Raw genomic sequence first — 140,887 nt, 5'->3', positions numbered from 1 at the left:
GGAAGGAGTAAGGAGGGGGGAGGAAGGAAGGAAGGAAGGAAGGAAGGAAGGAAGGAAGCAAGGAAGGAAGGAAGGAAGTGAGGAAAGATGTATGGAAGGAAGAGGGAGCAAAGACAGAGGGAAGGAGGGGAAGATTGAAGGAAAAATTAAAGAAAAAGGGAGGAAAGAAGGAACAGTCAAAAGAGATGGGGTCAATTTGACCCGGGAGGACGACAGGAGGGATAAATTAGGGTCATTAGCTTGATATCTTTTCTCCAAATAAACACAGAGATAATGGATATGAGGGTCGTGTAACCTGTAATAACCCCCCCGTGTCGGCTTACATTTCCTCCCCCGGTGGCGTCCATATGCTGGCAGAGCCGGCCAGGTGTGTTATCGAGCTCACAGCGTCACCTGAGGCAGCTCTCACAGCAGGCGGAGCGTGACTTTCACCCTGCAGTCATTCATAGAAATCTGCATCAGGAGTTTTAAATTATTCACATTTGGTATATTTAAAAAAAAAAAAAATTCATCCTGGGGAGATTCACTGGACATATTATGGTTTCTTATTTATTTGTAGCATGCTGCATGTCTCTATTTCAGCTCCTACTGTCTTTTTGGATTTAAGTGCACTCTTCAAGGGCATCTCGACCCCGGCTCAAAGAAGTAAAAGCTTTATTCTCTGTCTCAGTTCTTTCCTCATCTTCTCCGGCAATCCGGCTTCTCTTTCTTTTTAGCCTGCGGCTGATTTAGCAATCAGATTTCCCTGTTTCAATTTCTTTCCAGGTTGATTTCATTTAATATTTCAGGTATCTATGATGGGAGCTACCTCAACCTTACTAACCACCTTGTGCCTATCCTGATGTTACATATTTTTGGTCTGTGGCTGTTCTTCATGCGTCGGTCCCTTAATTCCAGAGCATATGATGAGATTTAAGACATTACTTTAAACAACAAAAGAGACCTGGTCAGCCGTTTATGAAAGTGTGTAATGTAGTAATTATGAGTCAAAGGAAACCATTAGGTGCTGTCATAATAAAGCCACAAGCTTCACGTCCCCTTATAACCTTATAACATAGTTGTTATTGTAACCATGACAACGAAAGTCCCCTAACCAACCTGCATTCACACATATTTTGACCACTTCCTTTCAGCAGAAAACAAGCAGTGAACAAAAAAAAACGGACATATCATCACCTTTTAAATCGATGTTACTGATTAAGTTACTGATCAACATTATCATTCATTTGGAGTCTTATTTCTGTCCACCTGCTGAATATAAGTCCAGTAGTCACTCTCTTTTAGCTCCAACTCCTGAGGGAAATATCTGGCTCTTTAGCTGCTAAATGCTCCACTATGTCTGTTTGCCTGATTGGTACTGAGCAGGTAGTGTATAGTGTCTTTTTACAGCTTTTTCTCTGATATCAGCTGCCTGCTGCGGCCGAAAATGACACTATAAGAGCGCTGAGAGTGAACCGAAATAGTAAAGTTGCAGCCAGACAGCTGAGCAATGAACTGAAACTCAACTATAAAGCTCCGTAAAGCTGAGAGGAGCCACTGATAATCCTCTGAAGGTTCATCACTATGAGACACACGCAAAACATGACAGTCATTTATTGTAAATATATAGATTATAGCCACTTAAATAGCCATGATGCTTTACTAACCTGCCTTATTTTAACCGCCTAATTGAATTTAACCCTCCTGTTGTCCTCCCGGGTCAAATTGACCCCATCTCTTTTGACTGTTCCTTCTTTCCTCCCTCTTTCTTTAATTTTTCCTTCGTACTCCCCCTCCTTCCCTCTTTCTTTGCTCCCTCCTCCTTCCTTCATTCATTCCTTTCCTCCTTCCTCCTTTCCTTCCACCCTTCCTTCTCTCCTTACTTCCTTCCTCTTTTCCTCCCTCCTTACTCCTTTCCTTCCTTCCTTCCTTCCTTCCTTCCTTTCTCTTTTCCTCATCCCTCCTTACTCCTCTCCTTCCTTCCTCTTTTCCTTCTTTCTTTCCTTCCTTCCTTCCTTCCTTCCTTCCTTCCTTCCTTCCTTCCTTCCTTCCTTCTCTCCTTACTCCCTTCCTCTTTTCCTCCCTCCCTCCTTACTCCTTTCCTTCCTTCCTTCCTTCCTTCCTTCCTTCCTTCCTTCCTTCCTTCCTTCCTTCCTCTCCCCCCCCCCCCCTCCTTACTCCTTTCCTTCCTTCCTTCCTTCCTTCCTTCCTTCCTTCCTTCCTTCCTTCCTTCTTTCCTCCCTTCCTCCTGTCCTTTCTTGACCCGAGGACAACAGGAGGGTTAAAGGACTTTTTTCCTTAGTCTTTATATTTTTAAAATTTTTTTTCTCAGTTTCATGTTGACTGACACAAGTATTCCTGACTGTAACTCCATCCGACACCTTTGGGATGAACACTGCCAGACCACATTAACCAACATCAGCTTTGGACCTCGCTTGCACTCATGTGTCAAAACAGCAGCGAATCCCCAGAAGAGTGGAGGCGTTTATAGCTGCAAATTACAGTAATGCTCATGTTTCTGTAATGAAGTGTTCGACTGTCACATATAGGGACGTTGTGTTCAGGCGTCCACATACTTATGGCCATGTAGTGTAGATATTAGAGGGGTGTTTGGTTTGTTGTTAGCAGCAAAGTAAAAGAAAAAAAAGTAATAATATAAAGATGAAAGCACTAAATAAGCTAAGGAGAAGGGAGTGTGTGCATCTGTATTGTTTTATTAAGGGGAGATGTGTGTGTGTGTGTGTGTGTGTTAGCTTCAGAGAGAGAGAGAGAGCGACTCTGACAGCCCGTCTCACAGCTGGGATACCCGGTCCTCAGGAATGGGGTGATCAAGCCACGGGGGCGCAGGTTATTTTGGGCACCACTGGGGAGTAAGCGCTTATTTTCGCCGCCATCCATTTCCAACCCCCTTCCCCTACCCCCTTGCCCTGCCCATCCCCATCACAACACCCCCCTCATACCCCCCTCTACCCTTCAGCCTCCCGCCGTCTGACAGCTCCCTCTGTTAATTTGCACAGCCTCAATTAGCTTTCAGCGGGGAGAATAAAGGAAGTGGTCAGACAAAATCCTTTTAAAGGGTCTATTCAATGCAGACAAGGGGAGTGTGTGGGGGGGATAAAAATACATCTGAGACTCAACGTACGTTTGATGTTTGCACCACGCAACAGCGAGGCGGTTCAACCTCTAAACAGGGAACAGGTCTTTGAAAGCAGACCTGTGATGTCAAACGCCACTTTCAATGAATAAATGAAACATAGGACACAGGATGTAAACATGTATATATGACAGAAGAGCTGAGAGTTGGAGGTTGTTTTTGTATCTCTCTTGCAGATAAAGACGTTTAAGCTTTTTCAATGAAACGGATCTAACAGGTGAGTACAGGTGAAAAAGCCGCAGTCCCTTGTTGATTTCACCTATTACATCTGTCTCAGTCAGGAGCAGGAAGACGGGGTCAAAGCTGGATGTTCATTATCACAGCTGTGGTCGTATAGGACGTGCAAATTGGAGTGAGACTCGACTCTGAGAAAGATAATGGAGTCAATAAACAGGGTGTTAAATTTCTTAAATGCCTGAGATGTGTTTCTGTGGTTGAAACCTTATTTCTGAAACTTCATGGGCACTAATTTAAAAAATATATATAATTTCTGCCTTTTAATTGCTTGTTTTCATCAAATTTAATTGTTTGCATTAATTATTATCAGCAGGTTGTTGTGGCTAGCTTTTGCACCAAATTGGGGAACTATATCCACCTTAATAATTAATAAAATGTCTATGGTAGCTTGCACCAAAAGCATAATTTCCAGCTGAGTCATGAAATATGTTTGCCAAGTTTTAAATTTGACCAATAATAAAGTACACAGAGCGATGAAATGGATGATGGTAAAGTATAATGTGCTAATATAACTGGAAAAGCTAGGTTCACTGCCTCGGCTGATATTATTAGAGATAAACGACAGGAAATACTGAGATAATGCATTTAAAAAAAAGAAGATAATCACAAATTTAAGGACAACCCAATTGGAAATGATGCGAGTAACAGAGCGGTTAAGTATCATTATTAAGTAGTATTTAAATTATTAGCATTAGCCGACAGGTTTGGAGCCAAAACAACATTGCTGACACATAAAAGCAGACCAGTATTCACATCTGTAGCAGTATGATCTTCATCTGCAGATTTACACATTCGTAGTGCAAATGGAGATATTTAAATGTCCAATTTTTAAGCAGTTCCACTTAAAAGAGGACAGTGGTGATCATAAGATATCATAGAAAGCTCCAGAACAGCTACTAAATTACCTTCAGGTGAGATTGATTTATTAACTTTATTTATTAAGGTCTAGCTTGATCTTTGATGCTCAGAACATCGTGTTGTCTTGACAGCAAATGGTGGAGACCTAAACTGAGCTAAAAGGAGAGTTAATATTGGACTTTTCCATATAAATGAACGTCTGCTACATCGAAGCCTGCATCACAGTTCACAGCCAAACACTGTCAATCACTTTACACTATACAGTTTTTAAATGTGTGGTTTGGCGAAACATCCCAATGCTGGTCATGTAGACTTTCCAAACATTATCTGACCAAATGGCTCAAATTCTGGTAGTGAAACGTATCATTTCACAGGAGATGTGAATATGAATATTGATTTATGAATATGAATATGTATTTATTTGTCACTTACAAACTGTACATTTGCAATTGCAGTGAAATGAATTGCGACAATCCCGGTTGTGCAAGCAAGATTAAAAACAAGAATATAAAAATATGCATAAATATGTAAGAAGATGGAGGGGGTGGGGAGCTATGTACGTATTATAAACACAGAAATATATAATATGTGATATATAATGTGATATGTGACGCTTGAAACAATTTATCCACCGTTTTACAGCTTCAGCAGTAGGTTACAGCCAGTGTTGTTCTGGACTACAGGCATACTGGGGCGAATCTTGTCAAAAAATACCTTTTTCGGATTGATTGATTATCAAAACATATCCATTTTACCAGCCCTCTCTGTTTGCCTGTCACTCACAATGTGCATGAGAGCTTGCCGCGTGCCAATCACAGCTGAGTGCCTCCCTTTACTTTAAGGGGGAGACAGAAGTCCTGCACTCCAGCTTTAAATTCGACAGGTGGACACAAATGAGACTCAGCTGCTCGTTGTCTGCCGGATGTGTAAATAGGCGACATCAACTTCATAAAGTGACAATATGTGAGGATTGTGTGTCTGTTAACTTGTTTTGTTTCTTCTGCTCCCAGTGGCCAAAATACATTAATGCAGCCTCAAGACAGATTATTTATTCATGCACGAGTTATTAATTCTAATTTATGCGCAATATCCTCAAATTGCTTAATTTGTTACATATTTTGCTTCACAAATGAACAAAGAAGAAAAACAATCTGTTATCTTCTTTTATTCTCTGATAATATTTTTTTTTGTACGGATCTGATAAACACACAGAAAGTAGACTAAACACATGAGTGACTGACAACTGTAGCTAACGTATTACATAATGCATTTTCTACGGCTCGTACTTCCATATGAATCTGTTTTTACTGACAGCGTTTTTATGCTGCAACATGGGAGCAACACATGACAGGAGAGAGAAAAAACCGTCTGTTAAGGTTCATTTATTCTATAAAAAAAAAGGCAGAGTGGAGGAGTGAAGGTATGTGTGTGTGTGTGTGTGTGTGTCTGTGTGTGTTGGGGGAGGATGTCGTGGCGTAGATGAAGATAGAGGTTGATGTTTTTGTGATCGAGGCATTAGTAGCCATCTGTGACCTTGCTCTGTGAAGAAAGCCCAACAGCTCTGGATTTCTGTGGGGGGTTATTTTGTGTATGTGTGTGCAGTATGTACTCCTATGTGTGTGTGTGTGTGTGTGTGTGTTCGGTGGGGGGTTTGCCTTAAACATAGTCGAGTAAAGCTCTTTTGACAACAGCAAACCTTCCTCTGGCCTCCCTCTTGCCTCTCCCTTTATGCTTTCTACTGATAAGTTAATTTTGGTTAAAAAAACAAAAACAAACCTTGATGAATTGACTGTTTTTTCCCAACAAAGTCTGAATCTGCTGACTGAGCCTGCAGGAGGTTTGCAGCGTTATGAACACATCATTGGACTCCTGGTTTTTGTTAGGATTCAAGGTTCTGTTTTTTATGTAGATTTATGTAGGAATTATTTTTAGACATCCATGCAGAAGCAAAACTATCTGACTGCTGGTAAAGTAAACATTGATATGTTGCATAAATAATCCCATCCTAGCTTGCACAGCATCAGTTATTACATGTGACTACTGTTTCCTGACAACAGCTCACATAGATTTCTATTAGTTTGAAATGAGGCTGATTCAGTATCTTTCATCATACAGACAAATCTCATGCAAAGCTGCTCTGAAGACAGAACTAATGTTGGTTTTACACCTCAGAGTGAAAAGACCAAAATATTGCATTTCTCATTGCCATCCAAAACTACCCAGATGCAATCCTGTCTTATAATTATATTTGTTTTCTACTGAATTGCATTTGAACAAAGCATTGTTTTGAACAAAACTTAATGCTGCACAAACGTTTCTGGACAAATAATGAGGAATAAATAGTTGATTAACACATCAGGGAGAGTCACAAAAATGTTGATACTGAATGTTCAATGACAATGCATTTCATTTTCTTCCTGCCATAATAATCAATCTTGCACTGCAGTGTTTATTTACACCATTATTAAACATTTGCATGTTCAGGCACTGGCAGCACTGGTTAAGGTTAGGGAGAGATTGTGGTTGATTCAATACCAAAAAAGTCAATAGTGGCTTCGAGCACATGTTAATTAATTTAAAACACACTTTTTAATTTACCTCAATCAAAGTTCTATCATTGCCTTAACCTAACCACACACAGGCCTCGTTCTCTGCCCACCACGACTGCAGCACAGTATATAAATGTCATTCCTTTGGAATTGTTGCTTGCAGACGTAATCCAGGCAGGATTATGCCCACATACAGTTTAGTAGTATATAATCCTATAGGAGACAGTGCTGCCATATGCTATGCAGCTCATTACAAGCAGACACACGTCAGGAGAAAGTAAACATAGGATGTTTTCAGTGTTTGAATAAATTACCAATAATGTTACTACTTAAGTGGCAAATAGCCAAAATAAAATGTTGGCATTGTACATTTCTGAAAACCACAGATACGTTGACTCTTTATATTTTAATGTTGGTCATTATTAGTTATTAGTAATTATTAGTTAATAATTATGATTTATGATGTGACAATGCTGTGGTTATTAATGTCCTGTTAGATTTAGATAAAACAACCACTTAAGTTAGGGTTAGAGAACGATCATGGTTTAGGTAAAAAAAAAAAAAAAAACTAAGAGAAAGGGAACTATTAATATAACTTGAAAGATAAAATGTTCCCATTCTCCCTATATGTATTTTTTTCTTCCAAAAAGGCCTCCAATGTTCCCTCTCTCTACTTTCTTTTCATGTCATGCCTTCACTTTATTCTCCCTGCCCACTACCCCCCCTTTTTCTCTTTTTCATCCCCCCTCTCTCTGCAAGTCATCATATCTTCTATAACTTTCCTTTCCTACTTTCTCAAAGCCAGTATTCATAAAACCGTCGCTGACAGCTGATGTATAAAAACTCATCTTACCTGTTTTTTTCCTCTGCTCTCCCCTGAGCGTCGACAGCTGAAAAACAGAATGAGTCACACAGCCGAAATCCAACCACAAAGAAAACGAAAATAAAATAAATGTAGCTGACATTCTCCTGCCATCTGCATGTTGACTTTTCCTTTCTTTTTATTCTTGAATATTTTATTTTGCTCTGTTGTTTGACACAAGTGGATCCCAAATGCTTTTAATGCCAAAACTCCCCCACCAGCACTCACTATTCAGTTTTTATATAACATGATGTAAGATGAGACTTTTTCATATGTTTCAGGTGACTGAAAAAAAAGAAAATCAAACCGTGTCATGCTGTTTATCTAAGATAACATGGAAAAAACCCTGAAGTGGGTTGCAATTTGGATTTTTTTTGTTGTTGTAACCCAAACAAACATGTACAAATGATGAATTAAACAATGCGTTTGTCTGCACTAGCATAACTCTTTATTGGATTTGGGGGCGTACACCATTATGTATGTAAGCTAAGCAGACAAACACGGTTATCTTTCATTTATATAATACCTGGACAAACAAGCTCTAGACTACACTGCAAGAATAACTCTACTTCCTTATGTGAAACCTGCTAGCTTACCCTCAAGCCTTTTGGCATGATTTCATGTAGGAAGCCATTAAAGTGCATATTTAAGATTCCTATTACAAGATTTAGATTCAAGTAAACTATTTTAAAAACAACCTGGAAATGTGAAAAAGTTGAAGAGACTTTATATACTATTAGCTTTAGTTCAGTGGTTCCCAACCTAGGGGTGGGGCCCCTCCAAAGGGTCAGCAGATAAATGTGAGGGGTGGTGAGATGATTAATGGGAGAGGAAAGAAGAAAAAACTTCAAAGTTCAGTTTTTGCGTTTTTTCTCTAATCTTTGATTTTTGCTGAAATATTGGATCATTTGAACATTTATTGAAATGAAACCATGTGAGAAGTTTAGAGAGAAAAAAATCTGTATTTGGTGGAGCTGTTAACAACTCATAGACATCTGAAATGTGAGCCTGACTACACACTGCTTTCTGTAAGACGTCAAAAGCCAAAAAGGTTGGAATCCACTGGTTTAATCTTTAACAATGTGTTGTATTTTTCGATAAAAATCTTTTTTTTTTGGCCAACATCCTTCTTCAGGGTAAAAGCTGTTTGCTGAAACTTTGATCTTTATCTGTTAATTAAATTCATAGTGTGCAGCTTCCCTTCCTTTTTAAAAAATCAGGCTTTGTTGTTCTAAACGGCATATATGACTTGACTTTCAAAACTCACATTTTGTTTGCAGCAAAAAACAAGATTTCTTCCCAATTCCCCAAAACTTCTTCATTTAATTTGAATGGTGATTTAGTTTTTGTATTTTTTATGTTTCACAAAAATGACCCCTTCACCCTGAAACGCATTATGATTTCCATCACAGAGATGCACAACAACCGAGAGTCAGTCGCTGTGATAATAAAAGGATAAACAGGCTCTGCAGCAGAAACGCTGATTGACAGCCTGACAGCTCAAACACAGCTGAAATGCTCCCGGGGCAAGTTGATGGGAAGGTTGGCGGGATATTTTTTGTCACAGCATTCAGGGGAAAGAATAAAAAGCTGATAAATGATGGTGGTAGACAGCCTGGGAATATTATAGGTCTTAAGACAATCTAGTCTGAATTTACATAAACACACACAGTCTGTGACCACTTGTTCCCTGAAGGCTGATTCACAGACACTGAAGTAAAAAATACATTTAAATGAAGGCGATGCAGATGAGGGAGAAAAGATGGGTTGAAAGTACAAAGAAACGTGACTACATGTTAAAATTTTGTGAGATAAAATGGAAAATGCACCGTTAATAGGCCCTCGAGGGTTATTTTAAAGTAAGGACACATTCAGAACAGTGTGTTGCTCAGACCAGCTGATTATCCTGGTTCACTTGTCTCCAAAGAGCAGGGATCAAACCTGACGTGCCGTATCTGCCGAAGCCAGAGCTCCATGTGCAGTGAAGCAGCGATGAGGCCTGAGCGCTCTAACCAACAATAGACGTGCGGCTCCGACAGCTGATTTCCTGTCTGGTGCGTCTGTGTGACTGACAGGATGAACACCTCAGAGCTGTCTGAGTCACCTGTCGGATGACTGACAGACATGAAGGGAATTAATTTCCATATGTCGACTGTGTAATTTTCTCATACAATATTATATCCAAATAACAATTCTGTGCTATCTAAGTGTTTTAGTTTTAAAGCTGTATGAGCACTGAGCTGTAACTGTCAGTGCATTTTAATACCAGCATCAAGATTCACTCTTTACTTTTTACTCCAGGGCTGCCCATGGGCACAAGGTGACACAACACAGTGATGTGGGTGGTGTATGTTTCTGTGTGTGTGCAACTGGGACTGAGAGTAACAGCTAAATATTGCAACATAACACAGCAAAGCAAATCACAGTGTTATTTTTACACATCCTAACCGGATACTGGAGTCACTTAATGTAATGAAAGGTATAAAAGGTAACATGGCAATATAAGAGATGATGCAGTGCATCATTACAATGTGTGATGTAATGTAGCTTAATCTATTTTACACTACATTACTTAACCTAACCATAACCATCATCGACCATGATAAAATAATGACAGAGATGACATAAAGTAACGTAACAACATAAAATAACATAACATAAAATAACATAACATAAAATAACATAACATAAAATAACGTAACGTAACAAAACATAACGTAACAAACATAACATAATGTAACGCAACGTAATGTAACAAACGTAACGCAACATAACATTACAACGTTACATAATAAATAAATAAATAAATAAAATAAAAGGCCTGAAATGGCAAAGAAATATGACAAAATTGACCAGTTTGTACAAGATAGCTGACTGTTATTAATTCTTCTACTTCAATTTTGAAGACAGGGCTTCAATTTGAAATATTCATGACAAAAGAATAATAATATTAATAATAATTGGATCCAAGAGGGCCTTTGCATGGAAAGTGAAAAGATGAATTTGTAATATAAAACAGTTCTGGGATCAGCAGCATTCTCTATTGATTACTTGATCACATGCATGACAGCTTTTAATGGTCACAACCTCGTTTCTCCCGCCTGGACTACTTTAATTCACTATTCACATATCTTAATGATGCAGCAATGTCCTATCTACAGTTAAAACCACAGACTGTATATAAGAAATGGACGTAACATCCGTGACGTCACCCATTGGTTTGTGGACTGCTGCTCGGAGGCCAATAGTTTCGGATCTGAGCAGCGCCATCTTGAAAATTTCCGATGCATGCTGGGTAAAAATAAAAACACGGATTCTACTTATATGGGCATCAGGAGGAGCATGAGGCGCCTCCTGAACCTGTGAACCAATCAACCTGTCAATCACGACGTAGCCACGCCCTAATGCATACCCTGCTTTATCGTCAAATATAAAATCAAGGAGGCCAAAATGTCCCAAATGAACATCATACTGCATTGAAGAAGGCTTTTAACTAGCGATTGAGACCATAAACACATTTTGAAAACGTTTACTGAGGTTAGAAATCAAGTGAGAAGTTGGTGAATTCTCCATTGACTTGTATAGAGACGGAAGTCCTTTTGACACCAAAACGGTCGCCCCCTGGTGGCCTTTTGATAGAATGCAGTTTTAAGTTACTTCCGCGTTGGCCTCATTTCAGAGGACCGGAACTCCCCGTCTGGTTAAAACAGAGTGCAGCAGTAAGGCACCTCACTAACACTCTACGTAGGCAACATATCACTCCTGTCCTGGCAGAATTACACTGGCTACCCATCTGTTACAAAATCCAATTCACATTCACACACTTTCACATCTGCACATGGTCTGGCTCCACTGTACATTTCTGAACTTCTCACACCCAATTATGCATTAAGATCCCTCAGATCTGAAAGTCAGCTGTTCTTACAAGTTCTAAGATCCAGACGTAAGACCAAAGGAGACAATGCAGTATCAGATCAGCTGAGTCGGTGCCTCATTTTAAAAAGCTTTTAAAGAAACATTTAAAGTCTATTTATCTATCTATTTATGCTTGGTTATTGCTTTTATTGTGTTTTGTGTGTGTTATTCTCTTAATATGCATTGTGTGAAGCACCTTGTAACTAAGGTTTGGAAATAAAGTTTATTATCATTATTATTATTATTATTATAACAATAAGTATTATACTATTAATAAAGAAAAAGTGACAATTTACTTCATAGTATGGAAGATCAGTTACTGGATCTAAAGAAGAATCCATGCTATTGTTTAGAAACATAAAACGGGGGTAATGCATTATAAACAAATGCAAGAAAAACTTTAAAACGGAAAGAAAAGTGTTGATAACTACATATCATAGTTTTTATCATTATGGAAAACTCATTATAAATAACCCTTAAAGAAGATGACTATAAATGAATAGAGTCAAAGCACTAGTGATGCAAACATTTTGCTTTTAATATTCTTTTAACCCCACACAATTATCATGTTATGCTTGACAGATTTGGCTGTACTGAAAATAAACACAGAGTAGCATAAAAGTATTATTAATTATCATGTTCCTTCATTTTTTTAATTCTTATAGATTGTAAAATTGAAGAACAATACAAAAGTATGGTAAGATTTAATGATTGATTAATATGAATTAAAAAAACCCATCTTGATTTGTCATGTCTCTTCATTTGATACTAATAGATTGTAGAATTGAATAATAATATAAAAGTATGGTGAGATTTAATGATTGATTAATATGAATAGAAAAACCACCTTGAAACTAAATAATATCACAGTACAACACGTTTGTGCGTTGTTGCTGTATGTAACCAGCTCACTCCGGTGATTTGTCCCCTAAAAATGAAGACAAAAGAGAAAACTGTGTTATTATTAAGTTTATTGTGTTGAGACATCAGATGAGACCAGATTGTAATTCTTACTCACACATGATTGGTCCAATAGTCAGTGGCTTCATAGGAGCAGAAGTTGAAAGGGAACGACGTGCTCTTCTTGTGCAAGACTGCGTGGTGAGAAAGGGTAGAAAAAATAAACATTACCATTAAAACCCAGTGTTTGAGCAACATTGATCATTGATTGACATTGCTATCGATAAAGTGACGTGTTACTCACTGGAACACACAAGGAGCTCCTCTGGTCACACAATCTGAGGCTGCAGTGAAGGAAAACGTCTCTGTATTCACCCTGTGGCAGGAAGAACAGGGCAGAGAAACGAGCCCTTAGAGATGAGCCGCTCTCAACCACAGACACCTGTCGGCGGTCAGTGGGACACCTGGTGGAGAAGATTGAACGGGTCATCAGAGTCATTTCACATTGCTATACATTGAACGTTTTCCCCATTTTCATTATACTTTACATAGGGAATATATGGGATTTAACGTGAATATATAGGGGAATTAACAGAAATAAACTGGAAATTTACAAAGTTGCATGTTAGCCTATAACTGTAAACTTAAATGTAAACATCTTGTAGCATAATCTTGGTTAAGACAACCAGATTTAATGCAAATACAGGTGAATATCTACTCTATTCTTCAATCACATGCACATAGCACATTACTTACTGCAGGGCCACACCGCCTACATGCACTGTGCATTCCTCCATCACATACACACAATGATTTATACAACCCTGGACTATTGAATCCACACATTTGAACCACAAGACAACATAGTCAAGTTAAGTAAGTTTACCCCAAATTTCCAGTTAATTCCTGTTATTTCTGAAAAACAAATTCCCATATATTCCCATAATTCCCATGGAAAGTTTCAGAAATTTCCCACCCTTTTGCAACCCTACTGCTGACGGAGACGTACTTGTTCTGGATGAGAGAGTATTGCACGGGATCGTCAGGATTTGAAGAGTGAGTGGCATAGCAGTCCTCCAGAACAGCTGCAAAGTTTGTATCCCTCTCATCCACATAGACCCCCACGTACAGCGGCGAGCCCACCGGCAGGGTGACTTGGCCTGCTGGATAAGTCTCGGTGTAGGTGGAGTTGCGGAACAGAAACATGGAGGCTGTGACTTTGGCACCTGAGCCTGAAATGCCACCATGTCTGTCAAGAAAACACGATTTACAGCCTTGAATATATTTTGTTACGTGCAGCAGTATAGTCTATTTATGGTCACCACTAGAGGCCACTGCAGCACTGTTATTGTTATATTATATAGCAGTTTCAAATTAAAAGGTAAACGTAACTAAGAAGTCTTGACACAGTTTTACGATTCTGTCTAGGGCTGGGCAATATACTGATATTATATCGATCTTGTGATATGAGACAAGAAATCGTCTTAGATTTTGGATATCGTAATATCGCGATATGTCACCAGAGTTGTCATTTTCTTAATTCTGTCTATTACAACATGCAGCGCAATAGCCCTAAAAGTCATTAAAAAGATTGTATAGACTTTGGTGGCTCCCTGTGGTGGTATTAAAAAAAAAAATGGTGGCAGACAGCAATGTATGTTTACACTATGATGACTGATTCAAAGCAACAGTGTAGAGAAGGCCAACTTTCACCAGGTTTGCCTGAAGTTTTGTGATGCAATGTCAACATAATTTGAAAATGTGTACAATCATGTTACACTTTTCTATTTTACAACTGTACATGGTGAATCATGCCATAGTGCCCTTTAATAAAAGACTACTCACTCCAGGAATGGTCTGACGGCCACATTCAGGCTGGTGTTTGTTTCCAAAGGATAGGCACAGGAGAAGGGAAGACTCACAGGAACGGTGAAGGATGTGTTGTCCATTGGATAGATGAATAAAGTGTTGGAGTAGATGGCATGTGTGTGGTTGGTCTGAAGAAAAGAAGATGATAAATTATCATTTGAGTTTCAGTTGAGTGATTGGGTGTGCTATTGGCAAAACCTGCTGACATGAAAACCAGTCTTAATTATTGTAATATTAGGATGGACTAACATACAGGCATCACAAACATATTCAGTACCATTATTTCACCATTCATCCCCTGTACACCAGTGAAGCATCATTTATTATTTCGTCTTTCAGAAATAACATGCTTTATGTCCCAAATACGCTGTTCCCCAGCGAATTCAAAAATCATTATTTTTTGCCCTCCAACCTTTTGTTTGATGTCTGATGATGGAAAACCTGAAACACTCGATGACCCCAGTTTACATTACTGACTGTGTCCATATGCAAGATGTGCAACTACAACATTGGCAGAAATGAAGGCTACAAATGTTAAGTAATTGTATATCAGTCAGGAACACTCTTTGCGAAAAATGGAAATACAGTTTTGCTTGGTGCTGAATGCTCCACTCGATGCTCCCTGGATTAACCAGCAGCATGCCGAGCCAAAACAGGAAGCGCAATGCAAAACTCTTATGCAGAGTGGCCTGAAAGCAAGACATGAATTTCAGATAGACCCTTGCAAGATCAGTGTAGGTGGGAGTCATATTTAAATGGTCTGCCTTGTTGTGAGAATGGCTGTGATTGGTGTGTGACTGATGAGGTATGCTGATTCGATCAGCAGCTGTCACCTGATTACAGCTGGGGCGTATGACTTCCGTGTCCTGCATGAACTAACACGATGCTTCATTTTTTTTAAAGTTGCAATGACTCTACACACTTTTGTAGCACCTTCTGCTGTATCTCCAACCAGCTAATGTTAATTTGGGATGATGACCATTGTAGCTAGTACTATGCTAGCTGTCTGGGTTTAACCCTGAACAACATATACAGTACATAACACAGCAGAGAGTACAATGATATGTCAGGTTAGGTAAGGTTTACAGAAAAAAACAAAACAACAACAACACAAAAAGATGAAGTCTTTACCGTCAGTGTGTTTCCACAGGGTCCTGCCTTGGCTTCCACTTCGTACCAAACTACACCATCAAGTACTCTGAATGAGGAGCAGTTGCGGGCTGCCAGGTTGCCAGTGAACGGATTAAAACCAGAGGAGGTCATGCTAGCCAAATCCAGGCCTACTTGAAGTTTATCACGGCCACAAATGAGTTGTGATGGCCGAAGTGGATGATGCTGGACTAAAGAATAAAATACAAAGACAACAAATAGGTTTGAGAAGAAGAAGTTGAGAGTAAATACTATACACAAGATGAGAACCTCCATAAACCAGGACATTTCATTTTTACATCAGTGAAAAGATGTTTCAAATTATGTTTCAAATACCTGCGCAGTATGCAAGATGGCAATTAGATGGCTTCACAAGTTTGTAGACATAGTAGTTTCCATAGCAGAGCTTGACTTGGATGATGTGTGAGCGAAATCTGCAGCAGCTGCCGCTCCAGGCATTGCACACAGTGCGATTTACAATTTTATTATACTGTGTAGGATGAGGTTCTGTTATCCACAGAGGAGCATGGGTTCCACATCTGTTCTCAGCCACACATCTCTCTGGAATATGAGCACTGGTTTGCCCCAGGAACAGGCGATACCAGCCTTGCCAGTTAACATTTCTGTCACAGTGTAGGCCCTGATACACTGCATAATTAGTTGAACGCCACTCATCATGTAGTGCAGTGTAGTGGTCACAGGGGTCGGCACAACCAGTACCATTAATGCAGTCCATACCTAAGGGACAAACATTATGTTCACAGTTGAACTGGAGAGTCTGGGCAGAGGGGACTGATCTGGTGCTGGTGGGAGGATGAGCGATGGTGGAGCTTTGTGGTCTTGGATCAGATGTGGTTGAAGCAACTGCAGGCTCTGTTCTGTTAACCTCTGAAACAATGAAAAAAGTCATATATAATCTAAGAACAAGTGGAAAGTGGAGTCTTTATTACTCTAAAACACTTAAATGAATGGACTAGGTGAGCAGATTGATTATTTCGCATCAGTGAAAAGATGTTTCAAATTGAACAATACCTGCGCAGTATGCAAGTTGGCAAACCGATGGCTTCACAAGTTTGTAGACATAGTAGTTTCCATAGCAGAGCTTGACTTGGATAATGTGTGAGGGAAAGTAGCAGCAGCTGCCGAGCCAGGCATTGCACACAGTGCGATTCACAATTTCATTTGACTGTGTGGGATGAGGTTCTGTTATCCACAGAGGAGCATGGGTTCCACATCTGTTCTCAGCCACACATCTCTCTGGAATATGAGCACTGGTTTGCCCCAGGAACAGGCGATACCAGCCTTGCCAGTTAACATTTCTGTCACACTGTGACTGATACACTGTATTATTAGTTGAACGCCACTCATCATGTAGTGCAGTGTAGTGGTCACAAGGGTCGGCACAACTAGTACCATTAATGCAGTCCATACCTAAGGGACAAACATTATGTTCACAGTTGAACTGGACAGTCTGGGAAGAGGGGACTGATCTGGTGCTGGTGGGAGGATGAGCGATGGTGGAGCTTTGTGGTCTTGGATCAGATGTGGTTGAAGCAACTGCAGGCTCTGTTCTGTTAACCTCTGAAACAATTAAAAAAGTCATATATAATCTAAGAACAAGTGGAAAGAGGAGTCTTTATTAGTATAAAACACTTAAATGAATGAAGTAGGTGAGCAGATTGATGATTTCGCATCAGTGAAAAGATGTTTCTAATTTAACAATACCTGCGCAGTATGCAAGATGGCAAACCGATGGCTTCACAAGTTTGTAGACATAGTAGTTTCCATAGCAGAGCTTGACTTGGATGATGTGTGAGCGAAACCTGCAGCAGCTGCCGCTCCAGGCATTACACACAGTGCGATTTACAATTTCATTTGACTGTGTGGGATGAGGTTCTGTTATCCACAGAGGAGCAGCGGTTCCACATCTGAACTCAGCCACACATCTCTCTGGAATATGAGCACTGCTTTGGCCCAGGAACAGGCGATACCAGCCTTGCCAGTTAACATATTGGTCACACTGTGACTGATACACTGTATTATTAGTTGAACGCCACTCATCATGTAGTGCAGTGTAGTGGTCACAAGGGTCGGCACAACTAGTACCATTAATGCAGTCCATACCTAAGGGACAAACATTATGTTCACAGTTGAACTGGACAGTCTGGGAAGAGGGGACTGATCTGGTGCTGGTGGGAGGATGAGCGATGGTGGAGCTTTGTGGTCTTGGATCAGATGTGGTTGAAGCAACTGCAGGCTCTGTTCTGTTAACCTCTGAAACAATTAAAAAAGTCATATATAATCTAAGAACAAGTGGAAAGAGGAGTCTTTATTAGTATAAAACACTTAAATGAATGAAGTAGGTGAGCAGATTGATGATTTCGCATCAGTGAAAAGATGTTTCTAATTTAACAATACCTGCGCAGTATGCAAGATGGCAAACCGATGGCTTCACAAGTTTGTAGACATAGTAGTTTCCATAGCAGAGCTTGACTTGGATGATGTGTGAGGGAAATTGGCAGCAGCTGCCGGCCCAGGTATTACACACAGTGCGATTTACAATTTCATTTGACTGTGTGGGATGAGGTTCTGTTATCCACAGAGGAGCAGCGGTTCCACATCTGAACTCAGCCACACATCTCTCTGGAATATGAGCACTGGTTTGCCCCAGGAACAGGCGATACCAGCCTTGCCAGTTAACATATTGGTCACACTGTGACTGATACACTGTATTATTAGTTGAACGCCACTCATCATGTAGTGCAGTGTAGTGGTCACAAGGGTCGGCACAACTAGTACCATTAATGCAGTCCATACCTAAGGGACAAACATTATGTTCACAGTTGAACTGGACAGTCTGGGAAGAGGGGACTGATCTGGTGCTGGTGGGAAGATGAGCGATGGTGGAGCTTTGTTGTCTTGGATCAGATGTGGTTGAAGCAACTGCAGGCTCTGTTCTGTTAACCTCTGAAACAATTAAAAAAGTCATATATAATCTAAGAACAAGTGGAAAGAGGAGTCTTTATTAGTATAAAACACTTAAATGAATGAAGTAGGTGAGCAGATTGATGATTTCGCATCAGTGAAAAGATGTTTCAAATTGAACAATACCTGCGCAGTATGCAAGATGGCAAACCGATGGCTTCACAAGTTTGTAGACATAGTAGTTTCCATAGCAGAGCTTGACTTGGATGATGTGTGAGCGAAACCTGCAGCAGCTGCCGCTCCAGGCATTACACACAGTGCGATTTACAATTTCATTTGACTGTGCGGGATGAGGTTCTGTTATCCACAGAGGAGCATGGGTTCCACATCTGTTCTCAGCCACACATCTCTCTGGAATATGAGCACTGGTTTGCCCCAGGAACAGGCGATACCAGCCTTGCCAGTTAACATATTGGTCACAGTGTAGGACCTGATTCACTGTATTATTAGTTGAACGCCACTCATCATGTAGAGCTGTGTAGTGGTCACAGGGGTCGGCACAACTAATGCCATTAATGCAGTCCATACCTAAGGGACAAACATTATATCCACAGACAACTGCCCCTGTGAAAAGCAACACAACAGTTTGATGCATGCTGTTTTGTGTTATTTTTGTGTATATTTACACTGATTCATGAAGGCCTTTTCAAATCTAATCACAGACTGATATCAGTAGATATAAACTGAAGCTAATCATGTGATTGCCATCTGTTACATCAAAAATAGATATTTGCATTTCGATGTAATATTATCACTGTACTTATTTTCTTACAATCACTAGTGAATGAAATACTGCACCTGTCTCAGGGTGGACTATTATTAGAAAGGCATATTGAGTTACAAATCATTTCTCAGGCTCATTGAACATATTAAATTCTAGTTTTCAAAATATTATAAAAAAACTGTACATAATAATAGTATTTGTGAAATTATGTTGAAGGCAGTCGTAAAAAAAAAAAAATCCACCTTACATGTTGATATCTAAGTCAGTGTAAATATACCTCAGATAGACAGTTGTCAGACAGTTATGATTTATGTGCGGAGAAGCAAATTCAAGGCACCATTTGATTAAAGTCTTTTAATAGAAGTCATTTCATTGTTTGACACAAAAGCAGGAGAAATGTAACAAATCTATGTAAATTTAAAAAATACACAGTGAATATGTGTCATAATGTGTAACTCAAGATGATAAGATGTCAGATGGTTTACCTGAGGTGCTTCCTGTATTAATCTGCAAAATGAGGATCAACAATAAACCCCCAGGCACCCCCATTATGGACAACATCCAGGACACAAACCTGTTAAAGAAGACAACAAACATGTCTTGATGCAACAACAACAACAACACATTACAGAATCAAACTGCAATAACACCAAACCATAAATGTGTTTCCAGAGGACACTTAAAAGTGAGGAACACGTCTGGACACTCGTTGTAACCATAGACTGTATATAAGAAATGGACGTAACATCCGTGACGTCACCCATTGGTTTGTGGACTGCTGCTCGGAAGCCAATAGTATTGGATCTGGGCAGCGCCATCTTGAAAATTTCCGGTGCATGTCGGGAAAAATAAAAACACGGATTCTACTTATATGGGCATCAAGAGGGGCATGAGGAGCCCTCCTAAACCTGTGAACCAATCAACCTGTCAATCACGACGTAGCTACGTCTTAATGCATACCCTGCTTTATCGTCAAATATAAAATCAGGGAGGCCAAAATTTCACAAATGAACATCATACTGCTTTGAAGAAGGCTTTAAACTAGCGATTGAGACCATAAACACATTTTGAAAACGTTTACTGAGGTTAGAAATCAAGTGAGAAGTTGGTGAATTCTCCATTGACTTGTATAGAGATAGAAGTCCTTTTGACACCAAACCGGTCGCCCCCTGGTGGCCTTTTGATAGAATGCAGTTTTAAATTACTACCGCGTTGGCCTCATTTCAGAGGACCGGAACTCCCCGCCTGGTTGTAACCCTGGTTGTTACTCATAATGTTCTTGAAGTCAGATATCTGTCAGTGGTATTGGAAAATGAAAGTGTTTTTGGTTTATTTTAACGTTGTGATCACGTGATTAAGATATTATCGAAGGCATTGGGGTTAAATAGTTTGAGCAGGTAGATACAGGTAGCTTCATACATTTATTGACAACATAATCAACATTATCAATAAAATAAAGCTTCCAAGTGCTGGAAGGAATGAAATCATCTTATAAATTAGAAATACCCCAGTAAAACTCCTTTTAACACTGTGGAGCAATCATGTAGTCCTCTTCCACAGCTGAGTCTTATTTGTATTATCTTTGGATGCCTAACAAAGGGAATACTGATGAAAACTAGCCTTTTGGCAAACTTGGCCAAATAAATTGAAATAAAAAATGAACAGAAATGCATCCAAATCTCCATACCCTTTGTAGTTTAGGAGACATAACTGATCCTGTATTGTTTTCAGGTATTAAAAATGTTACCAGAAGATGAGATTAGATAAAATAATGAAGCACAGTCTATAAAAATACATAAGACCGATCTAAAGAATTAGCTAAATGACACACATTGAGATTCTGAAATACCCCAGAAAAAGGAACAGAGCGCAACTTCAGGAGCCAGCAGCTACAGATAATTTAATAAAATGATTCCTTTAAATAAAGACCAAATTGAGTCTAGAGAGGAGCAGCCCACTTTAAGCAATTAATCTTAGATTTAAAAAGAGGAGTGTGCTGGTTCACCTACCTTAGAGATACTTGATTTCAGGGTTTCTCTGATGATGCTTCAGCTCTTCGTCAGACTCTTCTTCTTTGGGTGTCTGCGAGGATGAAACTGCTCTTTCACCCTTTTATCCTTTTTCTGAATGTCCACACCCCAGCCCTGTTGTGACAAAGTCAGATTCTTGTTGTGTCTTTGTTTGCACAAACTGGTTCTGTCTCAGAACATTTCTAAGGTCATTTTTGGCACGCAAATGTTTTACACCAATCAAGGGTGTTGGTTTGATATTATCTTTGGAAGGAAAAATAAATAGTTACAAATAGTTGTGTATGTGCACTCTTTTGTCATTCATATGCACACATACGCATGCACATAAAGAGTACGACTGCAAAATGTTAATTTTATCGAATATGTATTTGCAAACTTGCCAGAAACCAGACCTGTGCCATGAATTTTACGCCGAGGGGTAGCCAGGGTTGCCATCTTTCCATATAAACTGCTGGAGCTGTTCATGGTGCTGAAAGTGCTGAAAGACTTTGCCCCACTGCTGACAGGACAGACAACATGACAACAATGGAGTATATGAATCAGGCAGTATTCTCTCAGCTTGGCTGTTCAGAAATGGGCTGAATGTCATTTGGGAGGTCCCACATAAGTGTGGAGATTGAATCCCACACTTATTCAAATGCTGTGGGACAAATCCAGGAAAGTGGAGGTGGATCTGTTTGCCTGACAAGGAGATGCACAGTGTGTGTTATGGTTCTCCATTAACAAACAAAATGACTCTCCACTGGGAGTGGATGCCTTCGCTCAGCGATTGTGGCCCAAAGCTCTCCTTTATGCTTTGCTCCCAGTCCCCCAATTCATCGTCTTGTAGCGCACATAAAGGAGGAATACATGGAAAGTTCATGGTTCCTGACAATGAAACACCTGCTAATGGGGAAGCCATGGTAAATCCTGTCGCACAGACGTGAACTCCCAGCTCTAGATGGTTTGTTCTACACTTACCAGTAGCCAAAGGCCAGTAGTTATGAGATTAGCCACTTTTTTCACTTTTATGTTTAATTGTTACATGTATTTATTTTGTGCCTGGGCCCTTCTTAAAACTAACTACAAAAATGAGTATGTTGTACATGGTTTTAACTGAGGTGTGAATAAAGAAATGATGATGATGAAGAGGAGTCCATGAGGGACGAGGGTTATTGTGACACATTCCACTGACTTACAGTGTCCTCATTCATTTGTGAACTCTATGACTTGACATGCAAAGATAGCGTGATGTTTTTTCAAGTGCGTGTTAAACAATAACAATGTGTCAGCTTGACTACTTTGTAATTGCTCCCCCTTAGATTTTATCATTGTTGATTGAACTTCTTGGCAACAGGTAGTCAAGTTAACCCTTACATACTGTTCAGGGTCACATTTTACCCATTTCTTTGCATTTGAGAGCTAAAAAAAAAAACTGTAAAACCTTTCTTTTAGCCAGACTTTTCCTAATGCAACCCACAGTATACAAAAATGGAAGAAGTAAAACATTGTGCAGCTGATACATGTGGGTTAGGTGTTAGGGTTAGCATGCAAACATTGTTGCATTCATCATATTCAATAAAATGTTCTCCTGGACCATAAAATAGTGATTGTGAATGTCTTTTTTCCATAAGATTAATCAAACATGTATTAATGACTGATGGGGAATTTATGAATGTGAATTGGTGTAGAGACTAATTATGAGTCAGAATATGAACAGTATGAAAGGGTTAAAGGATTTACTCAGTTTAACATTGAAACACTTTGATTTAACTTGTATATTATGCTATTTTAGGTTTGAAAAGTGCTAAAGTTTTGAATAAAGTGCTTGAACTAGCTTGAAATGTAGTTAACACACGCATTTGGTTGTGAACACTGAAACTCACTGCTCTGCATGAAGAACTTGTCTTTCAACAATTGTGTTATTATAGGAGATAAAGCAACAGTTGATCAAAGAAATCAAGTGTTGCATGCAATACACTGAGAGCAGCTTGTTTGTTGAGTTCTTGGTGTGTTCAACAAAGATCCACTTGGCAGGTTCATCAATGTTTTAATACTGAGCTTCTGAACTCCAGTCTTCCTAAGTTCTTCCTTCATGTATTGTCTTTCTGGATCGTACTGAGGTCTCCTCAACCAGGTGGAAACAATATGTGCATATTGGTATCAAAAATCTGTGAAAATGAGTTGGAAAATACCAGCATATTGGATATCAGCAAAAAGATCTCATATCATTTATCCCTAGTTTGGAGCTTTAAGTTGTACTGTATGAGAAAGTAAAAGATACTATTTGAAAGTGTCACATTTTCCACAGGTTTACTGGGATTAATGATTATATATTCTGGGAATTATTTCTTCAAAATACAACAATAATTTAAATTAAAAAATTAAAAAATTTCCTTGACATAATATCCTCATTCTCATTTAACATGACTCAAAGTTTCCAGAGAACAGAAAATGAAAAAAAAACCTATTTGGTTTGGATGATCATCAAATATGTATGACCTGACTTGCAAATATGTTGTCATGTTTTTTCAAGTATGTGTTAAAGAAATAACAAATAAGGACGCTGAAACTGTTTCTTTTGTTTTGTAATTGCTCCTCCTTAGATTTTATCATTGTTGGGTAATGCCTGATGATTGAACTTCTTGGTAACAGGTAGTCAAGTTAAAGGGTGAAGTTAAAGTTAAAGTGCTTGAAATTTAGTTAACACAGATGTATGCACATGTTGCTTGGCCCCTGAAGAGGAAGGCTAGGAGGGATTAGGATTGTACCACGCAGTGGTTTGCACCATCCAGGATGCCCTGATTAAAAAAGTGTGCACCGGATACAATTTGAAGTGAACAATGAATGCATCATTTCTAACGTCTTGGTATCAGTAAAATATGATTTATTTATATATAATTATTGATAAAGGTCCTATGCCTTTATTATTCTAATTTGTGACGAATAATTTGATATTTAGTTTGAATCCTCCTCTCTACACTGTTAGCATGCTAAAGCCGGGTAAATGGGTAGAACTCTTGGTGGAAATTATTGTTCTGCACGTCTAAGTAAATGGATTATTAAACTATTTTGACAGTAAATGTTTGGGTCACGGATCATATGCATGAAAACTGGAGATAGAGAACACTACACTATGAAGGACTTCACAAACATAAACACACACACACACACAGCAATCAGGATTGTGCCCATTTTATACAGAAAAAGAAACAAAAATGGCTACACAATAAAAGACCAATATGGAACAGTAAATTATTTAATATTCTTTATTCTACACTTTAGGACATTAAGCATTAAGTTGTTTAATTATGTGTAAGTATTTGTGTAATAACAAGTGTTACAGTGTTGGTGTGTTCAGCAAAGATCCACTTGGCAGGTTCATGAATGTTTTAATCCTGAGCTTCTGAACTCCAGTCTTCCTAAGTTCTTCTTTCATGTATTGTCTTTCTTGATCGTACTTAGGGCAATCTATGATTGCATGCACAATAGTCTCCTCAGCCAGGTGGAAACAATATGTGCATATTGGTATCAAAAATCTGTGAAAATGATTTGGAAAATACCAGCATATCGGATATCAGCAAAAAGATCTCATATCATTTATCCCTAGTTTGGAACTTTAAGTTGTACTGTATGAGAAAGTAAAAGATACTATTTGAAAGTGTCACATTTTCCACAGGTTTTCTGGGATTAATGATTATATATTTTGGAATTATTTCTTCAAAATACAACAATATTTTAAATTAAAAAATTGCCTTGACATAATATCCTCATTCTTATTAAACATGTCTCAAAGTTTCCAGAGAACAGAAAATGAAAAAGATACTTGGCAGTGAAAACTATTTGGTTTGGCAGATCATCAAAGATGTATCGTGGCACACCTTGGTGGTCGAGTGGTTAGAGCACATGCCACATAATCGCAGCTTCCCTGGTTCAAATCTGGCCAGGGACCTATGCTGCAGGTCATTCCCCTCTCTCCCTGATTCCTGTCAGCCCCCCTGTCAGTTACTTACTAAAAGAAAGGCATGAAAAGCCCCAAAACTAAATCTTAAAAAAAAGAAGATATATTGTGACACATTACACTGACTGACAGTTTCCTCATTCATTTGTCACTCTGTGATTTGACATGCAAAGATAGCATCATGTTCTTTTACAGTACGCGTTCAAACAATAACAATGTGTCAATTTGAACATTGAAACTGTTTTTTGTTTTGTAAATGCTCCTCCTTAGATTTTATTATTGTTGGATAACGCCCGATGATTGAAATTCCTGGCAACAGGTAGTCAAGTTAAGGGTTAGGGTTAGGTTATGCCTTTTAAGGTTTGAAAGGTGCTAGAGTTTTGAATAAAGTGCTTGAACTATTGAGGTGAAATTGGAATCATATTGTGACATATTCCACTTTCACTCTCAGCATATTGGATATCAGCAAAACATCTAATATCATTCATCCCTAGTTTGGAACTTTAAGTCAGGGGATTTTGGGCCCTGTGAAAGGTTATCGCATTGGGCGCCAACAATGTTGTTGCTGTAACCACACCTCCAAAACCCAAATGACCTATTTAACTATTTGAATTACCTGTGCATGCTTTTATACTCTCTTATAGTCCAATACTAACTGTACAATCTTTACTGACATTGAGCTGTGAAAATATAACACTGTGCAGACATGCATGCAACATTCTGCATGCAGTGGAATTCATTGTTTGATGCTAGCTGATACCCTCTATAAGTAATGTGCTTTACACTGTTCTTCTGTCTAAATGTAATCTTAACGGTAAAATTTTTAAATGGAAAATCCTCTTAATATGAAAGAATAACATAAGATAACTTAAATATAAATTGACCTCTTAAACAAAAATAAATTAACACTATCATCTTTGGAGCGATATCATGAACAAAATTCTAAAATCAGCTGCACATTTTCAAGTAAGTATACTACTAATTCTTATCACTTCATAACAACAAAAATAATTGAAGCTGCAAGCAGCGATGAACAGGCACGCATGTCGGGCTGTTTGTCATCGTTTGTCATGGCGTCACGGTAAGGGCGTTTGATGCAGACTTTAGTGTCAGATTAAAAATGTAGGAGGAGCTTTTTAAAATAAAAGGTCTGGAATTACCAAAAAAAAAGCCAAAATTGACCACTTTTTTCAAGATGGCCGACTTCCTGTTGGAGTTAGAGTATGGCTCCAAGAGGCTTTTTTGTGCGTCTGGACATGATATATATTCCTTATGAATTTCAATGTCACTTTGAAAAGCGAGGCTTAAATTTTGACATCATTGTATTTCGTGGTGTAGAAAGTGTTGCCATGGCAACTTCTTTTGATTATAGGTCATGAGCTTCACAATGTAGCAATATCAAGGTCTTACATCTTAGCTGAGCCAATTTCAGTGGTATTTTCCTAATTCTCTTGGAGTAATTAGTCAAAGAATGACGTATATTGCTTACTGCTGCAAGTATGTGGCGCTATGGCTGTTACTTAATATGGGCCTGTACATATCTTCAGACCGGGACTCTTAACAAGCATAGTGAATTTGGAAAAGACTGGACCAAGCCTGGTCATCAAGGCTGGTCAACCAGCCTGACCAGTTAAAGTGTCCAAAAACCCCTCTAGACCAGCTAACCAAACCAGCTAAGACCAGCAAGGCTCGTCAGGCTCATTAAAACAAGGCTGTTCAACCAGCCTTGTTTTAATGAGCCTTTAACTTTAACCTTTAACTGGTCAGGCTGGTTGACCAGCCTGACCAGTTAAAGTGTCCAAAACCCCTCTCTAACATAACATGATACACACATAAGAACATAATGCAACACAACACAACTTAACGTAACAATGTTACATAACATAACATAGCCTAACATAACAACGTGATGTAACGTAACATACATAAAATACATATAGAAGAAGATGTATGAACATGTATGTAAAACATAACCTGAAATAACAACATAACATAGTATAACATGTCATCATGTAACATGTCATCACGTAATTTAACATAAAGTAACATAACGTAACATCACGTAATGTAACAGCCTAACAAAAGAGGATTACACAGACACATGCATAAGAACATAATATAATATAACATAACGCAACACAACGTAATGTAACATTACATGATGTCACATAACATAGTATAACATGACATCATGTAACGTACCGAACATAACAGAATAACATAACACGATACATACATAAGAACATAACGTAACATAATGCAACACAACACAACTTAACGTAACAATGTTACATAACATAACTTAGCCTAACATAACGTGATGTAGTGTATATAAGAAGACGTATGAACATGTATGTAAAACATAACCCAAAATAACAATATAGCATAGTATAACAGGACATGTAATGTAACATATCATCACGTAATTTAACATAAAGTAACATAACATAATCTAACGTAACATCACGTAATGTAACATAGCGTAACACAATAGGATTACACAGACACAATCATAAGAACATAACATAACTTAACATAATGCAACACAGCGTAATGTAACATAACATAACGTAATATGATGTAATGTAACAGAATATAACATAAAAACATGACCCGAAATAACAACATAGCATAGTATAACATGACGTCATGAAACATAACATAATGCAACACAACTTAACAATGTTACATAACATAACTTAGCCTAACATAACGACGTGATGTAACGTAACATACATAAAATACATATATAAGAAGATGTATGAACATGTATGTAAAACATAACCTGAAATAACAACATAGCATAGTATAACATGTCATCATGTAACATGTCATCACGTAATTTAACAAAGTAACACAACATAATGTAACATAGCGTAACACAACATAGCATTACACAGACACATGCATAAGAACATAATGTAACATAACATAATGCAACACAATGCAATTTAATATAACATAACATGATGTCACATAACATAACCTAACATAACATAGCCTAACTTAACATAACATTACGTAACATGACATAATGTAACGTAATGTAACATAACAGAACATAACAAAATAACATAACACGATACATACATAAGAACATAATATTATGTAACATAATGTTACACAACATAACATAGCCTAACATAACATAATGTGATGTAACATAACATACATAAAATACATAACAACATGTATGAACATGTATGTAAAAACATGACCTGAAATAACAACATGACATCATGTAACATAAAGTCACATAATGTAACGTAATACAACATAGCATAACAAAATAAGATAAGATAGAAACATGCATAAGAACATAATATAACATAACACAAAACAACATGAAAATATAACAGCAACAACATGGATAATATAACAGCATTACACAGCATAAATATATACATAAGAAGATAATGTGACATAACATTTCATAGCACGACAACAAAAAAACAACATAGATATATAAATAACCGCATAACATAATAACATAGCATGATAACATAGCATGATGTGACATTAAAGAAAACATGGCGTGTAGCATTGCTAAGCATTGCATAACATAGCATTAGTTTGTTTCGCACAGCATAGCATGCAACACAGTGAAGCATAACACTGCTTAACAAGATAATGTAACACAGTTAGCCGGTTAGCACGCCACAATACATTTAAACCTTTTAGCTACAGTCATCTGCCAAGTCCACGCTGGAGCTGTGCTAACAAAATGCAAAGAACTCAATGATTACAAGCTGACTTCATTTGAACCCTGCTGTCTGAATGAAAGGAAAGCAGAGTCAGGGTGAGGGACACACAATACAACACAACGACAAACATGATCAAATAAGCTCAATTACATTTCCTCAGTTTGACAGTCAGGGTTTTTATAGGCCTGCAGCATAATTGAACCAGCAACACGTGCTAAGCTGATGGACATCTGTGCTCTCTCTCTCTCTCTCTCTCTCTCTCTCTCTCTCTCTCTCTCTCTCTCTCTCTCTCTCTCTCTCTCACACACACACACACACACACACGCACACACACACTGCTCACGCCACAGCTTTTCTTTCATTATGCAACACTAATCTGAAGCCTGTGTTTAAAAGCAGCCATTGTGTGGCAGAGCTGCTGCTGCTGAGTTAAGCAGCGCCGTGGAAATCACTGGACTGTTGGCAAAAACTGAGCAAACTGTAAAAGAAGGAAGTGGATGTTTCCTCGGTGAACATGAAGAATAACGGAACAACAAAACAAATGAAAGGATTGTAATTTTCCCGTCACACATGTGGCCTTTTAACACACAAAGACAATTGTTAAAAAGAAAGAACTTTTGACACCAGACAGCAATGAATAAATAAAAATACAGTGCAGTCGGTCAATTAAAGCAGTTTGATATGTTACCCATTTAGTTAATCAATCAATCAATCAAACTTTATTTATTTAGCACCTTTCATACAGATTAGCGTAGTTTAAAGTGTGAGTTAGTTGATTGACAAGCTGATAATAATAGCAAGAATAAGTGACAAAAAAGTAATAAAAATAAAGAACAAATCAAAGACAAAAATTGGGACCAAAGCACACAAGAGAAAATAAAAATCATAAAAAATGTTAAATTCAAAATAATACATTTAAATAAAATAAGTAAAAATAAATAAGTAAACAAAAATATTAGTAAAATAAGAGAGAATAAGAAAAGAGGTATATTCAAAGTTAGATAGTTTAAAAAAAAAAAAAAGGCAAAAGTAAAATAAAAGATGAAGTTAAAAATAAATAAAAGACTAAAGCTAGGTTAAGAAAGAGACCGAAAGACAAAAGAAATAGACAAATAAAATTGATAAGAAGATAAAAATATAGAATAATAATAATAAAGGCGGCAAATTAAATCATATCAAAGACACATTGTAGAATGCCATTTATAGTATAGTAGTATGTGGTATTTATTTAAGATGATACAGGATGATGTTATTTATGATATATATAATATTGTCAGAAAGTGTAAATTAAGAAGAACTTTCCAATCTTAAAGCTACTTAAAGGTAAATAAAAAGGTAAATAATGATTTTAAGAGCTTAAAGTCAATGACAGTCATCTGAACTGAAGTTGTGCTCTTACATCCCATTTGCTAATGTCAGCGTATGTTAATTATCCCAATAAAATATTCTGTTAAATATTATATTATATTCTGTAATATATTCTGACTTGTTAATTCTACCTGTTTTAATCATAAACCGCCTTGGAAAAAACAATTATATTAATATCATCATCACATTTGTGTCTCATGGCTACATCGTGTTTCTAAGTTGACCGTGCATAGCTACAGGCAAACATTTCTATAAAAAAAAAAAATCCATTTTACCATATTTGTGCTTCACTGCATTGACTTACTGTCACTGTGAGTATTTCTTCCCGAAGATGCAATAATTAAAAAAGGGTTTAAGAATTGAGTTTATATATAAAAGGATAAAAGATTGTAGTTTGTAGCTGTGTTCATATTTGATTCATGTTGGTTACACTGGATTCAATTCATGAGAAGTTTGTATAAAGTCTGTAATAACTTCTCAAACCTCGACTTTATCCATTAAGTTTATCAAAATGTTCCAAATATAAAAATATAGATAGATACTTTATTGATCCTTCACAGGAAATTGCTTGGTTTACAGCAGCTACATCCACACTTAATACAGACAGCCACACATAAAAAAAACATCTCTATCTATCCAGTGGAAAACCATAGACTGTATATAAGAAAAGGACGTAACATCCGTGACGTCACCCATTGGTTTGTGGACTGCTGCTCGGAAGCCAATAGTTTCGGATCCGGTGCATGCCGGGAAAAATAAAAACACGGATTCTACTTATATGGGCATCAGGAGGAGCATGAGACGCCCTCCTGAACCTGTGAACCAATCAACCTGTCAATCACGACGTAGCCACGCCCTAATGCATACCCTGCTTTATCGTCACATATAAAATCAGGGAGGCCAAAATGTCCCAAATGAACATCATACTGCATTGAAGAAGGCTTTAAACTAGCGATTGAGACCATAAACACATTTTGAAAATGTTTACTGAGGTTAGAAATCAAGTGAGAAGTTGGTGAATTCTCCATTGACTTGTCTAGAGACGGAAGTCCTTTTGACACCAAAACGGCCGCCCCCTGGTGGCCTTTTGATAGAATGCAGTTTTAAGTTACTTCCACGTTGGCCTCATTTCAGAGAACCGGACCTCCCCGCCTGTGGAAAACACTAAAAAACGTATTACTACATTACAAATAAAACAAATATATGTATAAATGTATATATTTATATGTAATGATTGATAATAAAATACTCGGTGTGCAAAAACTGCCACTAAACAAAAAATTCCAACATAAAAATGTCTAAATCTTCCTCTACAATCTAAGCTCAGCACATGTAATTTCATCATGTCTCATATATTATTTTTTATATTTGCAACATTATACAACTCGTAGTCCAAATACTTCACATATAAAATTAATGTAATATTGACAATGTTGGTTTTCAGACCTCATTTTGTTTTCTATTGTGCTTTTTTTAAACTGGAGACTCTACAATGCTTTGTTGAACAAGAAAAGGAACAAAAACTGATTTTGTAATTATAAGCGATGCACAAAGACTGAGTTACATACAAAACATTTCAATTAGCCAGTTAAAACCTTGGAGTAGAGAAAAAAAGTCCTTTATTTGGATAAACGTCAGTCTTGTGCAATTTATATTACATAAATATGTTATTTGAAAGTATATAAACTTACCAATAATGCTGTGACTTATGCTTTTTCTCACGGTTTTGTAACATTTAGACGCAAGATGCAGAACGATTATTAATTAATTGATTGTTTTATTTGATGTTTAATGAATGTCAGTAGAAATAAGAAACTAATTCACTATTTCCAGCCTCAACCTCACATTGTGAAAGCATATAATTTAATCTATGCTTTTTTTCCCTAAGGGACAAGATGTGAAGAATAATATTTCACATGCACATCATTTCTAAGGTATCACCCGCAGTTTAGGATATATATCAGACTGGAAATAATTCATGCTGTCATTTTAAAATCACATGTTACTCCAATCATGTATGTTCACCACCTGCAGTTTCTCTCTCAACATGCCACTTCCATATTAACATTTCATGCTCATTCAGCGTGCATAAACGACACTGCAGCTCTGCATCATCACTGCTGTTAAACTCTCCACCTCCCCAGCCTGCTCTTGTATTAGCATTTAGTTATGTGTGTCACGCTTGCTCACATTTGTTCCCGAGCAATAACATCATAGCAGAGCCAAGAGCCAAACTAGGAAAATGCATATTGTTGTAATGAATGGTTGAAGCCTTGACGTGAGTATCCTGACTGAAATATAGGATGATGTGATGTGATGATGGAGGGGGTGATGTGATAAGTTGAGCTGAGACTAGTTTCATGTCTGTGCATTTCCAGTATGATCCTTTCACTTCATGTCACACACACACACACACACACACACACACACACACACACACACACACACACACACACACACACACACACACACACACACACACACACACACACACAAACACAAGATGGAGCAGTTGGTCACGATGCCACTTATCAGCACCGGAAATATTCAAGGCTGATGATCTCTCCCTGTCTCCTCGTCCCTGGAGATGCAGCAGATGTCACACTTAGAGTAAAACATACAAATCTTTATGTTTCTGTCAAAAAATTCTGTTTCTGGCAATTATTTTTAAACAAAAACAAAAAAATAACAAGCTGTAGACTAATTTTTCACCAGAGATAAATATGGCACATTTCACCCTCTAGTGGACACAATCGGTATGACAGTCCTCCCTGTGATCACGTTATCATGTTGTCTTTTATTGAGTGTCATTACAGCCAAGGCACAGTTTGATCTGCCCAGACTAAGTGGAGGCACAACTTCACCTACTTCCAAAGTGCAAGAAGAAAAGAGATAGTGTTAAAAGGTCAAAACTCCAGGATCACTTAAAGAATACCGAAGAATTGTGACCTGATTGGGTCATAATAAAACGCATTACTGATAACATTTTGGAGCCATTTGGAGCTAAAACATATCACTTCATTTGTTTTGCATTCTTTGTTTTTTATGTGTGTTTTATGGTGTCCTTGAGTGCTTTGAAAGGCGCTATAAATGCATTATTATTATTATTATTAGTAGAAGTATTATTATTATTATTATTATTCACATTTTAATATTTAAATAGGGTATTTATGGACCAGAAAAAATAATTTAAATTTTAAAAAAAATACAAAAGATAATCAATCATGTACACCAAGATATGTGTCAGCCAATAGTTTTATTTATTTATTTTTATTATTTAATTGTATTTTTGCATGTTTGTATGTAAGTATGTAATTCTCTGATTGGTTGTCTGTGTGAAATGTGCAAGGAGATGATTTATTGTTGTGTTATTGTTGGATTTCTGCTTGTTTTTAAGTTGTCGTGGGTCTAATTTGCACAATGTAACGGGAACTTTTAATTCTTCGTTAAATTTTTGAGATTAGTTCTTCTGGTTCCACTTCGACCTTTGGTGGGCTTTAAAAAAACAAACAACCAATACAATAAAAAAACAACCTTTAACAAAGTACTAAAGTATATTTACAAGGTTATACTGGTACTTTTACTCGCTGTGAATAAAACAACACCAGTACTTTCTCCACTACTGATAAATGCTTGTTAATTTATAACTCAGGAGCCTGAAACATGAGTTTTCCTGGAGCACTTAAAGGCAGCACAGTCGCATGCTTTAACGCCACATTCCAGGTAAAAAAGGAAAAACTAGGGGGAAAAAAACTACCTGTAAACTGATCAGGGCTTTAAAAAAAAAAAAAAAAAAAAGAGTAGAAAATAAATAAGGTAATGAACTCTCAGCTTGTGGGAATCAGTTTGAACAGTGTTTGAACCTCCTTGTAAATCAGCTGATATCTGTCTAATCATTAACTTATCCTCTCTCTCTCTCCTCTTGATCACAGCAGAAAGGTGATCTTTGTCATGTGCTCGTGCTTCCTGCTCTCCTGTTTCACATGTTCTTTTTAACCATTTTTTCAGCCACTGTCAGCAAGAATTTCCCTTTTTTGTTTAGATTCATATCTTACTTTACCAGTAAGATAAGGCTACAGAAAGTGAAAGTGGGACGAGAGAGAAAGAGAACAGGTGATAAAAGAGAAGGAAGGAGAGTCATTTTCTACCTGAGCTGCGCAGGTAAGTCGACACTTTTTTCCCCCCCTCTCTGTAACTCTTACGTTATGTATTTGTATGGATTGGTTAAATATTTATCTTCACAGTTAAACGTAAAGAGAGTATACAGAAAGTTATGTTTTGGTTGCTCAGTGACAACAATGTCACTCTTTATGTATCAGGTTGTTTGTCGTTTATGCAATCGTCAAACACGCTTATCTCTTATCAGATTTATGGCTTTTCTGTGGCCTGGTCCTGATGTTTTTCCATATAAAGCATGACTGACAGGCCCATATACTGGCAATTAATTATAATATGTTATAAAATCATTCATATTAAATTGCCATTGTTATATTTTTAATTATTTAGGATGATAGTTTATGTCTTCACTATAATCCCTACTAATATTTACACTGTAGTATGTTAGAAAAACCTGTCTGACCCATCTCACTCTGGCCAAGGCCTCTTCAAACATCTCACTCTGGCCAAGGCCTCTACAAACAATACAGGGTCCTGAAGAGCCGCACAAACCGGCTCAGAAACACTTTCTATCCCTGGGCTATCAGGCTCCAGAACAGTTAACCACCCACCCCCACCCCCACCCCCACCCCGAGCACCTCAACTCAGCACCTCGTATACACTACAGTATTCAACACCTACCTCAGGTTACATAGCAATAAGTTCAATATGCGCAATAGGCTGTGTATGTGTGTTTGTGTGTGTGTGTGTGTAAATAGCTTTTAAAGTATTTTCATTGTTTTTATGTATAATATTTATATTTATTTTGACTTTTATTGCACCACGGGAAGAGACCCCGTACCAATCTCGTTGTGACACCTGTTGTACATTGACAACAAAGTATATTCTATTCTATGTATTGTAGTAATGTTCTTGTAATTAATAAGAAATTGAATGTAAAACATAGTAGTGTATTAATTAAAATAGAGTCCTGGCTGTTATTCACTCATTTATTTTAGATTTTAATGCTGATTGTTTGAGAAAAAATGGGCAACTTTCATCCACATCTTTAAATTCTGCCACAAACACTGAAGATTTACAATGATACAACCAGTAAAACCAGTAAAAATATGCAATAACAGGTGGAAAGTGCAACTGAAAACGTTTTATAGTGACTTCCTTGTTTGATTTAAAGAGATAAGAAAAAACAAAGAACAAAGAAGCTGCTTTCACTTTATTCATACTGTATTTGCCCTTTTTGATAAATTTCCCTGAAAGGTTAATGAGTGTTTAAAAGTTTTATTACATCTTAAAAACAATAATGATAATAAGACAGCAGTTAAACTGTCGTTGTAGGTAGACTACTGTGGTGGATGACAGCGGGAGTAGCTGCTTCTTTACTTTCAATGAACTCCTCAACCAAAAAGAAACAATAAAGAAAACAGAAAGTATATGTATGTTGAGATGCCAGCAGCAGGCTAGGACACAATAAGTGAGAAAGCTTTATTTATACACGGACAACTCTTTTTTTGTGTCCTATGGAAATGATTTGATCGGTACAGCTCATCCATTCTCTTATATTTTGTTTCCAACTGTACCGCCAACATCTCTGCCAAGTCACTATCTAAATAAAGCCCAAAAAGAAATCTTAAAAAAAACTGCTGCTAATGTTTTAATGACTGAGACAAAAGATTATTAAATTTGTAAGGTGCAAAATAACTAAAAGCTTAAAAAGTAATGTTTAATTTTGTTTAGAGCTGCAACAATTGGTCAGTAAATACTAAAAAATCTCCCGTTTCAGCTTCTTTTTTCCTACACACTTGTAAAAAGGGTTAGGGGTATTCATTTGGTTGCAATCTGCAGCGTCACCACTAGGTGTCACTAAATCCTTGCCGTTGGTCCTTTAAAGACCGTGTAAAGTGAATTCAGACATTTTCTTCTAAACACATTAAATAGGTCATAAATGTATTTCTAAAAAAGGTGTAAAAAGCATTTCAACCATTTGGATTTGAATTGCGGAGCTAGGCTTCACAAACTGTGTTTCAAGATTTCTGTGTCTGGATTTAATGGGCGGGTCTGAAAATCACCGCCGCGTTACCCGCCCCTGCTGTTGTAGAGGTATAAATACATTCAGCGCACACCACTACTACTACTACTACAGTCTACAGTTAGCCAGTTAGCTGACTTAGCCACCGAGCTAGCCGACGAGTTAGCCACTGAGTTAGCCGCCGAGCTAGCAGCTGAGTTAGCAGCAGAAAGCTCTCAGACCTAGCGTCCATGTTTCTGGTACAGGTGCTGACTTTGATTGACAGGTGACACTTGGTAGGGGGCGGGGCTTCAGCAAACTCGGCGGGCACTCCCACAGCGTTTGGGAGCAGAGAAAAAGGTTGATTTTTACACAACTTTGAAGCCTAATTTCATATATTTGGCGATTTTTTTAATCATTCAAATTTGGCAGGGTGGTTAACAACACACTTTTTCTGTGGTATGTCAAACTCAGAACACATATTTATTTTTACTTTAAACAGACTTGAAATATTTACTTGTTGCTTCTTAATGTGAGGATTTTAATCAAGCTGAATAGTTTTGACCTATAAACTTTTGATCAGACAAAACAAGACATTGCAAGACACTTGGGCTCCACTTGGGTAAATATCAACAAATGATTAAACCATTACTTGAGAAAATACTATATAGTTGAAGCCCTACAAGTGAGTCTTTTATGCTCGATACTGTAGTTTAACATGACACAAGATAGCACAGCGTGTACTGTAGCTGCTGTTGCAACAGATTTCCAGTTTCATTTTCTCCCTGTATCATTCACTGACAAGCACAGCACAGTTAGGGCGGTCGTATTATCAGTAAACAAAACCGCTCGACCCGTCTAACCACAAACACACCTGCCTGTTTTACACACACTCTTCAGTAGAGCAGAGGGCAGGTAGAGTGCAGTTTATTTTTGCTGGCTTTAACCCGTAACTCCTTTCATTCCATTTTCCTCACAGCTGGATGTTTATTGTTAGCGTGATGAGATGTCCCAAATGATGGACAAGTCTACAGAAACCCCCGATGAGGACAGAGTGTCCATCAGCAGCAATGACAGGACGCCGGCTAACGTGACGAAGATGGGCAGGATGGAGTCGTTCAGAAACAGCGTGCGACGCGCGGTGGAGAAGAGCCCGCTTTCACCTGTGGCCAAGGGGTTAAAGGTCACAGCTGAAGCCAAGTCAGATGGAAATCAGAAGGGGTCGCCGCATCCGCAAACTCCTTCATCACCCAGTGAGTACTAACATGAAATCTGCTGTGAAAGTTTGCTGTGAAGTGGGATTTGTGGTGGTCAGAACTAGAGGAAGCACAAGTTGAGATTTGGCTCATTTGGCCTAAAATAGCACCAGAAGCTGTTTGGTTTACACACATTTAAAGCATCTTACAACCCTCCTGTTGTCCTCCCAGTTCAAATTGACCCCATCTCTTTTGACTGTTCCTTCTTTCCTCCCTCTTTCTTTAATTTTTCCTTCGATCTTCCCCTCCTTCCCTCTTTCTTTGCTCCCTCCTCCTTCCTTACTCCTTTCTTTCTTTCCTTCCTTCCTCCTTTCCTTCCTCCCTCTCTCCTTACTCCTTTCCTTCCTTCCTTCCTTCCTCCCTCCCTCCTTACTCCTTCCTTCCTTCCTCCCTCCTTACTCCTTTCCTTCCTTCCTTCTTACCTCCTTAATCCTTTCCTTCTTTCCTTACTCCCTCCCTCCTTACTCCTTTCCTTCCTCCTGTCCTTCCTTGACCTGAGGACAACAAGAGGGTTAAACCAGGAGTTGTTTAACTTGTAGCATGTATGTATGGCATCAGTGGGGATTTAACTTGTACATTATTAAAAACCTGTTGTTCATCAACATCGGTCAAATTTCCAGTTTCAACCAGCTCTTCTACTTCTGCTTTAGTTAAATTAAGTGCCTTCATTTCCCAGAATCCCCTTTTAAACGCCCACCAGAGAGTATGTGAACTTGTTCCACTCAGCTGTGGTGGGTGATGCTATAATGTGTAGGTTGAAGGAGCAACAGTGTGGGAATAAAAAGCAACAGAGCGAGTCTCCCGTGGATTTTTATTTGTGTGATTGTTGAAAACACAACAGCAGCTGCAAACAGAAGCTTTTATTCTTGGATTCTTTAATAGGTCTGAAATGTTCATGTACCTGTGAATGACCTAGAAAACCTACAAAAGATGTTCTTACTGTAAATATATTACAGTCTAAAATTGGAAAAAAAATGGTCACTTAAATCTCAGAAATAAGTAACCTGTCTAGACACTGGATGACATTTTATGATATTTGGTGCTACAGATGTATTTCAGTTGGCAAGTTTTAAAGCTTGATACAGATCGATATTTTTATATAACTGACTAAAACCTGATTTTTACCTTTACGTTTTAGACTTATTTTAAACTTTAGCCACTTCATGCATCTTGGGAAGCTCTGATAACAAAAATATTGTTACAAAAAGTTACTGTCAGTTCTTCATCTATTCCTCCTACATGACTCCCAAAACTGTTAGGAATCTTTCTCTATGTGGAAATCATGACTGTTGCTGTTGTAATGTTTGCCAAATTTCTCCCCTATCAGTGGTCTGAACCATTTGGGCTTTAGACATTTTAAAATGAAGCTATGGCCACTTTAAAGGGAAGCTTCTCTTCTCTCAGATTGTTTAATTTAAGTTATTTTTAGAGGATAGTTTTCATTTTGTGCTGCAGGTGTTTTTTGATCTTGCAACCCTCAGGTTTATCTTTTCGCCCCTCAAGGCCTCCTTACACTGTGTGATTCTGAGAAAAGTCGACAATGATGAGAGAAACACAGTAAAATCCAAAACAGTGCTTCTAAATCACATTCGATGACAGATTTGGAGTTTTGGCCGTCACCAAAGACAGCTTGAGGCAAAGTCAGCCAGAAATTTAGCATCAAATTATCACAATGTGACTGCTGCTATAAGACCCACACAAACCAACCAACCAGGATAGTACATGAAAAACAAAGAATACGCAGTTATTAATACAGAATACACAGAAGAAGACACAGACCAAGTGGAAAAAATAAGTTTGTGAGACAATAAATCCTTCTTTGCTTTGCTGCAGATAGATGATGTGCGCTGATAACGTGTCTCGCAAAAAACACAGATCATCTGACACAGTGTGAAATGCAAAAATACTTACACACTTCCTGTTTTAACCCTTTTGTAGGTCACACCAAGAAAGTGCTATTTTAAAAAAATCATTGTTTTGCTTTTCTCTTTGAGGTCATGACAACATAAAACATGGATTTATTTTCTCAATTACCCTAAATTTTATGTTTTACAGACCTCTAAAGACCTCATTTGTTCAAAACTTAAAAAAAACAAAAAAACATGTTAGAGACTCATTCTGTTCGTGTACAAGATGAAAAAATGAAACTCAACTTAAAAAATGTCTCCAGCAAGAATCTCTTATGTCAGCAGTGATTTGTGTTATTGTTCGTTTATACATTATAGCATGACCTGTATCTATAGCAACCATAGAACAACCTGTATCTATAGCAACCATTACACAATCTGATGGTCTGTCTGTGCATTTCATAACTCATACAAGTGGTAATGATTGCCCTAAAAAGTTAAATGGGTTAAATTGTGAACCACTATCCATGGGCAACCTGGGCAAGTGCTCAGGGGCCTTAGAGCAGAAAGGGGCCCTCCACGATGGGTCAAGCTCCACAGAAACATGACACAAGGCTTGACCCATGCTTTTGATAATGATTGTTATCGTTGCTGTTAGAAAAGAAGCAAACACTGTATAAGTACATAAGTATAATATGGAGTTACAAGGTTTCCATCCAACAACAGCAGTGTCATCCACTCAGAATAAAATAAAAGTTGCAGGAAAATAAGAGTAATGATTAACTGTTTTATTTGTCAGTTTGATAGCTGTGTGGGATCAAATGATCAACTAGTGAAATGAGCATGAGTTTCAGAGCCCAGGGGCCAAGAGGGGTACTAACCCAGCCTTTGGTACTATCTATCTATCTGAATACATTTCAGAAACAGGCTGGATGCAGAACCATTCCATATTTGGATCCACGTTGCCTTGCTTTAATAGCTGGTAACAAAGTTCAGGAGTGCAAAGAGTCATTTCATTATGTAAATGTCAGCTGCTCCGAAATCCAGGCGAGACTCATTTTATACTAAAGCAGATGTTTTCCAGACTTTAATCTTGCAGCAAATACAATTGAGCTTTTTTAGAGATTGTCTGGATGCAACAGCTGTTTGATAGAAGAAGAAAAATGCACCAAATTCAAATATTGCAAGAAGTGTCTCAGGGTGGATTTCCGCTTTCTTTTGACTGACTCAGCATTTATTAACATTTTGAAACGTCTGTAGCACTCAGCAAGGTTACTTAAGGTCATTTCATTTACCATAAGACCCAGAGATTTCTTTAAATAATTTTTCTTTCTCAGCATTAAACAGGACTTCAACTGTTGCTGACTTTCAGTTTTAGATTCAACTTGGAGCCGAGCCAAACTAACTTCTCTGTTTTCATCAAGTCTTAATCTCTGCATTCCTCTGATAGTTTAGTATCAGCTGACTTTAAGGACAATGAACTACCAAGTCATGCACACCGGATCGATTCCAAGGAATAAGCTTTTGTTTTCCCCATTTGGACAAATAGAGATATGATTGTGAAACAAGGAACAATGAAGCGAGTTTACTGTGAAACTTTCTTTAGTTATCAGACGTCTCACAGTTTCTCTTTCTGCCTCTCTGTCTGTCAGGTCCGAGCGCCGGCACTCCAGTGACCTCTCCTCTGAAAAACATGGGATACGAGGACACTCCAGCACGAAAGTCAAGCAGTTTGCCACGTTCAATGACAGGTATAAAAATAATTTAAAAAAACAACTAATAACTGTTTCATTTAAAGTTGCACATTGACTTTTATTTTAATCTTTTTTATATTTAAACCCACGTAACTTGATTTTTGAACACCTCATTCTTCATCAAAAAATCTCTTGCACACCTGAATAGTCCTTCTAACAGGTGCATTAATGGAGTAAACACATACTAAAAAGGAAAAAGAGAAAACCCACACACTGTTTTCACTTGCTCAATAAAGATAAATACATTTCGATCACTTTTCATACGGACATCTGACTGCTGACACACTTGAAAAGTTGTGAACTTGTCTTTTAAGATCCCGACACGGAGAACGGGTGACATAAAACTGCAGAAATGGAAGGAAAACACAACATACTTTAACATAAACTGTGTGCTTTCTATCCTCAGATCCCAATATGTTAAAATTCTTTAGGGGAGATAAAAATTATTCAAGTCTTCCCTTCTTCCACAAGAAGAAGAAGGAGAAAAGGAGAAAAAACAGCAATCAGGAGGAGCTTGCTGCTGTCTCTGAAGGGATACTGGAGGAGAACAATGTGAAGACAGAGGAGGAGGAAGAGGAAGAGGTGGACGGGGAGGAGATTGAAGAGACGTATGCACTGGCTGAGTTACCTCACACACCTTTATCAGGTACTGAATCTCCCACCTGTGCTTTGCTGAGAGGCACTTTGGAGGTAGTCACTGAAAATGGGCCCATAGAGCATGCTCAGTAGAGTCCGTCTCCAGCTAACTTCTGGTTGAGTTCTTTCTCACTTAAATGGGAATAAAAAATAAATAAATCATATGGCTCTTTTAGACTCTCCTAATGTTATTAAACTGAATGGAAACATGTATGCATTGTTTTCAAAGATGCTCCCATTCCCAGTGATTGGGTACAGGAAAAATGCTTTTTAGGGGCTAGGGTGCATCACGTGACAGATCAGGAAGTTGTAATTACACAGTTTGGCCACTATGTCAAATTGATTGATATTCCTGCTCATAAATAGCAGATAATTAATATTAATTATTTGGTGCTTCATCTTACAGAAGCATCTAGAAATCAAGCAGATGTGCTCTAAGGATTAGGTTTTCCTGGTTTCACTGTATGAAAAATCCTGGACTGCCCTTTAGAAATAATTGTGTTGTTGTGAGGTTATTTTAGGTTAAATGTAATTATATTTTTAATTGCATTGATTGTGCAAAAAAAAAAAAGGGTTAGGGTTAGAAAAATGTGTGCACTACTTCAAAGTCTCCTGTCATGTGTTAAGACTTTCATGGCTGCAAGCTAACAGCAACCTTCTCTGATAATGTTCCTCTCTGTCTGTACATTCAACTCTCTTCTTTATCCTTCGGTGTTGTGGCAACAGAAACAGGCAGCAGATACTGATCTTTCTCCTGGTGTATATACACAGTGGTTCACTTTGTCACTGACGCTGTATGAACTTTTATAAATCCTACCTCAAAAGGAGAGAACAGTGGCTTATGTGTTAAATGATGGGGTGACAAGTGATTACTTCCAATTGTAATCATTTCAGTTTCCCTGCTGCTCTTTATCTAGTTTTCTAGCTTTTAAGAGTAAGTCCACAGACAAATTAACTTAACATTTAAAGTAGTTTGTGAATAACAGCCCTGCCTTTACCCTTTGTATGTCTTCCCTTAGCAAAAAATAGTTTATTCAAGTGTACTACGAGTATAATTATTTTACACTAAAACTGAGGCAGTATACTTGAAGTTTACTTTTTATATATTTTATATACTTAAGAATAGTATAGTGAAGTTGGCTTATACTGAAAAGTATAAAGAAAAGTCTAAGACTAAGTACGTTAATACTAAGACTGACACTTATACTTTAATACTAGGGATGCACCGAAAATTCGGCCACCGAAAATCTTCGGCCGAAAATGGCCCAAAAGCGCATTATCGGTTTTCAGCCGAAATACTTTTATCACCGAAACAACACGGCCGAAACAGCTAACTAAAGAGATCAGCTCCTCTGGTGCATCTGTAGCAGACGTTATTCCTTTAATTGCAGCACTAAAGTGTAGTACACTCTTAGAGTCTGCCAGCTCACGTTTCACTGAGATCTATTTGTATCCTCTGCACTTCATTGCGACTGTACTTGATCCGCGTTATAAAGATCATTACCTGGATGTGGGATTAAAGCAGCGCGCACGAGAAATGATCCGATGGATGCAGAGAACCCGCTTGGAGACGCGCACAGGAGAAGGTGTGAGTGTTTGTGTGACTATAAATGCAGTCATGGCCGTAGCTATCATTGAGGACACCGAGGTCATGTCCTTGGTATTTTTTTCTTGAAGTTTTGTTTCATTGTGAGGTGAAAATAGCCGACGAGACAATTATCCTTGCATCAACGGACCGTCACGCGACACGTACTTGAAGATTCCGCTGCCATGTCAAAACGAAAGTATCCGGCTATAGCCAGCGGTGGAGTGAAGCCTTGAAATCGCCAGAAATATGTTGTCTACATTTGTGAATTGGACTTGACCCCATTTTGCAAACTGTTCATTGTTGCTGCTTATTAGACCAACACCGATCGCGCTTTAGTATACTTTTTACTTCTTTCTGTCACAAAGTACTAATACTTAGTATATCTTGATCAAGTCATTGACTCGTGCTTACATTTAATTTAGCAGAATAAAAATGTTTTTCACTACACACATTAGCTTTGAGGTATTACCCCTGTTATAAACTTATATGTTTAACATCATATAGTATATAACTAGTACAATGGCAGTATATAGAAGAGTGTACTTGTGCTATACTTTAAGTATACTTCAATAAACTAACATGTGGACTAGAAGTATGTACTTAGTACACTAGTAGTAAAATGACCGTATAAAGTATACTTAAAGTATACTTTTATAAACTTAAAAATGTTCCAATTTAGTCTGAAGAGGTATTAAATTAGTACAAGTAACAAGTACATGGTCCATAGTATACTTGCTATACTTATACTTACACTCAAGCATACTTTATAAAATGAACTTCAAGTATACTACTTTTTGCTAAGGGTTTCTTGTAACATTTGTAGAGATTCACCATCTTCTCTGTTTATTCTCAGTGATGCAGATCAACAAGTTGATAGAGAATGAGGTGCTGGAGGAGGCTCACCTGAACCTGCTCGCCCTGCGGCAGGAGTTCCAGCAGGAGCAGGAGCAGTGTGGCGAGGACTCCATGGAGCTAGCCAAAAAGGAAAAGGACCTCAGCCTCCTCTACGGGGAACTGAGGAACAAGATAAATAGCTTGGTGCGCGACTCCAACTCCCTTCCCAATAGAAACAAGGAGCTTCTGGTATACGTGTCTCGCATCATCCAGGAGGAGGAGAAGAGGGCCAAGGATCCTGGAGGGCTACCTGGCAGCTGGATGGAGGCCTGGAGGGAGGCGGTGCTTGAGGGGGTGCAGGCTAAGTTAAAGAGCGTTCACCTGGAGCAGAAGGAGAAGAACGCCTCCTGGTTGGCTGTTCACCTGGGTCTGCTGGGTAAGGCCATCGTGGAGGATCTGGAGAGCGTTAGGAGACACCTGCGATGGTCGTACCCGCCCAGCTTCAGAGTCTTCAGCACCTACGTGGACAGTTATCACAAAGCCGTCGGGCAGCACCTGAAGACGGTGGAGCAGCAGGTGATGGAGCTGAAGGATCTGTACGCTCTGCTGGACTGGATCATCAACCGCTACAAGAGGTCAGTGGACTCACCATCAACGCACTCCACACACACACACACACACACACACACACACACACACACACACACAATCCTGCAGCCAGAAATACTCACTCAAGCATCAAATGTGGATTCATCCGCCACTGAAAATAGTCCCCCCCCCCCGAAAAAGCACTATTTCTTCCTGTTTGAGTACCATAGGCAAAAAACTACAGTGCCCAGCTGTTTTTCGGAAATTACAAAGCCTCTGTAAAAAAAATGTAATTCTAAGGAACTTATAGCTTAACCAGTAGCTTAAGGCCACAGACAGGGAAGTGAATCAGGAAGTATTTAGTCAGACTGAGACATTATTCATGTTTTTCATAGGTTTTGTTGACAATAATAACAATAAATAAAAATGCTAATTTATGTGGCATCTTAGTCATATCTTAATAGTGTTTGCCTTTATTCTATAATTAACTTGTTAGAGCAAATTAGCCGTGCAAATTTCAAAGTACCAAACCCAGCTGACATGCATTGAACCAGGAGGTTTTCGGGCATTTGCTTTGCAGCCTTAACTTTGGGTTGTTATACATTTTTCCTGAACTACGTGATTAACCTAATTCATTTTACTTGGACACCAGCATCTGATAACTGGTCGTTTCTCCCTTTTTTACTTTGCTCCATCACGATCCATATTGCTATAATCAGGAAGACCCCCGTTTACTAAAATATAGTCCCCGAATATCTTTTTGTGAATCTGACTAGACCTTCACTTGAAGAAAACACTGTAGAATCTCACTGTGAGCTTTTCTCCTTTCACTGTTATTTAGTTTACAGCCTCATACAGATTCTGACCTTTACAGACAAAGCAGTTATTTAGACTGAAATTTTGTGTTTTTATTTTAAGTGGACAAAATGCTTCAATTTCTACTGACTTCAAAGACCTTCTGGTCTTTTTTTCTGTATCACCTTAAGTGTTTCTGACTCTTTGTGAGCTTATTTATGCATGTAGCCTCCGTGGTTCATTTGGACATGTCATTTTGGACAATTTTGCTCCAAAATAAGAGCAGAGAGGAGGAGATTAATGAGATTTGGGGTCATTGAAACATCGCTAGAAGAAGCCTAAAAGCAACAAGCTCAACACAGTGGTATTATGTTTCCACACATAAAAGAGACAGCTTAGTTATATGCATTTTTGCCTTCATTCAGTTGAATAAATGAATAAATGACATTTAAAGTCCTTAACCATACATGACATGTTTTATGGCAATCACCTTCATCTCATAGCTATATTTATGCTCTTAAAACTTTAATAATAATAATAATAAACCTCATCTCCCAACATTAAGATGTATCCACAGAACACAGAAAAGAAGATGCAGCCTCACTGACAGTATTTGTTGAATCAGGCCACTTCAAACCATAAAACTGTGCTCCAAACAACATGTGGAGAAGTACAAACCCAAAAATAAACAGCTGATCTATTTATTTCTTGAGGCCGAAATGGAAAATATTAATCAGGTCATGTCCACATTTCACAGTCTACTGTGACAGACATTTATTTTCATACAAATAATAAAATAATAACATGTTAAATATTGATTGATGGTGGTTAGATTTTCATGAAACTTATAATAAAGATGCTGTTTAATGGCTTATTTTAACTATTTTGTACAAATCACAAATGTCATAAATCTGCAGAGCTTTGAACCTGATTTCTTTGCCTCGACATGAAGCAACATGTCTGCAGCAGCTTCTTTAGTGCCCACAGATTGCAGCACCATGAAGTGTTGTGTAATATAACTGAAGGTAAACTGTTTCACCCCGACAGCGAGAGGATCATGGGAAGTGTTTCCCTGCAGCCGGACATGAAGGATGAGAGCACCGACCTCCAGCTGGAGGAAAACTTCCTGAAGCGCCTGAAAAACAAATACTGCTGCAGAGTGAAGGTGATAACAGGATGGTATCATTAGTAGTGGACATTTAATGTTTGTTATAGCGTTTATGATGCTGGTGAACACAGGCCAGAGGTGTTTCTTTGTGCTTAAACCAACACAACACCTTATTCAATACTGTGTTTGGGCTCGAGATGTAAATGTTAAATGGGACTTATGCTTTTTGTGATTTTCTGTGATTTATATACTGTTATATTGTTGGTTATCTGTGTTAAACATGGTTAAAGCTTCTAAACTTCAGGTGCTTGTATGAAAAAATGCTTCCTGCAAGTCATAAATCAGGGTCTGATCTCAATGCTTCATTTGCAAAGTAACACCTACTTCCTCTTCCTGGTGACATCAGGTTGTTCGAGTTGTTCATGTTATCCACTCTCATATATCAGATCTGATTCAGCTCAAACATGTATGGATGGATTTGAGACGTTTCTATTTCGAGTAGAGAACAAGAAAATGCAGTTGAGCCCCCAAATAAATATTAAAGTGTTGTCTTTTATAAAATATATAGTTAGAAAGCCAAAACCAAAGAACATTTTCAATCTTTTGTCAGTTTACTGCTGTAAAGATATCACATTAGCTAAAAAAGTGAACTCTGTTTTTGGTCACATATACCTGCAAATACATGTAATTTGTTTGTAAAGGTTGACATTACCATTCACTTTCTCCACTGACGAGTTACACTAGCCCTGAAGGACATGAACATAACAATAGAAACTGTATTGTTTGTGTGATTGTGACTCTGTTAAAAATTTAAGCTGCAAAAGATGAACTATAACTATAACAGTCTCAATTACTCTTCTGTTTCCTTTTCCCCTACTTGTGTTTGTCACTTAAAGGCGGATGTGAGATCTACACTGGACAGAATTATTACATTTGAAAATGAGGATGTTTGGAGAGAGAGAAGAAGTCCAGACAAGGATGACGACTTCCTCGACTCTCCATTTCACATGGACATCTGGACGGTACGACACTTTACCTTTAACTTCTTCTTTCATTAAACTCTGTAATAATATTTATGTTATGAAGTTATTGAGGAATGATTCTGTGTGTGAGTGGGAGAGTTTTCTTGATGCAATGCAGGGATTTGTCCAGATGAGGGCAGCAGAGATCTGCAGATTGCTTCACTTTCACACTGTCCTGTATGCTGCTGTGCTTTTGTCTCTGCAGAAGGTGAAATCATTTGCTACCAACTCTAGAAAAATTGATGCTGAACTGGAACAGAAAGCGGTTTGTTCCTGCCTCGAAGAGCTGAAAGACTTCCCCGGGAGGTATAATTATATACAGTAATCTTAGAGAGAAAGGGTTAGGGTTGAGTTAGGGTTAAGGTTTCATTTTATTATTCATCACTTGATCACCAGTAACAAATAAAAACACAAAATACTTAAAAGATATAAAACACACACAATATTTATAACTTAATAATTCTCCTTTTTATGTTGTAAAAGACGTTTGTGCAAAAAACAACAACAAAAAAACAGGTTTTTAGCTTGTCATTACAATCTCAGTATGAACTGTGGGATAAAAGTTGAGTATTTTTAAATGTATTTAAGAGAACGTGGTGTTAGGGGAAATTTATTCAACCCATTTCCCTATGGGCTCCGTAGAAATGTCACTTTTCTGACCGCATATTTTCAGTTTCTACATCTTCTTTTTTTTTTTAAATGAAAGCTGCATAATGCATATTCATTTAACAGGAGCTTAGAATACAACATAAACTTCATTTTAGGTTTAATACTATTTGAGTTTAATAGTTACGTCCACCTCAAACAGACTTCCATCCAGTAACATGAATTATAAAGACTGTAGACTGTTAACTTAAACTTTGTGACGTGTGTATTTTTTAGCATCCTGGTCATTTTCCCATGATGCAACATGTTTTTTTAATATCATTTTAGTTGTTCAATATGCAGCATGTACATTAGACGTTTAACTCCAACTTTCAAGTCTTTAGAGACTCTTGAACACGTGAACTAATTCAACTTAACTTAACATCCATCATTGTTATCCTCTGAAGATGCATGTATTGGTGAAGAGGTTAAAGGTCAAACAAGGCCAGAAGTACAGGATTCTGTAAAGCCTATTACAAAATATAAAAAAAACTCCATGAAGAAGCAGAAGAGGAAGGTAGAAAACAAAACGAATCAAAAACAGGAACCTGCTTTCTCCGTGATCACCACCCTGTTGAGTAACATGAGAATGTTTCCTCCCAATTCTTCACCTGATTTATGAGTAATACCTACTCACTCTGTAAAAATCATGTGTCCAGCATCCCCTTCTTTATATCTTTATCTCAAAAAAGTTAGAGACAATTGTCCATCACAACAGCAGAAACTTAAAGAAACGTATAAAAATGATGAATCTTAAGCATGTTTACAGTTTTCCTACAGAAGGTCTCAGAGTATTAAGCACAAAGTAAAGCTGGAAAATATAAAGAAACAGATTCCTGACTGATATTTATACATTTATTTACAGATGTTACAGATGTTACTATATTTCTTGGCTGGCCACTTGCATACAAATGTTATAAAATACACATTCATACTGTATATTGTTTCTTCCCTGATTTGAAATAAGTTGTGAATGCTTTGTTAAAGTGCCTCTAATCCCCACATTGTCATCTCAGCTGTGAACTGTGTTGAGTTTCAAAACATCAACAGTGAGCTGAAGGAAAGGAAATTTGGAGCGTTACAGATTACAAAAAAATAACAAAACCAGTTTTCCAAAAAAAAAGAAAAAACCAGATCATGTATTTTTTTTTATATAATAACAATGTCAGTGTGTAATGTGTGACTCTGCAGCTCCCCTCAGCTTTACAGAGCTTTATAGTGAGTTTCAGTTCATTGTTTAGCTGTCTGGCTTCAACTTTCCTGTTTTGGGTCACTCTCAGTGTTGTTTTGGGACGCAGTAGGCAAAAAGCTGTCAGCACCAAAGGGCAACATACATAGATGTAGACTAGCTGGTGAACATAGTGGAGCATTTAGCAGCAGATATTCCCCTCAGGAGTTGTTAGAGAGTAAAAACAGAGCTAAAAAAGAGTGAATATTGGACTTTACATTCAGCAGGTGGACAGAAACATGACTCCAGATTAATGATAATGTTGCTTCATAACTGCTGGATGTAGAAATAAGCAACTGTTTGATTACAAATTCAACATGTTAACTTAAAAACTGATGATAAGTCAGTGTTGTTTTTTTAACTTGTAAAGTGTACAGAGACAACTTAGGTCAGGTGAACTTTATATGTGTGATAAATGGCATTGAGCCTCACTGGATGTCTGCAAACAACTATGCTGCAGCCACGATTGCATGTTAGTGCATGTGAGTCCCTCCGTGTTTCAAAGATGGCAGCCGTGTTACAAACTTTCCCAAATTACAGCTAAACAGTTCACTAAAATATGTTTCTGAAGCCATATTTGATCAGCACTGCCTTGTTTGACAGTTTGATCAGAGTTTCGTGAGTTGTCTTTTTTCCCCCCATCCCATCTTTATTGAGTAGACAACGCACATTTTTGTTTTGGTCTAAGATTTTGGTGCTTTAATGCAACATCCAGTGGCTGAATGTTGTGTAATGCAACTATAAAATAAAGTGGAAAAAAATCAGTTAATGCAGGTTTAAAGTTTGTTGTAATGAATTTGCAGAAATGTGGAATCTCTATCAAAATGATCCAGTTTATATTTTACATAAAAAATAGCTACTATAAAAGTGTGTGTTTTAACAGTACCAGGATCTATATATTTAGAAAAGTTATTTAAATGAGAAGCTTTCAGTTTTGGTTATGTTTCTAGTCAAATATTTGAGTTGTTTTATTTCTTATAAACCATTTTAAGTGTGTGTTATGTTTGGGGGTTTTGGGGGTTTTCTATCTACTTACTGACTTGTGAGATATTGTGATGGAGTGTTGCAGGTTTTATGGGTTTCTTTCTTTCTTTCTCTCTAATGTGGGAAACAGCTTTGATTCTCCTTTCTGTCTGTGGCTGAAGTCTCTTCTTCTTCTCTCTGCAGATTTGAGGCGGAGTTCAGGCGTCACTGCAGCGCTCTCAAACCACAACCCCTCTGGACGGAGTATCAGATAACCTACATCAACAGCTTTACCTCTTTACTGTAAGTCACATGACTTCCTAGAATACCCAAAAGGCACTGCGTTAACGTCATCCTGCCCAAAGCAACGACGCTGGCAGCTTTCCTGCAGTCTGTCGCTGCTTTCACTCAGAGGGGATCCGTGTGGGTTTAACTGTTTGTTTCCTGAAGCAGAAATGAGATTTAAATTAGGATGCCGATGAAGAAATACCATTTAAAATGCACTTTGTTTGATTTATAGTGCCAGTTTTTTAATGAGAAGACGTTCGCTAAATAATCCTAAACCCTGTTAAATCCTGTACTTCTGCTTTGGGCATTTTAACTCAGAATCAGAATAACTTTATTGTCCCATGAGGGAAATGTGTCTTGGCCCACAGTGCTACAGTCGACATAAAAAGACATGCATTCCAAATACAAACACATACATGGGTCAATGACGTATAAGGATTTGCAACAACTCAATTGTAAAATAATAAAAACAAGCATATCTAATGCAGTAGTTCAAACATTCAGAATGTTGTGTGCCTGAAGATCCATATTATAAATGTGAAATTAAGTGATTTTAGTGGGTTTTTTTCAAGATTAATTGGCACTGGCCTGAAAAAAAAGTCATGTGGTGCGACCATGATTCATCTTGAAATATCTTATATAAATAAAAGATCATCATTTACAAAAATTAAAAAAAAAAAAAAATGCAAATACTTTGTTTCCAAACACTTTATATTACTGAAAACTTGTAAAAAAAAAAAAAAAAAAAAAAGATGTGAAGCGTGATAAGTAAATTAATTTATTTCAAGATGAATCATGGTCGCACCACATGACGGTTTTTAAGGCCAGTGCCAATTAATCTTGAAAAAACCCACAAAAATCACTTAATTTCAAATGTATAATATGGATCTTCAGGTACACAACATTCTGAATGTTTGAACTACTGCATTAGATATGCTTGTTTTTATTATTTTACAATTGAGTTGTTGAAAATCCTTATACGTCATTGACCCATATACATTCATGTGTGTACAGTGTAAGAATCTGGATGTAAATGTCCTAGCAGCAGAGTAGCATTGCACAATCCCCCTTTAAGAACAGCATTTAACTTCTATTGCACATGAGGTAGACTCAACTGTTCAATTCATACAAGTTAATAAATTAAAACCTCAGTGACATAAGAGGAGGAAGAAAACCTCTGTCAAGCTCATCAAGTTCATACAGTAATTACAAACCTCATAGCACATAAGAAGAGGAAAGAAACAGGGCTAGAACACAAAAACAATAAACAATAAAAGCCCTAAGAGACAGATTCAATATAATCAATATTACTAAATAGTGATGAATAGTAATAGATAATGTGCCAAACTTGGTACTACAAGGAATATTAACTAGATGCTTTAAAATATGCACCAATTAGATGCATTCATTGATTCAATTTTGGTATCAAATTCAAACAGAATATAACTTCAACATGTAAAAGCTGCACAACAACAACAACATAAACAAATGAAGTATAAAGTAAATAACAGTAGTGAAAAAATACACATTAAATACTTATAATAACTCATAATATTAAATGTAGATCATGTGTTTCCTCTGTGGCTGACAAGTCACATCAAAGGACAATAAAACATACTTAATAAAGAAGTTTGAGGCATGCACATAACATTACATAAATTCATTATAGTGTTTATTTATTACAGTTAAAGTAATCAGTAATCCAATATCTATAAAAAGTTAGAGCACATTTTGGGATTTTTCTTTGCTTCTGCGTATTTATTTTTAGTTAATAAATATAAAAAGAGAGTTTTGGGATTCCTTTTGTTTAGTCGATCACACTCATTCTTCCAAAAATGAAAATGATATCATGACGTTCAGTGAGTCAACATTAAATCTGTCGCCGGGGAAGGGTGGGGTGGGTGTCGCTGCAGGGGTCACCGGGTCATGTTTTCATTCATTCATTTTCCAAACTGCTTATCCTCTCTAGAAGAATGAGTGTGACTGATTAAACGAAAGGATAACTCTTTTTTTTCCTTTTTATTATCTAGAATTAAATGCATAAAAGCATGGATATTAAACTTTAACTATGCATGGTTCTATGCAACTGTACATTTAATGCATATAAACTAATCAATAAGTCTATTCTAATATTTATTTGACTGAAAAATCTGAACTCTGGGTCCACTTACTTAATGTTTATGTGGCATTCCTCTACATTTCTCTGACTTGAAGAGAGTTGTGCTTCTCTGTGATTGCTGAGGAAGGCAGTGAGACATGTTTGAAAGCTTCAGTAAAAGCTTGTTTCCAAGTTGAAGATGAACTTTCACCTCCATGTTTGTGCTTTTTGTTCTGAATGTTGCCCACAGCAGAAGCCTTATTGGACAGTTTAGTGAATGCAATCCTATTATAAATATTAGAATTTATGATTTTACATTAAACATGGCAGATTTTCAACTGTATCCTCGTTTCTGAGTCTTCATAAATGAAATCGAAAGCAGAAAACAAGCGGTCGAAAAGCTCAGACACTGGAATGAATGAAGAGCTTTTGTTTAGATGATTCATCAAGCAGCAATTACACACTTGGCCGGGAGATTTCCAACATCCGTGCCAACATCTTTTGTATATGGATGGATAGAGAGACTCTTTCTTTCACATGCCCATGCAAGTTATAGTCCTTAAAATGAGGTCATCCCATATGCATTCAGAACGCCTTTTCACTTTAAGCAAAAAGACCAGCGTGGCAGCTTTGGAGAGAGTGTTGCCTCACGTGACTTCTAGGAAACTGGGCTTCCAGCAAGAAATGTGTGTGTTTGTGTTTGTGTGTGTGTGTGTGTGTGTGTGTGGGGGAGGTTGTTGGGGGGGGTTATTACAACCAGTGCAGCTTCTGTCAGTCAGTATAAGAGAAGCAGATGTGAGCTCTGGCAGGTCACTTAAGGTTGTGTCACAGTGTGTGTGTGTGTGTGTGTGTGTGTGTGTGTGTGTGTGTGTGTGTGTGTGTGTGTGGCTGCAGGTTTTAATGTCTGCTTTCTATTTTTTGCTGCAGTGTTTGAAGCACAAGTGAGTCTGAGGTTTGCTGTTGCATGTGGATGTGCACAGCGGTCTCCTGGATGATTTATTGGATGTTTACGTTTGCAGAGAAGTTTACTCATATCTTCAGAGAATAATTACAACTTTATACCACGAATCTACTTCTTTTGGGTGTAGTCCAAATCATGACATTCATAAAACAAAAACAAAGACAAATCTGATGACTTTTTGAAGCCAGTATGCAAGAAGCCTGCACATTTATTTCAAACATTTTCTCTGGGAGCCAAGCACATAAAGAATATGTAGATACACGACTCCACACAGGAGCAAAGCTTAACCCTCCTATTGTGTAGCGGTCAATTTTGACCCATTTTCAAGTTTTTATTTTAGCCTTTTAAACACACTTTTATTTTTTTCTGATCGATATTTGTTTCATTACAGCTTCTCCAATGGCCAACTGAATACAATAAAACACATTTTAATCCTTTTGTTCTTTTCTTTTTTAAAAATGCCAATAAAAAGAAAAGTTAGATCAGTTGTGTTATGGGTTAAATTTGACTTAATAGTAATTATAGTTTGTTTATGTAGAGAAATACATTGTAAATGTTGCCAAACCATCATAAAGAACCAATATTACAACAAGACAAAAATAGTAGTGATACAATCCTATAATAATAATAATAATAGTAGTAGTGGTATAATAATACTGTGGATTAATATTAAAATTATATTTCATGCCAAGAAAGCACATTAAGTTGAATTCAACTGTAGAGTGGCACGCAGCAAATATGATTATTTTACAGATTAAGACCAGCCGTCAACAATTAACTGATCTCTATCTAGTCTAAGTCTAAAATGTGTCCCAGAAAGTAGCCTATGACACACACACACACACACACACACACACACACACACACACACACACACACACACACACACACACACACACACACACACACAATGAAAGCTCATACTTTTAAGACTTCTCATTCTTTCATAGGGGTTGTATAGTTCCAATTTGACCCGTAACACAATAATTGCTCATATTACCATAGAAGAAAATACTAACAAGTTATTTTGGGATTACTTTGTTTATTCTTAGCGTCTCTAATGTTGCTTCACAACAATATATTTTGCTCACAACTTGTTTTTCTGCAGCTACCAACTAGCCAAAAGTCTCTTATTGCAGGTTTAACAAAAGACAAATTTCACTTTTATAACCTCAGTGTTTTTTTCCTCCTGCAGGCAGCACATGGAGGGATACCGGGACTCCTGTCCGGATCAGGTGGAAAAGTTCGGACGAGAGGTGAACGGGCTGATGGACTGGCTCATCGGGGGTCTGGAGGACCACTACAAAGAAGATGTCAAGGTGCAATATCCAGTAGATTAAACTGGGTGAAACAGACACTGGTTATTCTGTGTTAAAGCTCGATTCCGGTTTCCATTGATTCCTTTTCCAGACACACACGCAAACGTTCGTAATTGTGGTTTCTAAAAGGGGAATTGAAAAAGGGATACTCCTTTCCTGAGCTACCCTTCGAAAGCACTGCTCAGATCCTTTTTCTGTCAAAGATCACGTATATTGTACATGAATGGACACGTGAAAATGTATTATAAGAACATGATTCTTACCCACAGCAGGTCCCATAACAGTCAAACTAGATAATTTATCAGAGACAACATTTTGTAATATGTCATCTCTGTGGTGAAGTTGGTGAAGTAGGTTAAGTTTGGGCACAGAAGCCACTTATTCAGAGAAAGCTCACGAGGTCATGTTTAAAAAAAAACCTCACAGTGATGATTGGCAGGGGATAATAAAATCAGGAACTTTGTATTTTCCAACCTGCTCCCAGAGAGGCTTTGTGATACTCCAACACTTCTGTCTTTTGATTATCAGTAAAAATGCAGATGTCATGTTGCTTGTTACGGTAATTACAGAAACATTTCACCTCTAATTAAGACATTTTTTCACATATGGGCTTATCTATGACTCCACTTCCACATTAGCAGAATAAAAACATTGATAATATAATGTCATATAAACTTGCACATCTTCACTTGACTGTAATTTAACGTTTTGCCAAATTGTAGTTACTGTTAGTAGAAAAAACATTTAAAAAACATTTTAATTTTTAATTTTAATTAAAGAAAAGGCTAAAATATAAACATATATGCTGATACTGATCTATGATGGGCTGATATCGGCTGTAACTGTAATGAAGGTTATTACTTTTTATTCCTCTTGCAATCTTTGTTCTTTAATAACCATTAATATATATAGATATTGTCTTGTGTATATTAATGGCAACAGGAAAAGTAGCAACCGCATCAGCAGAAGCTAACGGGAACCTTCTTAAAAATGCAAGAATGTATCATGATAGTTATGAAATCAGAGGATGGACAACTAGAAGACTAGCTTGTTTTCTTATTTTCAAATATAAACACGAAGACAGGAGAGGGGCTGCATAAAGGACCAGTATAAGATAAATAAGTAGGTTTTTTAAAACTTGAAATCATGCAAAGATATTCCAGTAGAGCCTCAGATTAAAATATAATGTGCAGCATATGTCATTTTTTCCCCATGACATGTAAATAGACTTATATACTGTAGCACTTTTCTAGTCTTTTTGACCTTTCTTTTACACTACTTGTCACATTCACACCACACCTTGCCAATGTGCTAAACTAGCCATCGTGAGCAATTCGGGGTTAAGTATCTTGCCCATGGTACACATCAACTTGTGGACGGCAGGAGCAGGGAACCGACCCCCCCGATCTTCCAGCTAGCAGACAACCGCTTTGCCTCCTGAGCCACAGCCGCCTACACATATGAAGTTATGTGTTAAGTAGAGCAGAGTGACATTTAAAAACCGCAGACATGTGAGATGCATTGGTCAATCAAACAGGAAAAACAAACAAAGTGCTATAATGCTCATAATGAACTGAGAACTCTTTGGTCTGAAACATGCTCCACATATGTATGCAGAGTTTTTAAACTGTAAAATCATGCAAAGATATTCCAACAGAGCCCCAGATTATTATTATTATATATAGTTATGTAAATGTGCACGATACCTCCCCTTTAATAATCAGTTAAAGTGTTTTACGTTTTTTTTTACTGTGAACCTGTTGTTGTTGTTTTCCAGCCGTACTTGAGGAGGATGATGACGAGGAAGTGGCTCACCGTCGACGAAGACTTTGAGCAGCTGTACAGGCGGACAGAGCTGCTTTCCCAGCACTGTGCTCTCATGAGACCTCCACATGTCCAGGTAGGGAAGGAGGAAGAGGAGGAGGAGGAGGAAGAGGTGGAGACGAGCAGGAAAATTCTGTCAATCCTTTCCGAGTATTTTTCAAACTTACCAGCCAAACTGTTTTGCTGGCTGGAAATACCATCACGTGTTCACCATGATTAGTTACTTGGAAAGGTGTTGGCTATGATCTGATAGCCTCTACCCTTGATGCATCCTGATTAGAGAAATCTCATAGCACTTGGACCTCCAACGAATCAGTTTAAACTGTAAATATCATGCTTGGCAGTGGTGTGATTTAATGAGCACCAAAAAAAGCTAAATACAAGCTTCCACAGTGATATGTAATTGCTTTGAATGCCCTCTTTAGTGATTTCCTTGGAAGTTTCCTGTGAATAGTTTAGATGGCATTGTTTTTGACAGGATGCTGCAACCACAGAAAGCACTGAAGCGAGAGGGCAAACGACACAATGAATAGGTGGAAGTAGTAAAGGTATTGCTCAGATGATCTGTAGGCGACTCGGTCGTGTGACTTTTATTTCCTCTTTTTTTCTTTTTTATCCTGTTGTTCTGCCACTTCACGCTCTGTTTCTGTGTGTGTTTGTTTCTCTTGGCAACAGAAGTTCGCGAGGGAGCTGCACTATTATGTGGTGAAAGAATACATCGGACAGCTGATGAAGAATAACTACTCGTGCAAGAACCGGAAACACGAGAAAGCGGCGGGCAAGATCCGTCGTCAGTGGGATAAACTCGTTGAACTGTTTGAGAACATGGTGATAACATCTTTACTTCCCCGTCGACACCAAAAGCATTGTCTCTGTTTGGCCTGCACATGATAGGAAAAATGTATTTGGAGCTGATAACTATTTCACAATATGATGAATTGTCTTGAGGCATCTGGTGTTAAGCTGTGAAAAACAACAAGATCACTTGACTTTTAGGATGTTTTTAACCAAAATATGTGTTTTTAGTCCGATTGAATAAAACTTTTCTTTTATGGGATTTAATTTGATTCTAAATGAATTGAACAAAATCTCCCAAGAATCAAACAAAAAACAAATAATCATTTGAAAGTGAGTGAAAAATGACCCCAGAGGCAAAACTTATGATAAAACTTAGTGACTTTTTGCAGAAACTATACTCCACCTGCTGCACTTCTGGACCTTTTACCTTCCAAAAGTGACCAATGGGGACACAGGCCTGTAAAGAGAAATCAGTTAAAGGAAAGCCGATAATATTGCAATCAAATGTAACACCATTTAACCCTTACACACTGTCCATATTCTGGCATTTCATAGTTATCCCCTCATAATTAGTCTCTCTATACAATCCTTAATGAAGCTTTCGGAGAGCTGAGTGAGTTTATTTTTTGTTTTTTTATGTTTTTTGTTGATGGAAAAAAATGTTTGCAATCACACTATATAATGGCCCAACATTGGCCCAATTACAGAATATGAGAATGAAATCAAAGTATTATAGGAAATGTGAATTAAAAAAATTGTGTTTGAAGGGGGGGTGGGGGAAAATATTCTTAAAAAAAACTTAAATATTTCCAATTTTTCATATATTCTGGGTCACATGAGGATAAGTCATCCAATTTCTGGTGAAAAGAAAAGTATCTGTAAAATGTGAAAATGGGTCAAATTAGACCCTGACTTTCAATTTATTTATATTTGTTTGATTCCTCTGGTTTTATATGCTAGGGGTGTAGATGAAGCTGTTAGTAGCTTGCTGGAGAATTAATCCAGATCTGACCTGGACTATATTTCCATTGATGCAACCTGAAAGATGTGTCACATAATTGGTCAAGAAGAACAGTTTTATCCCAGATTTAGTCTGGACAAACATAAACTTAATTTATAGGGATGATTAACTTGGACTGTTGCATGAGCATACATTTCTTAATTGATGTTAGCAAGATATTAACCTTTGTGTCGTCCTCCCGGGTCAAATTGACCCCGTCTGTTTTGACGGTTTCAGTTTCCTCCCTTCCTTCCTTCCGTCTATCCTTCCTCCCTCCCTCCTTCTCTCCTTCTTTCCTTCCTCTCTCTTTCCTCCCTAGCTTCTTTCCTTCCTCCATCCCCCTTTCTTCCTTCCTTCTGTCCTTCCTTTCTCCCTCCCTCCTTCTTTCCTTCCCTCCTTTCTTCCTTCCTTCCTTCCTTCCTTCCTTCTTTCCTTCCTCCCTCTTTCTCTTTCTTTCCTCCCCATTACCTTCCTTCTTTCCTCTGTCCTTCTTTCCTTCCTTCCTCTTTTCCTTTCTCCCTCCCTCCCTCCTTCCTTCTTTCCTCCCTCCCTCCTACCATCCTTCTTTCCTTTCCTTTCCTTTCCTTTCCTTTCCTTTCTTTTCCTTTCCTCCCTGCCTTCCTCCCTCCTTTCCTTTCTTCTTCCTCCCTTCCATCCTTCCTTTCCTTCCTTCTTCCTTCCTTCCTTCCTCCCTTCCTTCCTTGACTCGAGGACAACAGGAGGGTTAAGGTTATGATCATAAAGTTTGAGTCATGATGACAATATAACTAAAATGGATAAGTTGTAATAATGAGTTTAACAGCTATGAGCAGCACTAAATCTAATTTAGATTAAAGTTCATCAAGTGAAAATCAGCAGACACACAGTCACAGTCTGTTTTTATGTTTCTTTTCTTACGCAGAAGTCGGAACAAGACTGGCTGCACCATGTAGGAGACGAGCTGAGCGACATCATCGGACAGAAAAACAAGGCGGACATTAAAAAACACCTGCAGCCTTTAGTGGAGCATTACCCAGACTTCAGGTATTTCAGCATTTCTCACTCAACAGTTTAAAATCTCTCTGAATGTTAAACCTGATTTACAGCCAATAAAATGTTGAATTGCTCATCTTGCCAACTCTTATTTGTCAATGACCCACTTGCAATGAACTATGCTGTAAGTAACCGGATGTTGCACTCAAAACAGTCAAAAAGCTGAGTGTGTAACTATGGACACTTCCTTCCCTCAAGAGACGTTTCCCTTAGAGAAAGATGCGCGGTTCAATAAGAGATTTGTCAGTGTGGGAGCTTAACTCATCCATGTATTTCAAGAAGTGGATACAAAATGATAACTGCAACTATGCAAATGTGGTTTTAACAGACACAGACTACTACATTCACACTGACGTTCACACATAGAGAGTAAATATTGCTGCTTTCACACCGCAAGGGAAAAAAACGTGATGCTGGGAGACGATGCAAAAGATGCTTAAACACAGAATACATCCGGAGTGTCTCAGTTTATTATCTCTATTTATGAATACTTTTTTTAATCTTTAACAATCTAAAAAAAAGGTTTGAACAAGAAGCTGAAGCTATTGACCGGCCTACTTTGTTTTAATGCTTCCTATTAGCCTTTGTGTAGTCTTGTCGGGGTTTTATTGAGCTGGCAGACTTTCACACTAATGAGAATAACGGTAACAGCAGAGAAAGTAATTACCCAGGAATTACTTCCATTAACAATGATGTTAGACCTGGCAGGGTTTTATTTGATCTTTCAGTTTATGTGCAGTTCAGCGTCATTGCCGGCCAATGTTGTGCAGATTGATGAAGAGAGGGAATTCCCTGCTGTTTCTAATAAATCAGGCAGGTATGTTAAAGAGGAAGATGGACGCAGTTGCGAGAACACCGTGATGTGTTTCTGTGTTAAAATGTCACAAACACAAAACACCATTATTGAAAGAAAAAAAAAACCCAGAGTGAAGACATTAAACACAACTTACTCTTACTTTTAATTTCTATTTGAGAAGTCAAAAAACAGCTGTCACTGCTTCCCCTTTTTTATCAAAAATGTTATGATTGTGGAAATAGTAGACGAAGGTGGAGGAGAAGAGAAGTCAACTGATATTACCCCTTTTTTTTAAACTTAAATACACCCAGCTGAGGTTAAACGTGTAACGAGGAGAATGAGGAAGTGATGAGGAAATAGCAGCAAATGAGGATGAACAGAGGTTGCTGATTTAGTTGCTGATTTACTCACACGAGACAGCAGATATCACATTTGGCTGTAGTGTTTACATAAAGCTCAAAATGTCTATCAGGAGGAAACTCTGCCCTCAGTGCTGTTGTTATCTATCTATCTATCTTTCAGGCTTTTTAAGTACTCAAGATTTACACTGTGTGGAATTTCAAAGATGGCCTCAGACGCTAAAACCAAAACAATTTAAACTTAATCTCAATAAATTTAACTTACTAAAATGGACATGACATGCTTTTTGATTTGAACTCATGCATAGATATTCCAGTGGAGCTTCAGATTGAAATATAGACCAAGAAATATGCAGAATATGTCCTCTTACCTCTTCATGCCCCGTTAGTTAATGTTGACTTGGTGCTAAATCCAAAATAACCTTAATCTCAATAAACTTAACTTACTAGAATGGACATAACATGCTTTTTTTGTGATTGTCTGTTATTTTTTTTCTCAAATTAATAATAATCATGGTCAAAGCTCCAAAACTTGAGGTATGTAGAAATGCTTCCTGCATGTCAAAGGTCAGAGCTTCAACTTACTCTGAACGCTGGTTGTTGTTTTTTTTGTGCCTTGCAAACTGTTGATCACCTTGTTGTTGAGGTTTTTCCATGTGTTGACCACTCTCATATTTTGGGTCAGATTTCAGCTCGGATGTATTTGAGGAGTTTCCTTTTCAAAAAGGAAAATCCCGACTGCAGTTGTTTGTGTATGTGGCCTTCTGAGGCCGGCGGAGGGCAAGCAGTTTCCTGAAGCTGACGTGGGTGGGCTTTTCATGGGGATTTTCTTTACAGAGATAAGAGTTCAAAAGACCTTGTGGCACCAGTTGCTGGCACTGTGGATTCCCTCAGCAGAGACAACAGACAGCCAGAGTTAAATTAACCCTTTAATTTAACAACCAAAAAGTGGCCCAGCTCCCTCGCTCAGGCACACAGCTCTCCACAAAAACTCTAAACTTAAAGCTCTTCAGCTCTTCAGCTCTTTCTGCTCACTGTCCTCCCGTGCAGCTCTCTCCCAGTCCAGCCACTACTACAGAGACAAAGGAGAAGTTAATTAGTCAACTCACCACAGCTGAGTTAATCAACTCACCTGGTGCTGCTCCTGCTGAACCAGCTCTACCCATCCTCTCTCTCTGACAGCTGACTGCCCAAAATCATGCCCACTTCCACCGACAAGACAGACACTTACAAATGCAATACTACAATAATAAACTGGACAACGAAAAGCTAACCTTCAAATACAGACACTAAGACAGGAGCTAGAATGGCCTGTTTGAGACAGAGGCTACATAAAAAGCCAATATAAGATAAATACTGGAGCTTTTTAACTGGAAATCATGCAAAGACATTCCAGTCGAGCCTCAGATTAAAATACATAAATGTTTCCTTTGCATTTCCCAAGAAATGATGTTGGCCTCAGCTGTGAAGTCATGTGTTCAGCGGAGCAGAAAGGCATTTAAAAAGCTGCAGACATGTGAGGGGCATTGGTCAATCCAACAGGAAAAACAAACAAACAGATATAAATGTGGTGATGAGCTGAGGCTTCTAATCTGAGCGTTCCCATGACGACAGTTGTAAACAAACATGGCGTCTGTGGAGGAGTGTGACATAAAAATGCAGGACATGTGATGTGCAACCTGTGATTGCATTAATAATTTCCAGAATGCAGAAAGCTATGATGCATGAAAAAAGAGGCCTGTGTGAAGTTGCTGAAATGACTCAGCTAAAAAAAAAACATACAAAGACTAGAGAGCTGCTTTTTTGAAGGAACAGCAACAGTGGAGAAAAAAAGTCTTCCCACCAGTTTCTTACTCTGAAGGAAACATCTTAACCATTGGTCTCCAACCCTGCTCCTGGAGAGCTACTGCCCTGCATGTTTTAGGAATCTCCCCACTCTAACACACCTGATTATAATATTGAACTCATTATCAAACCCCTTGACGAGCATCACCTGCTTCATTATTAGAATCAGGTGTGTTAGAGGGAGGAGATTCCTAAAACATGCAGGGCAGTAGCTCTCCAGGATCAGGGTTGGAGACCACTGATCTTAACCCTGCAAAGCTGAGCCTAAGTTAAAACACATTAGTCAGCTGTTTTAAAAGGAAATTTGTTCTTATTTAACAACACAAACAGTCCACTCAGATCATGTTTCCTCCATCAGAGTCTCATTCAGAAACACTGAACAGTCTTCAACAGTGGAGAAGAAACAAAGTCTTCCCACCAGCTTCCTGCTCTGAAGGAAACATCTTAACTCTTCATCGTGGGCAGCGAGACCAAACTCTTTAGAAACACATTTCTCAAGTCAAGAACTAAAGAAATGATCCCTGAAAGTATAGTCTTGGTTTGTTGTGGATGTTTCTCAGGGTCTTATGTCTGGAGACGAGCACTCGTACTCCTGGTGAACTCCTGTAGCTCACAATCACACTCCTCCTCCTCCTCCTCCTCCTCCTCCTCCTCCTCCTCCTCCTCCTCCTCCTCCTCCTCCTCCTCCTCCTCCTACAATCACAGTGACTTCTCTGCTTTCAGGCTTCCTTCAAATGAAAGTAAAACTGTGTAAATCAAAATACAAAGAGCTGCTCTGGTGTGAGCATTTTGCTACAGTTATCTACAGCATGAAAATATTAAATATAAAGCAGAAAGTCCAGTTTGAGCAACACATGAGTTTAAAAGCTACTCAGATGCCAAAACTCTGCATAAGACAGGATGTTACAAGTCTGGAAAGTTATCAGGACAGCAATAAGTCCCTCTCCATATCTATGATTCATATTGGACTGGTCACTGCTGTGAGTGGATGAATAATGTTACACGGCAGCAAAATATGATCCAGGTTCAACTTTGTTGTTTCAGGTGTTTTTACAGCAGCTCTGTGTGAGTCTGATACTGAAAATGTCAGATTTGAAGATTGACCCTCACACCATTAATAATCAAATACAATTAAGTTGTGATCTCGTTTCAGGTGCACAAATACAGTGGGGACAAAATAATATAACCTGCAATTAAATATGTCAACACCAAACAGTGAGTTGATAGTATTTTGAGCAACTGTCTTCCACAGTTAATGTTTAATCCTCCGAAATAAAGAAAAAGGAAGTTAAGATTAATTAAAGTGAACGGAGCTTCTTTGTTTTTATCTACAAAACAATCCACTGTGAACATGATTCTGAGTTTCTGAGAGAATAAATGAAATCTGCAGAGATTGCTCAAATACTTCCTTCATTTTATACAGCAAGATTTTTTAAATATAGGCAACAGCAATTTTTTAATGATGCTAAAGTAATAAAAACACTCAGATCATGTTTCCTCCATCAGAGATTCACCCAGAAACACTGAACAGTCTTCAACAGTGAAGAAGAAATAAAGTCCAAACAAAAGTGTTAACTGAACTTCATAGTTAACATTCTGTTAAAGGTGTGACGTTTTAGATTATCATGATGCAATTACGCTCTTTGATTAGACTATTTCTTTAGACAACTACATAATCAAACCACTCAGATCATGTTTCCTCCATCAGAGTCTCATTCAGAAACACTGAACAGTCTTCAACAGTGGAGAAGAAACAATGTCTTCCCACCAGTTTCCTGCTCTGAAGGAAACATCTTAACTCTTCATCGTGGGCAGCGAGACCAAACTCTTTAGAAACACATTTCTCAAGTCAAGAACTAAAGAAATGATCCCTGAAAGTATAGTCTTGGTTTGTTGTGGATGTTTCTCAGGGTCTTATGTCTGGAGACGAGCACTCGTACTCCTGGTGAACTCCTGCAGCTCACAAACACACTCTTCCTCCTCCTCCTCTTCCTCCTCCTCCTCATATAATCACAGTGTCATCAGAAACAGATTCACTGTGTTAAAAGGCAGGGAGGATGTCGCCACTCAGAAATTTCATATAACCCATTAACTAATTTAATGACCGTGCACATTTTCTTGGTTGTAGAAGGAGGAGGAGGAGGAGGAGGAGGAGGAGTGTGTTTGTGAGCTACAGGAGTTCACCAGGAGTACGAGTGCTCGTCTCCAGACATAAGAGCCTGAGAAACATCCACAACAAACCAAGACTATACTTTCAGGGATCATTTCTTTAGTTCTTGACTTGAGAAACGTGTTTCTAAAGAGTTTCGTCTCGCTGCCCACGATGAAGAGTTAAGATGTTTCCTTCAGAGCAGGAAACTGGTGGGAAGAGTTTGTTTCTTCTCCACTGTTGAAGACTGTTCAGTGTTTCTGAATGAGACTCTGATGGAGGAAACATGATCTGAGTGGTTTGTTGTGTTGTTAAATGAGGAGGGTCATCCTTTTAAAACAGGCGTTTAATGTTCAGGAACACACTTTCAATTTGGCAGAGAATCCACTTATAATCACCAAATCCATTTAACAAAGACCTGATAAAAGTAGTCTTGCTTTAACAAGTGTAACACAACTAACAAGAGAGTGAAGGAAAATTAAATAATTTATAGTCTGCACATGCTCAGAAAGGAACCTGATCAGACAGTGTGAGAGGAAACACATGTGAGTGTTCAGGGTTGTGTAACGTGTGTCGTCCTTTTCCATGAGAGGTCAAGAACAGCTGAGTTATGATTCAGAAGAAAACTTTAAAACTGGTGTTTGTAGATACTTATACTGAGAATATTAATCACAAATATACTAATCTTAAATCTGAATTATGACTCAAAATCCTGTTGTGGCACATACCAAAGAAACTGAGAAGCTAGTTGAATGAGCACAACATGGCTGCAACAATCGCAGTTAGACAAAAACTAATGTTAATGCTTCTAATCTGAGCGTTCCCATGACGACAGTTGTAAACAAACATGGCGTCTGTGGAGGAATGTGACATAAAAATGCAGGACATGTGATGTGCAACCTGTGATTCCTGTCTGATGATTCTTCTTTCATTCAGAGTGGAGTTTGCATTAATAATTTCCAGAATGCAAAAAGCAATGATGCATGAAAAAAGAGGCCTGTGTGAAGTTGCTCAAATGACTCAGCAAAAAAAAAACATACAAAGACTAGACAACTGTTTATTTTTGAGAAACTGCAACAGTGGAGAAAAAAAGTCTTCCCACCAGTTTCTTGCTCTGAAGGAAACATCTTAACCCTGCAAAGCTGAGCCTATGTTAGAATACATTAGTCAACATTTAACAAGTGTTTCAAAAGGAAATAATTTCTAACAATACTAGCAGACCACGTTTCCTCCATCAGAGTCTCATTCAGAAACACTGAACGGTCTTCAACAGTGGAGAAGAAACAAAGTCTTCCCACCAGTTTCCTGCTCTGAAGGAAACATCTTAACTCTTCATCGTGGGCAGCGAGACCAAACTCTTTAGAAACACATTTCTCAAGTCAAGAACTAAAGAAATGATCCCTGAAAGTATAGTCTTGGTTTGTTGTTGATGTTTCTCAGGGTCTTATGTCTGGAGACGAGCACTCGTACTCCTGGTGAACTCCTGTAGCTCGCAAACACACTACTCCTCCTCTTCTTCCTCCTCTTCTTCCTCCTCTTCTTCCTCCTCCTCCTCCACCTCCTCCTCCTCCTCCTCCTATAATCAGAGTATCATCAGTGACACAGTAGAGTTGCTGAAACGTGATGTGAACCTGTACAGTCACTATATTGAAGCATTTTAGTTTTTGCAGGTGACATATCTCCCTTTCTGCTGAAGCAAATTATATCTATGCATTCCTAAACTCTAATCCCTGTACTGTTTGAGCAGTTACTAAGAAATGTACTTTGCTCTATGCATTGATATGCACATCATGACATCAGATGTCAAAGTGTGTCTCCACTTTTTAATACACTATAAAGTGTCAAAGGTCATTCAAAAAAAAAGAATAAAGAAAACCAAATTATTTTATGATTATAGGAGGAAGAGGAGGAGGAGGAGTAGTAGTAGTGTGTTTGTGAGCTACAGGAGTTCACCAGGAGTACGAGTGCTCGTCTCCAGACATAAGACCCTGAGAAACATCCACAACAAACCAAGACTATACTTTCAGGGATCATTTCTTTAGTTCTTGACTTGAGAAATGTGTTTCTAAAGAGTTTGTTCTTGCTGCCCACGATGAAGAGTTAAGATGTTTCCTTCAGAGCAGGAAACTGGTGGGAAGACTTTGTTTCTTCTCCACTGTTGAAGACTGTTCAGTGTTTCTGAATGAGACTCTGATGGAGGAAACATGATCTGAGTGGTTGGTTTGTTTTGTCAAAAAACTATCAGTCTTTACACCTTCTCTATGTATGACTTTATAAACATGTATTTCCCTTATTCTCAGAAAGAACACACATATTAGTTTTTGTCAAACTGATTTTGTTGCAGACATTTTGTGCTCATTCAACTCGCTTCTCACTTTTCTTTGGTATATGCCACTATGGGATTGTGTGTCATAATTCAGACTTAAAATTAGTATATTTGTGATTATTATTCTCAGTATAAGTATCTACAAACACCAGTTTTAAAGTTTTCTTCAGAATCATAACTCAGATGTTCCTGACCTGTCATGAAAAAGGACGACACACTTTACACAACCCTGAACACTCACACATATTTCCACTTACGCTGTTTGATCAGGTTCCTTTCTGAGCCCATGCAGACTATAAATTATTTAGTTTTACTTCCCTCTTTTGTTAGTGCTGTTACACTTGTTATAGCAAGACAACCTTCATCAGGTTCCTGTTCCTGTTTGGTGACCACAGTTGGATTCTTTGCAAAGCTCTGCCAAATTTAAAGTGTGTTCCTGAGCATTAAACACCTGTTTTAAAAGGACATTTGTTCTCATTTAACAATGCAACAGACCACTCAGATCATATTTCCTCCATCAGAGTCTCATTCAGAAACACTGAACAGTCTTCAACAGTGGAGAAGAAACAAAGTCTTCCCACCAGTTTCCTGCTCTGAAGGAAACATCTTAACTCTTCATCGTGGGCAGCGAGACCAAACTCTTTAGAAACACATTTCTCAAGTCAAGAACTAAAGAAATGATCCCTGAAAGTATAGTCTTGGTTTGTTGTGGATGTTTCTCAGGGTCTTATGTCTGGAGACGAGCACTCGTACTCCTGGTGAACTCCTGTAGCTCACAAACACTCCTCCTCCTCTTCCTCCTCCTCCTCCTCCTCGTCGTCCTCCTCCTCCTCCTCCTCCTCCTATAATCAGTGACAAGCTAACTTGTATATGAAAAAATATTCCTCAATAACTTGCAAAAAACCCAAAACATTGTTGTGGCAAGTCTGAAATTCATGAGTATAATTGATCTTTTCTTCTTTTCCACCTGCAGCAAGAAGCACCTGATTGCTGTTCTGACCTTTAGAGGTCTGCTGAGGGGCAGCGAGCACCGGCTGATCCTCCAGAGACTAGCCGAGCTGAAGAAGAAACCTGGCGTTGCCGCCGGCGACAAGAAACAAGTTTTATTTAACGACATGCAGGTCACCGTCAACACAGACTGTCTGTCCAATCTGCCGTTCAGCTGCTTCAACTTCCTGCTGCCTGACAACTAGTAAAACATGGCAGACTACGTGCATCATATCGCTGCGTGACAGAAGAATAACAGCGTCGAGAAGTCACAGAAAAGGTTGTTAGTCACAGTTTTAATAAGATGGTTTGACATTTCTCAAACACAGCCATCTAACCTCAAATTCAACTCCAGCGTTTTTCCACAAAATGAGATTTACTATTTAATCTTCAAAATGTTGTTTGTAACCAGGCGGGGAGTTCTGGTCCTCTGAAATGATGCCAACGCGGAAATAACTTAAAACTGCATTCTATCAAAAGGCCACCAGGGGGCGACCGTTTTGGTGTCAAAAGGACTTCCGTCTCTATACAAGTCAATGGAGAATTCACCAACTTCAATGCAGTATGATGTTCATTTGGGACATTTTGGCCTCCCTGATTTTATATTTGACGATAAAGCAGGGTATGCATTAGGGCGTGGCTACGTCGTGATTGACAGGTTGATTGGTTCACAGGTTCAGGAGGGCGCCTCATGCTCCTCCTGATGACCATATAAGTAGAATCCATGTTTTATTTTTACCCGGCATGCATCGGAAATTTTCAAGATGGCGCTGCCCAGATCCGAAACTGTTTGCTTCCAAGCAGCAGTCCACAAACCAATGGGTGACGTCACGGATGTTACGTCCATTTTATATAAAGTCTATGTTTGTAACTAATTAATTACCATGTAAACCTGGCTCACACATGTCATTGACTTTAGACGGATAAGGCCGGTGATATTCTATATTTGTCGTTACTGTCAACCAATTAAAAGTGTGTGTATCCAAAGCCGGATATATCTTATTTCCCTGTGTCATGTAACTCAGTTGTTGTCCTAAAACTATTAAAAACACATCTAATACACACCGTCCGTCTGTCGGAAACACTAGAGCAACAACTGTGATTAATCCACTGTTGCAAATAGTCCCCAACAAATGTGTTATATCTGTGAGCCCAGCTGCTCGAGGAAATGACTCAAACACACTGAACTACATATTTATGAACTGCTGTAACAGCTGAAGGTCCCAGAGAAGTGAGAAAGGATAGAGTAGAGACGGACTAATACACTGTTGGTTTCGGTCCTTTACATGGGATTTGTTGACAGTAAGAAAATCAGCTTTATCATTTCAATAAAGTTATAATAAAACTGTAAAACATCTGTTCATTCCTTTTTTTACACAATTAACTTGTAATTCTTTGGCCTGACAGATTTCTGATTAGTAAACTGATTTAGCTCCCACGGTTCTAACATGTAACAGGTTTTGTGAGTAATAGATGTGTCATTTCTGTATTTGCCCCAGATTATATAGCCAGTGATTTTCTGTTTTGAAAGGTCTATTTAGTGCCTTCATAAGAGATTCATAACCCCATCTGTTTTGACTGTTCCTTCTTTCTTCCCTTCCTTCCTCCCTTCATTCTGTCCTTGCTTCCTCCCTCCTTCTTTCCTTCCTTCCTTCCTTCCCTCCTTCCTTCCTTCCTTCCTTCCTTCCTTCCTTCCTTCCTTCCTTCCTCCTTCTCTCTTTCTTTCCTGCCCCCTATCTTCCTCCCTTCCTTCTTTCCTCTGTCCTTCTTTCCTTCCTCCTCACTTCCTCTTTTCCTTTCTCCCTCCGGCCTACCTTCCTTCTTTCCTTCTTTCCTCCGTCCTTCCTTCCTTCCTTCCTTCCTTTCTCCCTTCCTTCTTTCCTTTCCTCCCTTCCTTCCTCCCTCATTTCCTTGCTTCTTCCTCCCTCCCGTCCTTCCTCCCTCATTTCCTTCCTTCTTCCTCCCTTCCTTCCACCTTTCCTTCTTACCTTCCTTCCTCCTTTCCTTCCTCCCTTCCTTACTTGACTCGAGGACAATAGGAGGGTTAAAGCATGTTTGAGCATTGTAAGGATCACAATCACATCTTGACTCAACTTTAACAGGTTTTTGTGAGTAATAGATGTGTAATTTCTGTATTTGCCACAGATTATACAGCCAGTGATTCTGCCTATAAATCTCATGTTTAGAGTCAAACCATCAATGGACTCATTTACTAACAAGTATTGTGTGTTTATCCAAAGCCTGAAATATCTTATTCCTCTGTTGTTGTCCAAACTTTCTTAAAAACATGTTAAGGAGCCACGCCATTGCACTGGGTGACATGTTCCTTCATTAAGAAGAATTTGGTCAAAACTGAATATCAGCGATTGTGTTTTCTGTCTCAGGAGGTTTACCGAGCTTCGCTAGCTTGTTTTCCTTCATGACTTAATCTCTTGACTTTGTGCTAAAATCCACAAGAAATTGACAAAGTTGTACAAAGTCAAGAGGTTGAAATATGCAGCTTTACTGCTTTACAAGGTACTACTCTCCAGAGAATGAAAACAAGAACGCTGTTATCAGTTCTTCGAGCCATATCCAAACAAATGTCATTATAATGTTTGTGGGGAAGAAACATGGCCTCCAGTGCAGCGGTGAGGCTCACTTACATGGTTTTAATAGCTTCCAGACATCAGTGGAGGTCTATGGCACAGAGGAATAAGATACACACACAATACTTATTAGTAGATCAGTTCATTGTTGGTTTGGCTCCAAACATAAGATTTGTTGACAATAAGAAAAACAAAGAAAATATCCAGACATCTTTTAAAGTTGTTGCAAAATGATGAACTCTCACAGGCGGTTTCACTTATGTTGCCTGTCAAATTTATCATATTTATTGAAATGTGATATCAGCTGCAAAAACCTAATCATTGTAACATGGAGGTTATATATTAGACTTGTGAAGAATGCATGCTTTTGTTTCTGGGAAGCAAAACTTGTCGTTAAATGATGTGGAACTTATTAAAACTTTCCAGTGGGGGAGAGAAGAGAAGGCAATTGTGAAACTTTGTGTTTGGATGAAGTCTGGCAGCAGATGTAACCAATAAAAAGCAGTTGTTTTTTTTAATGTGTGTTTGCTATTAAGATGTTTTCTCACAAGCATTTTTTTTTGCAGTGGAATTTGACTTATTTTTGCAAAATGTGTCCTTTTTTCATGGCAGTGTTGCCCCTCAGTTTGAGTCTATAGTCTCAGATCAGAAGACACAAACTGGAAGAAACTGAAATTCTTACAAATGCCTGAGTCATGAACTAGTCATGTGTTATTGGGAGTAGGAACTGGGGACTCGCAGGGACTTTTAATCCACCAAACTGTCCATCAGAGTGAAGTAAGGGTCTATTTACTCTCTTTTAGCTCATTTCAATCAAATCTCATATTTCAGTTCCTTTAAGGTCGCAGCTAGAGGGGATTTTGCAAAAATGATTGATTTTCTCTGCACATTCACTCATTTATCCATTCAGCCTTTCTCTTCTTATAAACTGTTTATGTATCCTACTGTGTTTGACAACGTGGAGCTATGAACATTTTAGCTGTGACACCTGTTTCAGCCTCAAGTTCCCATCAAGCCTGATCAGAGGGCGAATTGTCAAGTTATGTAAATTTGAGCCAGAAATGCTACATGTGAAGAGAACTGCAATATTGTAATGATGTTTTAATCTTTTTTGTATTAAAATATATCAAATGTCAACATAAGAATGTGCATATTTGCTGTATGGTAATCAAGGAGCTTGTCAACCTCAATAACATTTACTAGATAGTTGTAACTTTTTATTACAAATCTTTACAAATCATTGTAAGTAGCATTCAGCCCATCGTCTCTATGTGAAGATGAAAGTGTAAAATTTGATATACAGTAAATGATTCAGCCCTTTGTGCAAATTGAATCATATAAAAAGTACAAAACAGTCGCCCATTTGTGTTGAAATAATCAAAAGTACCCAGAATCACTTCTTATGTACAGTAGGCTGACCAGAGCTTCCAGCAGCAACACAGTAGAAACACAAAAGACACAAACTGCTCTACACACAATCAATGCAACAGCACCAATTCTTATTATTCACTGTGCAAAGTATTTCTCTAGTTGGAAGTTGATGTGTTTTGTGGATTCATTACAGTGAAAATGGTTTACTTTTTCCAAGAATTAAAACAACAAACTGAGTTTTAAAGGTCTGTGCATGAATTCATCAGCAGTTGTTCATGTTGTTTAATTAAAGATTTCCTAATGTCATTGTCCTCAGACAATGGAGGAAGAGTGTGTTTGTGAGCTACAGGAGTTCACCAGGAGTATGAGTGCTCGTCTCCAGACATAAGACCCTGAGAAACATCCACAACAAACCAAGACTATACTTTCAGGGATCATTTCTTTAGTTCTTGACTTGAGAAATGTGTTTCTAAAGAGTTTGGTCTCGCTGCCCACGATGAAGAGTTAAGATGTTTCCTTCAGATCAGGAAACTGGTGGGAAGACTATGTTTCTTCTCCACTGTTGAAGACTGTTCAGTGTTTCTGAATGAGACTCTGATGGAGGAAATATGATCTGAGTGGTCTGTTTGTTGTTAAATAAGGAAAAAAATTGTCTTTTAAGACAGTTGTTAAATGCTCCTTTATGTATTTTAACTTGGGCTCAGCTTTGCAGGGTTGAGATGTTTCCTTCAGAGCAAGTAACTGGTGGGAAGACTTTTTTTCTCCACTGTTGTTGTTTCTAAAAAAAAAAAGCAGTTTTCTAGTCTTTTTATGTTTTTTTTAGCTGAGTCATTTGAGCAACTTCACACAGGCCTCTTTTTTCATGCATCATTGCTTTTTGCATTCTGGAAATGATTAATGCATACTCCACTCTGAATGAAAAATGAATCATCAGAAAGGAATCACAGGTTGCACATCACATGTCCTGCATTTTTATGTCACATTCCTCCACAGACGCCATGTTTGTTTACAACTGTCGTCATGGGAACGCTCAGATTAGAAGCACACACATTAGGTTTTGTGATACTGAGTTTGTTGCAGCCATGTTGTGCTCTTTCAATTAGCTTCTCAGTTTCTTTGGTATATGCCACAACAGGATTCTGAGTCATAATTCAGACTTAACGAGTATATTTGTGATTAATATTCTCAGTAAAAGTATCTACAAACACCAGTTTTAAAGTTTTCTTCAGAATCATAACTCAGCTGTTCTTGACCTCTCACGGAAAAGGCGACTTTACACAACCCTGAACACTCACATGTGTTTCCCCTCACACTGTCTGATCAGGTTCCTTTCTGAGCATGTGCAGACTATAAATTATTTAATTTAAAACACTCTTGTTAGTTGTGTTACACTTGTTAAAGCAAGACTACTTTCATCAGGTCTTTGTTAAATGGATTTGGTGATTACAAGTGGATTCTCTGCCAAATTGAAAGTGTGTTCCTGAGCATTAAACACCTGTTTTAAAAGGAAGATCTTTCTCATTTAACAACACAACAGACCACTCAGATCATGTTTCCTCCATCAGAGTCTCATTCAGAAACACTGAACAGTCTTCAACAGTGGAGAAGAAACAAAGTCTTCCCACCAGTTTCCTGCTCTGAAGGAAACATCTTAACTCATCTCAATCATCTTACTCCTCCTCCTCCTCCGATGTAGTTCACATCACGTTTCAGCAACTCTGATGAAACTGTGATTATAGGAGGAGGAGGAGGAGGAGGAGGAGTGTGTTTGTGAGCTACAGGAGTTCACCAGGAGTACGAGTCCTCGTCTCCAGACATAAGACCCTGAGAAACATCCACAACAAACCAAGACTATACTTTCAGGGATCATTTGTTTAGTTCTTGACTTGAGAAATGTGTTTCTAAAGAGTTTGGTCTCGCTGCCCACGATGAAGAGTTAAGATGTTTCCTTCAGAGCAGGAAACTGGTGGGAAGACTTTGTTTCTTCTCCACTGTTGAAGACTGTTCAGTGTTTCTGAATGAGACTCTGATGGAGGAATCATGATCTGAGTGGTTTTGTCATTTGTGTAAAGTCAAAAACTAAATGTCTTGTATTATGCTTAGAGCTTGTGCAGACCTGTTTAAGATTTACTCTGATAAATCTGTTCTCCATCTACGTAGATATTAAGCAATTCTTCTCAGTTGTGTGGAGATTTGCTGGGAACAACCAGTGTTATGACAAAGATTTAAGCTCACATACTTCTGGTGCTCCAGTAACAATACACATCACAGCATCATCAGTGACTAATTAAAGCTGCAGAAACATGATGTCCACTACAAACTTAACTCTTTATCAAGCCCATGACAAGCTTCAGCTGCTTGATGATGAGTTTATTATTAGAATCAGGTGTGTTAGAGTGAGGAGATACCTACAATATGCAGGGCAGTAGCTCTCCAGGAGCAGAGGTGGTGATCACTTAGAAGGTATGAAGGTAAAAGGCTGTGTCCTAACCTGTCTCATCATAATACGATATTCTGATTACACTACTTACAATGTGTATCTGATTATCTTGCTTTGATCTTTCAATGCTCATAGAGATGGGTATTGGATGCAAAGTTTTGCTTTTCAATGAAGGGGAAAGTGCTGTTTGAAGCTTTGTGAGAAGGTATTTGATTTTCTTCTGTGGCAATGCATCAGACACATTTAAGTTAAACAGGTTGAAGAGATTAGACAGTCCACTCAGATCATGTTTCCTCCATCAGAGTCTCATTCAGAAACACTGAACAGTCTTCAACAGTGGAGAAGAAACAAAGTCTTCCCACCAGTTTCCTGCTCTGAAGGAAACATCTTAACTCTTCATCGTGGGCAGCGAGACCAAACTCTTTAGAAACACATTTCTCAAGTCAAGAACTAAAGAAATGATCCCTGAAAGTATAGTCTTGGTTTGTTGTGGATGTTTTTCAGGGTCTTATGTCTGGAGACGAGCACTCGTACTCCTGGTGAACTCCTGTAGCGCACAAACACACTCCTCCTCTTCCTCCTCCTCATCCTCCTCCTCATCTTCCTCCTCCTCCTCCTCCTCCTCCTCTTCCTCCTCCTCCTCCTATAATCATAGAATAATTTATAGGCAATTGGCTTATTTTTTTGGAGTGACCTTTGACACTTTATAGTGTATTAAAAAGCAGAGATACAGTTTGATTGACATCTAATATCATGATTTGCAAACGCATACAGTAAAGTTCATTTTTTAATAACTGCCCAGATAGTGCAGGGATTAGAGATTAAGAATGCATAGATGTAATTTGCATTGGTAGAAAGGGAGATATGTCACCTACCAAAACTTGGGATATAAATGATTATTTTTGAGTGCATTAAAAATGAAATACTGTTCGATTAACAGCCAATGTCCTCACATGTTAGGATATAAAATACAGTAAAGTATATTTATTTTTTCATGAATGCCCAAAAAGTTCAAGGTCTCAGAATTCACAGATTTCATTTGTGCTGGGAGAAGAGGAGATGTGTCAAAACCTTCATGTAAATCATTTCTACCCCTAAAATGTTTTAAAGTATTAATTCTGACTGTGAGCATGACATTAAGCTGGTGGTTCACATCATGTTTCTGCAACTCTACTGTGTCACTGATTAAACTGTGATTGTACGCTGTCTGATCAGACCTCCTCTCTGAGCATGTGCAGAACATACATTTGTTTTAAATTTTCCTTCACTCTCATGTTGGTTATTTTACACTTGTTAAAGCAAGACAACCTTTATCAGGTTCTCGTTAAATAGATTCAGTGACCACAGGTGGATTCTCTACAAAGTTCTGCCAAATTTAAAATGCGTTACTTAGCATTAAATAACTGTTTTTTCTTCTTATTTAACAATACAACAGACCACTCAGATCATGTTTCCTCCATCAGAGTCTCATTCAGAAACACTGAACAGTCTTCAACAGTGGAGAAGAAACAAAGTCTTCCCACCAGTTTCCTGCTCTGAAGGAAACATCTTAACTCTTCATCGTGGGCAGCGAGACCAAACTCTTTAGAAACACATTTCTCAAGTCAAGAACTAAAGAAATGATCCCTGAAAGTATAGTCTTGGTTTGTTATGGATGTTTCTCAGGGTCTTATGTCTGGAGATGAGCACTCGTACTCCTGGTGAACTCCTGCAGCTCACAAACACACTCCAAACTACATCGTCTCTCATTGTTACTTTCACCTGTACAGTTACTATATTGAAGCATTTTAGTTTTTGCAGGTGACATATCTCCCTTTCTGCTAAAGCTAAGTATATCTATGCATTCCTGAACTCTAATCCCTGTACTGCTTGAACAGTTACTAAAAATGTACTTTGCTGTATGCATTTGTACATCATGACATCAGATGTCAAAGTGTGTCTCGACTTTTTAATACACTAGAAAGTGTTAAAGGTCATTCAAAAAAAGAAAAAGAAAAGCAAATTATTTTATGATTATATGAGGAGGAAGAAGAGGAGTAGTAGTGTGTTTGTGAGTTACAGGAGTTCACCAGGAGTACGAGTGCTCATCTCCAGACATAAGACCCTGAGAAACATCCACAACAAACCAAGACTATACTTTCAGGGATCATTTCTATAGTTCTTGACTTGAGAAATGTGTTTCTAAAGAGTTTGGTCTCGCTGCCCACGATGAAGAGTTAAGATGTTTCCTTCAGAGCAGGAAACTGGTGGGAAGACTTTGTTTCTTCTCCACTGTTGAAGACTGTTCAGTGTTTCTGAATGAGACTCTGATGGAGGAAACATGATCTGAGTGGTTTTGTCATTTGTGTAAAGTCAAGAAGTAAATGTATTGTTTTATGCTTAGAGCTTGTGCAGACCTGTTTAAGATTTACTCTGATAAATCTGTTTTCCATCTATGTAGATATTAAGCAATTGTTCTCAGTTGTGTGGAGCTTTGCTGGGAACGACCAGTGTTATGACAAAGATTTAAGCTCACATACTTATGGTGCTCCAGTAACAATACACATCACAGCATCATCAGTGACTAATTAAAGTTGCAGAAACATGACGTGAACTACAAACTTAACTCTTTATCAAGCCTTTGACAAGCTTCAGCTGCTTGATGATGAGTTTATTATTAGAGTCAGGTGTGTTAGAGTGGGGAGATACCTACAATATGCAGGGCAGTAGCTCTCCAGGAGCAGGGTTGGTGATCACTGTTTTAGAGACTGTTTTTAACCTTGCTTCTGTGAGAAGGTATAAAGCTAGAAGGCTGTGTCCTAACCAGTCTCATCATAATACTATATTCTGATTACACTACTTACAATGTGTATCTGGTTATTATGCTTTGATCTTTCAATGCTCAGAGAGATGGACATTGGATGCAAAGTTTTGCTTTTCAATGAGGGGGAAAGGGCTGTTTGAAGCTTTGTGAGAAGGTATTTAAGTTTCTTCTGTGGAAATACATCAGACAAATTTAAGTTAAACACGTTGAAGAGATTAGACAGTCCACTCAGATCATGTTTCCTCCATCAGAGTCTCATTCAGAAACACTGAACAGTCTTCAACAGTGGAGAAGAAACAAAGTCTTCCCACCAGTTTCCTGCTCTGAAGGAAACATCTTAACTCTTCATCGTGGGCAGCAAGACCAAACTCTTTAGAAACACATTTCTCAAGTCAAGAACTAAAGAAATGATCCCTGAAAGTATAGTCTTGGTTTGTTGTGGATGTTTCTCAGAGTCTTATGTCTGCAGACGAGCACTCGTACTCCTGGTGAACTCCTGTAGCTCACAAACACACTCCTCCTCCTCCTCCTCCGATGTAGTTCACATCACGTTTCAGCAACTCTGATGAAACTGTGATTATAGGAGGAGGAGGAGGAGGAGGAGGAGGAAGAGGAGGAGGAGTGTGTATGTGAGCTGCAGGAGTTCACCAGGAGTACGAGTGCTCGTCTCCAGACATAAGACCCTGAGAAACATCCACATCAAACCAAGACTATACTTTCAGGGATCATTTCTTTAGTTCTTGACTTGAGAAATGTGTTTCTAAAGAGTTTGGTCTCGCTGCCCACGATGAAGAGTTAAGATGTTTCCTTCAGAGCAGGAAACTGGTGGGAAGACTTTGTTTCTTCTTCACTGTTGAAGACTGTTCAGTGTTTCTGAATGAGACTCTGATGGAGGAATCATGATCTGAGTGGTTTTGTCATTTGTGTAAAGTCAAAAACTAAATGTTTTGTATTATGCTTAGAGCTTGTGCAGACCTGTTTAAGATTTACTCTGATAAATCTGTTCTCCATCTATGTAGATATTAAGCAGTTGTTCTCAGTTGTGTGGAGCTTTGCCTTTAACAACCAGTGTTATGACAAAGATTTAAGCTCACATACTTCTGGTGCTCTAGTAACAATACACATCACATCATCATCAGTGACTAATTAAAGTTGCAGAAACATGATGTCAACTACAAACTTAACTCGTTATCAAGCCTTTGACAAGCTTCAGCTGCTTGATGATGAGTTTATTATTAGAGTCAGGTGTGTTAGAGCGGGGAGATACCTAAAATATGCAGGGCAGTAGCTCTCCAGGAGCAGAGGTGGTGATCACTGAAAAGGTATGAAGCTAGAAGGCTGTATCCTAACTTGTCTCATCATAATACTATATTCTGATTACACTACTTACAATGTGTATCTGATTATCTTGCTTTGACCTGTTGATGCTCAGAGAGATGGACATTTGATGGAAAGTTTCTCTTTTCAATGAAGGAGAAAGTGCTGTTTGAAGCTTTGTGAGAAGGTATTTGATTTTCTTCTGTGGAAATACATCAGACACATTTAAGTTAAACACATTGAAAATATTAGATAGTCCACTCAGATCATGATTCCTCCATCAGAGTCTCATTCAGAAACACTGAACAGTCTTCAACAGTGGAGAAGAAACAGAGTCTTCCCACCAGTTTCCTGCTCTGAAGGAAACATCTTAACTCTTCATCGTGGGCAGCGAGACCAAACTCTTTAGAAACACATTTCTCAAGTCAAGAACTAAAGAAATGATCCCTGAAAGTATAGTCTTGGTTTGTTGTGGATGTTTCTCAGGGTCTTATGTCTGGAGACGAGCACTCGTACTCCTGGTGAACTCCTGTAGCGCACAAACACACTCCTCCTCTTCCTCCTCTTCCTCCTCCTCCTCCTCCTATAATCATAGAATAATTTATAGGCAATTGGCTTATTTATTTGGAGTGACCTTTGACACTTTATAGTGTATTACAAAGCAGAGATACAGTTTGATTGTCATCTAATGTCATGATTTGCAAACGCATACAGTAAAGTTCATTTTTTAATAACTGCCCAGATAGTGCAGGGATTAGAGATTAAGAATGCATAGATGTAATTTGCATTGGTAGAAAGGGAGATATGTCACCTACCAAAACTTGGGATATAAATGATTATTTTTGAGTGCATTAAAAATGAAATACTGTTCGATTAACAGCCAATGTCCTCACATGTTAGGATATAAAATACAGTAAAGTATATTTATTTTTTCATGAATGCCCAAAAAGTTCAAGGTCTCAGAATTCACAGGTGTTATTTGTGCTGGGAGAAAAGGAGATGTGTCAAAGCCTTCATGTAAATCATTTCTACTCCTAAAATGTTTTAAAGTATTAATTCTGACTGTGAGCATGACATTAAGCTGGTGGTTCACATCATGTTTCTGCAACTCTACTGTGTCACTGATGAAGCTGTGATTGTACGCTGTCTGATCAGACCTCCTCTCTGAGCATGTGCAGACCATACATATTTTAATTTGCCTTCACTTTCATTAGTTCTACTACACTTGTTAAAGCAAGACAACCTTTATCAGGTTTTCGTTAAATAGATTCAGTGACCACAGGTGGATTCGCTGCAAAGACCTGCCAAATTTAAAATGTGTTACTTAGCATTAAGCACCTGTTTTAAAAGGAAGAGCCTTCTCATTTAACAACAAACAAACCACTCAGATCATGATTCCTCCATCAGAGTCTCATTCAGAAACACTGAACAGTCTTCAACAGTGGAGAAGAAACAAAGTCTTCCCACCAGTTTCCTGCTCTGAAGGAAACATCTTAACTCTTCATCGTGGGCAGCGAGACCAAACTCTTTAGAAACACATTTCTCAAGTCAAGAACTAAAGAAATGATCCCTGAAAGTATAGTCTTGGTTTGTTGTGGATGTTTCTCAGAGTCTTATGTCTGCAGACGAGCACTCATACTCCTGGTGAACTCCTGTAGCTCACATACACACTCCTCCTCCTCCTCCGATGTAGTTCACATCACGTTTCAGCAACTCTGATGAAACTGTGATTATAGGAGGAGGAGGAGTGTGTGTGTGAGCTACAGGAGTTCACCAGGAGTACGAGTGCTCGTCTCCAGACATAAGACCCTGAGAAACATCCACAACAAACCAAGACTATACTTTCAGGGATCATTTCTTTAGTTCTTGACTTGAGAAATGTGTTTCTAAAGAGTTTGGTCTCGCTGCCCACGATGAAGAGTTAAGATGTTTCCTTCAGAGCAGGAAACTGGTGGGAAGACTTTGTTTCTTCTCCACTGTTGAAGACTGTTCAGTGTTTCTGAATGAGACTCTGATTGAGGAAATATGATCTGAGTGGTTTTGTCATTTGTGTAAAGTCAAAAACTAAATGTTTTGTATTATGCTTAGAGCTTGTGCAGATCTGTTTAAGATTTACTCTGATATATCTGTTCTCTATCTACGTAGATATTAAGCAATTGTTCTCAGTTGTGTGGAGCTTGCCCTTTAACAACCAGTGTTATGACAAAGATTTAAGCTCACATACTTCTGGTGCTCCAGTAACAATACACATCACATCATCATCAGTGACTAATTAAAGTTGCAGAAACATGATGTCCACTACAAACTTAACTCTTTATCAAGCCCATGACAAGCTTCAGCTGCTTGATGATGAGTTTATTATTAGAGTCAGGTGTGTTAGAGTGGAGAGATACCTAAAATATGCAGGGCAGTAGCTCTCCAGGAGCAGAGGTGGTGATCACTGAAAAGGTATGAAGCTAGAAGGCTGTATCCTAACCTGTCTCATCATAATACTATATTCTGATTACACTATTTACAATGTGTATCTGATTATCTTGCTTTGACCTGTTGATGCTCAGAGAGATGGACATTGGATGGAAAGTTTCTCTTTTCAATGAAGGAGAAAGTGCTGTTTGAAGCTTTGTGAGAAGGTATTTGATTTTCTTCTGTGGAAATGCATCAGACACATTTAAGTTAAACACATTGAAAATATTAGATAGTCCACTCAGATCATGATTCCTCCATCAGAGTCTCATTCAGAAACACTGAACAGTCTTCAACAGTGGAGAAGAAACAAAGTCTTCCCACCAGTTTCCTGCTCTGAAGGAAACATCTTAACTCTTCATCGTGGGCAGCGAGACCAAACTCTTGTAGAAACACATTTCTCAAGTCAAGAACTAAAGAAATGATCCCTGAAAGTATAGTCTTGGTTTGTTGTGGATGTTTCTCAGGGTCTTATGTCTGGAGACGAGCACTCGTACTCCTGGTGAACTCCTGCAGCTCACAAACACACTCCTCCTCTTCCTCCTCCTCCTCCTCCTATAATCATAGAATAATTTACAGGCAATTGGCTTATTTTTTTGAATGACCTTTGACACTTTATAGTGTATTAAAAAGCAGAGATACAGTTTGATTGACATCTAATGTCATGATGTGCAAACGCATACAGTAAAGTTCATTTTTTAATAACTGCCCAGATAGTGCAGGGATTAGAGATTAAGAATGCATAGATGTAATTTCCATTGGTAGAAAGGGAGATATGTCACCTACCAAAACTTGGGATATAAATGATTATTTTTGAGTGCATTAAAAATGAAATACTGTTTGATTAACAGCCAATGTCCTCACATGTTAGGATATAAAATACAGTAAAGTATATTTATTTTTTCATGAATGCCCAAATAGTTCAAGGTCTCAGAATTCACAGATTTCATTTGTGCTGGGAGAAGAGGAGATGTGTCAAAACCTTCATGTAAATCATTTCTACCACTAAAATGTTTTAAAGTATTAATTCTGACTGTGAGCATGACATTAAGCTGGTGGTTCACATCATGTTTCTGCAACTCTACTGTGTCACTGATGAAGCTGTGATTGTACGCTGTCTGATCAGACCTCCTCTCTGAGCATGTGAAGACCACACATTTATTAATTTGCCTTCGCTCTCTTGTTAGTTATGTTACACTTGATAAAGCAAGACTACCTTCATCAGGTTTTTATCAAATAGATTCAGTGACCACACGTGGATTCTCTGCAAAGTTCTGCCAAATTTAAAATACATTAGTCAACATTAAACAACTGTGTTTTCTCCTTATTTAACAACAACAAACAGTCCACTCAGATCATGTTTCCTCCATCAGAGTCTCATTCAGAAACACTGAACAGTCTTCAACAGTGGAGAAGAAACAAAGTCTTCCCACCAGTTTCCTGCTCTGAAGGAAACATCTTAACTCTTCATCGTGGGCAGCGAGACCAAACTCTTTAGAAACACATTTCTCAAGTCAAGAACTAAAGAAATGATCCCTGAAAGTATAGTCTTGGTTTGTTGTGGATGTTTTTCAGGGTCTTATGTCTGGAGACGAGCACTCGTACTCCTGGTGAACTCCTGTAGCTCACAAACACACTCCTCCTCCTCCTCCTCTTCCTCCTCCTCCTCCTCCTCCTCCTCATATAATCATAAAATAATTTGCTTTTCTTTTTCTTTTTTTGAATGACTTTTGACACTTTCTAGTGTATTAAAAAGTGGAGACACACTTTGACATCTGATGTCACGATGTGCAAATGCATACAGCAAAGTAAAACATTTAGTAACTGCTCAAACAGTACAGGGATTAGAGTTTAGGAATGCATAGATATACTTAGCTTTAGCAGAAAGGGAGATATGTCACCTGCAAAAACTAAAATGCTTCAATATAGTAACTGTACAGGTGAAAGTAAGAATGAGAGACGATGTAGTTCACGTCACGTTTCAGCTACTCTAACGTGTCACTGATGATGCTGCGATTATAGGAGGAGGAGGAGGAGGAGGAGCTGTAATTTGTCGGTTGGACAGGCTTCAGTAAAAGTACAGGAAACAGAGCGAGTATTTGTCAAGTCAGAATGTCTCCTGTGAAGAAGCCCACTGTGCAGTTTTACTCCATCATCAAAAAAACAAAACAGAGGATAATATTTCAGTGATGATGCTGTGATTGTAAGAGGAGGAGGAGGAGTGTGTTGTGAGCTACAGGAGTTCACCAGGAGTACGAGTGCTCGTCTCCAGACATAAGACCCTGAGAAACATCCACAACAAACCAAGACTATACTTTCAGGGATCATTTCTTTAGTTCTTGACTTGAGAAATGTGTTTCTAAAGAGTTTGGTCTCGCTGCCCACGATGAAGAGTTAAGATGTTTCCTTCAGAGCAGGAAACTGGTGGGAAGACTTTGTTTCTTCTCCACTGTTGAAGACTGTTCAGAGTTTCTGAATGAGACTCTGATGGAGGAAACATGATCTGAGTGGTTCTGTCATTTGTGTAAAGTCAAAAACGAAATGTGTTGTATTATGCTCAGAGCTTGTGCAGACCTGTTTAAGATTTACTCTGATAAATCTGTTCTCCATCTATGTAGATATTAAGCAATTGTTCTCAGTTGTGTGGAGCTTTGCTGGCAACAACCAGTGTTGTGACAAAGATTTAAGCTCACATACTTCTGGTGCTCCAGTAACAATACACATCACAGCATCATCAGCGACTAATTAAAGTTGCAGAAACATGACGTGAACTACAAACTTAACTCGTTATCAAGCCTTTGAAAAGCTTCAGCTGCTTGATGATGAGTTTATTATTAGAGTCAGGAGTGTTAGAGTGAGGAGATACCTAAAATATGCAGGGCAGTAGCTCTCCATGAGCAGGGTTGGTAACCACTGAAAAGGTATGAAGCTAGAAGGCTGTGTCCTAACCTGTCTCATCATAATACTATATTCTGATTACACTACTTACAATGTGTATCTGGTTATTATGCTTTGATCTTTCAATGCTCAGAGAGATGGACATTGGATGCAAAGTTTGGCTTTTCAATGAAGGCGAAAGTGCTGTTTGAAGCTTTGTGAGAAGGTATTTAAGTTTCTTCTGTGGAAATACATCAGACACATTTAAGTTAAACAGGTTGAAGAGATTAGACAGTCCACTCAGACCATGTTTCCTCCATCAGAGTCTCATTCAGAAACACTGAACAGTCTTCAACAGTGGAGAAGAAACAAAGTCTTCCCACCAGTTTCCTGCTCTGAAGGAAACATCTTATCTCTTCATCGTGAGCAGCGAGACCAAACTCTTTAGAAACACATTTCTCAAGTCAAGAACTAAAGAAATGATCCCTGAAAGTATAGTCTTGGTTTGTTGTGGATGTATCTCAGGGTCTTATGTCTGGAGACGAGGACTCGTACTCCTGGTGAACTCCTGTAGCTCACAAACACACTCCTCCTCCTCCTCCTCCTCCTCCTCCTCCTCCTCCTCCTCCTCCTCCTCCTCCTCCTCCTCCTCCTCCTCCTCCTCCTCCTACAATCATAGAATAATTTGTTGGTGATCCGCTTTTCTTTTTTCTTTTTTTTTTCATTGACCTTTTACACTTTCCTATGTCATGATGTATAAATGCATACAGTAAAGTACATTTCTTAGTAACTGCTCAAACAGTACAGGGATTAGAGTTTAGGAATGTATAGATATAATTATCTTTAGCAGAAAGGGAGATATGTCACCTGCAAAAAGTAAAATGCTTCAATATAGTAACTGTGCAGGTGAAAGTAAGAATTAGAGATGATGTAGTTCACATCACGTTTCAGCAACTCTACTGTGTCACTGATGAAGCTGTGATTGTAGGAGGAGGAGGAGGAGGAGGAGGAGGAGTGTGTTTGTGAGCTACAGGAGTTCACCAGGAGTACGAGTGCTCGTCTCCAGACATAAGACCCTGAGAAACATCCACAACAAACCAAGACTATACTTTCAGGGATCATTTCTTTAGTTCTTGACTTGAGAAATGTGTTTCTAAAGAGTTTGGTCTCGCTTCCCACGATGAAGAGTTAAGATGTTTTCTTCAGAGCAGGAAACTGGTGGGAAGACTTTGTTTCTTCTCCACTGTTGAAGACTGTTCAGTGTTTCTGAATGAGACTCTGATGGAGGAAACATGATCTGAGTGGTGTTGTCCTTTGTGTAAAATCAAAAACTAAATGTTTTGTACTTGGCTCAGAGCTTGTGCTGACCTGTTTAAGATTTACTAACAAATCTGTTCTCCATCTATGTAGATATTAAGCAATTCTCGTTAGTTGCGTGGAGCTTTGCCGGGAACAACCAGTGTTACCAAACTCTCTGTTGTCATAAGAACGACAAAGATTTAAGCTCACATACTTCTTGTGCTCCAGTAATAATAGATTTTGCCTCCCAAACATTTCTGAGTGGCGTCCAGAGTTCAATAGATTGAACTTTGACACGCTGACTCTCTAATGTCCAGCTAGTTTGACAGAGGTGGTTGGGACTGACCTCTCACTCAGGACAAATTGTTTATACTCTTGTTTTATAGCTGCATGGTGAAATAATCCAAGCAGCAGAGAAGGAAAAATGTTGCTCGGCTATAGCGAGTGCAAGGATAACAACAGATGTTAATTGCATTAAAATGATATAAATGATAATAAATTATTCTTTCTCAACTTGGTAGTTTGCTGCTGTGAGTCTGCCAGCTGTCTCCCTTCTGCTCATGCTATTTCCTATCTTACTCAGCTTTTGGCCACAACATGCAAATAAATTTCACAGGCAATATAAGTGAAAACACCTGTGTGGGTGGATCATGATATTGCAACAGTTTGAAAAGATTTGGCCTGTGATTATCTTTATTTTTCTTATTGTCAACAAATCTCATGTGCAGAGCCAAACCAACAATCAACTTATCTAACAAGTACTGTGTGTGTATACAAAGCCTGATATATCTTATTCCTCTGTGCTGTAGATTAAAAACACATTGGTGAGACACACTGCTTCTTACCTGAAGACAGCAGTTAATGTAATTTGTTTGCAAAAAGCTCCAGAGACTAATTCACAGACTCTCTGTCGTTTTACAATCCTTCACGAGCTCTCAGGTCGTCTACTGCTCTACTGCTGGGTTTTTAACCCTCCTGTTGTCCTCGAATCAAGGAAGGAATGGAGGAAGAAGGAAGGAAGGGAGGGAGGAAGGAAGGGAGGAAGAAGGAAGGAAGGGAGGGAGGAAGGAAGGAAGGAAGGTAGGGAGGAGGAAGGAAGGAAAAGAGAGAGAAAGGAAGGGAGGTAGAAGGAAGGAAAGGAGGGAGGAGGAAGGAAGGAAAGGAGGAAGCAAGAAGGAAGGAAAGGAGAAACGAAGGAAGGAAGGAATGCTCCTGAAAATGTCAAATGGTGTAACCACAAAATAATGATGAATATTAAATATTTTTAACCACATGGACACAAAAAAAACATAATTAACCTTATTATTATTAATAATAACAGTGATCATGTTTTCAGTCTCAGTCTCAGTAGACAGTAGTTCTGTGTACGGCGGACGCTACTGAGCATGTGCAGGAACTCAATTCTGTTTACAGCTTTGTTTGAGTGTTGCGTTTCATTTCACAACCTCTTGACTTTGCACTGAAGTTCTTTGAGAAATGTTTCACGTAGCAAAAAGTCATGATATGGTGTTAATTAGAAGAATAAGTTATGAAGCTGCAAACACAACATGCACATGCTCAGTTTGCGTCTGCTGTCCGGGAAACTTCTCCTTTGAAAGTTACAATCTTATCCATGTTATTAGTCTTTGGACAATCATTGATAAAGTAGCAGCTGCATTCTTCATATGAAAGGTGTGTCCGTTTCTGTTCTTGTGTTGTGTGTTATAAAGGTAAGTAAATATTTATTAAAGCAACACACACGTAAACACACTCAAGAATAATATCTACTCCATTTCAAAACATGATGTGGCAGTTTCCTTTAGCCAAGTAAGCATATTTGCTCAAATGTAAACAAAGGTGAACTCTGACCTGCAGAACATGAGAGCTGAATAGACATCGCACAAAACAGGAAACTTGAGCTGTAATTTGTCGGTTGGACAGGCTTCAGTAAAAGTACAGGAAACAGAGAGAGTATTTGTCAAGTGAGAATGTCTCCTGTGAAGAAGCCCACTGTGCAGTTTTACTCCATCACCAAAAAAACAAAAAAGAGGATAATCTGTCAGTGATGATGCTGTGATTGTAAGAGGAGGAGGAGGAGGAGGAGGAGTGTGTGTGTAAGCTACAGGAGGTCACCAGGAGTACGAGTGCTCGTCTCCAGACATAAGACCCTGAGAAACATTCACAACAACCCAAGACTATACTTTCAGGGATCATTTCTTTAGTTCTTGACTTGAGAAATGTGTTTCTAAAGAGTTTGGTCTCGCTGCCCACGATGAAGAGTTAAGATGTTTCCTTCAGAACAGGAAACTGGTGGGAAGACTTTGTTTCTTCTCCACTTTTGAAGACTGTTCAGTGTTTCTGAATGAGACTCTGATGGAGGAAACATGATCTGAGTGGACTGTCTAATCTTTTCAACGTGTTTAACTTAAATGTGTTTGATGCATTTCCACAGAAAAAAAACTCAAATACTTCTTTCACAAAGCTTCAAACAACACTTTCTCCTTCATTGAAAAGAACACTTTGCATCCAATGTCCATCTCTCTGAGCATCAACAGGTCAAAGCATAATAACCAGATACACATTGTAAGTAGTGTAATCAGAATTTGATATTATGATGAGACAGGTTAGGACACAGTCTTCTAGCTTCATACCTTTTCACAGAAGAAAGGTTAAAAAACAGTGGTCACCAACCCTGCTCCTGGAGAGCTACTGCCCTGCATATTTTAGGTATCTCCCCACTCTAACACAGCTGACTCTAATAATAAACTCATCATCAAGCAGCTGAAGCTTGATAAAGAGTTAAGTTTGTAGTTCACATCATGTTTCTGCAACTTTAATTAGTCACTGATGATGCTGTGATGTGTATTGTTAAAGGAGCATCAGAAGTATGTGAGCTTAAATCTTTGTCGTTCTTATGACAGAGAGTTTGGTAACACTGGTTGTTCAAGGCAAAGCTCCACACAACTGAGAATAATTGCTTAATATCTACATAGATGGAGAACAGATGTGTAAGACTAAGTCTTGAACAGCTCTGCACAAACATAATACAAAACATTTACTTTCTAACTTTACACAAATGACAGAACCACTCAGACCATGTTTCCTCCATCAGAGTCTCATTCAGAAATACTGAACAGTCTTCAACAGTGGAGAAGAAACAAAGTCTTCCCACCAGTTTCCTGCTCTGAAGGAAACATCTTAACTCTTCATCGTGGGCAGTGAGACCAAACTCTTTAGAAACACATTTCTCAAGTCAAGAACTAAAGAAATGATCCCTGAAAGTATAGTCTTGGTTTGTTGTGGCTGTTTCTCAGGGTCTTATGTCTGGAGACGAGCACTCGTACTCCTGGTGAACTGCTGTAGCTCACAAACACATTCCTCCTCCTCCTCCTCCTCCTCCTACAATCACAGTATCATCAGTGACATGTTAGAGTTGCTGAAACGTGATGTGAACTACATTGTCTCTCATTTTTACTTTCACCTGTACAGTTACTTTTTTGAAGCCTTTTAGTTGCCTCGAAGAGGCAATGTGGGACCCCCTTCCCGTGGACTCACCACCCGTAGGAGGGGCCAAAGGGGTCAGGTGCAGTGTGAGCTCGACGGCAGCTGAAAGCGGGGACCTTGGTGGTCCGATCCTCGGCTGCAGAAGCTAGCTCTAGGGACGTGGAATGTCACCTCTCTGGTGGGGAAGGAGCTTGAGCTGGTGGGCGAGGTTGAGAAGTTCTGGCTAGATATAGTCGGCCTTACCTCGACGCATAGCAAGTGCTCCGGGAACCAGTCTTCTCGAGAGGGGTTGGACTCTCTTCCACTCTGGAGTTGCCACTGGTGAAAGGCGCCGGGCAGGGGTGGCAATACTTATTGCCTCCCTGCTTGGTGCCTGTATGTTGGAGTTTATACCGGTGGACAAGAGGGTAGCCTTCCTCCGCCTTCGGGAGGGGGGACGGATCCTGACTGTTGTTTGTGCCTATGATCCAAACAGCAGTTCAGAGTATCCACCCTTTTTGGACTCCTTAGAGGGGGTGTTGGGGAGTGCTCCCTCTGGAGATTCCCTCGTCCTGCTGGGGAACTTCAACGCACACGTTGGCAGCAACAGTGAGACCTGGAAGGGTGTATTGGGAGGAACGGCCCCCCCGAGTGGTATTTTGTTATTGGACTACTGTGCTCGTCAAAGATTGTCCATAACGAACACCATGTTCAAGCATAAGGGTGTCCATATGTGCACTTGGCACCAGGACACCCTAGGCCCCAGTTCGATGATTGACTTTGTAGTCGTGTCGTCGGACTTGCGGCCACATGTCTTGGACACTCGGGCAAAGAGAGGGGCGGAGCTGTCAACTGATCACCACCTGGTTATTCGGAGGAGGAGGAGGAGGAGGAGGAGTGTGTTTGTGAGCTACAGGAGTTCACCAGCAGTACGAGTGCTCGTCTCCAGACATAAGACCCTGAGAAACATCCACAACAAACCAAGACTATACTTTCAGGGATCATTTCGTTAGTTCTTGACTTGAGAAATGTGTTTCTAAAGAGTTTGGTCTCACTGCCCACGATGAAGAGTTAAGATGTTTCCTTCAGAGCAGGAAACTGGTGGGAAGACTTTGTTTCTTCTCCACTGTTGAAGACTGTTCAGTGTTTCTGAATGAGACTCTGATGGAGGAAACATGGTCTGAGTGGTCTGTTTATGTAGTTGTCCAAAAATTGAAATGCCTCAATGTTTGTGCCTTGATAGTCTAAAGCAGTGGTCTCCAACCCTGCTCCTGGAGAGCTACTGCCCTGCATGTTTTAGGTATCTCCTCACTCTAACTCGTTATCAAGCAGCTGAGGCTCGTCAAAGGGCTTGATAACGAGTTGATTATTAGAATCAGGTGTGTTAGAGTGAGGAGATACCTAAAACATGCAGGGCAGTAGCTCTCCAGGAGCAGGGTTGGAGACCACTGGTCTAAAGATTAAGAAACTGTAATTACACTAAAACATTAACCAGAATTTCAACTATGAAGTTGAGCTGCTGTGAGAAAGTTTCTTGGTCTGTTTAACACTTTTGTTTGGACAGAAATATTTCAACATCAACACTCTGACATGAACTTTGCTGTGGATTGAAAACGTTTGACAGAGGAAAACATTTTGACAACGTCATGGCCTTTCCTCTATTGTCATTGTTTCCACTTGTGTACAAACATATTTTAAATAGGAAGAGTTTTATTACATTTACTGATTTGCAGCATCAAAACACATGGCAGGCAGGAGCTGGGCATGGTGGAGCTCAGGATCCAATGACGCAACAGAAACTCGAAGTCTACACAGGAAATACCAGATCAGTAAACAAGCAAACTGGCACAATAACTCAACGGAGAGCGGACGATCTGGAGGCGGCTGCAGGGAAGGAGCTGGCTTTCAATATAGCGAGTTGATGAGAAGATGAAGTGCAGGTGGTTTGACGAGTTAATGGACAGCAGCAGGTGTGCAGGTGGATAGTGCAGGAAGGCTCCACCTCTGGCAAACTCCAGACAGAACACAGGAAGAGACAGACAAACATAGGAACACCCACAAGAGCGAAAGGAAAAAACACTATGACCCTGATAGTGATGATGGTACAATTACAAAAAGACTTTGTTTGTTTGTTAAAGAGATGCTGATGAAGGACATGTGCTCCTACGTGGACTGTTTCCTGTGGGGAATTGATTAAATAAAATGATTTATTAAAGTGCAGCTTAGATAATGTATTTTTAAGCTTCTTTCACAACTAGATATTTAAATCTCCATGCAGATTTTATTAATATGAAAGTAATACTTGTCCTAACAACTTGTAAGGATGTAATGAAAGAAAGGTCATGAAGTTGTCTATTATTATTCCTCTGAGGACTGTTTCAATCTACAGCAAAGCTCATCTCAGTCTGAGTGTTGATGTTGAAATATTTCACTCCAAACAAAAGTGTTAACTCAACTTTATAGTTAACTTTCTGCTAAATGTTTAAGTACAATTACAGTTTTGTAATTTTCAGAATATTTAGATACAATTAAGCGCTTTAAATCAACTTTCTCTTCAGACAACTGCATAAATAGACCACTCAGATCATGTTTCCTCCATCAGAGTCTCATTCAGAAACACTGAACAGTCTTCAACAGTGGAGAAGAAACAAAGTCTTCCCACCAGTTTCCTGCTCTGAAGGAAACATCTTAACTCTTCATCGTGGGCAGCGAGACCAAACTCTTTAGAAACACATTTCTCAAGTCAAGAACTAAAGAAATGATCCCTGAAAGTATAGTCTTGGTTTGTTTTGGATGTTTCTCAGGGTCTTATGTCTGGAGACGAGCACTCGTACCCCTGGTGAACTCCTGTATCTCACAAATACACTACTCCTCTTCCTCCTCCTCCTCCTCCTCTTCCTCCTATAATCACAGCTTCATCAGTGACACAGTAGAGTTGCTGAAACGTGATGTGAACTACATCGTCTCTCATTCTTACTTTCACCTTTACAGTTACTATATTGAAGCATTTTAGTTCTTGCAGGTGACATATCTCCCTTTCTGCTAAAGCAAATTATATCTATGCATTCCTAAACTCTGATCCCTGTACTGTTTGAGCAGTTACTAAGAAATGTACTTTACTGTATGCATTTGCATATCATGGCATCAGATGTCAAATTATTTTATGATTGTAGGAGGAGGAGGAGGAGGAGGAGGAGGAAGAGGAGTAGTGTATTTGTGAGATACAGGAGTTCACCAGGGGTACGAGTGCTCGTCTCCAGACATAAGACCCTGAGAAACATCCAAAACAAACCAAGACTATACTTTCAGGGATCATTTCTTTAGTTCTTGACTTGAGAAATGTGTTTCTAAAGAGTTTGGTCTCGCTGCCCACGATGAAGAGTTAAGATGTTTCCTTCAGAGCAGGAAACTGGTGGGAAGACTTTGTTTCTTCTCCACTGTTGAAGACTGTTCAGTGTTTCTGAATGAGACTCTGATGGAGGAAACATGATCTGAGTGGTTTGATTATGTAGTTGTCTAAAGAAGAAAGTAGAATCAAAGACCTTAATTGTATCTAAATAGTCTGAAAATTACAAAACTGTAGTAGCACTAAAACATTTAGCAGAATGTTAACTATAAAGTTGAGTTAACACTTTTATTTGGAGTGAAATATTTCAACATCAACACTCAGACTGAGATGAGCTTTGCTGTAGATTGAAACAGTCCTCAGAGGAATAATAATAGACAACTTCATGACCTTTCTTTCATTACATCCTTACAAGTTGTTAGGACAAGTATTACTTTCATATTAATAAAATCTGCATGGAGATTTAAATATCTAGTTGTGAAAGAAGCTTGAAACTACATTATCTAAGCTGCACTTTAATAAATCTTTTTATTTGTTTTATTCCCCACAGGAAACAGTCCAAGTAGGAGCACATGTTCTTCATCAGCATCTCTTTAACAAACAAACAAAGTCTTTTTGTAATTGTAGCATCATCACTATCAGGGCCATAGTGTTTTTTCCTTTCGCTCTTGTGGGTGTTTCTATGTTTCTCTGTTTCTTCCTGTGTTTCTGTCTGGAGTTGGCCAGAGGTGGAGCCTTCCTGCACTATCCACCTGCACACCTGCTGCTGTCCATCAACTCGTCACTTCATCTCCTCATCCCCCTCCTTCAATGATTCATATTCAACTGGTCACTGCTGTGAGTGGCTGAATCCTGATGTATAATAGCAAAAGTTGTTTCAGGTTCACAAACACACTCCTCATACAAGCACATAATACATGCAGAAACATGATGTGAACCATTGAGTCCCTCATTCTTACTTTTACCATTTACAGTTAATAGATTGAATTTAGTGGCAGAAAATATTTACATGAAGTTTTTGTATTTGACATATCTCCCTTTCTGCTAAAGCAAATTATATCTATGCATTCCTAAACTCTAATCCCTGTACTGTTTGAGCAGTTACTAAGAAATGTACTTTACTGTATGCTTTTGCACATCATGACATTAGATGTCAAAGTGTTTCTCCACTTTTTAATACACTAGAAAGTGTCAAAGGTCATTCAAAAAAAGAAAAAAGAAAAGCAAATTATTTTATGATTATATGAGGAGGAGGAGGAGGAGGAGGAGGAGGAGGAGGAGGAGGAGGAGGAGGAGGAAGAGGAGGAGGAGGAGGAGGAGGAGTGTGTTAGTGAGCTACAGGAGTTCACCAGGAGTACGAGTGCTCGTCTCCAGACATAAGACCCTGAGAAACATCCACAACAAACCAAGACTATACTTTCAGGGATCGTTTCTTTAGTTCTTGACTTGAGAAATGTGTTTCTAAAGAGTTTGGTCTCGCTGCCCACGATGAAGAGTTAAGATGTTTCCTTCCGAGCAGGAAATTGGTGGGAATACTTTGTTTCTTCTCCACTGTTGAAGACTTTTCAGTGTTTCTGAATGAGACTCTGATGGAGGAAACATGATCTGAGTGGTGTATTTATGCAGTTTTCTAAAGAGGAAAGTAGAATCAAAGACCTTAATTGTATCTAAATAGTCTGAAAATTACAAAACTGTAGTAGCACTAAAATATTTAGCAGAATTATTACTATGACGTTGAGTTAACACTTTTGTTTGGAGTGAAATATTTCAACATCAACACTCAGACTGAGATGAGCTTTGCTGTAGATTGAAACAGTCCTCAGAGGAATAATAATAGACAACTTCATGACCTTTCTTTCATTACATCCTTACAAGTTGTTAGGACAAGTATTACTTTCATATTAATAAAATCTGCATGGAGATTTAAATATCTAGTTGTGAAAGAAGCTTGAAACTACATTATCTAAGCTGCACTTTAATAAATCATTTTATTTCATTTATTCCCCACAGGAAACAGTCCAAGTAGGATTCGAAGGAGCCTTCCAATTGGGACAGCCTTTGCGCGACATTGTGACGTAATCAGCCTTCAAATGCGTCCTTCGAAGGATGCAGCCCCTGAATTGGGACACAGCTAATGTAGTGCAAAGGGCCGCGTGTTCATCCAGCACTTTTTCTCTGTACTATCTGAAGAACTAGAAGGTATATTGACATGAAATGTGTTCAGAATAGTGTCGTAAAAAAATCCTAATGAATCACAAGACCTCTGCTCTGGTGCCACAACTTTGTGAAATTCACTTATTGTGCTAAAAACTCAATTTTAGCTGCTCTAAATCTCTTAATTAGTCACTGATAATGCAAAGTTAGTAGGAGGAGGAGGAGGAGTGTGTTTGTGAGCTGCAGGAGTTCACCAGGAGTACGAGTGCTCGTCTCCAGACATAAGACCCTGAGAAACATCCACAACAAACCAAGACTATACTTTCAGGGATCATTTCTTTAGTTCTTGACTTGAGAAATGTGTTTCTAAAGAGTTTGGTCTCGCTGCCCACGATGAAGAGTTAAGATGTTTCCTTCAGAGCAGGAAACTGGTGGGAAGACTTTGTTTCTTCTCCACCGTTGAAGACTGTTCAGTGTTTCTGAATGAGACTCCGATGGAGGAAACATGATCTGAGTGGTGTATTTATGCAGTCGTCTAAAGAGAAAGTGGCATCAAAGAGCTAAATTGTATGTCAATAGTCTGAAGATTACAAAACCTGCTGCTGTCCATCAAGCCACCTGCACTCCATCTTGTCATCAACTTGCTATATTGAAAGCCAGCTCCTTCTCTGCAGCCGCCTCCAGATCATCCTCTCATCGTTGAGTTATTGTGCCAGTTTGCTTGTTGACTGATCTGGTATTTCCTGTGTAGACTTCCAGTTTCTGTTACGTCATTGGATCCTGAGCTCCACCATGCCCAGCTCCTGCCTGCCATGTGTTTTGATGCTGCAAATCACTAAATGTAATAAAACTCTTCCTATTTAAAATATGTTTGTACACAAGTGGAAATAATGACAATAGAGGAAAGGCCATGAAGTTGTCAATTATTATTCCTCTGAGGAACGTTTCAATCCACAGCAAAGTTCATGTCAGAGTGTTGATATTGAAATATTTCTGTCCAAACAAAGCTGTTAAATGGACCAAGAAACTTTCTCACAGCAACTCAACTTCGCAGTTGAAATTCTGGTTAACATTTTAGTGCAATTACAGTTTCTCAATTTTCAGACTATCAAGACAGAAACATTGAGGCTTTGTAATCTTCAGACTATTGACATACAATTTAGCTCTTTGATGCCATTTCCTCTTTAGACGACTGCATAAATACACCACTCAGATCATGTTTCCTCCATCAGAGTCTCATTCAGAAACACTGAACAGTCTTCAACAGTGGAGAAGAAACAAAGTCTTCCCACCAGTTTCCTGCTCTGAAGGAAACATCTTAACTCTTCATCGTGGGCAGCGAGACCAAACTCTTTAGAAACACATTTCTCAAGTCAAGAACTAAAGAAATGATCCCTGAAAGTATAGTCTTGGTTTGTTGTGGATGTTTCTCAGGGTCTTATGTCTGGAGACGAGCACTCGTACTCCTGGTGAACTCCTGTAGCTCACAAACACACTACTCCTCCTCCTCCTCCTCCTCTTCCTCCTCCTCCTCCTCCTCCTCCTCCTCCTCCTCCTCCTCCTCCTCTTCCTCTTCCTCTTCCTCTTCCTCTTCCTCTTCCTCTTCCTCTTCCTCTTCCTCTTCCTCTTCCTCCTCCTCCTCCTCCTCCTCCTCCTCCTCCTCTTCTTATAATCATGAAATAATCTATAGGCAATTGGCTTCTTTTTTTTTTGGAGTGACCTTTGACACTTAGTGTATTGAAAAGCAGAGATACAATTTGATTGACATCTAATGTCATGATGTGCAAATGCATACAGTAAAGTAAATTTTTCAATAGCTGCCCAAACAGTACAGGGATTAGAGTTCAGGAATGAATAAATATAATTTGCATTGGTAGAAAGGGAGATATGCCACCTGCAAAAACTTAATGTAAATATTTTCTGCCCCTAAATTCAATCTATTAACTTTAAAAGGTAAAATTAAGAATGAGGGACTCAGTAGTTCACATCATGTTTCTGCATGTCTTATGTGCTTGTAGGAGGAGTGTGGTTTTTTAAACCTGAAACAACTTTTGCTGCAGTAAATCATGATTCAGCCACTCACAGCAGTGACCAGTTGAATATGAATCATTGAAGGAGGGGGATGAGGAGATGAGGTGACGAGTTGATGGACAGCAGCAGGTGTGCAGGTGGATAGTGCAGGAAGGCTCCACCTCTGGCCAACTCCAGACAGAAACACAGGAAGAAACAGAGAAACACCCACAAGAGTGAAAGGAAAAAACACTATGGCCCTGATAGTGATGATGCTAGGAGGAGTGTGTTTGTGAGCTACAGGAGTTCACCAGGAGTATGAGTGCTCGTCTCCAGACATAAGACCCTGAGAAACATCCACAACAAACCAAGACTATACTTTCAGGGATCATTTCTTTAGTTATTGACTTGAGAAATGTGTTTCTAAAGAGTTTGGTCTCGCTGCCCACGATGAAGAGTTAAGATGTTTCCTTCAGAGCAGGAAACTGGTGGGAAGACTTTGTTTCTTCTCCACTGTTGAAGACTGTTCAGTGTTTCTGAATGAGACTCTGATGGAGGAAACATGATCTGAGTGGTTTGATTATGTAGTTGTCTAAAGAGGAAAGTAGAATCAAAGACCTTAATTGTATCTAAATAGTCTGAAAATTACAAAACTGTAATTGCACTAAAACATTTAGCAGAATGTTAACTATAAAGTTGAGTTAATACTTTTGTTTGGAGTGAAATATTTCAACATCAACACTCAGACTGACATGAGCTTTGCTGTAGATTGAAACAGTCCTCAGAGGAATAATAATTGACAACTTCATGACCTTTCTTTCATTACATCCTTACAAGTTGTTAGGACAAGTATTACTTTCATATTAATAAAATCTGCATGGAGATTTAAATATCTAGTTGTGAAAGAAGCTTGAAACTACATTATCTAAGCTGCACTTTAATAAATCATTTTATTTTTTTAATTCCCCACAGGAAACAGTCCAAGTAGGATTCGAAGGAGCCTTCCAATTGGGACAGCCTTTGTGCGACATCGTGACGTAATCAGCCTTCAAATGCGTCCTTCGAAGGATGCAGCCCCTGAATTGGAACACAGCTAATGTAGTACAAAGGTCCCCGTGTTCATCCAGCACTTTTCTCTGTACTATCTGAAGAACTAGAAGGTATTTTGACATGAAATGTGTTCAGAATAGTGTCGTTAAAAAATTCTCATGAATCACAAGACCTCTTCTCTGGTGCCACAACTTTGTGAAATTCACTTATTGTGCTAAAAACTCAATTTTAGCTGCTCTTAATCTCTTAATTAGTCACTGATAATGCAAAGTTAGGAGGAGGAGGAGGAGGAGTGTGTTTGTGAGCTACAGGAGTTCACCAGGAGTACGAGTGCTCGTCTCCAGACATAAGACCCTGAGAAACATCCACAACAAACCAAGACTATACTTTCAGGGATCATTTCTTTAGTTCTTGACTTGAGAAATGTGTTTCTAAAGAGTTTGGTCTCGCTGCCCACGATGAAGAGTTAAGATGTTTCCTTCAGAGCAGGAAACTGGTGGGAAGACTTTGTTTCTTCTCCACTGTTGAAGACTGTTCAGTGTTTCTGAATGAGACTCTGATGGAGGAAACATGATCTGAGTGGTGTATTTATGTAGTTGTCTAAAGAGAAAACCCATAAGTGCTTATAGAATAAATGTTGTTCATAAACTTGTTTTACAAAAGTGTTCATTTGTAAAACTGTTATTGTCGGAAATGCTCAAAAGAAACAAACCAAAACTTTAAATAATGTGTCATATTTATGAGCTCAGACTGTTTTTTGGCATCTTTTTCATTGTCACTCATATATGTAGAATCAGATTTCTGCACCACAGCATTGAAAGTTTTTGCACAACCTATAATGAAAAACAATATATGTGTGTTTGTGGTTGGTTTTATTTCCACAAACACACATAATAACCACGTTGTTGTCTAATGCCAGTCTGGACATTTTACAGTGATGCAGCTTTCACTCTTTCACTATTTTCATCAGTGTGTTTATTTGGATCTTCAGTAACAACATTGTTTAATATGTTTGTGTTCTGTCCCTGATCAGAGGTGTTCGTGTGCTTTTATTCCCAGCAGAGGAAGTGTAATTGTGTTTTAACAGTTTCCGTTGGACTGCAGGATCTTTTTAAAGCTTTGTTCTCAGGTTAGTTTCCTTCCACTGCCATAACAACTGACTCAGTTGTGTTCAGTTTGTATTGAGTCTGTTCACTGAAGTCGACATGCTGAAAAGGCTCTTTAGTAACACTCCTGTTTAACACTATCATGTATGAATCACAGCAGGTTTTGATTTATTTTAAATGCCAGAACTTATCAAAAATAAAAAAGTGATTGTTACCAAATAGAGGATTTAGAGACATAACTGTACTTTAACTATTTGAAATGCTGACAGGCTCAAACCTGACCAGTGGAAACAGTTACACAAACCTAAGGCTTTACAGGAAATAACAAATTCATAACTACTGGTGATGAAGAACTGATGATAGTGCACTTTTTTTTTGGTGCTTATATGAAATATCCAATAATTATGTTTAATTTAGTTTATTTGGTTATTTAACATAGGCGGCTGATTTTCATCTGTGGTCCCTGGGCAGGAAGATATAGAAAAAAACAATACAATACAATAGTAAAAATGTACAAGTAATACATCACATATAAAACCAGATCATACAAAACATATATGACATACACTCCATTTCAATGAACAGTTGGTTTTACAAAGGTTTGTGTAGTGTAAAATTTTGATGATTATAACTAACAATGAACAATGTTGTATCTGCTAAAAGGGTACTTGATTGTTGACTATTATTTGCTGAAGATGTTCAAATTTGAAGGCATTATGTTAAACGAAGAAGGTTTATGTGATTCTGCATTTAGTGAGTGAATAAGTACTTTATGATTGAATAAGTATGAGAAACCACAATATATGTGATTATATATACCACACTTTTATATTATTATTATTATTAGTACTATAGAAAAGAATGCAGTAATAATAGTAAGTGGGTAATATTGAACTTAAAGAAATCTGTGATAAACAGTGCCCACACAGCTAATACCAGCTGTGTAGGATAGGGGGAAGCACCCAGTAAGTGGAAAAGTACAGAACTTGAGGCCGAGAATGATGTAATCCGAAATCTCCTATAGCGAAATACCTGCTAGCATAGAAACGGAAGGAGTAGCCATAAAAGGTGTTTTAGGGCGTCTTTAGGATAGGCGCCAAGAACGTGAGTTCAAGTTGAGGTGAAACAGGGTGCGAAGGACGTGAGTACATGTTGGGGGCGGAAAGACGCGGATTGGTTGAAACTCACTCTATACCGAGGGAGGGGGTCGAAACTTTTCTGCAAGGGTCAGCAATATAGACAGTATAAAAGAGACCCCAGGTTTTAGCTCTTTGTGTCATTTATGCATAGATTCTGTCTGTGTATTTTGGCTCCGGGTTTTGCTGTCGACAATAAAACTCTAACTGCATTCAGCTGGACGACTCCTGGTGACTTTTTGATTGATTATTTTTGGAACTTCAAACATTCTTCGAACGACGAAATACTTAAAGTGATTTAGAGACGACATAGAGGACTCAACATTTGGATCAGTGATCACATGACTTGTTTGTATTAATTCATGTTTTAAGCCCTGTTTTAAAAATCCTAAAGCTTGTGCATTCTCTGATATGGATGGGAATTGAGTTGCATGTATCCGCTGCTCTGACTGAAAATGCTGATTATCTAAAAAAGCACTTCTCCGAAATTTAGCTGAGCAGTCACCTTTCAATAATGCTCGGCCTCCCTGAGCATTGTTCCTGCAGAATGATACACACATTGTTCAAGCGGTGGTGGCACAAGATCATGAATTAATTTATTATGTGAGATACACATCTGAAAAACAAAGAAAACTGTCGAAGGTCAATAAATGATGGTTGTAGCACAGTCAATCCTGCTTGGGACCAGCTGGTAGCTACAGTAGGATAAGTGTGAGAAAATAATTGTGTGCATAAAGAGCTTAGCAGAGGATAGAGGCAGTTGATGACTGATCTAAAATTTCATTAGCTTGGCTTTGACACCTCTGGAGAACTCTTTTTTTATATTTTATATTTCTAAATATTTACATTAGAGTTGGACTATGCTCAGATTGGTAAAAATGCTCAACAGTATTTATTACCTCAGCTTTAAATAGGATGCCAGGTTAATGTGTGCTATTTCTCTTAATAATATTTTTTTTTAAAACATGCCGTCAATTTTGCTGATGTTAAGAGTAAGACAACAGCGATGATTCATGTGCTGCTGGCAGACAGAAAAAGGAGTGTGTTTGTGAGCTACAGGAGTTCACCAGGAGTACGAGTGCTCGTCTCCAGACATAAGACCCTGAGAAACATCCACAACAAACCAAGACTATACTTTCAGGGATCATTTCTTTAGTTCTTGACTTGAGAAATGTGTTTCTAAAGAGTTTGGTCTCGCTGCCCACGATGAAGAGTTAAGATGTTTCCTTCAGAGCAGGAAACTGGTGGGAAGACTTTGTTTCTTCTCCACTGTTGAAGACTGTTCAGTGTTTCTGAATGAGACTCTGATGGAGGAAACATGATCTGAGTGGTCTGTTTTTTTGGGGGGGGTTAAAAGCAAGATACATGATAACATTTACAAAATATTTCCACAATCTGATAGAAGCCTTGTTTGTGAACTATTTGGACATTTCTGACAAAAATCAAGATATTCTAACATCATGACACTGGATGTTAAACTTCTGTAGGTCACAGAGACACATCTCCTTAAAACTGTATTTCAACAGAAGTGGTGAATTTCACTAACTTGTATCACAAGTGCAATGGTCCGGAGGATGTTTAGGGTTCTTCTTCTTGGGAAAAACACTTTTCTGAACACATTCCATGTAAATCTGCCTCGTCGTTGTTCAGATACTACAGAGGAAAAGTGATGGATGATGTGAGAGTGTAATTTAATAATAGTTATCATTCATAGAGCTTTTTGTTTTACGTTGAAGTCATGAGTATTGATATTTTCAACTCATACTGTAGCAATGTAAGTTTATCTTTTGGTCCACATTCCTGTGTGTTGTCATGCTTGCTTCATTCTGAGGGTTGCTTAATGACATTTGAGGTCGACTCTGACAAACCTCAGATATCGTGTGATGGTTTACAGCTGCAGCTTAATAATTAGAGTCAGGTGTGTTAGAGTGGGGCGATACCTAAAACATGCAGGGCAGTAGCTCTCCAGGAGCAGGGCTGGAGACCACTGCTCTAAGGTATGTCAGCATTATGTGCCGTAGTGTGTTTGGTGTTTGATTTTCAGTTCTGTCCTTTCTCTCTCTCTGGCCCACCAGGTACTGCCCACCTCTTCCTGCAGGTGATCGCCACAGCTGTTCCCGGTTTGTCATCAGTCTCCAGTATCTCCAGTAGAGCTGTGTGTGTTTACGCTCATTTCAAGACAGTGCTTATGTCAACTGATAAGATTTGTACTTTTCATTTGACTGGCAGATCAGCTTCTTCTTTCTTTTCTTCTTCTTTTTTATCTTAGTGAAGCTGCTTCCTGTTATTTGCAATTGGGTTTCAAATTCCTTTTTGTTAAGTTGTTGATAAATGATTGATTTTGTACTTCTACTTCAGTGGTCCGGTCGTGTCATCCCCTAAACAATCTTGGAGTTGTAACAGTCACATTAACACAGTTTAAGATACATAGAGATACAAAGTGATTAGTCTCTAATGCCTTAACTCGTTATCAAGCCTTTGACAAGCTTCAGCTGCTTGATGATGAGTTTATTATTAGAATCAGGTGTGTTAGAGTGGGGAGATACCTAAAATATGCAGGGCAGTAGCTCTCCAGGAGTAGAGTTGGTGATCACTGAAAAGGTATGAAGCTAGAAGGCTGTGTTCTGTTTGAAGTTTTGTGAGAAGCAATTTGAGTTTCTTCTGTGGAAATACATCAGACACATTTAAATTGAACACGTTGAAGAGATTAGACAGTCCACTCAGATCATGTTTCCTCCATCAGAGTCTTATTCAGAAACACTGAACAGTCTTCAACAGTGGAGAAGAAACAAAGTCTTCCCACCAGTTTCCTGCTCTGAAGGAAACATCTTAACTCTTCATCGTGGGCAGCGAGACCAAACTCTTTAGAAACACATTTCTCAAGTCAAGAACTAAAGAAATGATCCCTGAAAGTATAGTCTTGGTTTGTTGTGGATGTTTCTCAGGGTCTTATGTCTGGAGACGAGCACTCGTACTCCTGGTGAACTCCTGTAGCTCACAAACACACTCCTCCTCCTCTTCTTCCTCCTCCTCCTCCTCCTCTTCCTCCTCCTCCTCCTCCTCATATAATCACAGCATCATCAGTGACTAATTAATTTTGCAGAAACATGCTCACAGTCAGAGTTAATAGTTTAAAGTATTTTATGGGTAGAAATGATTTACACGAAAGTTTTTGACACATCTCTTTTTCTACCAGCACAAAATAAAAGTACTTTACTAAATGTTATATCCTCACATATTGTGTCGCCACATTTCTTTTTAATACACTTTTTAATTCACTCAAAAATAATAATTTATATCCTACAAATTAGTTTATTGTAGGATGGAGGAGGAGGAGGAGGAGGAGGAGGAGGAGGAGGAGGAGGAGGAGGAGGAGGAGGAGGAGGAGGAGGAGGAGGAGGAGGAGGAGGAGGAGGAGTAGTGTGTTTGTGAGCTACAGGAGTTCACCAGGAGTACGAGTGCTCGTCTCCAGACATAAGACCCTGAGAAACATCCACAACAAACCAAGACTATACTTTCAGGGATCATTTCTTTAGTTCTTGACTTGAGAAATGTGTTTCTAAAGAGTTTGGTCTCGCTGCCCACGATGAAGAGTTAAGATGTTTCCTTCAGAGCAGGAAACTGGTGGGAAGACTTTGTTTCTTCTCCACTGTTGAAGACTGTTCAGTGTTTCTGAATGAGACTCTGATGGAGGAAACATGGTCTGAGTGGTCTGTTTTGTTGTTGTCAATGAATAAAAAGGATCTTTAAAAGCCCTAATGTTTGTCTCTTGATAGTGTCATGACTCAGAAACTTTAATTGCACTAAAACATTAACAAGAATTTCAACTATGAAGTTGAGCTTTTCAACTTGACTGTGACAAAGTTTCTTGGTCCGTTTAGTACTTTTGTTTGGACAGAAATATTTCAACATCAACACTCTGACATGAACTTTGCTATGGATTGAAACGTTCATCAGAGGAAAACATTTTGACAACTTCATGGCCTTTCCTCTATTGTAACCAGTCATTATTTCAACTTATGTACAAACATATTTAAAATAGCAAGAGTTTTATTACATTTACTGATTTAAAGCATCAAAACACATGGCAGGCAGGAACGGGACATGGTGGAGCTCAGGATGCAATTACGCAACAAAAACTGGAACTCTACACAGGAAATACAAGATTAGACAACAAGCAAACAGACACAATAACTCAACGGAGAGCGGACGATCTGGAGGCGGCTGCAGAGAAGGAGCTGGCTTTCAGTATCGCAAGTTGATGAGAAGATGAAGTGCAGGTGGCTTGACGAGTTGATGGACAGCAGCAGGTGTGCAGGTGGATAGTGCAGGAAGGCTCCACCTCTGGCCAACTCCAGACAGAAACACAGGAAGAGACAGACAAACAGAGAAACACCCACAAGAGCGAAAGGAAAAAACACTATGACCCTGATAGTGATGATGCTACAATTAGAAAAAGACTTTGTCTGTTAAAGAGATGCTGATGAAGGACATGTGCTCCTACTTGGACTGTTTCCTGTGGGGAATAAATAATATAAAATGATTTATTAAAGTGCGGCTTAGATAATGTATTTTTAAGCTTCTTTCACAACTAGATATTTAAATAACGATGCAGATTTTATTAATATGAAAGTAATACTTGACCTAACAACTTGTAAGGATGTAATGAAAGAAAGGTCATGAAGTTGTCAATTATTATTCCTCTGAGGACTGTTTCAATCTACAGCAAAGCTCATGTCAGTCTGAGTGTTGATGTTGAAATATTTCACTCCAAACTAAAGTGTTAACTCAGCTTCATAGTTAACTTTCTGCTAAATGTTTAAGTACAATTACAGTTTTGTAATCTTCAGACTATTTAGATACAATTAAGCGCTTTAAATCAACTTTCTCTTTAGACAACTGCATAAATACACCACTCAGATCATATTTCCTCAATCAGAGTCTCATTCAGAAACACTGAACAGTCTTCAACAGTGGAGAAGAAACAAAGTCTTCCCACCAGTTTCCTGCTCTGAAGGAAACATCTTAACTCTTCATCGTGGGCAGCGAGACCAAACTCTTTAGAAACACATTTCTCAAGTCAAGAACTAAAGAAATGATCCCTGAAAGTATAGTCTTGGTTTGTTGTGGATGTTTCTCAGGGTCTTATGTCTGGAGACGAGCACTCGTACTCCTGGTGAACTCCTGTAGCTCACAAACACACTACTCCTCCTCCTCCTCCTCCTCCTCCTACTCCTCCTCCTCCTCCTCTTCCTCTTCCTCTTCCTCTTCCTCTTCCTCTTCCTCTTCCTCTTCCTCTTCCTCTTCCTCCTCCTCCTCCTCCTCCTATAATCATAAAATAATCTATAGGCAATTGGCTTCTTTTTTTTTTGGAGTGACCTTTGACACTTAGTGTATTGAAAAGCAGAGATACAATTTGATTGACATCTAATGTCATGATGTGCAAATGCACCCACAAGAGCGAAAGGAAAAAACACTATGGCCCTGATAGTGATGATGCTAGGAGGAGTGTGTTAGTGAGCTACAGCAGTTCACCAGGAGTACGAGTGCTCGTCTCCAGACATAAGACCCTGAGAAACATCCACAACAAACCAAGACTATACTTTCAGGGATCATTTCTTTAGTTCTTGACTTGAGAAATGTGTTTCTAAAGAGTTTGGTCTCGCTGCCCACGATGAAGAGTTAAGATGTTTCCTTCAGAGCAGGAAACTGGTGGGAAGACTTTGTTTCTTCTCCACTGTTGAAGACTGTTCAGTGTTTCTGAATGAGACTCTGATGGAGGAAACATGGTCTGAGTGGACTTCTTACTTAAGCAACAGTGTCTGTTGTCTGTATTTGTTGAATTGCTTAATGTTGTTCTCGAAGTAGCTTTCTCCTTCATCTCCCACTTTTTACACTAATCTAAAAATACAATATTAAGGCAATATTTAGAAATGCTTACTCATTTGAGCAATATCTGTTAACGCTATTCACTCTGAAATTGCTGCAGCTTCATATTTCACAAATGAAGGAATAATGTTTAAAATCAGGCAGGGAGTTCTGGTCCTCTGAAATGATGCGAACGTGGAAGTAACTTAAAACTGCATTCTATCAAAAGGTCACCAGGGGGCGACCGTTTTGGTGTCAAAAGGACTTCCGTCTCTATACAAGTCAATGGAGAATTCACCAACTTCTTACTTGATTTCTAACCTCAGTAAACGTTTTCAAAATGTGTTTATGGTCTCAATCGCTAGTTTAAAGCCTTCTTCAATGCAGTATGATGTTCATTTGTGAAATGTTGGCCTCCCTGATTTTATATGTGACGATAAAGAAGGGTATGCATTAGTGCGTGGCTACGTTGTGATTGACAGGTTGATGGGTTCACAGGTTCAGGAGGGCGCCTCTTTCTCCTCCTGATGCCCATATAAGTAGAATCCGTGGGTTTTTTTTACCCGGCATGCACCTGAAATTTTCAAGATGGCGCTGCTCAGATCAGAAACTGTTCACTTCCAAGCAGCAGTCCACAAACCAATGGTTGACGTCACGGATGTTACGTCCATTTTATATACAGTCTATGTTAAAAATGCAAAGTTTTGTCGGTTTAACAACTAAGTTTTGTTCACTTTAGTTCATTTTCAGTTTTTTTCCACCTGACTTCATTTCAGAGGCTTAAACATTAACTGTAGAAGCCAGATGCTCAAAATACTATAAACTCACTGTTTGCTGTCAACATATTTAGTTGCAGTTCATGTCATTTTCTCACTACTATATTTATTTAACTGAAAAGGTTTCACAACTTAATTCTATTTAATTATAGACGATATAAGGGACAATTTTCAAATCTGTTTAAGTCTGACACAGAAAAAAAAGTTGAACCTGAATCATCTTTTTATGTCGTGCAACATTATTCATCCACTCACAGCAGTGACCAGTCAAATATGAATCATACATGGAGAGGGAATTATTTATTACATTTGTGATAACTTCCCAGAGTTGTAACATCCTGCAGAGTTTTGACATCTGATTAGCTTTTAAACTCATGGGTGTGTTGCTCAAACTGGACTTTCTGCTGCAGATAACTGTAGCAAAATGCTCACACCAGTGCACGTCTTTGTTTTTTTATTGAGACAGTTTTAGTTTTTATCTGAATGCAGCCTGACAGCAGGGGAAGTCACTGTGATTATAGGAGGAAGAGGAGGAGGAGGAGGAGGAGGAGGAGGAGGATTGTGTTTGTGAGCTACAGGAGTTCACCAGGAGTATGAGTGCTCGTCTCCAGACATAAGACCCTGAGAAACATCCACAACAAACCAAGACTATACTTTCAGGGATCATTTCGTTAGTTCTTGACTTGAGAAATGTGTTTCTAAAGAGTTTGGTCTCGCTGCCCACGATGAAGAGTTAAGATGTTTCTTTCAGAGCAGGAAACTGGTGGGAAGACTTTGTTTCTTCTCCACTGTTGAAGACTGTTCAGTGTTTCTGAATGAGACTCTGATGGAGGAAACATGATCTGAGTGGACTGTTTGTTGTTGTTAAATAAGGAGAAAACACAGTTGTTTAATGTTGACTAATGTATTTTAAATTTGGCAGAACTTTGCAGAGAATCCACGTGTGGTCACTGAATCGATTTGATAAAAACCTGATAAAGGTAGTCTTGCTTTATCAAGTGTAACATAACTAACAAGAGAGTCAAGGCAAATTAATAAATGTGTGGTCTTCACATGCTCAGAGAGGAGGTCTGATCAGACAGCGTACAATCACAGCTTCATCAGTGACACAGTAGAGTTGCAGAAACATGATGTGAACCACCAGCTTAATCTCATGCTCACATTCAGAATTAATACTTTAAAACATTTTAGGAGTAGAAATGATTTACATGAAGGCTTTGACACATCTCCTCTTCTCCCAGCACAAATGACACCTGTGAATTCCTGAGAACTGAAACTATTGGACATTCATGAAAAAAATAAATGTACTTTACTTTATTTTATATCCTAACATATGATGACATTGGCTGTTAATCGAACCGTATTTCATTTTAATGCACTCGAAAATGTCACTCAAAAATAATCATTTATATCCCACAAATTTTATGATTATAGGAGGAGGAGGAGGAGGAGGAGGAGGAGGAGGAGGAGAAGAAGAAGAAGAAGAAGAAGAAGAAGAAGAAGAAGAAGAAGAAGAAGAAGAAGAAGAAGAAGAAGAAGAAGAAGAAGAAGAAGAAGAAGAAGAAGAAGAAGAAGAAGAAGAAGAAGAAGAAGAAGAAGAAGAAGAAGAAAAAGAAGAAGAAGAAGAAGAAAAAGAAGAAGAAGAAGAAGAAGAAGAAGAAGAAGTGTTTTTGTGAGCTACAGGAGTTCACCAGGAGTACGAGTGCTCGTCTCCAGACATAAGACCCTGAGAAACATCCACAACAAACCAAGACTATACTTTCAGGGATCGTTTCTTTAGTTCTTGACTTGAGAAATGTGTTTCTAGAAGAGTTTGGTCTCGCTGCCTACGATGAAGAGCTAAGATGTTTCCTTCAGAGCAGGAAACTGGTGGGAAGACTTTGTTTCTTCTCCACTGTTGAAGACTGTTCAGTGTTTCTGAATGAGACTCTGATGGAGGAAACATGATCTGAGTGGTTGGTTTGTGCAGTTGTCAAAAAAGAAAGTAGATTTTCAGGCATGTTAAAACCTCAATGTGTTTATAATCTCAGTGGACTGTCTAATCTCTTTAATTTACATGTCTGTTGCATTTTCTAAGAAGAAACTCAAATGCCTTCTCACAAATCTTCAAACAGCACTTTATCCTTCATTGAAAAGCAAAACTTTGCATCCAATGTCCATCTCTCTAAGCATCGACAGGTCAAAGCAAGATAATCAGATACACATTGTAAGTAGTGTAATCAGAATATTGTATTATCATGAGACAGGTTAGGACAAAGCCTTCTAGCTTCATACCTTCTCACAGAAGCAAGGTTAAAGGAGGAGGAGGAGTAGGAGGAGGAGGAGGAGTGTGTTTGTGAGCTACAGGAGTTCACCAGGAGTACAAGTGCTCGTCTCCAGACATAAGACCCTGAGAAACATCCACAACAAACCAAGACTATACTTTCAGGGATCATTTCTTTAGTTCTTGACTTGAGAAATGTGTTTCTAAAAGAGTTTGGTCTCGCTGCCCACGATGAAGAGTTAAGATGTTTCCTTCAGAGCAGGAAACTGGTGGGAAGACTTTGTTTCTTCTCCACTGTTGAAGACTGTTCAGTGTTTCTGAATGAGACTCTGATGGAGGAAACATGATCTGAGTGGTCTGTTTGTGCAGTTGTCTAAAGAGAAAGTGGAATTAAAAAGCTTAATTTATCTCAGTAGTCTGAAGATTACAAAAGTGTAATTGCACTAAAACATTTAGCAGAATGTTAACTATAAAGTTGAGTTAACACTTTTGTTTGAAGTGAAATATTTCAACATCAACACTCTGACATGAACTTTGCTGTAGATTGAAACAGTCCTCAGAGGAATAATAATTGACAACTTCATGACCTTTCTTTCAGTTCTTTCAATACTTATTGCCACCCGGCTTGGTGCCTGTATGTTTCCTTCAGAGCAGGAAACTGGTGGGAAGACTTTGTTTCTTCTCCAATGTTGAAGACTGTTCAGTGTTTCTGAATGAGACTCTGATGGAGGGAACATGGTCTGAGTGGCCTGTGTTTTTTTTTTGTTTAAAAGCAAGATACATGATAACATCTACAAAATATTTACCACAATCTGAGTGAAGCCTTGTTTCTGAACTATTTGGACATTTCTGACAAAAATCACGATATTTTGTTATATTCTAATGTCATGATGCTCCTGTGTAGGTCACAGAGACACATCTCCTTAAAACTGTGTTTCGGCTCAAGTGGTAAATTTCACAAACTTGTATCACACGTGCAAAGGTCCGGAGGATGTTTAGGATTCTTCTTCTTGGGAAAAACACTTTTCTGAACACATTTCATGTTAATCTGCCTCGTTGTTGTTCAGATAATACAGAGGAAAAGTGATGGATGATGTGAGAGTGTAATTTAATAATGGTTATCATTCATAGAGCTTTTGGTTGATGTTGAAGTCATGAGTATTGTTATTTTCAACTCATACTGTAGCAACATAAGGTTATCTTTTGGTGTACTACTTTTGGTCCACATTCCTGTGTGTTGTCATGCTTGCTCCATTCTGAGGGTTGCTTACTGACATTTGAGGTCGACTCTGCCAAACTTCAGATATCGTGTGATGGTTTACAGCTGCAGCTTAAGACATTAGAGACTAATCACTTTGTATTTCTATGTATCTTAAACTGTGTTAATGTGACTGTTACAACTCCAAGATTGTTTAGGGGATGACACGACTGGACGACTGAAGTAGAAGTACAAAATCAATCATTTATCAACAACTTAAGAAAAAGGAATTTGCAACCCAATTGCAAATAACAGGAAGCAAGCTTCACTAAGATCTGGCACTTAAATGAAAAGTAGAAATCTTATCAGTTGACATAAGCACTGTCTTGAAATGAGCGTAAACACACACAGCTCTACTGGAGATACTGGAGACTGATGACAAACAGGCAACAGCTGTGGTGATCACCTGCAGGAAGAGGTGGGCAGTACCTGGTGGGCCAGAGAAAGAAAAAGGACGTTATCAAGCCCTTTGACAAGCAGTTGAAGCCTGTCAAAGGGCTTGATAACGAGTTCATAATTAGAATCAGGTGTGTTAGAGTGGTGACATAACTAAAACATGCAGGCCAGTAGCTCTCCAGGGGCAGGGTTGGAGACCACTGTTTTAGAGACTGAGAGGACATGAGCTATTTAGCTGTTTCCTCCTGAGGCCTGAGATCAGACACCTACCTTAATGAGCTTTATCTCCCAGGCCCAGTTGAGATTACACCTATGTGCATATTAATTATGAAAAAAGACATTAAAGCTAGTAAAATGTCCTTTAATGGCAATGGTCTCCAACCCTGCTCCTGGAGAGCTACTGCTTTGCATGTTTTAGGTATCTCCCCACTCAAACACACCTGATTCTAATTATCAACTCGTTTTCAAGCCCATGACAAGCTTCAGCTGCTTGATGATGAGTTTATTATTAGAGTCAGGTGTGTTAGAGTGGGGAGATACCTAAAATATGCAGGGCAGTAGCTCTCCAGGAGCAGGGTTGGTGATCACTGTTTTAGAGACTGTTTTTTAACCTTGCTTCTGTGAAAAGTTAAGAAGCTAGAAGGCTGTGTCCTAACCTGTCTCATCATAATACGATATTCTGACTACAGTACTTACAATGTGTATCTGGTTATTATGATTTGACCTGTTGATGCTCAGAGAGATGGACATTGGATGCAAAATGTTGCTTTTGTTTAAGGCTTTGTGAGAAAATATTTGAGTTTCTTCTGTGGAAATGCATCAGAGACAAGTAAATTACAGGTTGAAGAGATTAGACAGTCCACTCACATTATAAACACTGAGGTTTTAACATGCCTGAAAATCTGTTTTCTTTTTTGACAACTGCACAAACAGACCACTCAGATCATGTTTCCTCCATCAGAGGATCATTCAGAAACACTGAACAGTCTTCAACAGTGGAGAAGAAACAAAGTCTTCCCACCAGTTTCCTGCTCTGAAGGAAACATCTTAACTCTTCATCGTGGGCAGCGAGACCAAACTCTTTAGAAACACATTTCTCAAGTCAAGAACTAAAGAAATGATCCCTGAAAGTATAGTCTTGGTTTGTTGTGGAAGTTTCTCAGGGTCTTATGTCTGGAGACGAGCACTCGTACTCCTGGTGAACTCTTGTAGCTCACAAACACACTCCTCCTCCTATAATCACAGTATCATCAGTGACTAATAGATTAAGAGCAGCTAAAATTGTGTTTTTAGCACAAGAAGTGAATTTCACAAAGTTGTGGCACCAGAGCAGATGTCTTGTGATTCATTAGGATTTTATTACGACACTATTCTGAACACATTTCATGTCAATATGTCTTCTAGTTCTTCAGATAGTACAGAGGAAGATGGTGGATGAACACAGGCACTTTTGCACTACATTAGCTGTGTCCCAATTCAGGGGCTGCATCCTTCGAAGGACGCATTTGAAGGCTGATTACGTCACAATGCCGCGCAAAGGCTGTCCCAATTCGAAGGCTCCTTCAAATGCAGCCTTCTTTTCCCTCTTTTTGGAGGATGCTACTATCCTTCGCGGCCTCCAATATCCCAAAATCCCTTGCACACTGCTGCTCAGTCCTGAAAATAAATTGTCGCTGACGGAGCCGCTTCTCCTCTTCCTCCAGAAAAAGGGAAGATTAAAAATAAAATCAAAAATTGCTCTGGTTTAATCATTTTTTAAAACTTTCTTTCTTCTCTGTCACTTCATTTTATTCTTTCTCTCGAGGCCGCAAAGGCCGTGTCCTTCGAAGGATGCAGCCCCTGAATTGGGAAACCCAGCTACTTTTTTTACTTTATCTAAGGAGAGAAAACTATTGATAATAAAGTAGTTTTACAGCTCTCTATAACACTCCTGTCAGAAGATATTTCCTGCAATGGAAACACTAAGCAGTCTTCAACAGTGGAGAAAAAAAAGAGAAGTATTTCCACCAGTTTTCTGCTCTGACAGAAACATTGTTAACTCTTCATTGTGGTCAATGAAAAAAAAATCTCTTTAGAAACAAACTACTCAAGGCAAGAACTAAATAAAATGAACCCTGAGAGTGTAGTTTTGGTTTTAAACATTTTTCCCAGTGGTGTAGAGGGTCACACCGCCTACACTCCACCACTATCACAAACAAAACACTGAATGTGTTTGTGGTATGACTGAAAGTGTCCGGAGAGCGGCTGTATTTCCTATAAAGGCTCTGTTCCAGACAGCTACAGTTTCAGATTCCTCAAGTGAAATCTGGTCTTCTCCCTTTTCCTCCTGTGGTAAGTTAGAGCATGAGCAGTTTGGAGACTTTCACTTTTCATTTTGCCCTTCAGTTTTTTGCAAAAGCTTGGGCAACAAGCCAACAAAGTGGTTGCATGACATAGTTAAAGGTTGTTTTGACATTTTGTGCAAAATTTACCACCAAGATTTAAAACAACCAAAGAAAAAAGCAACACCAACTTCCTTTTCTGTGGACAAGAACACATTTTCAAGAACTGACAAATATCTGGAAGCTGATTTTATTTAATGTGCAATCCTTGATCCTAATCAATAAAGTTTATATGAAGTTTTTAATCTACGGTATGGCTGAATGAATCACTGACTGAGATTTCAAGGTTTTTTCTTGTACTGTGAGACTCATGTAACATGCAGACACGGCCTGCAAGTGGTCGTGGTGGTGTTTGTTTATGTGTCACCACAGTCACCGACCACCCACACACACACACACACACACACACACACACCCCAACTCAACTATTTACTGTATAGACCACTTTGCACACAACATACTTGCTCCAAAGACTGAGGAAACACAGGGGGAAAGAAACAAAAGAAAGGAGACAAAACACAATAGAAGCAAAAAGGAAAAGTGGTAATTAAAGACAAATGATTATGTCATTATTAGAAGAGACTGATATAATCATTCATAGCTCGTGTTTTCCGACATGTGCTTTTTTAGTCCGGTTGCATCAGATATCACACTCAATCTGAAAACAACAATCATACCCTTCTGAGAGCCGTGAGAGAAAATGGTCTCAGTCCCATTAGCAGTGGGCAAACTGACCCACTTACAAGGCGCTCTCACAAAATTTGAGCTCAGCGGATCCCGCAGCCAGGTGTGCTTTGCATGCTGGGATGCAGATCATATATTAAGGTGTATATGAGAATATTTGAGGGAAAACTTTCCTCATTAAATATGCAGAGATAAAGTTGATTAGGTTTCCCACCCACAAATGAAACTGGGCCTCATTTTTAAATTTAGCATACACAAAAGAATTCATGCATGTATTCTCACATCAAAAGTTGTCAGAGGAAACACGCATAGATGCATAAATGGAAACCAGAACAGAGCAGTAGTTGACCAACATCCTGCCATCATTATTTTGCAAGTTCTCGGTTCAGTGTTCAATAAAGCTGCTGCTGCAGACACACATCAACTTCACACACCTGTGAGTGTTGCAGCCTTCAGGAAAGATGAGTTCGATGCTTCGCTGTTGTTTTCCCTGCAGGTCTGGTGGAGCAAAAGGTAAGAAAAACAGGTTACAACACGACTATAATCAGGTTATTAAAGCCATAGACAGGTTGTATGGAGGTTACATACTGACTACAACACACACATAGTGAGTAATGATGAACATTGCTGAGTTCATTCATTTTATTGTAACTAACTGACAAACATATAATAACAATCTATTGTATTACACCCATATTTATACATATCTAGCTAGTATATAAAATCTGTGCCTGTATAAGTTGATAAAACACACAGACATTGTACTGTATGCTCATATTAGTGTATTATAGGATATATGTGTAGCATATGTTTAAATAGATTGTTTTCTATGTGTTTATTTTATTGAATTATCATTTAGTTGTTTATTTATACAGGAAATTATATAAGAATATTCACTGAATAGACTAACGTGGCATATACTATATAAATCATGGGCATCGTAACACCTGCTCCCTTAACATATTTGAGATTGTATGGCTTTAGAAATGTTTACATTCATATGTTTTTCATATATTTTTTATTTATAATACATAAACAGAAGTCAGCTTTTTGTATGTTTTTATGTGTGTTTTACTCTGCCTGTGACACACATAGTACTGGTGGTCCATTTTACTGTGACCGTAACCCCCCAAAAAGGACTAATGTTGTTGTACATAAGTACCATTACAGCTGCTGGCTGATACAGGCCAGAAAAAAAAACTGGATATTGAGATTTTAAAAAATCCTAGTCGAGATTTTATTTTCAGACACCTTTACTTCTTCTGCCTTTTCTGAGATGTCTGGGTCGGTTTATGATCAGTCACAAGTATTTGGTACAAATCGATAAATGCTATAGTTGTTGTGTTGAGAACATGTTGTGAACATGTTATGATGACTCATGCAAAAAGTATTTTCTGAACGGCATCCAAGGTGTCACAAGGTGTTTGCAAGAAAAGTGAAATGGTTTGGGGAAATGTGCAAAAAGTGAGACAACATACTGAGAACATTTCCATCTGATGCAATGCTGCGGCCATGAAAAGTATTTTGACTTTGTATCTAGATAAAAATTAAACTGTACTTTGAAGAAGTGAGACAGGGTAACATGATGAAAGGAGGACTATCCCCAGAAAGAGGTACTGGTCTGGGACTGTCCAGCACTGACAGAATGATGAAACCGAAGACAACTTCAGAGAGTCCCTTAGAAGAAAATCACCTGACTGATGTTGAGATGCAACCACTGGACTCCACCATAGTGTAATAGTGTTATAAGGCATATCTTTGTTTTGGGGATTTTTGGGGACTTAAAACAACAGTCAGGTGTCCAAATGTACATTGAAACACATTTTTCTTGCTGTCCTCCATTCCTTCTACTCTACTAACCATTACAAGATCCCTTCATAATGCACTTACAATGTACACGGTCGCCCATAAAGTTGGAATTTTTTTTTTTCAGACACATTCCTCTTTTTATTTTCTATTTATACACATCAGCAATCACCTTTGACCAGTTGCAATGAGATTGATCAATACAATTTTGAGAATATATACACTTTATCTATCAATAATACATCACAATTTCACAATCATTTCATGGAAAGAGGTCAAAAATATTTTATTCCAACTTTATGGGCGACCGTGTAAGTGATGGAAGACAAAATCCACAGTTCTCCTTCTGTGCAAATAAATGTATTTAACAGCTGATCTGAAGCTAATATGAAGCTTCAGCCGTCCATATGAGTCAAATGAAGTAGATAGCTTTCAAAGTTACAGTGTTTTTAGAGCAAAAGTCCCTCTTTTTGTTACTATACTTCGACCACAGCTCAACAGGGAAACACTGTAATCATTTAGTGCAAAAATGCATTTAAAAGTTTGTCTGAGGCTTATACAGTATTAGGCCTCAGCAGTCTGAGTTACTCATATCAAGTGGCCTTATGATGGGATCTTCTAATGGTCAGTATTAACAGGAGGAATGATAACAGCAAGAAAAACATGTTTTAATGTTCATTTGGGCTCCTGACTGTTATTTTAATATGGACTAGAAAAACTGTGCACTTGTCCTTTAAACATGGTCAAAGAGACAAAAGTTAAAACAGCTTGTTTTAGACAGAGGCTAAACTGAGGGGCTGCATAAAGGGCTAATGTAAGATAAATAAAGACGTTTTTTAAACTGTATATCATGCAAAGATATTCCAGTTGAGCCCTAACATATAAATATAGACCTGTAAATGTGCATAATATATCCCCTTTAAACAATTAATCATGAAAATAATTGGTTGATTAATCAGCTGTGAAAATAATCATTAGTTGCAGCCTTTTTCTGAACCAAATTGAATGAAAATCCAGCCTACAGTTGCTGAGTAAATCACTCTGAGCTAAAGTTCTAGTCTCACATACTGGCCAACATTGCCTCACCATCCAAATAAAGTCTGGCCTGGTCTGTGTGTGTGTGTGTGTGTGTGTGGGAGAGAGAGAGAGAGAGAGAGAGAGTGACAGAGAGAGAGAGAGTGTGACAGAGAGATAGAGACAAACAGGGAAAGAGAGCGGATTTTCCGAGGCACATGCATCATGTATAGCAGGAGGAGCTTGTTCCTTTAAAAGCAGCCTCCAGTTCAGAGTTAGAGGGCAGCTGCTGTGAGATCAGGGTAAGTGACACTTCTGGACGAGTTAGACAAAAAAAAAAGTGCAATAGATAAACACTGTACAGATAGATATTTATCTGTATGTCTGCACTGGCTGATAGTGTGTTTACTGTTTCCTGTTACTCTTAAGAGAGTTTCTTCACATTGCAATGTTAAAAGTTACATGCAAGGGAAGGCTGATACTTTTGTTTGAACTTTTTTTGGAAATTGGATCATCAGCAGGCTTTTTTAGTTATTAATTAATGAAGGTGAAAGGTAACTGTTGTCACTGAAAAACAGTTTTCTTGTTTACTGTCATTACCATGGTGCGTTTTTTCATGTGTTATCTGCATGGTCGGGTTTTTTTAATGTGGAAAACGACGATGATGATGTGGAACAAATGGATTCTGGATGAAGCTTTGTTCATTGTTTATTCATTTATTTATTTGCTTATAACAGTTTTATTACAGCTCTTTTAATGTGTTTTCATTCCACTTTGTGTTTTGTTAAAGCAGCTTATGTTTGGAGCAGTTAGTGAATTGTTTAAAAAAAAAAGCTAAACTTTAAACTTTCTTTTAAGTTTAAATGTGACATAATACAGTCATTTAAAGGAGCAGTGTGTAAGATTTTGTGGCATCTGGCAGAAATGGAATATATATTTTCATAAGTATGTTTTATTTAGTGTTTAATCACCTGAGAATACAAAGCATTGTGTTCTTGTTACCTTAGAACGAGCCCTTTATTTATGCAGAGGGAAAATGTAAAATGTTGGATAATTTGCTTTGGGCATCCCACAAAAAGTCTAGAAAAGCTGCAAGTTGTGTTTAAGGTTAGCAGAGAGAGCTCAACATAAGTTAACCATTTGGTTTGTTGGAAGTCTCCAGTGTGCATGCTTTGCAAATAGGGCAACTCAGTGAAAGATTTATATGGTCATAATGAGCTTAATCAGCATGATGTGATCTCGATTGGTGAGGGCTTGAATGTAACAGATGTTCATTTATTTGTAAGAGTTTCACAGTGTGGGTTTAAATTCAATCTTAAAGGGGGATAAAATGTTAGCATTTTTTTTTAAGCTTTCCACTCAGCTACTCTTCTTTTTTTTTAAACATCTGCTGGTATTTTGTCTCCACAGGGTTGACAGCACCTTTCTCAGCCTGCTGGTTACATTTCTCAACCCGGGTAAACATGAGAACACGCTCAGACTCAACGGATTCGGGGGGCTTCACCCTCAGCCCTCCCTTGGACCCAAATGGGAGACCTGGGCCAGGAAAGGGGTTGAAGAAAAAGTTCCAAAAGTTATTTGGAGGCAGCAAAACTCAAGCCAATTCTCCCGCCATCTCCCCGACTGATGGACACCGTTCACCTGTTGAAGAGGAGCCGCATAACGGTCAGTTTACGGCGCTTACATCAAAGACATCCATCCATTAGCCATCTGTTAACCATTAATGTTTGAATGGGACTGACACGAAGAAACTGAAATATTTTAGGAACAGAGATAACTTTTTAGGTACTGTAGGTGCAAAAGCATAAGAAAAGTATGCATTAAATAGAAAAGTTTTTATTTAACAATTAACTTGAAACAGCAGCAGGTTTCCTTGGTAACACCTGCACACAGTTTTTCGGGTAGTCAGCAGGTCGATTGTTCCTCCATCTTCGGAGAAGTCGCCACAGTTCTTCTTCTTCTGTGGATTTCTGCATCTAAGCTGCTCCTGTCTCTTCATGTTATCGCAGACTGACTCCATGATGTTGAAATTAGGGCTCTGTGGGGGGGGGGGGGGGGGGGGGGGACCATCTTCTGCAGGACTCCTTGTTCTACTTGTTGATGAAGATGGTTCTCGATGGCTCCGGCTGGATGTTTGGGGTTGTTTAAATTCCTCTCTGACACAGATGTCAAAGTGTATGAGGACTTTCTGTGTTGGATAAATAGTGGAAAGGCAAAGTAAACCCATCACGAAAGCTTTTCTAAACAGTTTACAGACCAAGACCCTTCTGTTACAGTAGTTCTCCAAAGGTTCGTGGTGACATTCAGAATAACTAAACATAGTGGAAATAAAAACATGGTTACATGTGTAATAGTGCGTGTAATTTCCCTCACAGACTGGTTTTGTATAATCGACAGGAATCCAAACATCCTATTGCACAACACTGTATTTGTAACTCCCTGCTGAAATAATGTGACACCAACAGCCTTTATAATAAGTGACCTGGTGAGGAATTTTGACAATTACATGTATTTTATAAAATATATATAAAGGGGGAAACAACTTTTAACCTCTAATTGGGAAACAACTAAAATTAGAACTGGATTAATCAGATTAGTGGATTAAAGCTATTTTGTTAATCGATTCAATGTTATGAGTCATTTTTTAAAGTAAAAAAGTCCACATTATCTGATTCCAGCTTCTCAAATGTGAATATTCTCTGGTTTCCTTGTTCTTTTATGATTGTAAACTGAATATCTTTGAGTTCTGGACAAAATAAGACACATATCACAACAAGACAGACATCATCCTGATCAACTGTTTTCACCATTTATTGAAGTTTGATGAACTAATTACTTAATGAGGTTGCAGCCGTACTAAAGATTAACTTCATTAGGGCTGCAACTAAGGATTCTGTTAATTAAATTATTGTTTTAACTTTCGATCAGTCAATTAATCTTTTGGTTTTAAAAATGTCAGAAAATAGTGAAAATGTTTTTATTTTGTCCCAATCAACAGTGCAAACAGAGACAAGACATATTCTTTATAAAAGGTACAATACAAATATAGCCAGTAGATAGAAAAAAGGGGGGGAGTGGGAGGCTGCACAGAGGACTGAGTTATGTAGAGTGACCTCAGCATTAAAGGCCTTCTGGAGAAAAGAAAAACAGCAGCAAGTATTTAATGGCTATTATTAGAGCTGAAAAGACTCATGAGATAGTGGAGCCAAAGAAAGTTTTGGTGAAGAACTGATCTTGTGACATGCTTGTGAAGGAAGCTTTTGTTTGTCTTAAACCAAAATATATTTGGGTTTTGGACTGTTTGACATATTGGTAACGGGCATTATAAATATCATCTGTATTTTTGGAAGTTATAACAGGAAGTTTAGACACCACACTTTATTGTAAACAACATCTCCAAAAGCTCAAAACAAGGCCTCCACTTTGCTTTTTTCTCTATCAGTGATCGCCACATTTGAGCAATGCCTCGAGGACCGTCGCTTATGTGAGGCCAGCCAACTACTGATCGAGAGAGAGGAGCGTCTGTTTGAGGAGATAAGGGAAGCAGAGGAACTCAAACATAAGGAGGAAGAAATAGACAGGCTTGCTGCAGACCGCAGAGCCCTGGAGGACCTCATAAAGCAGATTCTGAAACAGTCCCTCAAAACAGAAGTCAACATTGAGGCTCTAACATCTGCTGTGAAGGCTATCCGCCAGGAGGAGGAGCAGGACCAGCTGTGGAAGCAGAGGGGTGGGACACCGCCGGCCTGGAGGCCCAGCGAATGGGAGGAGCTCCACGATTCGACCCTTTGCAGCTTGATGACAGAGCGAATGGAAAACCCCAGCCCCCCTGCAGACAGTGTGGTGGATAGGTCATCTCTCCAGGTGGACGTCTGTGGAATGGGCAAGCAGCTGAAACAGGACCTGCAGTGGGTGGTGGATGTGGTAAAGACCTGCTACCCGCCGGAGATGCACATCTGTAATTCCTACGCCAGGTGGTACCACCAGTTCTTCAGCGCCAGACTCAGAAAGATTGCAGAGTTTGGTCTAGGAGACAAGGACTGCACTTTCCTCCTGCGCTGGGTGAACGAGTTTTATCCAGAGTAAGTTAATCATTCAGTTTATCCTTTTATTATAAGACAATAACATGGTTTAATACAGCTTTTGGTGAAGCAGCTCATATTTCTGAATGCATCCTGTCCATGTGTTGGTCCATCAGTCCATCCTCTGTCCAACATATTAGACCAAGATTCCTCAACAACTTCTCAACACATTAATAGTAAATTGTAGTGGTGGAATCTAACCAAGTGCATTTATTCAATTAATTAATAAATAATATATACATAAAGTATTTCCATTTTCCAAGATTTTTCAGCTTTATACTTCCTCTAAATTTTGAGGAGGATTTAATTCTGAATTGGGCCATTCTGCATAATAAGTGCTGTTACATTTGGTTCTTTTAATGTATTTCTTCCAATTACATTTTAAAGGCAATTTACTTTAAACTTTTACCAAAGTAGAGGATCTGAGTGCTTCTTCCACCACTGGTAAATTAAGTATCAGTATTCATGATCTCCAGAGGAGAAGTCCCAGTTATTTTGGAGACCATGTGGTCCTCAGGTCGAACATTCATCCACCAAAATGTTGGTCATGGGGTTTGTTTGACTTTGGTCCACAATGGTATCTAAAGAACAAATTAAATTGGGTATTCATGTTCTCAAGAGCATAAATCTTGTTGTCTTTAGTGCTCACTTTTCTAATCCACCAAATTAGGGCCAAAATTGTCACATGAACTACAGATATATTACAATTTAATGTACATACATTTTCTCTGATGCTCCCCAGATGATAAACCCTTTGAATTTTGGGTACCACACTGCTTTAATTGAGCATTATCCTGTGGAAGGAACATTTCAGTCTAAAGTCGCACTTATATTTACTGACTTTTCCTCCAATCTTTTCTGCATAAAATTACTCTTTGGTAAAACTGGTCACAATCAGTAGATTCATGCTACCAGTTACCAGAGCAGATATTGCTTTGTTTTGTTGAGAAACACTGCTCCAGAGAAAACGTAGGGTTAGGGTTAGGGTTATTTTTAAATTAGACTTTTTATCTTGTGTTGAATGACTGGTGGAGACAAAACAGTGATGTTATGAGAAAATGTTCACAAAATATCCTGAATCTCCCTTTGTGTAACTGGGCCTTATCCATGGCCTTCGTGTGTGAAAGAGGAAGCGCAACTGTTACCCTCAACCGCTCAGATGGATCCAGATAAAGCAGCTCGCCCTTAAATTGTGAAATCATCCAAGGGGGGCAGCACAGTTCAAACTACACCACAAAAACACACATTGAATTTGGTTTTATAGAGGCACACCCTGGTATTCACAAACAAGTTGGTTTCATACCTTACACAACATGTTGCTGCCTGTCCTTGTCTTGGAAACGCTGAACACACTCACTGAAGTAGAAGGATATGAAACAAGCAGATTGAGGGGAAGAAGTTGAAGTGAGAAAGTAAATTATACCTGCAGGAACACACTGGGCCTCACAGATTACTGATGTAGAACAAAACACAAGTGTTATTACTTTCGGTTATCTGGATGTGTGCAAAACAGCATTGTTAATGAACGTGAATGTGATGTTTTCTCTCTCTGTGTCAGAATCCTTCAGAAGCTGGCCGATGAGATCGATCATGAAGCTCTGGGGTGGCTGCTGCCCGAAGATTTACTGGAACCTCTAGAGGAGCAATACCTGAACAAAAAACAGGTTAGTTTCATCAGATTTTAGGTTTAGTTTGGTTGGGTTTGGTAGTTTTACTCAAACTGCAGGTCTTGTTTTTGGTGTTTTTTTTACACTAGAAGCATGCTGTAACAATCCAGATGTTTTTCAGTCAATTAGTGTGAGTGAGATATCGCAGCTACTATGGGTTAGATTGTCATTACATCCCACTAGGCATCGTTTGTTTGGAGCACATACAAATAAGAGAAGCAATGAAAAAAACATCAAGGAGCTGTATGGCATAAAAAAATCCACATATAAGATCAATAAATAAGCTTAATAGACATAAAAAATCGAATCGAATAAAGTATCTACAAACAGTCACAATGCTAAGACCTACGAAGCATTTAGTGGTGGGATTGCAGAGGGATTGACCCATTTCCAGCAGCAGTTAGTTTTATAATCAGGTATTACATAGCGATGCCTTGATGTCAACAGGCAAAATTCACTTGCTGCAACATGCCCAGATGAAGACAAAACACTTTTTTATGGGCCTTATTATCTGACCTCAAGCTCCAGCCACGTGTTGTTTTTCTCTCCAGACAATAATCAGTGTTTTTTTTGTTCATGCAGAGTGATCTGACAACTTACATCGGCCGCGTCCTGGAGGAAGCACGGGAAAAATGGGATAAAGGAGAGAATCCCGAAAGAGAGGACGGCTGCTTCGTCAGTACAGTGTCCTACGACATCATTCAGGTACAGTTTCATCAACACAACATGATGTTAAATCAGAGTTTTCACAGAGACGATATCACACACAGCTGCAACTAACAATTATTCTGTTTATTAATTTCTGGATTAATCATTTGGTACTTAAAAAAATCAAAAAACTGTGGAAAAATGCTCCAAGTGACACATCAAATTGTGTGTTTTGATAAACGTTTTTTGCTTAAAAACTGCTGAAACTATGAATTAATTATCAAAATATGTTCAGCTTAATTGAGGCAATTAACTAACCAATTAATCAACTAAATGTTTCAGCTGTAGATGACGTGTTTTCTCGATTTGTTTTCTTCTGTTATGTTATTTTTAGTGCTAGAATGACTATGACATAATAGCTTTAAATGTTTTTTTTGTGCTCATTAAATCATTTGATTGTGATGGGTAAACATATCACAGAAATAGTGCCTTCAGTGTTTTATGGTGCCCTCCGCCCTGTAATCTAGACCAGGAAACATGGAGGAAGTTGCCGCCAATGAGGGAATTTTCCACATGAGTCCCACCACAATATTTTTCTGGCCGGTTTCACTTATTAACTAAAGCCACACAGTGTAAGAGAAAAAGATTAACCAACATGGGTAATTCACTGTGAGATCAGGGTCACGGTGCCACATTGAAAAGGGTTAGTTGTGTTGGTTTTAATCACGGAAGTATACGGTTGTTTAAAGTGCTGTCAAGTTTTAATTGATGGTGTATGAAGATATGAAAAAAAGGCTAGTATTGTGTAAATGACATCACTCTTTCTCTCTGTTGTTTCAGTTATTTTTAAATGCTGTAATTAATTTGTGTTGTCTTTCTGTCTTTAGCTTATCAATGGTATCGTGACTGCAGCTATAAAAATTGTGGGAGATCAACGAAAGGCCCAGAATCTAACACGGCCACTGAAAAACTTACTAGAAAGGTAAGAAGACTGATTATTTGCTTCTAAATGCTGTCATTTATGAGGGCTTTTAGTTTTATTCTTAATAATATCGCCTGTCAACTAAACTCCTGCAGGTTCAAGACCTTTCAAGACGACATCATGAAGCGAAGCAAACCGAACAGCAAGCCGTTCATCAAGGCGAACCTCGGCTGTGTCAAACAGTTCAGGTACTTTTTTGACATTTAGACAAACTCACACCTTCAAGGACAGATTCACAATAGTTCAAGTGTGTCTGAAAACAGCAGCCAGGTCTCCATGTGATCAATGACAGAGGTTTTCCTCATTGTAATCATTCCTCCTGTTCATACTGGCTATTAAAAGATCTCCTTCATGTGCTTTCAATGGGAGCCAAAATCCACAGTGAGTCCACACAGTCATTTAAAGGGTGATGTGAAGCTTCTATTGAGCTTAGTTAGTCATATCAAGTAGATATCTGACACATTTACAGTCTTTTTAGCATTAAATTCCCTCTTTGTGTTTCCCTGTTGAGCTGTGGTGGAAGTATAGTAACAAAAAGACTTTGACACTAAAAACACTGTAACATTGAAAGCTATCTACTTGATTTGACTCATTTGGACAGCTTCAGATTTACTTTTAAATACATTTTTCTAACAGAAGGAGGACTGTGGATTTTGTCCTCCATCATACATTGTCAGTGCATTATGAGGGGATCTTCTAATGGTCAGTATGAACAGGAGGAATGATTACAAGAAGTTCATTTGGGCACTTGAACCTGTCATCATCAGATTAAAATATCACTGTGAGCTTAACTGAGGGGTTTTCCTGTGATCTGTCTGTAGGGACGTCCTTGTTACGAGGAGCCAACTGTTCCCGCAGGATGTTCGGGAAAGCTGTTTGTCTATCCTGAATGACATGAAACTGTCTGCTCACACGTATTTACTAAGCTCTGTGCACGAAGTCCTCAAGGTAAGTTTATTAACTACTGATTTCATGTTTCTCATGTTTCTTACAATCAACTAATCCCATGAAAAGTGAAAGGACATATCCAAGGCCTGATCTATCTTATTCCTCAGTGAACCACAGTATAGCACTAGCTGACCTGTTGCTTCATCACCAAGAACACACACACTGCAGTTTATTTTGATTTAATCCCACACACCACAGCTGAAAATAGTGCCCAAAAAAATGCAGTAAATCTTCCAGTTTGAGGAGTTTTTGATAATAAAAAAAACTGCAGGGCTAAGATTGACCTCTGCAGTGATCTTTGGGGAACTTTTATGGAATTCACTGAAAATAAGATAAGTGTTTAGAAGCCGCAGAATCAGGAAATCAGCCAAAACTGACAGACTAAACATGTTTTTTATCTGCTCTAAAACCTCACAGCTGCTTTCTTCTGACACAGATCTGGCAAACTAAACTTTTCTCCTATTGCCCTGATATTCAATTATTTGTATAAGAACAGCATCGATTATAAACATCTACATTTAGACAACAGTTTATACATTTAACCTGTTTTTTTTATGTATTCTTGCACCAAACAGTAATTTTCCTTTGATTTCTCTGTTTTTCTATCAAAGGGTTAGGGTTAGGGTTTAGGGTTAGGGTTAGGGTTAGGGTTAGGTAATTCTAGCTTCAGTAAGATATTTAAAGTAACAAAGGCGGGCAAAATGTAATTAACAAAACAGAAATAACAACAACAAAAAAAGCAAAACATCAATTAACAAAAGGGAAAAAAAGGGAATATAGATATACAGGGTGTCCATAAAGTATCTTTACAATTTAACACATTTATTTCAAAAGCAAATGAATAGACAGATCTTAATACACTGCTATATGGTCATCATTAGTTGCACGAAGCACATCAAGACGGTACTCGATTTCTTGCCATGTTGGCTGTAGCAGAGCCTCATCAATGGTGGCAATGGCATCAGTGATGTTTAGCTTCAGGTCGTTGATGTCCTGATAACCACTGAGTACATAGAACAAATCTGATTAACATATCTCATCAAGAATTTTTTTTAAATTGTAAAGAGACTTTGTGGAAACTCTGTATAGTCTTTTTTTAATTCAGCAGATATTATGTTTCCCTAAACCTTTATTTGAGATCTGGGAACCACATCCACACAGATTTGCTGAGTTTTAGTTACTATTTGGACACAACAATCATTAAAATGTGCTCATGAGTGTCACTGTGTAGATGGATAACAACTACAATTTTAACCCTAGCTCTAAGCTGATTATTATCTGCGTTACCATGGGCGATCTGCTTGTGGTGAAAGTCAGAGATAAAATATTTCACTGTCTCATGCATCATGTTTGTGTCTCATACAGCCACATTACCGCAAACTGGGAATCAGCGACTGGCTGAATAAGCCAAGGCCGTTTGATAATCTGCTGCACAGCATTGAACAAGAGATTGGGGAACTTCAAGGTTCAACTGAAGCGTGTCACCAGGTAAACTGAAGAAACCATAAAACACACTCTTCAATTTACCTTAAAGGTTAAGCCACTGTTTGTTTGTTCAAGTTTCAAGCTCCTTAAAGGTGCAGTGTGTAGAATGTAGTGGCATCTAGCAGAACAGACAATGCAGCAATGTTTGAATTATTGTATAAACCCATTAAAATAGGAATCATTCATTATGTTACATTGAGCCCTTTATAGCTACATAGGGAGCAGATCCTCCTCCACAGAGCCCGCCATGTTGCTCTGCCATGTTTCTACAGTAGCCCAGAATGGACAAACCAAACACTGCCTCTAGAGAGCGTCTTTCTTCATTTTTGTGACTTGGTTAGGGTTAGGGTTAGGGTTAGGGTTAGGGTTAGGGTTAGGGTTGCGACTAACGTAGTTTCTTCTATGGAAGGAGGAGGAGGAGGTATTCATTGCTTGCAATCTGCAACCTCAACCCTAGATGCCACTGAATCCTACACACACATTTAAGCCAAGCAAGATTTAAGAGTCTGCTAAGTGAGTTTCAAATTGTACAGAAGTTAAAAGACACCAATGGCTGCCTGGATGTTAAGAAAATGCAAACTACAGTATGGTGTGCAAAACAGTAATATCTGAAATATTCATAGTTGTTATAGTAAATGGTGTAAAACATGGGAATTACTGTTATAGTTCTAGAGATAGTTTAATATGATGCTAAAGTAACAGTTTTTGGTCCTAATTACTGATTTGATTTCAGGAGCTGATTGGCCAGCTTCACCAGGAAGTGACAATAGAATATGTGAGGAGGCTCCTGAAAGGTGAAGTCAAACTGAAGAACAAGGAGCAGGAAAAGAAGGCCTACAAGACCGTGAAAGACAACGCAGAGAGTTTGCACAGTTTATTCATAAGACAGGTGAGACTCAAGCACGAAATCTAAAAGTATTCATCCTTAGTTGCAGTGTATTATTGTTCAACAGAAACTCCAAAGGAAAAAATAAATCACTGAACTGACCACAGACTGGAATTACTATATATTCCTGGGAAAATCCATGGAAAAAACATTCACACTAATGACAAACCCCTCCATAAAACACTTGGCGGATGTATCACTGTTGAAAGGAACTCAATGTCTAAACTAAACTATTTCACAGGGATCAAAGGAGGACTGGCTGAAGGAAATCCTGAACAAGATTGCCGAAGTGCTGAAACTCCAAGACCTCCCCGCCATTCAGATGGAAGTGGTATCACTGGCAGCTGATTGTCCTGACCTCAGGTAGCCATTACACTCTGCATACTGGATTAATTTCAACAGTAGCAGAAGCAAATGTGAAGCTGTCTTTATTTAGCTCTGTGTGAATGACCTAAATTACTTGATATAGGATGAACATCAGCAAACTGAGGGGCAACAGGAAGTGAACTGGGCTAAAACCTCACTGATGAGTTCAGATGTTTTCTGGCAGCAGGAAGATTATTATGAGCCAAATTCCTAGAGAAGGGTCCAAGAAAAAGATAAAGCTGTTTAATGGAAGCTGTTGATTGAGTCAGTAATGTTCCCATGAGAGTTTAAAGTCAACAGATGATGATGTTTCTTTCCAAATGTTTATTGTGACAGTAAATCTTTAATCCTCTGCTCTCATAGTCAGTGTTGCAACAAAAACCAAAGAATAGAATAGTTTTGGGAAACATACGTTTTTGCTTTCATGCGGTTTGATGAGAAGATTGATATCACTTTTAGCCCCAGTAACATCTGTACCAGCACCTCTAAAACTCACAAACTAACATGTCATATCTTATGTCATATCAAAGGTCTTTATTTGTTTATATAGCACTTTTCATACAAGTTAAATGATGTACAAGGATACAGGTAAAATACCAGAAAATTAAAACAAGCAGATTTTTAAATAAATATATTAATAATATGATACTACTTAAAAGCCTGGCTTAACAGATGTGTTTTTAGTAACTTATATCCTAGATACATATTGCATATTTGCTCACTATAATCTGCTTCATTGTTATAATAATCCTCTAATAATTAGGTTCATGTTGTCCTGGATTAAGACTAGAATAGATTTTTGGGTATGCACAATATTACGATATCCAATCTTGTATCACGATATCGCTCTAGTATCAATATTCTGCTCTGCCGTAATTAAAGCATTAATTTCTAATCTTTCCCTTCTTTCATCCACAGTGGAAAACACGTTTCGGCTCTGCTGAAGCTCAAGACGAACCTCACCAAAGCCCACAGGAAGACAGTCAAAGACACTCTGTCCGACACGCTGAGAGAAACCAACACGCTCAACGCTCAACGGCCTTTTTTCTCCAGAGTTCACGTCAAATGAGACGTTCACTCCAGTGATACGGTCTCCTCATTTCAGTCATTTTAAAAGTGAATTGTACAGTATTATGTATCATACAAACAAAACAACAAACAAACAAAGCAGAAAAAGTCCGATCTCGGATCAAATGTTACTGTTATAATGAACTTAAGCTGGAAATAACATTGTCTACAATAATAATATCAAAATAATGAGTTACTGTATGAATGTATGTGCTAGACTGGTGCTTTTCCAGTATGTGTGCGTCTAAGAGGTTTCAATGTTTTTTAGGGGAAATTTACCACGCCAGAGTTTGTATGTGAATGTGTTTGTTCAAATCAAATCAGTATTATAGTATTTTCATATAGTGTTATGTATATTTTGACTTACATGTGCAATAAAGGGAAACTGAGATGTAATATTATATTTTTGAAAATAGTCGTTTCATGTCATCTGCTGTACAAATTATCATTAAAGTGTTAAATTTAAGTTTATAAATAAATGTGCTGAAACTTCTGTGTGATTTGACAGTGATTTCCTATAAGTCTTTATATACCCTAACCATTAACCCTAACCCATCTGTTCATCATCTTATCAGGGTGATTAAAGAAATACAAAACCTTAACTGTTATATAATGCAGTGGTTCTCAACCTGGGGTCCAGGGGCCTCCAAGGGTCCTTAAGGGAGTTCTAGTGGGTTCCCAGAAAAATTGATAATATTTTAATTTTGCTGTTATTGCATTGACTAGAAGTTAAAATGAACATTTTGTTTTGATTTTAGGTTTCACTCTTCACTGTTAATCTACAATAGAGACATTTATGGAATAACTCAATCTTATCAGATGAGTATCTCTGAGACTATACATACCAAATGCAGATTGGCACACTGACTGATTAATTTGGGGTCATTGAAACTAAAAAGGTTGAGAGTCACTGACATAGAAGATGAAATAAAATGAAAAAATAAAACTTATTGAAAATAAAGAGGAAGATTAAAACAAGTAAACCAGAATATTTCATACAGATAATCTGCTGTGGTTTCACTGAAAAGGTTTTATGTCAAACACTAAGGAACTGTAGTGATTTTAGATAAATTTGATCTCTGCACCCCTAAAAATATATTAATTATTATTTACCCTGACCCTACAATCGCCCCTGGTAGGAAATGACATATATCCACAAATACAGTTTAAATCAGTTATTAAGTACACAACATATCTCCTGAAGTAGCTGAAACAGTTAAAACATTATCTGTAGCTAAAGTATAATTAGAAAGTATTAAGAGTCTGTTATGTACTTAAAACATTACCTATGGATGAGGGTAGATTAAAAGTAGAATAAAGAAAAACCCCCCCACAGTGGTTAAAGCATCATCTGCATGAATTCCCAAACCGATGTCAGGCGTCAGGGACTGTAATTTAGGTTCTTCACATTCTTGATATTTCCATCAAGAAACTGACTCACTCATATCACAAGCAGGCACGCCAGGCCTGAACAATCGCAGGAAATTATTAATCCCCGTGTGTGGGAACAGAAGCTTTGCACGCTGGATCGAGGTGTTTCCTAGTTTATTATGATTCAGTTATAAAATGCACGGGCAGGATACGAGTGTGCTGCACATTACTGGCAGCTTTTTTAATTTTTCCTGAACGTCTGTCTGCGTTTTTATATTGTTGGAAGTAAAAGAAAGATGGGAGTGATAGCTATACATTTCCACTGGAGATGGGAAGAAGATAAAGCTGTGTACTGTCTGGGAATGACCAGACTGGATAATGACTGGAAGCTGGTTGTTGGAAATCCACAGTGCTTTCCTGCTGTGAGCCACTGACCCAAAGAGGTTGCCGCTGTTTGTTATCAGAACCACTGTCAGACAGAAAGGCACTGACACACAAGTTGGGATTTATTAGCCTGACACTGACCACTTATGAAAAGTTTTTTTTGTTTTATTATCAGTTATTAATTATGTATATTTATTGGCTATGCTAAAATCAAATGAAAAAAACCCAAAATCATAGACTTTTATGTTTCCTAACCAGGGTTAATAAATGATAAATGGTCTGTACTTATATAGCGCCTTTCTAGTCTTTTCGACCACTCAAAGCGCTTTACACTACAACTCATTCACCCCATTCACACACATTCATACACTGATGGCAGGCGCTACCACGCAGGGTGCCAACCTGCACATCAGGGGGAAACTAACCATTCACTTGCATTCATACACCGTTGGCACAGCAACGGGAGCAATTAGGGGTTAAGTGTCTTGCCCAAGGACACATCGACATGTAGACTGGAGGAGCCGGGAATCGAACCGCCAATCTTCCAATTGGAGGACGACTCTACCTCCTGAGCCACAGCCGCCCCTATATAGTTTTATAGGGTTATACCTCTCCCATCAGTCCCAGCTGAAAGAGAGAACTGAAATATGTTATCAAAATAAGGTAAAACAGAATAAAATATAACTTAGTCTAACCTTTCTGATCAAGGGTCAAGTTGTGGAGGATCAGCTGAAAATTATGATGGTCTTTACCGAACATGAGAAATAAAAAAAAAACAATCCCACCTGTTATAAAAATTAGGATTATACTGTACTTCAGATGTTTTAATTCATACAATGTGTGTGTGTGTGTGTGTGTGTGTGTGTTCCTGTTTTACATAACTGTTTTAATACTTTCTGTCTCAACGGTTTGCTGAGACTGGCAGAAAGAGATTTCAACTCTATGTGTGATGGGGGAGTCACTTTTTGAACTTCTGTTGGCATACATATTCCCTTAATCTGTAGGCAAACTGTTGAGAGACCGTTGTGATGCTGTCTATGAAAATATCTGTCAGTTATGGGAGGCGACTGAGGCAGCCCAGGTAGAGAACAGCATAAAACCTCTCTGACACTAGACGGGGAGCCTTTTCTATTGTAACTCTGTCTGTTGCATTGGTAAACGCTCCACTTGTACAAGCTAAATAAATTCAACTTAAACTTTGATATTTCGAATCCAGTCTCCTTTATTAAGGGTAAATCATTAATTTCTTACATCACTACCATTCAGCACAACCTATTTGTGTGAAAGTGATTACTCTACTTTGGTCCAGCTCAAGTCAAAGCAGAGATACAGGTTGGACACTGAGCATGATCCCCAGACTTTGAAACTATGATCATGAGTAAAGCACATGCCCAACTGTCTCATCCCACAAATAACAGGTAAGGTGAAAACATCTCATTTTGTAGGCCTTTTTTAAAAAAATTTTTTTATTTTCTGCAGTTTATTGTGCAATTTTATTTACTTTTATACATGCAGTTGTCATGTTCCTCCTCAGTTTGTGCTCTGAAGGCAAATATATGTATAGTCACAGCTCAGTTTGTAGATGATAAATGCCTGATTATTAATAGAAAAAACTGCATCAGGTAATATTTCACATTAGTGTGGAGTTTTAGCTGAAAATGAAATTATGATGGATTTTACCGAACATGAGAAATAAAATACTAATTTTGTAAGGTCTTTTCTGTCCAAGACAAGTATGTCAAGTGGCAAGTAAGAAAGTGTGATGTGGTGTGGGGCGTTCTCCATCAAGTCCTGTTTTTCTAAGAGGGTGCTAGTCTCCATCTTGTGGTGGGTGCATGAACAAACTGCCAAAGATTATTAATTATATTGCTGACAGAAATAAAAGAAACCTTGTTCCTGCAATCCATCTATAAGTTTCTCAAAAGAAAAACCTCACCAAAGTAGAAAACAGAGTATAACATTTAAAAAAATACAAAAATATCAACTTTTACGTTGAGGCAGAACTTATTGAAAATAAAGTAAGACTTAAGAAAACCAGGTTAGTGTACTTCACTTTTTTTTATATGTTTTAGCATATCAGTAAAAAGTAAAACCTGATTAAACACCCAAAGTACCAGTTTATATCTCCTGAAGTAGCTGTAACAATTCAAGTTTAAACAGAATATGTAGTTCAAGTATGTTAGGTTATTAAAACAGAGAAACATTTGCTTTTGTATGTTGAATCGTAGTGTTGGTTAGTGCTGGGCCGTTGCTCATTTTCAACTGATGTTCATTCATATCAATAAATAAATGTAAAAATCTTCATCTGACAATCAGATGCAGGTCATTTTTCCTTTTATTACCAAAAGTACACAAAGCAAATAAAAGCAAGGAGAAAACGAAACAAAAAACTTTATCGTTCCCTCAACCTATAACAACAATTAAAGTATATTTAGCTTGTTTGTTGTTCTAATGTTTTTGTTGATTTTTAAGCTACAGTGACAGAAAAAGAACCAAGGTAGTTCAGCATATTAGCAAGTATGATGCGAGGATAAAACAGGATAAACTTGCAATGACACAAGCACTGAAATACAGCATGTGCTTTACATAATTTCTTTTTATGTAAACATCTAAACAGATGACAGAAAATTTGGCAAAGCAAGACATTTAAGAAACAAACAGCCTCTTGTGTATAATCCTAATCACAGTTGTGTCAAAGTTTAAGTCTCCAAAATGTTTAATCCTCTGTCGAGCCTCTCGGCCTTCGCCAGATGATGAAACAGCCGTACCAGGATACTGGTCTGGGTCTGGGTTGATGGTCAGGAAGAGCCTCCAGCACCTCCCTGATCTTTCGGTTAGAGAGACCTTTCCATCGCAGCAGGAGCTCCAGATCCTCTCTGCAGCAAAGGGCCAAACAGCAGTAGGAGTTAGTAGGAAGCAGTTCCTTTAATGCCCACTAGGATTTAAGATTCAAGATTCAAGTCCAATACTCAGTTTCTACCTGGAGGGGAGTTCCGGTCTTCTGAAATGAGGCCAACACGGAAGTAACTTAAAAAATGCATTCTATCAAAAGGCCACCAGGGGGCGACCGTTTTGGTACAAGTCTCTATACAAGTCAATGGAGAATTCACCAACTTCTCACTTGATTTCTAACCTCATTAAACATTTTCAAAATGTGTTTATGGTCTCAATAGCTAGTTTAAAACCTTCTTCAATGCAGTATGATGTTCATTTGTGAAATTTTGGCCTCCCTGATTTTATATGTGACGATAAAGCAGGGTATGCATTAGGGCGTGACTACGTCGTGATTGACAGGTTGATTGGTTCAAAGGTTCAGGAGGGCGCCTCTTGCTCCTCCTGATGTCCATATAAGTAGAATACGTGTTTTTATTTTTTCCGGAATGCACCGGAAATTTTCAAGATGGCATTGCTCAGATCAGAAACTATTGACTTCCGAGCAGCAGTCCACAAACCAATGGGTGACGTCACGGATGTTACGTCCTTTTCTATGGTTTTCCACTGGATAGTTAGAGATGAAGTAACTTAAAACTGCATTATATCAAAAGGCCACCAGGGGGCGACAGTTTTGGTGTCAAAAGGACTTCCGTCTCATACAAGTCAATGGAGAATTCACCAACTTCTCACTTGATTTCTAACCTCAGTAAACGTTTTCAAAATGTGTTTATGGTCTCAATCGCTAGTTTAAAGCCTTCTTCAATGCAGTATGATGTTCATTTGTGAAATTTTGGCCTCCCTGATTTTATATTTGACGATAAAGCAGGGTATGCATCAGGGCATGGCTATGTCGTGTTTGACAGGTTGATTGGTTTACAGGTTCAGGAGGGCGCCTCATGCCCTTCCTGATGCCCATATAAGTAGAATCTGTTTTTATTTTTCCCGGCATGCACCGGAAATTTTCAAGATGGCGCTCAGATCCGAAACTATTGGCTTCCGAGCAGCAGTCCACAAACCAATGGGTCACGTCATATTAATGTTCAATTTATTCATCCATAAAAACATGGCAATTACAAAGGCCCATCAACCAACACTGATAGTCAAGCAAGTGCTGTAGTTGATACTCGTATATAGAAAGTAAACCACAGGAGTATGTTTCACTTTTTCAGAGACAAATGATAAAAGAAACTCAATAAGATGCTGATGGATTCTGCTTCACCATAGTTTTCCTTGAAATTTTGTTTTCATCAACCACTTGTAGGTCAATATCACCAACACAACATATAAAACTCCACAGGATACCTTTAACTGAGCCTCACATGTAAAATTGGCAGCATGTCCCTTCTTCAAGAACAATTTTTAAGCTTTGACTGTTTCTCTTAACATTTATAAAGCAATGTTTTGGGGGAAAATTGGACACATGTTTATAAGAAACCTTTTACCTCTGCATGATTTACCTCTTGGTGATATTCATCTGCTGCATGCTTGCAACATCAAGTTTCAGTCCATTGGTGTCCTTGCACTCCAAAATTGCTGGGATTTTCAGCAGCACGAGGTTCCACTGTTGGACACCAAAGGCCTGATACACCAAAACACATACAGGTAATGAATTTATGTTGTAACTGGTGATTTATTGATTTACTAATTAGTAAATGTTAGTTTCAGTTCACTCACCAAGTCTGAGATGGTGGAGTGAAGCAGCTCAGCATCTTTAGTCACTTGTTGCCCAACATCAGAGCTCCAGCACTTCTTTAGCTTTCTCCGGTTGATTTGTACAAGATGTTTGAAGTAAAGTTGAGTGATGAGCTTATAGACCTCATCCATCACTCTCTGACAAACAAAAAGTGCAGTTTAGTTATTCACAGATCATATACAACATATTTTAAAATAAATGTCTTCATGTTACTTTCCTAAACATCCAATCAGCAAATATTTAAATCTTTCACTATTTTATTAAATCACGAGCAAACCCAGAGTCAAGTCTTAAGTCAAATATCTTGACTAATGATTTGAGTGCAATGATCAGATTTTTAACGTACCTTTTGGACATCCTGACACCACATCAGTTTGGGGAAACGCATTTTTACTTCGTCAACCAACATGGAAAAATGCTCAATCTTCGATTCGAAGTAGTTCTTAAGGTGGCTCTGTGTAAAAGAAATTGTGATTCAATGAAACATTTTTAAGTAAAACTATTATTTACAGTGATAATAATGGCCTCAAGTGACCTTCAAATTGCTGGAAATTGTATATTATATATTAAAATATGTTTATAATGTCGATAAGTTCATGAGCTACCTCTGTGTAGCCAGCAACAATCTCCAACAGGAGCTTCATAGTTAGATCCTTCATCTCTTCAAGCACTTTCACAGTGTCATCAGGAAAGGAAGTTTTGATGTTTTTACTTTTGGTCTGGACATGCTGCCTGAAAAGAGAGTTTATATCATCAACACAAATCAACTCATTATTGTCAATTATCGTCATCACATTTAAATGCACACTACTTCAAACTCCTGCATCATTGACTGCTTCACCCTGAGGTGATTCATGTGGTTTAACAGCATTTTATATTATTTCTTATTTGTAATATGATTTTATTACCAACTATGTTTGCATAGGAAGATAAGGTTTTGAATTGAATTAACAATTAAGACAAGGGTGCTCAAATACTCACTTGAGAGCTTCACAGTTTTGCAAAGTCTTCAGGAAGAGTTTCATGTCTGGCTTGGCCTTCTGTGTTTGATTTCTAAGAATCTCAGTCTGCTCAGTGGTGTACCTACAAACCAAAAAGGGTGCTGTCATATAAACAAAGCACAAAAAGTAAGGAGAGTGTAAGGAGGAGTACAAGATTTATTGCCAAGAAGCATTGTTGCAACAAAGAAATAATCTACCAAACACACATTTCCTTACTTTTTGCGCTATGTTTAGTATCTACAGTAGTATACAGCAGTCTAAACAATGGAAAAGAGTTTAACTCTGATATTTAAGTTTGTGTCAGGACAAAAATGAGGTCTCTGAAATGTTATATTTCTCACATTATCATAATCAAATCTCAAAATTAAAGCCTCTTGGTGGAAATCTGTGTTAAAATGATATATTTTTAATGTAAAAACAGACTCACTTCTTCACAAACACCAGCAGCTCTTGGAAACAAACTTCCTGAACACGTTCAGACAGTGTTTTGCTGACTGATTCTGCAGCTGTGTACATGGCATTGGTGCACTTAAAGACAGATAAAAGAACAGATGTCTCTTCATTCAGAAATAATATCATTACAGAACAAAATACAATAATACATTAGGAACAATAACTAACCCAACCCAACAACAGCCAACAAATAAGTAGATTAAACATACCTATTTAACTAATAGCACAATACATACAGATAAATTAAGTCCTGAGTAAACCAATACACACACACACATGCAGTAGATATAAACTAGACTCATTTCCCACAGTCTTTTAAAGCAGGTATGACAAATTCATTTCACAAACCGTGTGGCTGCAGGTTTTCATTCCAATCAAGCAGGAGCTCAACAGGCTCTTCAGACAGTTGATTGGTGCATTTGTGTGCTCTTCATTGGTTGGAACAAAAACCTGCAGCCACACAGCCCTTTATTGTCTTTAGCTAATAGCTAAAATAAGGTTTGGGTTACTAAATACCTGAATGGCGTCAACGTTCAATTGAATAAAAGCTTCGTCACTATCACCCCCTTCTTGGCTTCTTTCATTCTGAAGGATTTTCTACAGAGATTCTCTGACGTCTTTCTGTGGGCAAAAGGAGACATCGCAGGCCCTAATAAGCATATATGGTTTTCCAAAGTAATTGAACATTTACTGTATTCTTACCTGCACATTTTCGAGCGGTTTGTCCTGTGCTTTTGCTAACCACTCTGTGAACAGCATGGGGTCGACATATTTTATTTTCTGAGGGGAAGTAGGGGAAGCACCGTCCGGTAGGTCCCGACTGGGAAAGCACCACAAATACCAACATCAGAAGTGATCAACAGTATGTTTCACTGCTGTATCTGATAAATAGTGGAAGAGTCTTTCAGAATACAAATGAGAGGTATGTTAACATGCTTTTCTTATGTTTGGGCCAATTAACTCGCACCTATGAGATGATAGTTCTAGTCAAAAACAAATCCCAGACAATTTTTGAGTCTTCACCTTGTCTGGGACACATTATAATGTATAAATCATCAAACATGCTTGATGTCCTCAGTGGCTGATGTGCAGCATGGTCTTTATTTGAATGGTGTATGTTGGCAAGACCCAAATGAAATGTCCACCTGTACTGCTTGGACATATTCAGGACAGGCCAACCATGAACAATGTCAATCAATGTGCTTTTCAAATGTGCACTGTACTGAAATTAAGATGCACAGACATTTCAGGGAAGGATTTTTTCAAAGCTACATTGTCTATGTGACCTTTGACATCAGTAAGCTTTTTACAGAAGATCGGAATATTGTGTGAAATGACTCACTCGTGGTTTTCATTCACAATTCTCCCTCAGAGTTGTAAATACATCTCAAAAATTTAATAACACTTACACTTTTGGTTTATTGGAGCATCATATTGCTGTACAAGAATTGTTTGACATTTTGGTAAATACAATTATTTACTCTGGTAAAGAGTTAGATGACAAGATTGGTAGATATTAGTCAATTAACTTTGCTTTGCACAAAGACAGGAAACAGGAACAGCTCGCCAGGTTCTGTCCAAAGGTTTAAAAAAATTAATTAATCGTTATATCCTATTGGTAACATATCTCGTCCTGTGTCAGATCATGTGTTTTCTGAACTGATCAATCTCAAGTTTTGCATTTGAGTCCAGACCTTATTCCAGTCATTACAGTTGGTTGAATTTGAAAAACAAAAAAATAAAATGTACTGTTTATGGTACATAATAAGCTGGGTGAGATTCTGGGTATCACTCTTCTCATTTAACCTATGAAAAAAGCAAACAAGTATTTTTCAACATGTCAAACTATTGCTTTGAGTTTTGCCATATCTAAATAATAAAAGTCAATGGATGCACAACACATCTTTGAAGAATGGTTTGAAACAAACTATGCCAATTACTCCACCTCTAAGTGGATTAGTATGCATGTAAAAACAAAAATGGGGAGATACAGAAATTGGTAGATAAATACCTCAGATATGTTTGTCGCACCCAGTTTAACAGCACAAAGGAATTGTTGGAAGTGTTTATCTTCTGGAGTAGACCATGCAGGTGATCAATTATCTGATGATGGTAACAGTCAAGCAGACAACCCATCAACTCCTTACATGTAATCCGGGAAGCCAGCCTCGCCAGCTCATTCTGCACGACTGTCTCCAGTTCCAACAGGTGCTGCTGAATGTTCCTCTCTAGTTCTGCCGGTGGCTTCGGAAAGTGCTGGTTCATAGATCGTTGTATCAGTCGAACAACATTCTGCTGGTTCTCCTGTGCTGAAATAGGCACTGCATAACAAGATCGATCAACAGAGGTGCCAGGGCTCACAGAGATGTCGTCAGGGGTCACTCGAAGAATCTTGGCTAGTTCCTGAAGTGTGATCTCTTCAATCCACAAGAGTTTCAAACGCAACAGAGATTATGTTTCATTTTTACATTGGTATTGTCTTCATCCACAATCAGTTATAATGACAGAAATGACAAACATATTTTTAGTCATGCTGGCAGCATGGCTGTATGGAAATGTTACTCTGTTGCTTGGTCAATCACTTTTGTCATCTAATAGATGTTGAGGTTGAGATGGTTTGCAGATGATTGAGCCTCATGACTATTTTAGTTTATTTAACAGGGATGATACAGATAAACATTGTTACATAAAGAGAGGCAATGCAACAGATATCCCATTTACCTTGTAAAATATCTCAACATCTATGAGATGCAAAACTTTGTTAGAATATAATAGAATATAATAGAAAGTCTTTATTGTCATTGTACAAAGCACAACGAAATTGCTGGCACACAGAAATTGCTAGCACACTAAACCACATGACAAGAATTATACCTGCTAAACATCACAATGCTAGTGTAACCAAATAGGTCGTCTTCCTCCCTCCCTACCACTGCATAGCACTGTGCCAGCTTCACGGGCACCGTAATTGTGGGGCGACGCCATGAACCCTATTTATCAAGGTGTGTGGCTACTCCTGGTTCCTCTCCTTCCTCTTAGACCTGGCATCTGGTGGTGTGGCTGCAGTACAGTTTTTGGCGTGGCTAAGGTATCTCATTTTGGTGTACTGTCCTTTTCACATGCAAGGTCAGGATCCTCCTGCTTTGGTCTCCCTGCTGTCGTGGTCCCTCATTTCCACTGCCTTTTTGGCTGTTTTATTGGGCCCCTGTAGGATTGTGCGATGGGTTGATACCTACAATATATAACTGAACTACTCTGGACTTGTGTCTGCTAGGAATTTGAATACTTTTAATGCATTTTTAAAAACTTTTAAATATTGTGTGCCCTTTTCTTTTCTGATTGGTTAAGCTCCTTTTTATAATTTCCTGGGGGTTAAATTCCCCTTGATGTCGCCAACTTCTCTAGTTGTCACAGTCCCTGCTCCTGCCACACTTGAATTGTGATTGTGAGCTTGTCAGCATGCTGATAACGGATTTGGCTCCAGTCTGAGCCAAGCCTTTTCTAGTAATGGCATTTGTTTAACTTTCATTCGTAGCAAAGCAGAATAACAGGTCTGTTTGATGAGGGCAAGGGAATTTAAGATGGGCCAATGACAAGTGCACACAAACAAGCAACTACCATATACCCTGAGTTCAGCGTGTGTTCACTCTCTCAGGTAAATTTACTTGGAAATCCCCCGCATCAAAACCAGAAGTATGGCAGTTTGATGTGTTTTCATTTAAATCAGTGTTCCAAACATGGTGAGTACAGTTTCTTTTGCATTCCTACTTTTTAAAATGATTGTTACTGCACTAATGTTTCTCTGCCATTTCTTTTCTGGATTTGTTCACATGAAACACTTCATTACTCTGCTTTGAAGGCCATTACTCTCCAATTGCCTAACAGGTGAAAATGACTGATAATGTATTTATATCAACCAAACCTGTAACACTGTCAAGATTTAGACAGTTGATAACAAATGGAAAGTAAGGAACTATCTCTGTCAATCAAACTGTCAATTTGTACCCATAAATATTAAAACTAAAATGTGACAATTCCAGAAAGGTGCAGAAAAATAAATTACTAGACTCATGCCAGTCGAGCACTGTTTGTCATATTTACTCATTTATCACTCTCACCTGTTAGTTGCTTCATCTGTATTGCACTCACATTTAGAGAATGTATGATAACACAAATCACTCATCTGACGTCTGTGATTTCACTTTTTCATTCATCATACATCAGGTATGTGGAAACTGGACTAAATAATAATCATGTTGGTCTCTGTTTTCAGAGGATCTGTACGGTACAGAAAACAAACAGCACTCCTACGCAGACAAAGCATACTCTTAAAAACAAAACAGACTCTTACGCTCCTGTATATTGTTGTTCTTTAGTAAATGTCTCCTACCTTTCTTCCCACCAATGGTTGACAATTTTTTCACAATCGCTTTTAAAGAGTGAGTCATTCTGTTGATGCCTGAAGAAGTCCAAGTGGAATAAAGCACGTTCCTGCACAGAGCTGTGCACCTGTGAGTCCACTGTGTTGTTATAAAGACCGTAGGTAGAAGCGGAAGGGGTGGTTTGGGTGTGGTTTTCTATTACACGGTACTACTGTACTTTCAGTTTCATAGGGCCAGTTTTAAGCTAGGTTTTCAAGTAAATGTTGATACAGCATGTTG

General features: G+C 38.5%; 3 protein-coding genes, 40 non-coding genes and 3 pseudogenes across 45 annotated transcripts; 25 read left to right on the top strand and 21 right to left on the bottom strand.

The window, feature by feature from the left end:
- Positions 1–12,462: 12,462 nt before the first annotated feature.
- Positions 12,463–18,983, bottom strand: LOC134001252 (uncharacterized). Its single transcript, XM_062440820.1, has 11 exons — positions 18,584–18,983; positions 17,891–18,439; positions 17,198–17,746; positions 16,505–17,053; positions 15,809–16,360; positions 15,455–15,663; positions 14,300–14,451; positions 13,464–13,703; positions 12,759–12,918; positions 12,573–12,648; positions 12,463–12,482 (listed from the first exon to the last, which is right to left on the bottom strand). The coding sequence occupies exons 1-11, from the start codon at positions 18,981–18,983 to the stop codon at positions 12,463–12,465; spliced, it is 3,456 nt and encodes a 1,151-aa protein (XP_062296804.1).
- Positions 18,984–34,190: 15,207 nt separating this feature from the next.
- On the top strand, positions 34,191–68,706 carry exoc3l4 (exocyst complex component 3-like 4). The gene is made up of 14 exons (XM_062440033.1): positions 34,191–34,384; positions 37,324–37,597; positions 41,100–41,198; positions 41,608–41,847; positions 44,279–44,894; positions 46,690–46,807; positions 47,647–47,772; positions 47,978–48,078; positions 50,813–50,911; positions 55,151–55,274; positions 57,052–57,174; positions 57,774–57,926; positions 59,798–59,919; positions 68,377–68,706. The coding sequence occupies exons 2-14, from the start codon at positions 37,351–37,353 to the stop codon at positions 68,594–68,596; spliced, it is 2,388 nt and encodes a 795-aa protein (XP_062296017.1). The 5' UTR covers positions 34,191–34,384; positions 37,324–37,350; the 3' UTR covers positions 68,597–68,706.
- Positions 63,259–63,465, bottom strand: LOC134001526 (small nucleolar RNA U3). Its single transcript, XR_009927558.1, has one exon. It is a non-coding gene; the product is annotated as a small nucleolar RNA U3 (small nucleolar RNA).
- Positions 64,609–64,815, bottom strand: LOC134001491 (small nucleolar RNA U3). Its single transcript, XR_009927527.1, has one exon. It is a non-coding gene; the product is annotated as a small nucleolar RNA U3 (small nucleolar RNA).
- On the top strand, positions 65,171–65,377 carry LOC134001497 (small nucleolar RNA U3). The gene has a single exon (XR_009927533.1). It is a non-coding gene; the product is annotated as a small nucleolar RNA U3 (small nucleolar RNA).
- Positions 66,289–66,494, bottom strand: LOC134001520 (small nucleolar RNA U3). Its single transcript, XR_009927555.1, has one exon. It is a non-coding gene; the product is annotated as a small nucleolar RNA U3 (small nucleolar RNA).
- On the top strand, positions 67,089–67,295 carry LOC134001493 (small nucleolar RNA U3). The gene has a single exon (XR_009927529.1). It is a non-coding gene; the product is annotated as a small nucleolar RNA U3 (small nucleolar RNA).
- LOC134001501 (small nucleolar RNA U3) lies at positions 67,897–68,103 on the bottom strand. The gene has a single exon (XR_009927537.1). It is a non-coding gene; the product is annotated as a small nucleolar RNA U3 (small nucleolar RNA).
- Positions 68,707–72,764: 4,058 nt separating the features above from the next.
- On the top strand, positions 72,765–72,971 carry LOC134001510 (small nucleolar RNA U3). Its single transcript, XR_009927545.1, has one exon. It is a non-coding gene; the product is annotated as a small nucleolar RNA U3 (small nucleolar RNA).
- Positions 72,972–73,891: 920 nt separating this feature from the next.
- Positions 73,892–74,010, bottom strand: LOC134001521 (small nucleolar RNA U3; annotated as a pseudogene).
- A 186-nt stretch (positions 74,011–74,196) lies between these two features.
- On the top strand, positions 74,197–74,403 carry LOC134001518 (small nucleolar RNA U3). Its single transcript, XR_009927553.1, has one exon. It is a non-coding gene; the product is annotated as a small nucleolar RNA U3 (small nucleolar RNA).
- Positions 74,404–75,063: 660 nt separating this feature from the next.
- LOC134001495 (small nucleolar RNA U3) lies at positions 75,064–75,270 on the bottom strand. The gene has a single exon (XR_009927531.1). It is a non-coding gene; the product is annotated as a small nucleolar RNA U3 (small nucleolar RNA).
- A 954-nt stretch (positions 75,271–76,224) lies between these two features.
- LOC134001487 (small nucleolar RNA U3) lies at positions 76,225–76,431 on the bottom strand. Its single transcript, XR_009927523.1, has one exon. It is a non-coding gene; the product is annotated as a small nucleolar RNA U3 (small nucleolar RNA).
- A 485-nt stretch (positions 76,432–76,916) lies between these two features.
- Positions 76,917–77,123, top strand: LOC134001430 (small nucleolar RNA U3). The gene has a single exon (XR_009927470.1). It is a non-coding gene; the product is annotated as a small nucleolar RNA U3 (small nucleolar RNA).
- Positions 77,124–77,815: 692 nt separating this feature from the next.
- Positions 77,816–78,022, bottom strand: LOC134001499 (small nucleolar RNA U3). Its single transcript, XR_009927535.1, has one exon. It is a non-coding gene; the product is annotated as a small nucleolar RNA U3 (small nucleolar RNA).
- A 276-nt stretch (positions 78,023–78,298) lies between these two features.
- On the top strand, positions 78,299–78,505 carry LOC134001505 (small nucleolar RNA U3). Its single transcript, XR_009927540.1, has one exon. It is a non-coding gene; the product is annotated as a small nucleolar RNA U3 (small nucleolar RNA).
- Positions 78,506–79,165: 660 nt separating this feature from the next.
- Positions 79,166–79,372, bottom strand: LOC134001509 (small nucleolar RNA U3). Its single transcript, XR_009927544.1, has one exon. It is a non-coding gene; the product is annotated as a small nucleolar RNA U3 (small nucleolar RNA).
- Positions 79,373–80,288: 916 nt separating this feature from the next.
- On the bottom strand, positions 80,289–80,495 carry LOC134001506 (small nucleolar RNA U3). Its single transcript, XR_009927541.1, has one exon. It is a non-coding gene; the product is annotated as a small nucleolar RNA U3 (small nucleolar RNA).
- Positions 80,496–80,741: 246 nt separating this feature from the next.
- On the top strand, positions 80,742–80,948 carry LOC134001517 (small nucleolar RNA U3). The gene has a single exon (XR_009927552.1). It is a non-coding gene; the product is annotated as a small nucleolar RNA U3 (small nucleolar RNA).
- Positions 80,949–81,608: 660 nt separating this feature from the next.
- LOC134001511 (small nucleolar RNA U3) lies at positions 81,609–81,816 on the bottom strand. Its single transcript, XR_009927546.1, has one exon. It is a non-coding gene; the product is annotated as a small nucleolar RNA U3 (small nucleolar RNA).
- Positions 81,817–82,717: 901 nt separating this feature from the next.
- Positions 82,718–82,924, bottom strand: LOC134001494 (small nucleolar RNA U3). The gene has a single exon (XR_009927530.1). It is a non-coding gene; the product is annotated as a small nucleolar RNA U3 (small nucleolar RNA).
- A 753-nt stretch (positions 82,925–83,677) lies between these two features.
- Positions 83,678–83,884, top strand: LOC134001492 (small nucleolar RNA U3). The gene has a single exon (XR_009927528.1). It is a non-coding gene; the product is annotated as a small nucleolar RNA U3 (small nucleolar RNA).
- A 660-nt stretch (positions 83,885–84,544) lies between these two features.
- Positions 84,545–84,751, bottom strand: LOC134001512 (small nucleolar RNA U3). Its single transcript, XR_009927547.1, has one exon. It is a non-coding gene; the product is annotated as a small nucleolar RNA U3 (small nucleolar RNA).
- Positions 84,752–85,348: 597 nt separating this feature from the next.
- On the top strand, positions 85,349–85,555 carry LOC134001490 (small nucleolar RNA U3). Its single transcript, XR_009927526.1, has one exon. It is a non-coding gene; the product is annotated as a small nucleolar RNA U3 (small nucleolar RNA).
- A 2,163-nt stretch (positions 85,556–87,718) lies between these two features.
- LOC134001496 (small nucleolar RNA U3) lies at positions 87,719–87,925 on the top strand. The gene has a single exon (XR_009927532.1). It is a non-coding gene; the product is annotated as a small nucleolar RNA U3 (small nucleolar RNA).
- A 686-nt stretch (positions 87,926–88,611) lies between these two features.
- Positions 88,612–88,818, bottom strand: LOC134001503 (small nucleolar RNA U3). The gene has a single exon (XR_009927538.1). It is a non-coding gene; the product is annotated as a small nucleolar RNA U3 (small nucleolar RNA).
- A 1,174-nt stretch (positions 88,819–89,992) lies between these two features.
- Positions 89,993–90,199, top strand: LOC134001508 (small nucleolar RNA U3). Its single transcript, XR_009927543.1, has one exon. It is a non-coding gene; the product is annotated as a small nucleolar RNA U3 (small nucleolar RNA).
- Positions 90,200–91,584: 1,385 nt separating this feature from the next.
- LOC134001484 (small nucleolar RNA U3) lies at positions 91,585–91,791 on the bottom strand. Its single transcript, XR_009927520.1, has one exon. It is a non-coding gene; the product is annotated as a small nucleolar RNA U3 (small nucleolar RNA).
- Positions 91,792–92,303: 512 nt separating this feature from the next.
- LOC134001473 (small nucleolar RNA U3) lies at positions 92,304–92,510 on the top strand. Its single transcript, XR_009927509.1, has one exon. It is a non-coding gene; the product is annotated as a small nucleolar RNA U3 (small nucleolar RNA).
- A 1,253-nt stretch (positions 92,511–93,763) lies between these two features.
- LOC134001519 (small nucleolar RNA U3) lies at positions 93,764–93,970 on the top strand. The gene has a single exon (XR_009927554.1). It is a non-coding gene; the product is annotated as a small nucleolar RNA U3 (small nucleolar RNA).
- Positions 93,971–94,822: 852 nt separating this feature from the next.
- Positions 94,823–95,029, top strand: LOC134001504 (small nucleolar RNA U3). The gene has a single exon (XR_009927539.1). It is a non-coding gene; the product is annotated as a small nucleolar RNA U3 (small nucleolar RNA).
- Positions 95,030–95,714: 685 nt separating this feature from the next.
- Positions 95,715–95,921, bottom strand: LOC134001460 (small nucleolar RNA U3). Its single transcript, XR_009927498.1, has one exon. It is a non-coding gene; the product is annotated as a small nucleolar RNA U3 (small nucleolar RNA).
- A 968-nt stretch (positions 95,922–96,889) lies between these two features.
- LOC134001515 (small nucleolar RNA U3) lies at positions 96,890–97,096 on the top strand. Its single transcript, XR_009927550.1, has one exon. It is a non-coding gene; the product is annotated as a small nucleolar RNA U3 (small nucleolar RNA).
- An 851-nt stretch (positions 97,097–97,947) lies between these two features.
- Positions 97,948–98,154, top strand: LOC134001448 (small nucleolar RNA U3). The gene has a single exon (XR_009927487.1). It is a non-coding gene; the product is annotated as a small nucleolar RNA U3 (small nucleolar RNA).
- Positions 98,155–100,937: 2,783 nt separating this feature from the next.
- Positions 100,938–101,144, top strand: LOC134001437 (small nucleolar RNA U3). The gene has a single exon (XR_009927476.1). It is a non-coding gene; the product is annotated as a small nucleolar RNA U3 (small nucleolar RNA).
- Positions 101,145–102,527: 1,383 nt separating this feature from the next.
- Positions 102,528–102,734, bottom strand: LOC134001500 (small nucleolar RNA U3). The gene has a single exon (XR_009927536.1). It is a non-coding gene; the product is annotated as a small nucleolar RNA U3 (small nucleolar RNA).
- A 583-nt stretch (positions 102,735–103,317) lies between these two features.
- Positions 103,318–103,524, top strand: LOC134001488 (small nucleolar RNA U3). Its single transcript, XR_009927524.1, has one exon. It is a non-coding gene; the product is annotated as a small nucleolar RNA U3 (small nucleolar RNA).
- Positions 103,525–104,723: 1,199 nt separating this feature from the next.
- LOC134001516 (small nucleolar RNA U3) lies at positions 104,724–104,930 on the bottom strand. The gene has a single exon (XR_009927551.1). It is a non-coding gene; the product is annotated as a small nucleolar RNA U3 (small nucleolar RNA).
- A 475-nt stretch (positions 104,931–105,405) lies between these two features.
- Positions 105,406–105,612, top strand: LOC134001498 (small nucleolar RNA U3). Its single transcript, XR_009927534.1, has one exon. It is a non-coding gene; the product is annotated as a small nucleolar RNA U3 (small nucleolar RNA).
- Positions 105,613–107,100: 1,488 nt separating this feature from the next.
- On the top strand, positions 107,101–107,307 carry LOC134001514 (small nucleolar RNA U3). The gene has a single exon (XR_009927549.1). It is a non-coding gene; the product is annotated as a small nucleolar RNA U3 (small nucleolar RNA).
- Positions 107,308–108,205: 898 nt separating this feature from the next.
- Positions 108,206–108,413, top strand: LOC134001513 (small nucleolar RNA U3). The gene has a single exon (XR_009927548.1). It is a non-coding gene; the product is annotated as a small nucleolar RNA U3 (small nucleolar RNA).
- Positions 108,414–108,868: 455 nt separating this feature from the next.
- Positions 108,869–109,076, top strand: LOC134001489 (small nucleolar RNA U3). Its single transcript, XR_009927525.1, has one exon. It is a non-coding gene; the product is annotated as a small nucleolar RNA U3 (small nucleolar RNA).
- A 203-nt stretch (positions 109,077–109,279) lies between these two features.
- LOC134001522 (small nucleolar RNA U3) lies at positions 109,280–109,468 on the top strand (annotated as a pseudogene).
- Positions 109,469–111,306: 1,838 nt separating this feature from the next.
- LOC134001507 (small nucleolar RNA U3) lies at positions 111,307–111,513 on the bottom strand. The gene has a single exon (XR_009927542.1). It is a non-coding gene; the product is annotated as a small nucleolar RNA U3 (small nucleolar RNA).
- A 788-nt stretch (positions 111,514–112,301) lies between these two features.
- LOC134001523 (small nucleolar RNA U3) lies at positions 112,302–112,503 on the bottom strand (annotated as a pseudogene).
- Positions 112,504–117,673: 5,170 nt separating this feature from the next.
- LOC134000744 (tumor necrosis factor alpha-induced protein 2-like) lies at positions 117,674–128,870 on the top strand. Of its 3 annotated transcripts, XM_062440216.1 has the most exons (11): positions 117,674–117,923; positions 119,701–120,340; positions 121,899–122,004; positions 122,590–122,712; positions 123,543–123,637; positions 123,733–123,825; positions 124,459–124,585; positions 125,951–126,073; positions 126,804–126,959; positions 127,198–127,319; positions 128,241–128,870. In XM_062440216.1, exons 1-11 carry the CDS (start codon positions 117,722–117,724, stop codon positions 128,389–128,391), a joined length of 1,938 nt encoding a protein of 645 aa, XP_062296200.1. In that variant the 5' UTR covers positions 117,674–117,721; the 3' UTR covers positions 128,392–128,870. The 3 variants fall into 3 exon arrangements, 2 of the variants coding, with proteins under 2 accessions (XP_062296200.1, XP_062296201.1); XR_009927441.1 differs by lacking the exons at positions 127,198–127,319; positions 128,241–128,870 and adding an exon at positions 126,480–126,583 and having other exon boundaries at positions 126,804–126,816; XM_062440217.1 differs by lacking the exon at positions 125,951–126,073.
- Positions 128,871–140,887: the final 12,017 nt, after the last annotated feature.

Source organism: Scomber scombrus, chromosome 19, assembly GCF_963691925.1.
Source record: "Scomber scombrus chromosome 19, fScoSco1.1, whole genome shotgun sequence".
In the NCBI taxonomy this organism is placed as follows: Eukaryota; Metazoa; Chordata; class Actinopteri; order Scombriformes; family Scombridae; genus Scomber; species Scomber scombrus.
The sequence above is the reverse complement of the archived record's forward strand: the minus strand, read 5'-3'. Positions and strand labels throughout refer to the sequence as shown.

What these genes read in the sequence shown, in the direction of transcription:
- LOC134001252 (XM_062440820.1), bottom strand. Translation starts at nt 18,983, where the DNA reads ATGGACTGCATTAATGGCATTAGTTGTGCCGACCCCTGTGACCACTAC. An exon ending in CCATCTTGCATACTGCGCAG is followed by an intron (nt 17,747 to 17,890) that starts GTATTGTTAAAT and finishes TAATTGTTTCAG; the next exon opens with AGGTTAACAGAACAGAGCCT. An exon ending in CCAACTTGCATACTGCGCAG is followed by an intron (nt 16,361 to 16,504) that starts GTATTGTTCAAT and finishes TCATTGTTTCAG; the next exon opens with AGGTTAACAGAACAGAGCCT.
- exoc3l4 (XM_062440033.1), top strand. Translation starts at nt 37,351, where the DNA reads ATGTCCCAAATGATGGACAAGTCTACAGAAACCCCCGATGAGGACAGA. An exon ending in ACCTCACACACCTTTATCAG is followed by an intron (nt 41,848 to 44,278) that starts GTACTGAATCTC and finishes GTTTATTCTCAG; the next exon opens with TGATGCAGATCAACAAGTTG. An exon ending in ACTACAAAGAAGATGTCAAG is followed by an intron (nt 55,275 to 57,051) that starts GTGCAATATCCA and finishes GTTGTTTTCCAG; the next exon opens with CCGTACTTGAGGAGGATGAT.
- LOC134000744 (XM_062440216.1), top strand. Translation starts at nt 117,722, where the DNA reads ATGAGAACACGCTCAGACTCAACGGATTCGGGGGGCTTCACCCTCAGC. An exon ending in TGTCCTACGACATCATTCAG is followed by an intron (nt 122,713 to 123,542) that starts GTACAGTTTCAT and finishes TTCTGTCTTTAG; the next exon opens with CTTATCAATGGTATCGTGAC. An exon ending in CTGAAAAACTTACTAGAAAG is followed by an intron (nt 123,638 to 123,732) that starts GTAAGAAGACTG and finishes AAACTCCTGCAG; the next exon opens with GTTCAAGACCTTTCAAGACG.